We start from the raw sequence: 144,179 nt of genomic DNA, 5'->3' as shown, positions 1-144,179 counted from the left end.
CATAAAGCCTTACCATGTAGTTGTGTCAAACTGCTTTGCACATTGAATTACTTTGGAACATAGGATCAAGAGTAGGCCATTCAGTCCCTCGAGCCTGTTCTGCCATTCAGTTAGATCATCGTTGATCTGTATCTTAACTCCATCAACCCGCCTTGGTTCCGTAACCCTTAATACCCTTGCCAAACAAATATCTGGCATTCAATGAGTTTTGTTATGTAAGAAAATAAAGAAAGAAAGGAAGAACTTACATTTATACAGCGCCTGTCGTGACCTTAGGATGTCCCAACGCACTTTACAGCCAATGAAGTACTTTTTGAAGTGTAGTCACTGTTGTAACAACCGGCAAAGTGACTCATCAGATACTTGAGGGACATTAAAAGATCTGAGTTACACATGCACAATGGTTGGCTGCCAATTCTTCATTCTCATGATTACCTTCTCAGGATGTGCATATTTCAGAACCGTTCGTTCTGCCGATTTTGTTAACGAGCTCATAATAATGACAACTACCGGGCCTTTTTCCCGAATAAAAGAAAATGTAGCTCATTGTCCGTTCCGCTAATCTGTAAAAATGAAACCTCACAATAACAGAGTACTGTGGAAAAAGATTGACATTTCAAATTTATCACAATGACCCTCAAGTCAGACTGGATTGAATAGCCGTACGAAAGTGCTTCAATCTACATTTATTTCTTCCAATAGTGTCTCTTATCGTTTATGAACACAGAAGACTGCAAAATAATATTCATTTGGAAGTGAGCACGGGCAAGTGGAACTTCTTAGAGATGTGCTTCATTGTAATGGAGTGTAATTATGTTCTGCATTTAATTCCAAAGCCAAATTTAGAGGCAGTCTTGGCCGATGAATAGTTGGCAGTATTGATGGCACACAAGCAAGGCATGGTCTGCTGATAATGGGAATTAGCCGAGCATCATGCAATCTCCTTCACAAAGGCAATTATCAATACCTCATTGTTGGCAGCGTTGGGATAGCTATGATACCAACAGCATTGAGAGGGTGCGCACATTGGGGATAGGCGGAAATCGTGATGTTCAAAGCCTGCATACACTGAGGTATTCCTCAATTCTGCACAGTGTTGTTTCCAACAGTTAATTCTGTTGGCAAGATCCCCTTCTGATTGGAACCCACTCCTGAATGACTTGTATTCCCTGTGGCATTCTTTTGAAATGCTGAAGCCTTATCATCAAGTCCCAGACTGTGTGAGAGTACTTGTTTTGTTTTGTACTTTCACTGCTGTTATGCTCCATTTTCATGACCCCTGGTAAATGTAATTCTTCACCCATTTTCTTTTTATCTTTCCATCCTTCCCTGCAGGTTTCTCCCCTCCTCTCCTGAAGCACTGACCCGTGTTAGGATGCGATTCTGTGCCTCAAAGTCAAATCTTTGTGACCCGAGATAATGACTATTGGTGGGCTATTTCAGAGAATTGTTCAACTTTCAACACAGGAAGAGACCATTTTGACCATCATACCTGTACAGGTGTGTACAGGTACACCTCATGATGCCATCTATTTATTTTGGTCACTTTTTCCTGCTCTTTCACTGCATCCTTTAATATTTATCTTTTTTGATTGTTTATCTAATTCCCTCTTCGATATCATGGCTCAATCAGTTTCAGTAGTGGTAATACATTCTGTACTATAATAACCCTTTGTCTGAAAAAATTACTTCTAACATCCCCCTTTATGCATTTCAAACTAATAATGAATTCATGCACTCTTGTTACCAATTCACCAGCCAGTGGGAATAATCTTTCATTCTGTCTCTCAAACCCTTTCATAATTGAATGTTTCTGTTAGATTGCGGGTACTGATATTGTAATTAAAAATCTGGAAATGGCAGATTTGCTAAATACTGACTTTGAATCGGTCTTCACAGTAGAGAAAGAGGGTGAATTACCAGAGATACGAGGAAAACTAAAAATAAATCAAGGGGAGGAAATTGCTAGATTTAATATATGTTAAAAATTGATGATGGAGAAAATAATGAGACGAAAGATAAACAAATCTCCAGGACCTGATGGTTTCCATCCCAGGGTATTAAAAGAAGTAGGTGGGGAAATTATTAATGCTTTAGTCATGATCATCCAAAACTCTCTCAATTCAGGAATTGGATTGGAAAATTGCCACTCCATTATTTAAGAAGGGAGGGAGAGATAAACTCGGAAATTATAGGCCTATTAGTCTATTGTCTGTTGTGGGGTATTTACTGGAATCTGTGATAGAGGACAGAGTGACTGAGCACTTGGACAAACATGAACTGATCGGAGAGAGCCAGCATGGATTTGTATAGGGTAAACCCTGTCAAACGACCCTTGTTGAATTTTTTGAGGAGATAACTAACGTGCTAGATAAGGGAGTGTCTATGGATGTTATTTGTATGGACTTCCAGAAGGCATTAGATAAGGTTCCACATAAGAGACTGTTAACAAAAATGAGAGCACATGGAATTGGTGGCAACCTATTGACATGAATAAGGGAATTGGTTAGGAGGTAGGAGACAGAGAGTAGGGATAATGGGTATGACTCAAATTGGCAGGATCTGACTGGTGGTGTCCTCCAGGGATCTGCACTGGGGCCTCAGCTTTTCACTATATTTATAAATGACTTGGATGAAGGAATAAAGAGTCGTATATCCAAGTTTGCTGACAATACCAAGTTAGGTGGCACAGTAAGTAGTGTAGATGGGAGCAGAAAGTTGCAAAGGGACATTGATAGATTAAATGAGTGGGCAAAACTGTGGCAGATAGAGTTCAATGTGGGGAAGTGTGAGGTCATCCACTTTAGTCCTAAGAAAGATAGATCAGAGTATTTTCTAAATGATGAGAAGTTAGGAACTGTGGAGGAGCAGGGAGATATAGGGGTCCAAGTACAGAAATCACTAAAAGCTAGTGGACAGGTACAAAAAATAATTTAAAGGCGAATGGAATGTTGGTCTTTATCTCAAGGGGGCTAGAATATAAAGGGGTGGAAGTTATGTTGGAACTGTGCAGAGCTCTGGTTAGACCCCATCTGGAGTACTGCATTCAGTTCTGGGCATCGCATTTCAGGAAGGATATATTGGCCTTGGAGGGGGTGCAGCGTAGATTCACCAGAATGACACCGGGGCTAAAAGGGTTAAATTAGGAGGACAGGTTGCATCGACTAGGCTTGTATTCCCTTGAGTATAGAAGATTCAGCTGGAATAATTAAAGGAACTGATGGGGTAGATAGAGAGCAACTATTTCCTCTGCTGGGGGAGTCCAGAACAAGGGGGCATAACCTTAAAAATTAGAGCAAGGCCATTCAGATGTGATGTCAGGAAGCACTTCTTCACACAAAGGGGAGTGGAAATCTTGCACTCTTGCCTCCAAAAAGCTATTGAGGCTGGGGGTCAATTGAAAAATTCAAAACTGAGATTGATAGATTTTTGTTAGATAAGGGAATTAAAGGATCTGGAACGAAGGCAGGTAGATGGAGTTAAGATACAGATCAGCCATGTTCTAATTGAATGGCGGAACAGGCCTGAGGGGGCTGAATGGCCTATTCATGTTCCTATGTTCCTCGATTCGCTCCTTAGCCTACTCTGCTCCAGTGAACGTAGCCCTAGTTTATCAAGGTGGTGAATTTTCTCGGAGTTTCTTCTGCTCCAATGCCATAACTTTGGCGGAACCTCATTTATGTGGTGGTGGCGGTGCGGGAGAAACTCCAGAGAAATACATACCCCAACACCACCCCCCCAACCCAAGCTCAACGTTGTCTAAAAGCAAAACACTGCGGGTGCTGGAAATCTGAACCAAAAACAGAAAATGCTGGAAAAGCTCAGCAAGTCAGGCAGCATCTGTGGAGAAAGAAACAGAGTTAATGGGCTCGATTTTCGCACCCCCCGAGCGGGTGCGTTCGTGGCGGGGGGGCTGCGAAAATCGGGGATTCCCGAGGCGGGACCGGAGCCCGGCTCCAACCCGCCCATTTCCGGGTTCCCCAGTGACGCGCTGACATGCGCGCGCAGCCCCCGCATGTGGGACTCCCGCCGGCAATTAAAGCCGGCGGGGTGACACTTAAAGTAATTAACCAGGTACTTCAGGTTGTTTACAGACCTGATTGACCTGATATTTGAGGAGGGGTGGGATTTTGCAATGAACTGAGACTGTTTCCCGTACTGGGGGAAACACTCCCAGTTCAAATGGAGGTGTTGCAGCCACCAGCCTGTGGGGGGGGAGACCCTCATTCATTGCAGGAGGCCACTCTGTCACTTGGGACAAAGTTTGGCCTTCACCACCCTCCTCCCAGCACTACAATTCACCAACTTGGAACCTCAACCCCGGTGTGCAGACCCATTTACGCGGACCCCCTCAAACGTACATCTTCCGGATGGGGGCCGCCATATTTGCAGTCGTGACCTCCTCGGAGGACGAGCAGCTTCACCAGCCTCGCCGGCCATGCCGTCCACCTCTGACATGTGGAGCTCCACAATTCAGTGCTGTGACACATCCACCTGCACAGCAGGAGGGAGGGCAACCGCAGAGAGAGATGCGTCGCAGAAGGCACTACCCTCGCCACAGGGTTTACAGACCGAGGCTCAGCTTCCTGGACCTCTCTGATGAGCAGTGCACACGGAGGCTCAGAGTCAGTCGCCAGGTATTCGTGGACATCTGCAGCCTCCTTAATGACGAGCTGCTCACGGATGGACCGAGCACCATCTTCTTACCTGTCGCTGTCAAAGTCACCACTGCCCTCAACTTCTTCGCCTCCGGATTCTTCCAAGGTGCCACCGGGGACATCACCGGGGTCTCTGTCGTCTGCACAAGTGCATAAGGCAGATCACCGACTGCTTGTTTCACAGGGCCTCGCACTGTATCAACTTGCCCATGGATGACCTCAGCCAGATGGAGAGGGCAGTTGGATTCCATGCAGTGGCTGGCTTCCCACGGGTGCAGGGTGTAATCGATTGCACCCATATAGCGATATGAGCACCTCGACACGAGCCAGGACTGTTCATCAACAGGAAGGGCGATCACTCCATGAACACTCAGCTCATCTATGACCACTGCAAGAGATTCCTTCACGTGTGCGCCAGATACCCTGGCAGCTGCCACGATTCCTTCATCCTCAGGGAGTCCACCACGCTGCCCTTCTTCAACTCACCCAACACCCGCAAGGGCTGGCTCCTCGGGGACAAGGGATATCCCCTGCACACGTGGCTTATGACACCTCTGAGGAACCCCACCACCAAGCCACAGCTTCGATATAACGACAGCCACATCGCTACCAGGTCTACAATTGAGCAGGCCATAGGGCTGCTCAAGATGCGCTTCAGGTGCCTTGATCATTCTGGGGGAGCGCTTCAATACGCGCCACACAGAGTGGGACACATTATAACCGTCTGTTGTGCCCTGCACAACATGGCACAACAGAGAGGGATGCCGCTGGAGGAGGCCCCATCCACATCTGCCACCCATATTGAGGAGGAGGAGGAGCAACCCATGCGCAGAACAGCGGCTCACCTGGCTGCTCGTGATGCCAGGGAGTTACTGATAAGTGAACGGTTCTCCTAACATCAGACTGTGTGAAGAGTCCAGTCCTCGTCACCTGGACAGAGGAGCGGCCACACCAGCCCCCTCCCCTGCCCTCTGCACAAAACAGTGGTGCAACTACACCTACGCCCACTGTAGAATGACCCAGTGGGTGGCATCAAGCATGCATGTTCATGGTGAATCCCATGAAAGGGAACTATTCCACAAGCCAGTCAAGAATGGGCAAGACGTGGCAGTAGTGGTAATAAGAAGAAGATTTATTGTGAATGTGGCAGAAAATAAATATAAATTTAAAAAATGACAAATCGTCAAACACCCTTGTGCATCCCCTTTGCGCTCACAAAACCTTCGCCTTATGTTTACGGGAACCCCTACGTGGTGCTACCCCTGTGGCTTCAGCAGAGGTAGTGGCATGTTGCTCTTGTTCATGCCCTGACCGATGAGATGCTTTGCGCAGACGCCCTCTGGGTTTCGGTGCCCGTGAGGGCCCCTCCAAAGACTGCTCCACCTGCACCTGTGCAGGGGCAGACTCAGCCACCTGGAGAGGAGGCAGCATTTTGGGTACTGGTTGAGAGGGGGGCAACGGGTGAGACGTGGGAGTGCTTTGAGTGGCGTCCCCACTTCCATGTCCCCTTTCACCATCATCTCTCTCCTGGCCCAGGCCCACATCACTCCTTCCACCCTGCTGGATGACAGTTTGGAGGACTTGTGTGAAGCCTTGCAAGGCCAGTTGTAATGTATCTGTCAGCCTGTTTAAGGTGGCAGAATGTGGCTCACTCTGAATCCGAACGGCCATTGTCAGGGCCTGAATGGACTCATTGTTGAGCCGTGCTTGACGCTCGATGGAGGCTAGCCTTTCCTCCATCGCAGACGTTCCCGCACCTACCCGCAACACTATCTCAGAGATGCCTTCACGTCCCTGTGACAGTATTCCATGCATGCAGGAGTTGGACTCCTCCATCCTCTGTGCGATTGTGGAGAGTGCGCATGGCAACTGTTCCAGTACCTAGGCAATGTGCTGCTGCCCCTCGATGACTCTCCTTTTCACGGCTGGCCCCCATGGTTCAGCATCTGGGTCCAGCTGAGCAGAGCCTGGAGAAGAGTGCTCCCACCGAAGCGGACTCTCCAAGGCTGCCCCTGCCACCAGGGTCTGCTCATGCTCACGTGTGTGTGGTGACTCACCATGTGCAAGCCCAACTAAGTGAGGACGGGGACCCACCGAGGTGTGTGTATCTGCACTGGTGGATGGATGGCTCAGATGTGACGATGCACCCTCAGAGGTTGGCAGGTCCTCTGAGGAATCGCCCTCCACGGCGGTCACAGATGGGCCTGCAAGAGAACAGAAAGCAATATTAGGCATGTGGACAGATGTTGAGGTGCTGCAGATGCCAAGTGATGCTAAGATCATTCGCTTTAATGAGTGCTGACTGTTAGATTTCTGTCACCAGCCGCTTGTGCAATCCCAGACTCGGAATACGCCACGGACAGGCACTCCAGCATCTGGCTTATCTCCAATGCCTGCTGCTCCGCGTCTGTTCGTGCCACCTGGGGGGGCGGGCCCCCTCCAGTCCTTGCCCTCTTTCTGGCATCTCTTCTCCTATCAAAGCAAAACACAGAGAGGCGTGATTGAGTGATGGTTGCACGGTGACCCGCTGCATACATTGGTGTGGGTGGGGGTGACCGTGAGGGAGATGCATGGGAGGGTGCGTGTGCAACATAGCCATGAGATTGTATGAGGATTGGGTTGCGTGGTAGTGTTCGAATGGGAACTGGGGCGGTGAGTAAGTGCAGGCAAGGTGAGGATGATAGTTGAGTGGATGTGAGGAGTGATGCAAGAGCGTGTGGTGGCAGTGCAGAAGGAGTTGTGTGGTGGTGGAGGTGATGTGGAAGATGGGGTGTGGGAGAATGCGTAAGTATACTCACTTTGGCTGACCTGGTTAGGTCATTAAATTTCTTCCTGCACTGCACCCAGGCTCGTGGCACATTGCCGCTGCTGGTGACCTCCTCGGCCACCTCCAGCCAGGTCTTCTCGGTGGTGGAGGGAGGGCACTTCCTCCCATCAGATGGGAAAAGGATTTCCCTCCTCCTCCTCACCCCATCGAGCAGAACCTGGAGTGAGGAGTCCGAAAACCTTTCCTCTGGCCTGCTCCATGGTTCAAAATTGGTTGTTTGCTGCAGGAGGAGCATTGGCGGCCTGCCCCTCTAAATAGGGCTCCTCCAGCTGACAGCCTATGCTGCACATGCGCAGTCCGCCCGCTGCGCACTTTCCAGCACAAAACCCGGAAGCAAAGGTAAGTGGCTTCAATCAGCCTGCGATTGAGTGCGGAGCACCCCGATTACACTGGGTGCGTTACCCACCGCTGCAAACCCGCCACCATCCTAATATCAGGCCCAATGTTTCAGGTCGAAGCCCCTTCCTCAGAAATGTTGTCCGTATCAGAGGACCAGGAACATGCACATCCCGTTTGGTGACTGGACCATGAGCAGGAGTGAGAACCCTGGCAAATGTTTTTGTCTCTCTGAGATCAGCTAACTCAATGCAGATCAGAGATCGAACCTGCAACCTTTTCGTCTCGAGGGCTCGGTATTACACAGGGTGGTGTCGCCATTGGGGTGGCACAAATGCTTTTATTTTTGTTTCAGTACAAAGTGTCCATAAAATAATCTGCAATTCCACCTGCTGACTGTGATGGCCCCTGTAAAATCAAACACATGCTTGATGTAATAAGCAGTTCATATCAACCTTTACAAAAGCAGGTCAAAGTCATCGTAATTTTCAATTTCAGAGAAGACACATCTACACTAGGTATAGTGCAGAACTTGAAAATGTAGCTTCACCAAGCATATCAATAATAAGTACCTCGGCAGAATTGATGCAGGTTTGTACCCACACTCTAAACTGATAACATTCAAAGGAAAGTTAACTAAGGGTCTGTACACAGTAGAAGGCAATTGAGGAAGTTAAAGGAAAAAGATTTGAATGTGATTGTCTACTATTTACTGTTGTTATCCAGTCATTGTCAAACCAAGGTGAATCAAATGCCATGACGCATTTGAAGGCATTTTAAAGCTGAATAGTAACAAGTTGTCTTCCTGATGACTCAGTTGGTACGAGGCCAAGTCATTGGATGTATTCAAGAAGGAGATAGATATATTTCTTAATGCTAAATGGATCAAGGGATATGGGAAAAAGCGAGAACAGGATACTGATTTAGACGATCAGCCATGATCATTTTGAATGGCGGAGCAGGCCCGAAGAGCCGAATGGCCTACTCTTGCTCCTATTTTCTATGTTTCTGTGTAAAGCATGTGAGTAACTGAGCCACATTTACCAGAGGGTTCTCGGTTAGTTCCATCACTGGCCTATGCTGAGTTAGCATATTTTAGCAGGGACAGCAGTAGAAAGGTTACAATTGGTCTCAAGGGCCCTGGTTTGGAAGGGGATTTAAAATAAAATCCCTATTTTAACCACGACTGGCGCCTCTACTGGAGAGCATGATAATGAGGATTTTGAGTGAAAACAGGGTCTGACTTGACTTTGTTAATTTAATATTAACAGTTGACTACTAAATTGGAAACCTTAAACCCTTAAAGCAAGGATGAGAATTTTAAGATTGAAATGTTGCAGGAACAGGAGCCAATGTAGGTCAGTGAGCACAGGGGTGATGGGTGAACTGGACCAGGTGCAACTTAGGACAGGACAGCAGAGTTTTGAATGAGCTCAAGTTTATGGAGGGTGGCAGATGGGAGGCTGGCCAGGAGAGCATTGGAATGTAAATTGCAAGTTGTTGGTCAAATAGATATTTCCAGCTTCTTGTAAATGGAGAATAATGGATATCAGGAGTACTGTAAGATAGTAATCTGATCAAGAACTCAGTTGACTTCACAAAATACAAAAGCAAGCCTCAAGTGGTTAGCAACCATTGACATTGCTCGATGAAAAAGTTACACTCATTCTAAAGACTTTCTTTTTTCTATTAAAGAGATGGTTGGTACTGCTTTGTTCAATTATTGTTGCTTTTATGTACAATGGCGGTTGTCATGGCACACACTGATGTCTATGAAAACTCATATAGTTGGTGCATGATGCCAGCTACACTGATGGATAACCCTCCAACCAACCCTGGTGAATTTACTCCTTCAGGTACTATTAGGTTGCACAGGCCGGTAATGAATATAGGAAAAGCAGCAGCCGTCTGGATTGGAGGTGTTTGGATGCAATGAAGACTGACCCAGAACCCTGTCAATCCACAGGCTTACAATTGGCTAGAAAAAACAACTTTTAATGTCTGTTTTCAGACAATAAAAACCCTTAAAAAAAAACTCAATCTCCGAAATGAACAGGAGTAGCAGAGAGGCAGAAGGTCAAAGATGGGTAAGCTCTGTTAACCTGAAGGAAGAGGAAAAAAGTTAGGAAATGTAGAAGAAGAATATTAGTTAGAAACCATCAAAATTAAAACAGAAAAGGACAGAGAGAGAGAGTAGGAAAAAATGAGATAAACAAAATTGTTTTCATATCTCTGCACGGCTTTGCCCTTCCTTATCTCTGTAACCTTCTCCAGCCCTATAACCCTCCAAGGTCTCTGCGCTCCTCCAATTCTTGCCCCTTGTGCATCGCCGATTTTAATCGCTCCGCCATTGGCGGCCGTGCCTTCAGCTGCCTAGGCCCTAAGCTCTGGAATTCCCTCCCTAAACCTCTCCTCCTCTCTACCTCTCTCCTCCTTTAAGAGCTCCTTGAAACCTACCTCTTTGACTGAGCTTTTGGTCATCTGCCCAAATACCTCCTTATGTGGCTCAGTGTCAAATTTTGTTTGAAAATCACTCCTGTGAAGCGCCTTGGGACATTTTACTACGTTAAAGGCGCTATATAAATGCAAGTTGTTGTTGTTATATGGCACCTTTAATGTAGAAAAACATCCCAAGGCGCTTCACAGAGGCGTAATCAGATAAATATGGACATGAGCCAAAGAAGGGTGCAGGTTTTAAAGAGGGAATTTCAAAGTGTAGGACCTGGACAGCTGAAGGCACGGCCGCCAATGGTGGGGCGAAGGGAGATGTGTTGTACAAGAGACCAGAGTTGGAGGCACGCAGTGTTCGGTGGGTGGAATGTCGTGGTTGCAGGGTTGGAGGAGGTTACAGAGTTAGGGAGGGGTGATGCCATGAAGGGGTTAAAGCACAAGGATCATTCCATCTTACTGTGTCTTCCCAGCTTTTAAACTGGTAAGACATATAAACTAGGTATACAGGTGAGGGAATAGAATATAAATTAAAGACCACTCATTTACAATTTTCACAGAATAATGGAATTCAGTCCCCAGAGCCAGTAAAAAGCTCAGAATGTCATTTAATAAGAATGGAATTTGACGTAGTCAGTCACTGCAAATTAATATCCCTGATATTATCACCCACATGGTACATACGCCCCTATTGTTATAAAACTGGTGTCCTTTGATTCACTTTGAACAGTGCCATGGGAGATCTGCTATTACAAGGAAAAAAGATGCAACATAAGTGTTTGTGAATTTGTCAAAATGGCTAATGGTGAAGTTGATAGGGCTTTAATCGACTGGACACTGGACATCTCCAATCACAGTGGAGCAGCAATGACCCAATGCTCAAATGAATAGGCAAAGTAATCGGGTTCAAGCTGATGCAAGTCATGCTTAAACTGTGAAGCGCACAGTGAGCATTGTGTGCGGTTCTGGTACCTGACACACCACTGTAACATTCAGGCCCTAAAGGCCACCCAGAAAACAGGCAGGGGTCTGACCTGTAATGTCAGAGGATTGAGTAAAAAGGAAAAATTGGAGAAACTTAGGCTTTCCGATGCTGAAAGGGGTCGACCTAAAGACAACTTTATAGAGGTATAACCTCCCTTTCCTGTCCAAGGTCTTCAAACGTGTCCTAATCACCCAAAAGTGCACCTCGGAAGAGAGTATAGAGGTCTTAGGTTATGGAGAGGGAAGAGAGTCCATGACTGATGTCGCCATGCATGAACTGTGATGGACCAAGCTTTCTTATGCACAAAGGAATCTTCACGCTAAGATATGTTCCATTAGAAACAAGGCCGATTTCAATTATAAAATTGCAACAAAAAATAAAGGCCGTTTTTTGGGTTGAAAAGAAGCAATAACCTGTATCACCGTGAACAGAAATGGCGATTGAATGATGAACAAACAGCAGACTTTGGAGAGACGAATGGGAAATCCTGTTCATGTCTTCACATCCTCCCGCAGTTCTTGCATTTTGCCTACATCACCAACGGGTTGATGTTTCATTCCCGGATACAAAGACATGAATGCAGGAAATCCATATGTTCAATTAAGTAGACAGATGTTCATGCTCTTTGCATCGGTAAGAAGCTGTATTTTTACTTTAAGCGAAGTGCAGGATAGATGGGATTTTCAGGACAATTAACCCGTTTGAGAGTTTTCACGGAACATTTACTTTCAATGCATAGTTTTGCTGTCACGCATTGTACTGTGACCTGAGGAGATGGCCCCTTCCCCAGTACATGTGGACTCGGAACCCAGAATGCCATCAGTGTTCTTGTTTCCTGTTTCTCTTTCTCTTTTTGTCCCCCTTTGGAAGAGACATTAATGCGAGGCTCTGTCTCCCTGCTCCAGTGGTTTAGGTGTCCGATAAAGATCCTGTGGCACTGTTTAAGGAAGAGCAATGAATTCTCCTGGTTCTCCAGGTCAACATTCTTCTCTCCACCAACGCCACAAAAAAACAAATGAACAAGCCATCGATTGCATTTTGTTATTTGTCGGCTTTCGCTGTGTGCAAAATGGTTTCTGGTTTCACCTGCCTAACAACGGTCACTATGCTGCATTGAGTACTTGATTGTACGTGAGGCGCTTTAGGAAGCTGGTGTAAAATATGATAAGGTGCTGTATCATTGCAAGTCTTTCTTTTCTTTCTCAAGCTAAAATAATTCCTGGGGTTTTTGAGTCTCTTGCAAATTGGCTGACGAACTGTACAAAAGTCTGCTCTGTTTTGCTGAGCAAACTCTGGACGTGAATAAACTAACGTGGGAGGCTGGATTAGCTGCAATGCAATAAATGACGACAGAAGACCAAGATAGTAATGCAGCAACCCCCCTTCCCCTCCCACACTACCTCCACGCCCTGCCCCCCCCCCCGCCCGCCATGTGGCTCAATGGATGAATATTCCTCCCCTGGTGGTGAATCAGGAAGATCCCAGGTTTGATACCTGCTCTGTACCGAGTTGGCTGGTTGCTACACTTGGCTTCAGCGTCCCTGGGCTAGGGCGGAGAAAAATCCTTCAGATATTCCTGCTCCTGACCACTGGTGCAAGTCAGACAGGGCCTGATTGTGATGCCCCTCACGAAATAAAATAGCCTGCGACATTCACTCTCGAGGCTCACATACAAATAATAAGCACGTTCTCGGGTGGAACCTCTGAAGTCAGCACGAGTCAATACCTTCAGGAGGGGAGGGTTGGAGACAAAAAAAAGAGGGAGCCATTCCTTAATAAATTGAAACAGGTGAATCAGGAAAACCAGTTATATTCCAATTAGTTACAAGCTCTGACGTAATTGATGGGACTGTTTAGCAAACAGTGTTCAGATTACACGGGGTCTGTGTGCTTTAGACTTCTGCAAAACCAGCAGGGGATTTGATTCTTTGCTAATGACAAGCTACAGCAAGCAGCCATTGTACACCCAGACCCATTAGCTCTCAAGTTATTTCCAGTGACAGACACCATGTAACCGCCTTTATATGTGTTTCATTGTACATTAAAAATAACGAGAGGCTGCATTCACTTCAGTGGCTTTGCAACCTATGTTGTTAGTTCCCACAGACAGGCTCCAATTGCCTGACCTTGACACATATATTCTGTGGGTAGCTTTTGTCGCGTCATTCTGTATCATTTCTAGTGCCCTCTTTGTTCTTACTCAATCATTCTCTGCCATGATTTTACTTCTGCCCTCCTCCGTCTTTTCCTGCCGAGATGTACTGAATTGGTGCTTTAATCAGGAGCAGGGTGTCCACTATCCTTTGAAGATTGAATGTTCTGTTATTTAATTAAAAAAAGAGAGAAGGGTTCGGGGGAGGCTTCTTTTTCCTGGAAGGCGAGTAGAGAGGAAGACTCGAATTTATATTGAACCTTATCATGTACTTCAGACACGTCTCAAAGCAGTTCACATGCACTGAACTACAGTGTAGTGCAGTCACTGTCGTTGCATAAGGAAATGTGGCAACCATTCTACACCAAAAGCAACAGGAGCATTGATCGGTCAATCTTTGGGGGAGCTTTTTGGAGGTTGATGGAGGAATCTTAGCCGGGATACTGAAAGAATTCCCCGTTCTCCTTTGAGTAGTGACATGGGACCCAGAGTATTTTCAGGATTTGGAGTAAGGGAAAGAAGGAGACACAACCAATACTGAGGAGGGACACATTCTCTTCTTAGAAAAACATTCTTGCATTTATATAACGTCTTTCAGAACCTCAGGACGTCCCAAAGTGTTTTGCAGCCAATGAAGTACTTTTGAAATGTAGTGACTGCCAATCTGCACACAGCAAGGTCCCATAACAGTAATGAGATTAATGACCTAAATAATCTGTTTTAGTGATGTTGGTTGAGGGATAAATATTGGCCAGAAGACTGGGGAGAACTCCCTGCTCCTCTTCGAATAGTGCCATGGGATCTTTTACATCCACCTGAGAGATTCTGCAAAACAATTTGAAACTCTTCTTCTGGTTTCAGAAAAGTTTGAATCTATTTTATCTGCTAATCTAAATCGATTCTGTGTATATCTCTTTCTCGTCATAAATTTGTTGAGTAATTTTATCCTAAAGTACATGGTTTGTCACCGTAGCGTTTTTTAAGAGAAGTTAAAAGTGTATGCTGGGCATCCCGTACTATTTCCGACATATATTTCACCAGTATAAGGATGGAGTGACACCCTGAGGCACCAATTTCCCATTCAATTCATGGAGGAGGTTGAGATTGAGTTGATAGGAGGTGCAGATCTGCCTATGGAGGATGCCTTTTATACCCATGTGATAGTTGCAGCTTGCGACCTTGAACCATACGTAGAAGGCAATGTACGGTTCACACCTGAGATTTGTCCATTGTTGAAAGCCCTGAAAATAACCTGCATGCCCAAAGCAAATGACTCACTCATGCTGTTTTGCTACCTTGGCCCAGCAAAGTTAATATTTTCCCTTATCATTTGAGTCTCACCTTGCCTGCATTTTTATATTCTGAGGGCAGCTCGTGCGAATTGGTGCTGTGAGTGGCAAGAGATGAAGAGCATTCTGATGCTGGCAATTGAGATCAGTATGATTGTTAGACGTAAAGCGAGTGTGGCAGAATTTAAAGTCACCCTTGTTCCTCGAGCCGTATGATAAGCAGCAAACAGCTGGTTTGAACGCGCAGATAACATCTGCTCAGAAGCATGAACAGGCTGTTCTAAATCTCTGCTGCTTTGATTTGTCATACAAGATTAGATGAGTGTTTTAGACAACATGTTTTAAGTTTATTTGTTTTCAAATCATCACTACTTTGGTTATAAAAAAATAAGTTGATAGCCAGAGGGGGAGAAAAAAGACAATGCTGTTTTCAAAATCAACTTTAATACTTGTTAAAGGTGTCAGCCGTGGCTCAGTGGGGAGCACTCTCGCCTCTGAGTTAGAAGGTTGTAGGTTCAAGTCCCACTCCAGAGGCTTGAGCGCAGAAACCAGGCTGACACTGCAGTGCAGTGCTGAGCGAATGCTGCACGGATGGAGGTGCCGTCTTTCGGATGAGACGTTAAACCTATGGATGTAAAAGATCCCCAGGCACTATTTTGAAGCAGAGCAGGCAAGCTCTCCGCAGTGTCCTGGACAATATTTATCCCTCGACCAACATCACTAAAAAACAGATTATCTAGTCATTGTCAGATTGCTGCTCATGGGATCTTGCTGTGTGCAAATTGGCTGCCGCATTTCCTACATTACAACAGCGACTACACTTCAAAAGCACTTCATTGGCTGTAAAGCGCTTTGGGACGTCCTGAGATCTTATAAATGCAAGTCTTTCTTTCTTGACATAAAATGCAAGCTTATCTGATGCCTTTGTCAATAAACGCCCGTGCTGAGCCAGAGACCAGGAAGGTGACGGGAACGATTCCTGCACTGCGTTAACTGATCTCAGATGGGGTGCCTTGCAGGAACGCTTTGATTGGCTTCAGCACTTCAGAGCTGGGAAGGGGAGATTCCGCTCCCGATCCCTATCCAGTAACTCCTGCTGAAAAGTGTATGTGCTCGATGTCCTGCCGACACTTGCTCTCTGGACTCCTGCATGAAGAATGTCCATGTGGACCACTGGTGCCCAGAACATGGTTCACAGAACTGTACATGGTGAAGAGAAGACGTCGGAATATTCGTAAAGACGTTTACAGTGCTCCAGAGTTGCAACGTTACATTGCATTTATTATTTTTGACTATTTTTTGACATTTTTCAATACATTTATTTTCACAATCAGATATGAAACAGAAATAATGCATTTCCCCCTCACCCCTCAACCCCCCTCCCCCACCCCAGCCTCCCCCCTCCTCTGTTGAACGTTCTGACTCTTGTTACAGTTCCACTGGAACTGGCGACCCTCTGGTACCTCAACCAAGTGGCCTTTATTTCTCATGGATCAGCTTAGACGATGGGTTTAGGTGAGCTTTTCCACCATGAATGGCATCACAGCCAAGACCAATCCTGCCCTCATTTAATGACCACAGAGCGTTAGGAGTCCTCCCAAATACGGTGAAACTGAAGCCAATTATAGCACCAGCGCGACTTTCCGGTGATGCTGGTCTGCTCGAAGAGTTGACGGCGAGAACTAATTAAACCTCTGAGAGTCCAGCTCTACTGTATCTGATCAGACACTAATGAATGTGTTTGTGGTAGTTGCCAACTCAGGGAGGGAAAGAGACCACGTTGGTGAGAACCCGCCCAAAGCGAAAACCAAATGGCAGACCCCGCAGCAAGTGTCGGTGGCCGTTTACCTTCCGTTGGTCTTACACCTGCTCAGATCATATTTTCCGACCTCTGGAATCAACAGTGTGATATCACTGGGACACGGAGGAGGGGGAAGACAGTGTGAAGCAAGAAAATAGAGAGAGAGAGAGAGGAGAGGAGATTGACACTGAAGACATTTCACACGTCTTGTTGGGACGAAAACCAATTTTAGCTCTTAGCAAAGCTTCTTGCCATTGTCATAAAAGTATATATATATATCCTGCTGATGAATGCTCTGAGATAAATTGAATTCTATCAGGGTGTATGAGATTACAGTATTTGGTAAATCAATATTGCGCTTTCTACCAGATCTTGTGCTTTTTTTCATTGTGATGTGACACTTGCCAGTATTGAGGAAGAGCATTGAATTTTATTTAGTGGGAGGGTTTTTTTTCAGTGCCAAGTCAATCACTGCGAGGGCAGGGCTGGGAGAACGTGTTGGAAGTTGAAATTGATGCTTCAAAAAGTGTGCTTGAGTTAAGGGTTTGCATTGTACAAACTGTCTGCTCATATCAATTAATATGCTAGCAGTAGTAAGGAGGGGAGAGATCACAGCTTACTGACAGTGGATGCACTGCTTCATATGTCCGTGTTCTTGATAGGAACAGGAGCAGGCCATTCAGCCCCTCCCAGGATACAGTGGAGCCCCCTGTTGATACTGCTCAGGATTGTGTGGAGCAATGGAAACTGGGTGATGAGAGAGAAGGAGCTTATTCCAGCAAAGTGACAATGCAGCAACCCTACTGTCTCCTGCAAGGGAACGGGACAATGACAAACGTTTCCATTATATTGCAGCAAATGCCATTGCAAACAATAAATTCTTCCAGTACGGTACAATGATTCTTGCTGGTTTCACTCTCTGTTTTCTGCCCCAATCCCTCCTTTATTGTAGGCTGGTCACTTTGACTCGTACACTTATCCCGAGATCCTGTTTCGGGGTGGCGAACACCCTAGGTTTCTCCCCCACTTTTATGTAGCGCGATGGGAGCTGCTCTCAATGGCGTGGTGGGACCGGGTTGGGCCGGACACCGGGCTGGACTGGGACCAGACTGGGCTCGGCTCGGCTGGGCACTGGGCTGGGCCAGGACCAGGCTTGGCTGGGACCAGGACCAGGTCCAGGCTTGGCTGGGCTGGGACCAGGACCAGGTCCAGGCTTGGCTGGGCTGGGACCAGGACCAGGTCCAGGCTTGGCTGGGCTGGGACCAGGACCGGGCTTGGCTGGGCTGGGACTGGGCTGGGCTGGGACCGGGTTCAGCTGGGCTAGGACTGGGACTGGGGCTGGCCTGGACTGGGACTGGGACTGGGACCGGGATCGGGATCGGCTGGGACTGGGATGGGTTGGGACTGGGACTGGGACTGGGATGGGATGGGCTGGGCTGGGACCGGGATGGGATGGGCTGGGCTGGGACCCGGGCTGGGCTGGGCTGGGCTGGGACTGGGACTGGGACCGGGACTGGGACTGGGACTGGGGCTGGTACCGGGACCTGGGCTGGGCTGGGACCGGGCTGGGCTGGGACCAGGATGGGCTGGGACCGGGCTGGTCTGGGCTGGTCAACATGGAAACCCAGAGTACAAACTTGATGAAAAATTCCCTGCATTTACTTCACAACAGCTGGGTTCCTTAATCTGCCAGACGATTTGTAGACCCATGTTTTCTGTGATCTCGCGAGCTGCAAGGACCTCAGGTCCTTTGTACTATATGGAGGGCAGCCGGAAGGGAGAACTGAGTGTAAAAGTGCCTCTTGCACAGGAAGGAATTAATGCAGCATCTTGTCAGGCGCATCTGTTCCGCTTTGCATCTTCAATGCATTTTACATGATTTTGGCATGTGTTGAGCTGCAGAACATATGGCAGCAACAGTGTCAAACTACAGCAGGATCAAAGAACGGGAATGCAAGCAAGGTAATTATCATAAAGTCAACAAATATTTACAAATGATTTGCAATTAGAAGCAGTTATGATGTTCAGCAGGCATGAGTGCCCAACCATATTTGGGCAGTTTGAGCTTCATCAAAGCCCACGACGTTAGCTGTTTCACGCTGCAGAGGCTTTCAAATTGACTTTAGATTCCAATTTTCTGCCGTCCTCTACTGACGTTTGCTGGTACAGTTCCACAGGCAGCTGGCTGGTACTTTGCCCAAGTGGCCGTGCATCACAGTACGAGCTTCAGCAGTGAGTACTGCCAGGCTATTCTACTACAAAGGGCGTATCCTAATAGAGCCTAATACTGCCCTCATCTGACACCAACACACAAGCAATTTGCAGCAAGGGGGTTCACTGAATAGCAATCAGGAGTGAGAACGCTGACTGACTTCATTCACTCCTTCTCCAACTTGGGGGCACTAGGACCAGTTGTAACATCCCTAGAGGTGTTTGAGATGATTAAAGGAGTTGATAGGGCAGATAGAGAGAAACTATTTCCTCCGGTGAGGGAGTCCAGAACACGGGGTGTTGGGGGGGGGGCAGGGGGTGCATAACCTTAAAAATCAGAGCTAGGCCGTTCAGGGGTGATGTCAGGAAGCACTTCTTCACACAAAGGGTTGTGGAAATCTGGAACTCTCTCCTCCCCACCCTCCCCTGCCCCTCAAAAGTTGTTGAGGTTAGGGGTCAATTGAAAAATTCAATGCTGAGCTCGATAGATTTTTGTTAGGCAAGGGTATTAAGGGATATGGAGTAAAGGTACAGATCAGCCATGATCGAATTGACGAATGGAACAGGCTCGAGGGGCTGAATGGCCTACTCCTGTTCCTGTGTTTCTTCCCATGTTCCGACTGAACTCAGTTAGCGCAGGACAAGACCAAGCATCACACTTGAGGCAGATCTGATCTGTATCAATATGACTAGGATCTGAATTTTCTGCACTTGTTCCTCCTAAGCTGCAAATATCCACCCTACATTCTTATTCCTTTCTGTTCCTCATTGTATTGAGATCAGGTACCAAACTGTACAATGCACTGATGTGCAGAATCATTAAGGGAGCTGCAGATTGATTTCTGAGAAACATTAAGAGGTGTACAGACAGAGGCAAAATGTCTTTGTACGCTTCGATATTCTATACTTTTCTGTTTGCTTTCATGTTCGGTTGTTCTTATGAGACATGATTAGGTACAGAGTAAAGCTCCCTCCAGGCCCAATCAAGCATTCTCCAGTCAGGTCCAGCACATGTACGGTCTCCATCTCTGGTTAACTCCTCTCTTGTTTGTGTTGTATTTAATACTACAGGAGGAAAAGCTAACAGAATACTGCTCCATGGTCACAAGATTGTGTTGCCCCTCTGCTGAACAGACAGAACCTTTGAACTGTAGAATAGTCAAACCTGAAATTCTCCACAATTATTGTTTGTGAGTCTGAGCACTTGGACACGTAATTAGAATTAATTATACTCCTTGTTGTTTGTACATGCAAATGATCTGTTTACACTTAATTAGGATTTTATCCGGCTTTAATGAGCAAAGATGGACCGGTTTTCTTGTTTGGTCTTAAGACAGGTATAGCATGGGCTAAGTGAAGAGTACAGCTCCTTCGACACTGCTTCAACAATCACTCCCAGCAAAGGTCAGTGCCTTCATACTGTAATTTCACTTTGACAAATGGCAGGATCAGTATTCTTTTCCATTTTATTTAGTAATTTTATCTATCGTCCCATTGAATGTCAGCCTTGGCTCAGTGGTGGCACTCTTGCCTCTGAGTCAGAAGGTTGTAGGTTCAAGTCCCACTCCAGAGATTTGAGCACAAAATCTAGGTTGACACTGTAGTGCAGTACTGATGGGGATGCTGCACTGTCGGATGAGAGGTTAAATCCAAGGCCCTGTCTGCTCTCTCAGGTGGACATTAAAGATCCCTTGGCACTATTCGAAGAAGAGCAGGGGAGTTCTCCCGATGTCCTGGCCAACATTAATCCCTCAACCAACACCTAAAACAAATTGACTTGTCGTCCATTGAATTTCTTTGGGACATCCTTAGGTTGTGAAAAGCACTACATAAATGCAAGTCTTTCTTTTCTCTTTCCATTTTCCCTTTCCCCTTCTGAAGGCATTGACTCTTCTTGCACTATGGTTCTTTGGGAACCAGCAATTGTCTGATATGTCACCCATGTGGCCATTCATCACAGGGTATAAATTCTGATACTAATTGTGGTGTAGGAGGAAGGTGGGAAATGGGACAAGTTGGTCTGAATCTTGCCTGATTCTAAACTCGCAGTCTTTTCTGACACGACTTACCAATGACCGATCTGTGCTCTCACACAAAGTGTTCCATAGGCTAGTTAAAGGGACGAATCTCATGCCAATGCATTTAAGCACTGTTCATGAATTAATTTCCAAGCTTTCTACCAGGAATGCACTGATAACGCTAAGGAGCCCGGGTGCTGCAGCCAACATAAAGACTGGCCTTTGAATCCTGATTCTTGTTAAAAGTTGATTCTCGAGATGTGGGCTTCGCTGGCAAGGCCGGCATTTATCGCCCATCCCTAATTGCCCTGCTTGATAAAACTGAGCGGCTTGCTAGGCCACATCAGAGTCAGGAGTCAACCACATTGGTGTGGGCCTGGATTCACAGAAAGCCCAGACCAGATAAGGACGGCAGGTTTCCTTCCCTAAAGGACATCAGTGAACCAGTTGGGATTATGACAATCCGACAGCTTCATGCTCACTTTTAACTGATACCAGCTTTCTGTTTGCAGATTTTTTATTAAAACTGAATTCAAGTTTTCAAACTGCCATGGTGGGATGTGAACTCGCGTTCTGTGGATTATAAGTCCAGGCCTCTGGATTACTAGTCCAGTAACATAATGACTGTGCATAATTCTTAAAGGTGTGTTGTTCTATTTTTGCAGTTGCATTAACAGTTTGTTAACTCATGCTTTTTCAGTTTTGCTTTTGCTCGACCAACCTTTCTTGGCACCTTTTCATTTTATTACTCGCTCCCGATCCCGTCGGCCTCCTGCTGCCAGCTGCAATGCTCCCCTTCAGATGCAGGCAGGAGACCTTCAACAGCTGCTGCCTCCCTGTTAATTACATCCCCTCCGTCACCCATGTCTGGTCCGACGTGAGTGTTAAAAATTTGTTCAGATGATCTGGGCTCTGGATTTTTTGGCAAGGTCAGTTGAATCGGCGCATAATGCACGGAGTGAAATGTGGCCCTGCCAGCACTGTGCTGGGACCAGGATATCGACCCTCCTGTGTAATCTTAGATAGTGATTACCAGTGGGCTATTCAGTCATCATTCTAATTGTGTTCTCACTGAACATCCACGCATACGTTTTCCAACCTGGGTCGTTCACAACACAAAGTCTTATGGCAGCAGTCGTACTGCCGCCCGAGCCGACATCAGCTAACTCACCACTCATCAGGTTTTAGCCCAGGATCTAGGGCGATACTCCAGTGCAGTGCTCAGAGAGTGTGTCCGATGAAATGTTAAACCAAGGCTCAGTCCGCTAATTGTATCCATATCAATTAGTGTTAATTGTATTCAGGTGGTGTGTATCCTTTGAAATGAGAGCTTATCCCAGGGCGTGCAATGTGTGTGTGGAACTCTGAATAAAGGCCTGGAAGCAACTGAAGACCAGGTTCTAGTGTTCTATCCTTCACCACTGGGCTATCCAGCTTTTGACACAGTCTGCCCATTCAGGTGGAAGCAAAAGATCCAATGGCATTATTGGAAGTGAGGGAGGCACAGTAATTTGTGTGCATGGGAGCAGGAAGTTACAAAGGGTCACTGACAGATTACATGAGTGGGTAGAATTGTGGCAGATGGACTTCAATGTGGGGGAAGTGTGAAGTCATCCACTTTGGGTCCAAGATCGATTGATCGGAATATATTCTTAAAGGTGAGAGACTAGAGACTGTGGAGGAGCAAAGGGATTTGGGTGTTCATGTACACAAATCACTAAAAGCGAGTACACAGGTACAAAAAGCAATCAAAAAGGCTTACTGGAATTCTCATGTTATTCCTGTTCCTTCAGTGAGGAGGATAGTGATAGACTTCAAGAGGATATAGACAGGCTGGTGGCATGGGCAGACAGGTGGTAGATGAAATTTAATGCAGAAAAATGCGAGATGATGCATTTCGGTAGGAAGAATGAGGAGAGGCAATGTAAACTAGAGGGCACAATTCTAAAAGGGGTACAGGAACAGAGAGATCTGGGGGTATATGTACACAAATTGTTGAAGGTGGCAGGGCAGGTTGAGAAAGTGGTTAAAAAAGCATACGGGATCCTGGGCTTTACAAATAGAGGCATAGAGTACAAAAGCAAGGAAGTTATGATGAACCTTTATAAAACACTGGTTCGGCCACAACTGGAGTATTGTGTCCAGTTCTGGGCACTGCAGTTTAGGAAAGATGTAAAGGCCTTAGAGAGGGTGCAGAAGAGATTTAGTGGAATGATTCCAGGGATGAGGGACTTTAGTTAGGTGGATAGACTGGAGAAGCTGGGGTTGTTCTCCTTGGAACAGAGACGGTTCCGAGGAGATTTGATAGAGGTATTGAAAATCATGAAGGCTCTAGACAGATTGGTGGAGAGAAACTGTTCCCATTGGCAGAAGGGTCAAGAACCAGAGGACATAGATTTAAGGTGATTGGCAAAAGAACCAAAGGTGATATGAGGAAAAACTTTTTTACACAGCGAGTGGTCGGGATCTGGAATGCACTGCCCGAGGGGGTGGAGGAGGCAGATTCAATCATGGCCTTCAAAAGGGAACTGGATAAGTACTTGAAAGGAAAATATTTGCAGGGCTACAGGGATAGGGTGGGGAAGTGGGACTAGCTGGATTGCTCTTGCAAAGAGCCAGAAGCGACTCGATGGGCCGACTGGTCTCCTTCCGATGATTCTGTGATTCTCAGTAGAGCAGGGTGTTCTCCTGGCCAACATTCCTCCCTCAACCAACACTACCAAAAACAGATTAACTGGCCATTTATGTCATTGCTGTCTGCGGGATCTTTCTGTGCACAGATTGGCTGCCGTGTTTGTCTACAAAACAGAAGTGACTGCAGTTCAGAAGTAAACTTTTGATTGTAAGGTTCTTTGGGACTTTCCTGGGATGTGATAAGGTGCTATATAAATGCAAATCCTTCCTTATTTTTGTTTTCTGGTCTGGCTCAGTTCATTTACCAAGTGGGCGTCTGTGGGGGGACTATGAATAATAATTTGTGTGCATGCATAATGCACGATAAATACAGATGATGGAAGGCTATCAGCCCACATTAGGGTCATCCATCCAGGAAAAGTATTACAGTCTCCATCAGGTCATCTAACTGGATCTTTAAGGATTTTAGCTCCAGTATCCTGGCTGGAAGTCGACTCCATGTGCTGGCTACTCTTTGTTTGACACAACTCTTCCTGACATGTGTCCTAAAATGACCTTTCACCAATTTTACCACCTTTTACCACCTGCTCTTGAAGTAATGCTCTAAATTTATCTTGTCTGTACTAGTTAACGTCTTATGCTTTTATAAGGTCACCTCTCAGTCAGCACAGTTTCCCACTCTTTCTTTGTAACTCAATCCTCTGACAGCAGGGATCCGCTCATGGCTCTTATATCTTGGTGATCAAAAATGAACACAGTACTCAAGATTATATACAGCCTGTGTCTATTCCTCGCTGACAAAAGATTTAACAAGAGATGGTCTTTTCATTTGACTGAGAGGGCAAGCTGCTGATTGACACTGGTTCATAAAGTCAGCGTCAACTCCTATTTCCCAGGGTTGTTTGGCCTTCAAATGGAGTACCATCACAACACATTAATCCACCCACCATGGGGCCTGACACCACAAAGAAGAGTAAATATGATATAATGGGTACAGAGTCCTTTTGGATTAGCTTGCAGTCCGTAGCAGCTCTGCCATGGTTGGTTTAAAGAGTTTGGCAACTTTTCATTTGAAATTGTGCATTGACCAGATTTGCAGAAACAATTCTTTTCCGTCCCGTATTTCTGGGTGTGAAGGCCTTGGAGAGGGTGCAGAGGAGATTTACCAGAATGATACCAGTTAAGGAGAGATTCAATAGAGGTGCACAAAATTATGAGGGGCCAAATTTTGCAGGTGACACGAAACTCGGAAATGTAGTAAACAATGTGGAGGATAGTAACAGACTTTAGGAGAAGAAAGACAAACTGGTGAAATGGGCAGTTACATGGCAGATAAAATTTAATGCAGAGAAGTGTGAAGTGATGCATTTTGGTAGGAAGAATGAGGAGAGGCAATATAAACGAAATGGTACAATTTTAAAGGGGGTGCAGGAACAGAGAGACCTGGGGGTTCACATACACAAATCTTTGAAGGTGGCAAAACAAGTTGAGAAGGCTGTTAAAAAAGCATACGGGATTCTGGGCTTTATTAATAGAGGCATAGAGTACAAAAGCAAGGAAGTTATGCTAAACCTGTTTAAAACACTGGTCAGGCCTCAGCTGGAGTATTGTGTTCAATTCTGGGCACCACACTTTAGGAAGGCTGTCAAGGCCTTAGAGAGGGTGCAGAAGAGATTTACTAGAATGGTGCCAGGGATGAGGGACTTCAGTTATGTGAAGAGACTGGAGAAGCTGGGGTTGTTCTCCTCAGAAGGTTAAGGGAGGTTTGATAGAGGTGTACAAAATCATGAACAGATTTGACAGAGTAAAAAAGGAGAAACTGTTTCCACTGGCAGGAGGGTCGGTAACCAGAGGACACAGATTTAAGGTGATCGGCAAAAGAACCAGAGGCGACATGAGGAAACAATTTTTGACACAGCGAGTTGTGATGATCTGGAATGCACTGCCTGAAAGGGCGGTGGAAGTAGATTCAATCGTAACTTTCAAAAGGGAATTGGCTAAATACTTGAAGAGAGAAAATTTACAGGGCTGCGGGGAAAGAGCAGGGGAGTGGGTCCAATTGGATAGCTCTTTCAAAGAGCCGGCACAGGCACGCTGGGCCGAATGGCCTCCTTCTGTGTTGTACCTTCTGTGATACTATGAAGTAAGGAGAAACTGCTTCCACTGGCAGGAGAGTCGGTAATCAGAAGACACAGATTTAAGGTAATTGGCAAAAGAGCCAGAGAGAGATAAGGAGATTTTTTTTTCCGCAGCGAGGTATGATGATCTGGATTGCGCCGCCTGAAAGGGCGGTGGAAGCAGATTCAGTAACAACTTTCAAAAGGGAATTGGATAAATACTTGAAAATGAAAAATTTGCAGGGCTATGGGGAAAGAGCAGGGGAGTGGGACTAATTGGACAGCTCTTTCAAAGAGCCGGCACAGGCACAATGGGCCGAATGGCCTCCTTCTGCACTGTACCAGTCTATTATTCTGTTTTGTTTTACTCCCCCACACCCCAAGTGTCATAAATATTAATTAGCTCCCCCACAGGGTCAGCGTACTGCCTAATATGGTATTGAGCCTTACAGGTACCAAGAAGTCCCAGGTTCCATTCCTGGTCTGTAATGAGTTAGCTCACCTCAGCTCGGGCAGCAGTAGGGATGCTACGGATGGCCTCAGAACCCACTGGGAAGCAAAGGTAAAACCTGCTCCTGCTTACCATCAAGTAATCTCTGTTGGATGTACTGATATAGGTTTTTAGCCAGAACGAGTATTGGCTGTGATGCTCCCAAAGTCAAATAGCCCACCAACACTCACTGTCTCGGCTGATGTACGGCCACTTGGTCCCAGAGGGCTGTCATTGGCCACGGAACTGTATCCCAGCAAGAGGCAGTGCTTTCAAGAGAGCAGGACACAAAATTGGACTGAGGCAAAAAAAAAAGTTTTACAATGGGATCAACCTCAATTGTATTATTTTGCAAAAATAGTCATTGTGCATTGAATCTTTTGAGCTTGCATTAGTTGTTTAATCTGGTAAATATTGTAGGTCAGTATTTAATTCTGCAGAAAAGAACAGCTTTAAAATTAATTATTAAAATAAACAGAATGGCAGCTTACACTGTAAACTGGCCCAGAGCACAGTATTTTAATGATACAAACTCGGTGAGATATTGCATGGGTTGCCTTCTGAGGTAAAATGTTTACAGCTTTGATCAAAACCAGGAGATGTGCTGCAAAAAAAGGCCAGGGCAGCAATTGACGGCGGCACAATTGACCTCAGCACCCCCGGGTTAGGGAGAGGTCCCCGTTCCTGATCACTGTACAATCAGCACCCCTGGGTTAGGGAGAGGTCCCCGTTCCTGATCACTGTACAATCAGCACCCCTGGGTCAGGGAGAGGTCCCCGTTCCTGATCACGAGACAATCAGCACCCCTGGGTCAGAGTGAGGTCCCCGTTCCTGATCACAGTACAATCAGCACCCCTGGGTCAGGGAGAGGTCCCCGTTCCTGATCACTATACAATCAGCACCCCTGGGTCAGGGAGAGGTCCCCGTTCCTGATCACTATACAATCAGCACCCCTGGGTCAGGGAGAGGTCCCCGTTCCTGATCACTATACAATCAGCACCCCTGGGTCAGGGAGAGGTCCCCGTTCCTGATCACTGTACAATCAGCACCCCTGGGTTAGGGAGAGGTCCCCGTTCCTGATCACTGTACAATCAGCACCCCTGGGTCAGGGAGAGGTCCCCGTTCCTGATCACTGTACAATCAGCACCCCTGGGTTAGGGAGAGGTCCCCGTTCCTGATCACTGTACAATCAGCACCCCTGGGTCAGGGAGAGGTCCGCGTTCCTGATCACTGTACAATCAGCACCCCTGGGTTAGGGACAGGTCCCCGTTCCTGATCACTATACAATCAGCACCCCTGGGTCAGGGAGAGGTCCCCGTTCCTGATCACTGTACAATCAGCACCCCTGGGTCAGGGAGAGGTCCCCGTTCCTGATCACTATACAATCAGCACCCCTGGGTTAGGGAGAGGTCCCCGTTCCTGATCACTATACAATCAGCACCCCTGGGTCAGGGAGAGGTCCCCGTTCCTGATCACTGTACAATCAGCACCCCTGGGTCAGGGAGAGGTCCCCGTTCCTGATCACTGTACAATCAGCACCCCTGGGTCAGGGAGAGGTCCCCGTTCCTGATCACTATACAATCAGCACCCCTGGGTCAGGGAGAGGTCCCCGTTCCTGATCACTGTACAATCAGCACCCCTGGGTTAGGGAGAGGTCCCCGTTCCTGATCACTGTACAATCAGCACCCCTGGGTCAGGGAGAGGTCCCCGTTCCTGATCACTGTACAATCAGCACCCCTGGGTCAGGGAGAGGTCCCCGTTCCTGATCACTGTACAATCAGCACCCCTGGGTCAGGGAGAGGTCCCCGTTCCTGATCACTGTACAATCAGCACCCCTGGGTTAGGGAGAGGTCCCCGTTCCTGATCACTGTACAATCAGCACCCCTGGGTCAGGGAGAGGTCCCCGTTCCTGATCACTGTACAATCAGCACCCCTGGGTTAGGGAAAGGGCCCGTTCCTGATCACTGTACAATCAGCACCCCTGGGTCAGGGAGAGGTCCCCGTTCCTGATCACTGTACAATCAGCACCCCTGGGTCAGGGAGAGGTCCCCGTTCCTGATCACTGTACAATCAGCACCCCTGGGTTAGGGAGAGGTCCCCGTTCCTGATCACTGTACAATCAGCACCCCTGGGTCAGTGAGAGGTCCCCGTTCCTGATCACTGTACAATCAGCACCCCTGGGTCAGGGAGAGGTCCCCGTTCCTGATCACTGTACAATCAGCACCCCAGGGTCAGGGAGAGGTCCCCGTTCCTGATCACTATACAATCAGCACCCCTGGGTTAAGGAGAGGTCCCCGTTCCTGATCACTATTCAATCAGCACCCCTGGGTCAGGGAGAGGTCCCCGTTCCTGATCACTATTCAATCAGCACCCCTGGGTCAGAGTGAGGTCCCCGTTCCTGATCACTGCACAATCAGCACCCCTGGGTTAAGGAGAGGTCCCCGTTCCTGATCACTATTCAATCAGCACCCCTGGGTCAGAGTGAGGTCCCCGTTCCTGATCACTGTACAATCAGCACCCCTGGGTCAGGGAGAGGTCCCCGTTCCTGATCACTGTACAATCAGCACCCCTGGGTTAAGGAGAGGTCCCCGTTCCTGATCACTATTCAATCAGCACCCCTGGGTCAGGGAGAGGTCCCCGTTCCTGATCACTATTCAATCAGCACCCCTGGGTTAGGGAGAGTTCCCCGTTCCTGATCACTGTACAATCAGCACCCCTGGGTCAGGGAGAGGTCCCCGTTCCTGATCACTATACAATCAGCACCCCTGGGTCAGGGAGAGGTCCCCGTTCCTGATCACTGTACAATCAGCACCCCTGGGTCAGGGAGAGGTCCCCATTCCTGATCACTGTACAATCAGCACCCCTGGGTTAGGGAGAGGTCCCCGTTCCTGATCACTGTACAATCAGCACCCCTGGGTCAGGGAGAGGTCCCCGTTCCTGATCACTGTACAATCAGCACCCCTGGGTGAGGGTGAGGTCCCCGTTCCTGATCACTATACAATCAGCACCCCTGGGTTAGGGAGAGGTCCCCGTTCCTGATCACTGTACAATCAGCACCCCTGGGTCAGGGAGAGGTCCCCGTTCCTGATCACTGTACAATCAGCACCCCTGGGTGAGGGAGAGGTCCCCGTTCCTGATCACTGTACAATCAGCACCCCTGGGTCAGGGAGAGGTCCCCGTTCCTGATCACTATACAATCAGCACCCCTGGGTGAGGGAGAGGTCCCCGTTCCTGATCACTGTACAATCAGCACCCCTGGGTTAGGGAGAGGTCCCCGTTCCTGATCACTGTACAATCAGCACCCCTGGGTTAGGGAGAGGTCCCCGTTCCTGATCACTGTACAATCAGCACCCCTGGGTCAGGGAGAGGTCCCCGTTCCTGATCACTGTACAATCAGCACCCCTGGGTGAGGGAGAGGTCCCCGTTCCTGATCACTATACAATCAGCACCCCTGGGTCAGAGTGAGGTCCCCGTTCCTGATCACTGTACAATCAGCACCCCTGGGTCAGGGAGAGGTCCCCGTTCCTGATCACTATACAATCAGCACCCCTGGGTTAGGGAGAGGTCCCCGTTCCTGATCACTGTACAATCAGCACCCCTGGGTCAGGGAGAGGTCCCCGTTCCTGATCACTGTACAATCAGCACCCCTGGGTCAGGGAGAGGTCCCCGTTCCTGATCACTATACAATCAGCACCCCTGGGTCAGAGTGAGGTCCCCGTTACTGATCACTGTACAATCAGCACCCCTGGGTCAGGGAGAGGTCCCCGTTCCTGATCACTGTACAATCAGCACCCCTGGGTTAGGGAGAGGTCCCCGTTCCTGATCACTGTACAATCAGCACCCCTGGGTCAGGGAGAGGTCCCCGTTCCTGATCACTGTACAATCAGCACCCCTGGGTTAGGGAGAGGTCCCCGTTCCTGATCACTGTACAATCAGCACCCCTGGGTCAGGGAGAGGTCCCCGTTCCTGATCACTGTACAATCAGCACCCCTGGGTCAGGGAGAGGTCCCCGTTCCTGATCACTGTACAATCAGCACCCCTGGGTTAGGGAGAGGTCCCCGTTCCTGATCACTGTACAATCAGCACCCCTGGGTCAGGGAGAGGTCCCCGTTCCTGATCACTGTACAATCAGCACCCCTGGGTTAGGGAGAGGTCCCCGTTCCTGATCACTATACAATCAGCACCCCTGGGTCAGGGAGAGGTCCCCGTTCCTGATCACTGTACAATCAGCACCCCTGGGTCAGGGAGAGGTTCCCGTTCCTGATCACTGTACAATCAGCACCCCTGGGTTAGGGAGAGGTCCCCGTTCCTGATCACTGTACAATCAGCACCCCTGGGTCAGGGAGAGGTCCCCGTTCCTGATCACTGTACAATCAGCACCCCTGGGTGAGGGAGAGGTCCCCGTTCCTGATCACTGTACAATCAGCACCCCTGGGTGAGGGAGAGGTCCCCGTTCCTGATCACTGTACAATCAGCACCCCTGGGTCAGGGAGAGGTCCCCGTTCCTGATCACTGTACAATCAGCACCCCTGGGTCAGGGAGAGGTCCCCGTTCCTGATCACTGTACAATCAGCACCCCTGGGTTAGGGAGAGGTCCCCGTTCCTGATCACTGTACAATCAGCACCCCTGGGTCAGGGAGAGGTCCCCGTTCCTGATCACTGTACAATCAGCACCCCTGGGTCAGGGAGAGGTCCCCGTTCCTGATCACTGTACAATCAGCACCCCTGGGTCAGGGAGAGGTCCCCGTTCCTGATCACTGTACAATCAGCACCCCTGGGTCAGGGAGAGGTCCCCGTTCCTGATCACTGTACAATCAGCACCCCTGGGTTAGGGAGAGGTCCCCGTTCCTGATCACTGTACAATCAGCACCCCTGGGTCAGGGAGAGGTCCCCGTTCCTGATCACTGTACAATCAGCACCCCTGGGTTAGGGAGAGGTCCCCGTTCCTGATCACTGTACAATCAGCACCCCTGGTTTAGGGAGAGGTCCCCGTTCCTGATCACTGTACAATCAGCACCCCTGGGTTAGGGAGAGGTCCCCGTTCCTGATCACTGTACAATCAGCACCCCTGGGTCAGGGAGAGGTCCCCGTTCCTGATCACTATACAATCAGCACCCCTGGGTCAGGGAGAGGTCCCCGTTCCTGATCACTATACAATCAGCACCCCTGGGTCAGGGAGAGGTCCCCGTTCCTGATCACTATACAATCAGCACCCCTGGGTCAGAGTGAGGTCCCCGTTCCTGATCACTGTACAATCAGCACCCCTGGGTCAGAGTGAGGTCCCCGTTGCTGATCACTGTACAATCAGCACCCCTGGGTCAGGGAGAGGTCCCCGTTCCTGATCACTATACAATCAGCACCCCTGGGTCAGGGAGAGGTCCCCGTTCCTGATCACTATACAATCAGCACCCCTGGGTCAGAGTGAGGTCCCCGTTGCTGATCACTGTACAATCAGCACCCCTGGGTCAGGGAGAGGTCCCCGTTCCTGATCACTGTACAATCAGCACCCCAGGGTCAGGGAGAGGTCCCCGTTCCTGATCACTATACAATCAGCACCCCTGGGTTAAGGAGAGGTCCCCGTTCCTGATCACTATTCAATCAGCACCCCTGGGTCAGGGAGAGTTCCCCGTTCCTGATCACTATTCAATCAGCACCCCTGGGTCAGAGTGAGGTCCCCGTTCCTGATCACTGTACAATCAGCACCCCTGGGTTAAGGAGAGGTCCCCGTTCCTGATCACTATTCAATCAGCACCCCTGGGTCAGAGTGAGGTCCCCGTTCCTGATCACTGTACAATCAGCACCCCTGGGTCAGGGAGAGGTCCCCGTTCCTGATCACTGTACAATCAGCACCCCTGGGTTAAGGAGAGGTCCCCGTTCCTGATCACTATTCAATCAGCACCCCTGGGTCAGGGAGAGGTCCCCGTTCCTGATCACTATTCAATCAGCACCCCTGGGTCAGGGAGAGGTCCCCGTTCCTGATCACTATACAATCAGCACCCCTGGGTCAGTGAGAGGTCCCCGTTCCTGATCACTGTCCAATCAGCACCCCTGGGTCAGGGAGAGGTCCCCGTTCCTGATCACTATACAATCAGCACCCCTGGGTCAGGGAGAGGTCCCCGTTCCTGATCACTGTACAATCAGCACCCCTGGGTCAGGGAGAGGTCGCCATTCCTGATCACTGTACAATCAGCACCCCTGGGTTAGGGAGAGGTCCCCGTTCCTGATCACTGTACAATCAGCACCCCTGCGTCAGGGAGAGGTCCCCGTTCCTGATCACTGTACAATCAGCACCCCTGGGTGAGGGAGAGGTCCCCGTTCCTGATCACTATACAATCAGCACCCCTGGGTTAGGGAGAGGTCCCCGTTCCTGATCACTGTACAATCAGCACCCCTGGGTCAGGGAGAGGTCCCCGTTCCTGATCACTGTACAATCAGCACCCCTGGGTGAGGGAGAGGTCCCCGTTCCTGATCACTGTACAATCAGCACCCCTGGGTCAGGGAGAGGTCCCCGTTCCTGATCACTATACAATCAGCACCCCTGGGTCAGGGAGAGGTCCCCGTTCCTGATCACTGTACAATCAGCACCCCTGGGTTAGGGAGAGGTCCCCGTTCCTGATCACTGTACAATCAGCACCCCTGGGTTAGGGAGAGGTCCCCGTTCCTGATCACTGTACAATCAGCACCCCTGGGTCAGGGAGAGGTCCCCGTTCCTGATCACTGTACAATCAGCACCCCTGGGTGAGGGAGAGGTCCCCGTTCCTGATCACTATACAATCAGCACCCCTGGGTCAGAGTGAGGTCCCCGTTCCTGATCACTGTACAACCAGCACCCCTGGGTCAGGGAGAGGTCCCCGTTCCTGATCACTATACAATCAGCACCCCTGGGTTAGGGAGAGGTCCCCGTTCCTGATCACTGTACAATCAGCACCCCTGGGTCAGGGAGAGGTCCCCGTTCCTGATCACTGTACAATCAGCACCCCTGGGTGAGGGAGAGGTCCCCGTTCCTGATCACTATACAATCAGCACCCCTGGGTCAGAGTGAGGTCCCCGTTCCTGATCACTGTACAATCAGCACCCCTGGGTCAGGGAGAGGTCCCCGTTCCTGATCACTGTACAATCAGCACCCCTGGGTTAGGGAGAGGTCCCCGTTCCTGATCACTGTACAATCAGCACCCCTGGGTCAGGGAGAGGTCCCCGTTCCTGATCACTGTACAATCAGCACCCCTGGGTGAGGGAGAGGTCCCCGTTCCTGATCACTATACAATCAGCACCCCTGGGTCAGGGAGAGGTCCCCGTTCCTGATCACTGTACAATCAGCACCCCTGGGTCAGGTAGAGGTCCCCGTTCCTGATCACTGTACAATCAGCACCCCTGGGTTAGGGAGAGATCCCCGTTCCTGATCACTGTACAATCAGCACCCCTGGGTCAGGGAGAGGTCCCCGTTCCTGATCACTATACAATCAGCACCCCTGGGTGAGGGAGAGGTCCCCGTTCCTGATCACTGTACAATCAGCACCCCTGGGTCAGGGAGAGGTCCCCGTTCCTGATCACTGTACAATCAGCACCCCTGGGTTAGGGAGAGGTCCCCGTTCCTGATCACTGTACAATCAGCACCCCTGGGTTAAGGAGAGGTCCCCGTTCCTGATCACTGTACAATCAGCACCCCTGGGTTAAGGAGAGGTCCCCGTTCCTGATCACTATTCAATCAGCACCCCTGGGTCAGGGAGAGGTCCCCGTTCCTGATCACTATTCAATCAGCACCCCTGGGTTAGGGAGAGGTCCCCGTTCCTGATCACTATACAATCAGCACCCCTGGGTTAGGGAGAGGTCCCCGTTCCTGATCACTGTACAATCAGCACCCCTGGGTCAGGGAGAGGTCCCCGTTCCTGATTACTGTACAATCAGCACCCCTCGGTCAGGGAGAGGTCCCCGTTCCTGATCACTGTACAATCAGCACCCCTGGGTTAGGGACAGGTCCCCGTTCCTGATCACTATACAATCAGCACCCCTGGGTAAGGGAGAGGTCCCCGTTCCTGATCACTGTACAATCAGCACCCCTGGGTTAGGGACAGGTCCCCGTTCCTGATCACGAGACAATCAGCACCCCTGGGTCAGAGTGAGGTCCCCGTTCCTGATCACAGTACAATCAGCACCCCTGGGTCAGGGAGAGGTCCCCGTTCCTGATCACTATACAATCAGCACCCCTGGGTCAGGGAGAGTTCCCCGTTCCTGATCACTATACAATCAGCACCCCTGGGTCAGGGAGAGGTCCCCGTTCCTGATCACTATACAATCAGCACCCCCGGGTCAGGGAGAGGTCCCCGTTCCTGATCACTGTACAATCAGCACCCCTGGGTTAGGGAGAGGTCCCCGTTCCTGATCACTGTACAATCAGCACCCCTGGGTTAGGGAGAGGTCCCCGTTCCTGATCACTGTACAATCAGCACCCCTGGGTCAGGGAGAGGTCCCCGTTCCTGATCACTGTACAATCAGCACCCCTGGGTTAGGGACAGGTCCCCGTTCCTGATCACTATACAATCAGCACCCCTGGGTCAGGGAGAGGTCCCCGTTCCTGATCACTGTACAATCAGCACCCTTGGGTTAGGGAGAGGTCCCCGTTCCTGATCACTATACAATCAGCACCCCTGGGTTAGGGAGAGGTCCCCGTTCCTGATCACTATACAATCAGCACCCCTGGGTCAGGGAGAGGTCCCCGTTCCTGATCACTATACAATCAGCACCCCTGGGTCAGGGAGAGGTCCCCGTTCCTGATCACTATACAATCAGCACCCCTGGGTCAGGGAGAGGTCCCCGTTCCTGATCACTGTACAATCAGCACCCCTGGGTCAGGGAGAGGTCCCCGTTCCTGATCACTGTACAATCAGCACCCCTGGGTTAGGGAGAGGTCCCCGTTCCTGATCACTGTACAATCAGCACCCCTGGGTTAGGGAGAGGTCCCCGTTCCTGATCACTGTACAATCAGCACCCCTGGGTCAGGGAGAGGTCCCCGTTCCTGATCACTATACAATCAGCACCCCTGGGTCAGGGAGATGTCCCCGTTCCTGATCACTATACAATCAGCACCCCTGGGTCAGGGAGAGGTCCCCGTTCCTGATCACTGTACAATCAGCACCCCTGGGTCAGGGAGAGGTCCCCGTTCCTGATCACTGTACAATCAGCACCCCTGGGTCAGGGAGAGGTCCCCGTTCCTGATCACTGTACAATCAGCACCCCTGGGTCAGGGAGAGGTTCCCGTTCCTGATCACTGTACAATCAGCACCCCTGGGTTAGGGAGAGGTCCCCGTTCCTGATCACTGTACAATCAGCACCCCTGGGTCAGGGAGAGGTCCCCGTTCCTGATCACTGTACAATCAGCACCCCTGGGTGAGGGAGAGGTCCCCGTTCCTGATCACTGTACAATCAGCACCCCTGGGTGAGGGAGAGGTCCCCGTTCCTGATCACTGTACAATCAGCACCCCTGGGTCAGGGAGAGGTCCCCGTTCCTGATCACTGTACAATCAGCACCCCTGGGTCAGGGAGAGGTCCCCGTTCCTGATCACTGTACAATCAGCACCCCTGGGTTAGGGAGAGGTCCCCGTTCCTGATCACTGTACAATCAGCACCCCTGGGTTAGGGAGAGGTCCCCGTTCCTGATCACTGTACAATCAGCACCCCTGGGTCAGGGAGAGGTCCCCGTTCCTGATCACTGTACAATCAGCACCCCTGGGTCAGGGAGAGGTCCCCGTTCCTGATCACTGTACAATCAGCACCCCTGGGTCAGGGAGAGGTCCCCGTTCCTGATCACTGTACAATCAGCACCCCTGGGTTAGGGAGAGGTCCCCGTTCCTGATCACTGTACAATCAGCACCCCTGGGTCAGGGAGAGGTCCCCGTTCCTGATCACTGTACAATCAGCACCCCTGGGTTAGGGAGAGGTCCCCGTTCCTGATCACTGTACAATCAGCACCCCTGGTTTAGGGAGAGGTCCCCGTTCCTGATCACTGTACAATCAGCACCCCTGGGTTAGGGAGAGGTCCCCGTTCCTGATCACTGTACAATCAGCACCCCTGGGTCAGGGAGAGGTCCCCGTTCCTGATCACTATACAATCAGCACCCCTGGGTCAGGGAGAGGTCCCCGTTCCTGATCACTATACAATCAGCACCCCTGGGTCAGGGAGAGGTCCCCGTTCCTGATCACTATACAATCAGCACCCCTGGGTCAGAGTGAGGTCCCCGTTCCTGATCACTGTACAATCAGCACCCCTGGGTCAGAGTGAGGTCCCCGTTGCTGATCACTGTACAATCAGCACCCCTGGGTCAGGGAGAGGTCCCCGTTCCTGATCACTATACAATCAGCACCCCTGGGTCAGGGAGAGGTCCCCGTTCCTGATCACTATACAATCAGCACCCCTGGGTCAGAGTGAGGTCCCCGTTGCTGATCACTGTACAATCAGCACCCCTGGGTCAGGGAGAGGTCCCCGTTCCTGATCACTGTACAATCAGCACCCCAGGGTCAGGGAGAGGTCCCCGTTCCTGATCACTATACAATCAGCACCCCTGGGTTAAGGAGAGGTCCCCGTTCCTGATCACTATTCAATCAGCACCCCTGGGTCAGGGAGAGTTCCCCGTTCCTGATCACTATTCAATCAGCACCCCTGGGTCAGAGTGAGGTCCCCGTTCCTGATCACTGTACAATCAGCACCCCTGGGTTAAGGAGAGGTCCCCGTTCCTGATCACTATTCAATCAGCACCCCTGGGTCAGAGTGAGGTCCCCGTTCCTGATCACTGTACAATCAGCACCCCTGGGTCAGGGAGAGGTCCCCGTTCCTGATCACTGTACAATCAGCACCCCTGGGTTAAGGAGAGGTCCCCGTTCCTGATCACTATTCAATCAGCACCCCTGGGTCAGGGAGAGGTCCCCGTTCCTGATCACTATTCAATCAGCACCCCTGGGTCAGGGAGAGGTCCCCGTTCCTGATCACTATACAATCAGCACCCCTGGGTCAGTGAGAGGTCCCCGTTCCTGATCACTGTACAATCAGCACCCCTGGGTCAGGGAGAGGTCCCCGTTCCTGATCACTATACAATCAGCACCCCTGGGTCAGGGAGAGGTCCCCGTTCCTGATCACTGTACAATCAGCACCCCTGGGTCAGGGAGAGGTCGCCATTCCTGATCACTGTACAATCAGCACCCCTGGGTTAGGGAGAGGTCCCCGTTCCTGATCACTGTACAATCAGCACCCCTGCGTCAGGGAGAGGTCCCCGTTCCTGATCACTGTACAATCAGCACCCCTGGGTGAGGGAGAGGTCCCCGTTCCTGATCACTATACAATCAGCACCCCTGGGTTAGGGAGAGGTCCCCGTTCCTGATCACTGTACAATCAGCACCCCTGGGTCAGGGAGAGGTCCCCGTTCCTGATCACTGTACAATCAGCACCCCTGGGTGAGGGAGAGGTCCCCGTTCCTGATCACTGTACAATCAGCACCCCTGGGTCAGGGAGAGGTCCCCGTTCCTGATCACTATACAATCAGCACCCCTGGGTGAGGGAGAGGTCCCCGTTCCTGATCACTGTACAATCAGCACCCCTGGGTTAGGGAGAGGTCCCCGTTCCTGATCACTGTACAATCAGCACCCCTGGGTTAGGGAGAGGTCCCCGTTCCTGATCACTGTACAATCAGCACCCCTGGGTCAGGGAGAGGTCCCCGTTCCTGATCACTGTACAATCAGCACCCCTGGGTGAGGGAGAGGTCCCCGTTCCTGATCACTATACAATCAGCACCCCTGGGTCAGAGTGAGGTCCCCGTTCCTGATCACTGTACAATCAGCACCCCTGGGTCAGGGAGAGGTCCCCGTTCCTGATCACTATACAATCAGCACCCCTGGGTTAGGGAGAGGTCCCCGTTCCTGATCACTGTACAATCAGCACCCCTGGGTCAGGGAGAGGTCCCCGTTCCTGATCACTGTACAATCAGCACCCCTGGGTGAGGGAGAGGTCCCCGTTCCTGATCACTATACAATCAGCACCCCTGGGTCAGAGTGAGGTCCCCGTTCCTGATCACTGTACAATCAGCACCCCTGGGTCAGGGAGAGGTCCCCGTTCCTGATCACTGTACAATCAGCACCCCTGGGTTAGGGAGAGGTCCCCGTTCCTGATCACTGTACAATCAGCACCCCTGGGTCAGGGAGAGGTCCCCGTTCCTGATCACTGTACAATCAGCACCCCTGGGTGAGGGAGAGGTCCCCGTTCCTGATCACTATACAATCAGCACCCCTGGGTCAGGGAGAGGTCCCCGTTCCTGATCACTGTACAATCAGCACCCCTGGGTCAGGTAGAGGTCCCCGTTCCTGATCACTGTACAATCAGCACCCCTGGGTTAGGGAGAGGTCCCCGTTCCTGATCACTGTACAATCAGCACCCCTGGGTCAGGGAGAGGTCCCCGTTCCTGATCACTATACAATCAGCACCCCTGGGTTAGGGAGAGGTCCCCGTTCCTGATCACTGTACAATCAGCACCCCTGGGTCAGGGAGAGGTCCCCGTTCCTGATCACTGTACAATCAGCACCCCTGGGTTAGGGAGAGGTCCCCGTTCCTGATCACTGTACAATCAGCACCCCTGGGTTAAGGAGAGGTCCCCGTTCCTGATCACTGTACAATCAGCACCCCTGGGTTAAGGAGAGGTCCCCGTTCCTGATCACTATTCAATCAGCACCCCTGGGTCAGGGAGAGGTCCCCGTTCCTGATCACTATTCAATCAGCACCCCTGGGTTAGGGAGAGGTCCCCGTTCCTGATCACTATACAATCAGCACCCCTGGGTTAGGGAGAGGTCCCCGTTCCTGATCACTGTACAATCAGCACCCCTGGGTCAGGGAGAGGTCCCCGTTCCTGATTACTGTACAATCAGCACCCCTCGGTCAGGGAGAGGTCCCCGTTCCTGATCACTGTACAATCAGCACCCCTGGGTTAGGGACAGGTCCCCGTTCCTGATCACTATACAATCAGCACCCCTGGGTAAGGGAGAGGTCCCCGTTCCTGATCACTGTACAATCAGCACCCCTGGGTTAGGGACAGGTCCCCGTTCCTGATCACAGTACAATCAGCACCCCTGGGTCAGGGAGAGGTCCCCGTTCCTGATCACTATACAATCAGCACCCCTGGGTCAGGGAGAGGTCCCCGTTCCTGATCACTATACAATCAGCACCCCTGGGTCAGGGAGAGGTCCCCGTTCCTGATCACTATACAATCAGCACCCCCGGGTCAGGGAGAGGTCCCCGTTCCTGATCACTGTACAATCAGCACCCCTGGGTTAGGGAGAGGTCCCCGTTCCTGATCACTGTACAATCAGCACCCCTGGGTTAGGGAGAGGTCCCCGTTCCTGATCACTGTACAATCAGCACCCCTGGGTCAGGGAGAGGTCCCCGTTCCTGATCACTGTACAATCAGCACCCCTGGGTTAGGGACAGGTCCCCGTTCCTGATCACTATACAATCAGCACCCCTGGGTCAGGGAGAGGTCCCCGTTCCTGATCACTGTACAATCAGCACCCTTGGGTTAGGGAGAGGTCCCCGTTCCTGATCACTATACAATCAGCACCCCTGGGTTAGGGAGAGGTCCCCGTTCCTGATCACTATACAATCAGCACCCCTGGGTCAGGGAGAGGTCCCCGTTCCTGATCACTATACAATCAGCACCCCTGGGTCAGGGAGAGGTCCCCGTTCCTGATCACTATACAATCAGCACCCCTGGGTCAGGGAGAGGTCCCCGTTCCTGATCACTGTACAATCAGCACCCCTGGGTCAGGGAGAGGTCCCCGTTCCTGATCACTGTACAATCAGCACCCCTGGGTTAGGGAGAGGTCCCCGTTCCTGATCACTGTACAATCAGCACCCCTGGGTTAGGGAGAGGTCCCCGTTCCTGATCACTGTACAATCAGCACCCCTGGGTCAGGGAGAGGTCCCCGTTCCTGATCACTATACAATCAGCACCCCTGGGTCAGGGAGATGTCCCCGTTCCTGATCACTATACAATCAGCACCCCTGGGTCAGGGAGAGGTCCCCGTTCCTGATCACTGTACAATCAGCACCCCTGGGTCAGGGAGAGGTCCCCGTTCCTGATCACTGTACAATCAGCACCCCTGGGTGAGGGAGAGGTCCCCGTTCCTGATCACTGTACAATCAGCACCCCTGGGTCAGGGAGAGGTCCCCGTTCCTGATCACTATACAATCAGCACCCCTGGGTGAGGGAGAGGTCCCCGTTCCTGATCACTGTACAATCAGCACCCCTGGGTTAGGGAGAGGTCCCCGTTCCTGATCACTGTACAATCAGCACCCCTGGGTTAGGGAGAGGTCCCCGTTCCTGATCACTGTACAATCAGCACCCCTGGGTCAGGGAGAGGTCCCCGTTCCTGATCACTGTACAATCAGCACCCCTGGGTGAGGGAGAGGTCCCCGTTCCTGATAACTATACAATCAGCACCCCTGGGTCAGAGTGAGGTCCCCGTTCCTGATCACTGTACAATCAGCACCCCTGGGTCAGGGAGAGGTCCCCGTTCCTGATCACTATACAATCAGCACCCCTGGGTTAGGGAGAGGTCCCCGTTCCTGATCACTGTACAATCAGCACCCCTGGGTCAGGGAGAGGTCCCCGTTCCTGATCACTGTACAATCAGCACCCCTGGGTGAGGGAGAGGTCCCCGTTCCTGATCACTATACAATCAGCACCCCTGGGTCAGAGTGAGGTCCCCGTTCCTGATCACTGTACAATCAGCACCCCTGGGTCAGGGAGAGGTCCCCGTTCCTGATCACTGTACAATCAGCACCCCTGGGTTAGGGAGAGGTCCCCGTTCCTGATCACTGTACAATCAGCACCCCTGGGTCAGGGAGAGGTCCCCGTTCCTGATCACTGTACAATCAGCACCCCTGGGTGAGGGAGAGGTCCCCGTTCCTGATCACTATACAATCAGCACCCCTGGGTCAGGGAGAGGTCCCCGTTCCTGATCACTGTACAATCAGCACCCCTGGGTCAGGTAGAGGTCCCCGTTCCTGATCACTGTACAATCAGCACCCCTGGGTTAGGGAGAGGTCCCCGTTCCTGATCACTGTACAATCAGCACCCCTGGGTCAGGGAGAGGTCCCCGTTCCTGATCACTATACAATCAGCACCCCTGGGTTAGGGAGAGGTCCCCGTTCCTGATCACTGTACAATCAGCACCCCTGGGTCAGGGAGAGGTCCCCGTTCCTGATCACTGTACAATCAGCACCCCTGGGTTAGGGAGAGGTCCCCGTTCCTGATCACTGTACAATCAGCACCCCTGGGTTAAGGAGAGGTCCCCGTTCCTGATCACTGTACAATCAGCACCCCTGGGTTAAGGAGAGGTCCCCGTTCCTGATCACTATTCAATCAGCACCCCTGGGTCAGGGAGAGGTCCCCGTTCCTGATCACTATTCAATCAGCACCCCTGGGTTAGGGAGAGGTCCCCGTTCCTGATCACTATACAATCAGCACCCCTGGGTTAGGGAGAGGTCCCCGTTCCTGATCACTGTACAATCAGCACCCCTGGGTCAGGGAGAGGTCCCCGTTCCTGATTACTGTACAATCAGCACCCCTCGGTCAGGGAGAGGTCCCCGTTCCTGATCACTGTACAATCAGCACCCCTGGGTTAGGGACAGGTCCCCGTTCCTGATCACTATACAATCAGCACCCCTGGGTAAGGGAGAGGTCCCCGTTCCTGATCACTGTACAATCAGCACCCCTGGGTTAGGGACAGGTCCCCGTTCCTGATCACGAGACAATCAGCACCCCTGGGTCAGAGTGAGGTCCCCGTTCCTGATCACAGTACAATCAGCACCCCTGGGTCAGGGAGAGGTCCCCGTTCCTGATCACTATACAATCAGCACCCCTGGGTCAGGGAGAGGTCCCCGTTCCTGATCACTATACAATCAGCACCCCTGGGTCAGGGAGAGGTCCCCGTTCCTGATCACTATACAATCAGCACCCCCGGGTCAGGGAGAGGTCCCCGTTCCTGATCACTGTACAATCAGCACCCCTGGGTTAGGGAGAGGTCCCCGTTCCTGATCACTGTACAATCAGCACCCCTGGGTTAGGGAGAGGTCCCCGTTCCTGATCACTGTACAATCAGCACCCCTGGGTCAGGGAGAGGTCCCCGTTCCTGATCACTGTACAATCAGCACCCCTGGGTTAGGGACAGGTCCCCGTTCCTGATCACTATACAATCAGCACCCCTGGGTCAGGGAGAGGTCCCCGTTCCTGATCACTGTACAATCAGCACCCTTGGGTTAGGGAGAGGTCCCCGTTCCTGATCACTATACAATCAGCACCCCTGGGTTAGGGAGAGGTCCCCGTTCCTGATCACTATACAATCAGCACCCCTGGGTCAGGGAGAGGTCCCCGTTCCTGATCACTATACAATCAGCACCCCTGGGTCAGGGAGAGGTCCCCGTTCCTGATCACTATACAATCAGCACCCCTGGGTCAGGGAGAGGTCCCCGTTCCTGATCACTGTACAATCAGCACCCCTGGGTCAGGGAGAGGTCCCCGTTCCTGATCACTGTACAATCAGCACCCCTGGGTTAGGGAGAGGTCCCCGTTCCTGATCACTGTACAATCAGCACCCCTGGGTTAGGGAGAGGTCCCCGTTCCTGATCACTGTACAATCAGCACCCCTGGGTCAGGGAGAGGTCCCCGTTCCTGATCACTATACAATCAGCACCCCTGGGTCAGGGAGATGTCCCCGTTCCTGATCACTATACAATCAGCACCCCTGGGTCAGGGAGAGGTCCCCGTTCCTGATCACTGTACAATCAGCACCCCTGGGTCAGGGAGAGGTCCCCGTTCCTGATCACTGTACAATCAGCACCCCTGGGTTAGGGAGAGGTCCCCGTTCCTGATCACTGTACAATCAGCACCACTGGGTCAGTGAGAGGTCCCCGTTCCTGATCACTATACAATCAGCACCCCTGGGTCAGGGAGAGGTCCCCGTTCCTGATCACTGTACAATCAGCACCCCTGGGTTAGGGAGAGGTCCCCGTTCCTGATCACTATACAATCAGCACCCCTGGGTCAGGAAGAGGTCCCCGTTCCTGATCACTATACAATCAGCACCCCTGGGTCAGGGAGAGGTCCCCGTTCCTGATCACTGTACAATCAGCACCCCTGGGTTAGGGAGAGGTCCCCGTTCCTGATCACTGTACAATCAGCACCCCTGGGTCAGGGAGAGGTCCCCGTTCCTGATCACTATACAATCAGCACCCCTGGGTCAGAGTGAGGTCCCCGTTCCTGATCACTGTACAATCAGCACCCCTGGGTCAGGGAGAGGTCCCCGTTCCTGATCACTGTACAATCAGCACCCCTGGGTCAGGGAGAGGTCCCCGTTCCTGATCACTATACAATCAGCACCCCTGGGTCAGGGAGAGGTCCCCGTTCCTGATCACTATACAATCAGCACCCCTGGGTCAGGGAGAGGTCCCCGTTCCTGATCACTGTACAATCAGCACCCCTGGGTCAGGGAGAGGTCCCCGTTCCTGATCACTATACAATCAGCACCCCTGGGTTAGGGAGAGGTCCCCGTTCCTGATCACTGTACAATCAGCACCCCTGGGTCAGGGAGAGGTCCCCGTTCCTGATCACTATACAATCAGCACCCCTGGGTCAGGGAGAGGTCCCCGTTCCTGATCACTGTACAATCAGCACCCCTGGGTTAGGGAGAGGTCCCCGTTCCTGATCACTATACAATCAGCACCCCTGGGTCAGGGAGAGGTCCCCGTTCCTGATCACTATACAATCAGCACCCCTGGGTCAGGGAGAGGTCCCCGTTCCTGATCACTGTACAATCAGCACCCCTGGGTCAGGGAGAGGTCCCCGTTCCTGATCACTGTACAATCAGCACCCCTGCGTCAGGGAGAGGTCCCCGTTCCTGATCACTGTACAATCAGCACCCCTGGGTCAGGGAGAGGTCCCCGTTCCTGATCACTATACAATCAGCACCCCTGGGTCAGGGAGAGGTCCCCGTTCCTGATCACTATACAATCAGCACCCCTGGGTCAGGGAGAGGTCCCCGTTCCTGATCACTGTACAATCAGCACCCCTGGGTCAGGGAGAGGTCCCCGTTCCTGATCACTATACAATCAGCACCCCTGGGTCAGGGAGAGGTCCCCGTTCCTGATCACTATACAATCAGCACCCCTGGGTCAGGGAGAGGTCCCCGTTCCTGATCACTGTACAATCAGCACCCCTGGGTTAGGGAGAGGTCCCCGTTCCTGATCACTGTACAATCAGCACCCCTGGGTCAGGGAGAGGTCCCCGTTCCTGATCACTGTACAATCAGCACCCCTGGGTCAGGGAGAGGTCCCCGTTCCTGATCAGTATACAATCAGCACCCCTGGGTTAGGGAGAGGTCCCCGTTCCTGATCACTATACAATCAGCACCCCTGGGTCAGGGAGAGGTCCCCGTTCCTGATCACTATACAATCAGCACCCATGGGTCAGGGAGAGGTCCCCGTTCCTGATCACTATACAATCAGCACCCCTGGGTCAGGGAGAGGTCCCCGTTCCTGATCACTATACAATCAGCACCCCTGGGTCAGGGAGAGGTCCCCGTTCCTGATCACTGTACAATCAGCACCCCTGGGTCAGGGAGAGGTCCCCGTTCCTGATCACTGTACAATCAGCACCCCTGGGTCAGGGAGAGGTCCCCGTTCCTGATCACTGTACAATCAGCACCCCTGGGTTAGGGAGAGGTCCCCGTTCCTGATCACTGTACAATCAGCACCCCTGGGTCAGGGAGAGGTCCCCGTTCCTGATCACTGTACAATCAGCACCCCTGGGTCAGGGAGAGGTCCCCGTTCCTGATCACTGTACAATCAGCACCCCTGGGTCAGGGAGAGGTCCCCGTTCCTGATCACTGTACAATCAGCACCCCTGGGTTAGGGAGAGCTCCCCGTTCCTGATCACTGTACAATCAGCACCCCTGGGTTAGGGAGAGGTCCCCGTTCCTGATCACTGTACAATCAGCACCCCTGGGTCAGGGAGAGGTCCCCGTTCCTGATCACTGTACAATCAGCACCCCTGGGTCAGGGAGAGGTCCCCGTTCCTGATCACTGTACAATCAGCACCCCTGGGTCAGGGAGAGGTCCCCGTTCCTGATCACTGTACAATCAGCACCCCTGGGTCAGGGAGAGGTCCCCGTTCCTGATCACTGTACAATCAGCACCCCTGGGTCAGGGAGAGGTCCCCGTTCCTGATCACTGTACAATCAGCACCCCTGGGTCAGGGAGAGGTCCCCGTTCCTGATCACTGTACAATCAGCACCCCTGGGTCAGGGAGAGGTCCCCGTTCCTGATCACTATACAATCAGCACCCCTGGGTAAGGGAGAGGTCCCCGTTCCTGATCACTATACCATCAGCACCCCTGGGTCAGGGAGAGGTCCCCGTTCCTGATCACTGTACAATCAGCACCCCTGGGTCAGAGTGAGGTCCCCGTTCCTGATCACTGTACAATCAGCACCCCTGGGTCAGAGTGAGGTCCCCGTTCCTGATCACTATACAATCAGCACCCCTGGGTCAGGGAGAGGTCCCCGTTCCTGATCACTATACAATCAGCACCCCTGGGTTAGGGAGAGGTCCCCGTTCCTGATCACTGTACAATCAGCACCCCTGGGTCAGGGAGAGGTCCCCGTTCCTGATCACTATACAATCAGCACCCCTGGGTCAGAGTGAGGTCCCCGTTCCTGATCACTGTACAATCAGCACCCCTGGGTTAGGGAGAGGTCCCCGTTCCTGATCACTATACAATCAGCACCCCTGGGTTAGGGAGAGGTCCCCGTTCCTGATCACTGTACAATCAGCACCCCTGGGTCAGGGAGAGGTCCCCGTTCCTGATCACTATACAATCAGCACCCCTGGGTCAGGGAGAGGTCCCCGTTCCTGATCACTATACAATCAGCACCCCTGGGTTAGGGAGAGGTCCCCGTTCCTGATCACTGTACAATCAGCACCCCTGGGTTAGGGAGAGGTCCCCGTTCCTGATCACTGTACAATCAGCACCCCTGGGTCAGGGAGAGGTCCCCGTTCCTGATCACTATACAATCAGCACCCCTGGGTCAGGGAGAGGTCCCCGTTCCTGATCACTGTACAATCAGCACCCCTGGGTCAGGGAGAGGTCCCCGTTCCTGATCACTATACAATCAGCACCCCTGGGTCAGGGAGAGGTCCCCGTTCCTGATCACTATACAATCAGCACCCCTGGGTCAGGGAGAGGTCCCCGTTCCTGATCACTGTACAATCAGCACCCCTGGGTCAGGGAGAGGTCCCCGTTCCTGATCACCATACAATCAGCACCCCTGGGTCAGGGAGAGGTCCCCGTTCCTGATCACTGTACAATCAGCACCCCTGGGTCAGGGAGAGGTCCCCATTCCTGATCACTATACAATCAGCACCCCTGGGTCAGGGAGAGGTCCCCGTTCCTGATCACTGTACAATCAGCACCCCTGGGTCAGGGAGAGGTCCCCGTTCCTGATCACTGTACAATCAGCACCCCTGGGTTAGGGAGAGGTCCCCGTTCCTGATCACTGTACAATCAGCACCCCTGGGTTAGGGAGAGGTCCCCGTTCCTGATCACTATACAATCAGCACCCCTGGGTCAGGGAGAGGTCCCCGTTCCTGATCACTGTCCAATCAGCACCCCTGGGTCAGAGTGAGGTCCCCGTTCCTGATCACTGTACAATCAGCACCCCTGGGTCAGGGAGAGGTCCCCGTTCCTGATCACTGTACAATCAGCACCCCTGGGTCAGAGTGAGGTCCCCGTTCCTGATCACTGTACAATCAGCACCCCTGGGTCAGGGAGAGGTCCCCGTTCCTGATCACTGTACAATCAGCACCCCTGGGTCAGAGTGAGGTCCCCGTTCCTGATCACTGTACAATCAGCACCCCTGGGTCAGGGAGAGGTCCCCGTTCCTGATCACTGTACAATCAGCACCCCTGGGTCAGGGAGAGGTCCCCGTTCCTGATCACTATACAATCAGCACCCCTGGGTTAGGGAGAGGTCCCCGTTCCTGATCACTGTACAATCAGCACCCCTGGGTTAGGGAGAGGTCCCCGTTCCTGATCACTATACAATCAGCACCCCTGGGTCAGGGAGAGGTCCCCGTTCCTGATCACTGTACAATCAGCACCCCTGGGTAAGGGAGAGGTCCCCGTTCCTGATCACTATACAATCAGCACCCCTGGGTCAGGGAGAGGTCCCCGTTCCTGATCACTGTACAATCAGCACCCCTGGGTTAGGGAGAGGTCCCCGTTCCTGATCACTATACAATCAGCACCCCTGGGTCAGAGTGAGGTCCCCGTTCCTGATCACTGTACAATCAGCACCCCTGGGTTAGGGAGAGGTCCCCGTTCCTGATCACTGTACAATCAGCACCCCTGGGTCAGGGAGAGGTCCCCGTTCCTGATCACTATACAATCAGCACCCCTGGGTCAGGGAGAGGTCCCCGTTCCTGATCACTGTACAATCAGCACCCCTGGGTCAGAGTGAGGTCCCCGTTCCTGATCACTATACAATCAGCACCCCTGGGTTAGGGAGAGGTCCCCGTTCCTGATCACTGTACAATCAGCACCCCTGGGTTAGGGAGAGGTCCCCGTTCCTGATCACTGTACAATCAGCACCCCTGGGTCAGTGAGAGGTCCCCGTTCCTGATCACTATACAATCAGCACCCCTGGGTCAGAGTGAGGTCCCCGTCCCTGATCACTGTGCAGTGATTTCTGCTGGAAAGAGTGTGCATACATACTTGCTACTGTGTGTACGTAGATGTGTGTGTATGCGCTCGTCTTCAATTGCTTCCAAGCCTTTATTCACAGAGCTCCACATTGCACACACCACCACAACCTCGATCAGCTCTCTTATGAATGACTGCGAGAGTCCCCAATTGATGCACACCACCTGAATACAATTAACACTAATTGATATAAATCACATGAATACAATTAACATATGCATGTGCTCGTGCACGTGTGAGTGCTGTTGTGTGTATGTGCTATTGTGTGTATGTGCTAGTCTGTGTATGTGCTAGTCTGTGTGTCCCCTAGTGTGTGTGTAATAGTGTCTGTGTGTGTGTTCATGCGCTTGCTCATGCTGATGTCAGGTGAAGGCAGGATTGGTTTAGTTATAATGCCGGCCCGGCCCCCCCGCCATGGTCGAATACTTCGCCAACACGTAATGCCTGGGATCACACATGAAGAATGGCCACTTGGGCGGAGAATGGGGCATCGTGCGGCTGGGAAACTCGAACCCAGCAAGGCAACAATGCCTTCAGGAGGGGAGACAATCTGATTTAAAATCGTTTCAAAGAGAGATGACTCTGAATCGGAGTCAGTTGGCACTCTGCAATAATTCACTTCTGGGAAATGTTAATGAAAGCGTGTTTGAATAAGCAGGCGTCAAGAAATGGAAAGCACCCTAGGGTTATTGAGTGGGTCTCTGTTGGTAACTCTGTTGGATGTGATTGCGTTACCAACACTCAGTTTAAACAAAAAATATTTCCGATTTGAAGAAAGCAGAAAGATGTTTGAAGTTGTTGTAAAACGGTCTCTTGTCGGAGATTGGGGAAGGCTCCCTCCTGGCTCAACCTGAGCCAAAATGACCAGGAAAGCCATCAGCTTCAATCCCAAGACTGTGCTGATCCAGGCCACTGGTCGAGTGGCACAATTGGTCTCAGGAGATGAGGTCATGGGGTGAGGGGCGGGAACATCAGCCAGGGTTTCAACTAAAGCTTGGGTTTCTGAGGTGCCAGCCGTGGCTCAGTGGTAGCACACTCTCGCCTCTGAGTCAGCAAATTGCGGGTTCATAGTCCCACTCCAGAGATTTGAGCACAGAATCTGGGCTGACACCGACAGTACTGAGGGAGCACTGCACTGTCTCTCAGATGAGACGTTAAACCGAGGCCCCGTCTGCCCTGTCAGGTGGACATAAAGGATCCCATGGGCACTGTGTTGAATAAGAGCAGGGGTGTCCTGGCCAATATTTATTCCCTCAACCAACATCACAAAAACAGATTATCTGGTCATTATCACATTGTGGGATCTTGCTGTGTGCAAATCGGCTGCTGAGTTTCCTACATTGCAACAGTGACTGCACTTCAAAAAAAGAAGTAGTTGATTGGCTGTGAAGCGCCTTGGGGCGTCCTGAGGTCATGATAACGCGATATAAATGCAAGTCTTTTTTTACTCTTGATTGCCCTCTAGCGAGCCAGGCTGGAAGTGAGTCCTTGTGGACATTGAGTACAGGCACAAGTGTGAGTGACGTCCATGGGGCCAGATCCCAGCAAGGAGGCAATGGCTTCAGGAGGGCAAAGGAAGAAAGTTGGTGAGGGAAATGATAGTCCATCTCTACTGACCCCAGTTATTTAGATGAGGGAGTGTTACAAGCATACACTTGCATGGTGAAGTTATCCAGCATCTTGCTATGCAGTTGCTAAAATCATCTTAAGTGAGCTAAACCTGGATGATTTCCAACAGCTTCATCACAAATTGCAGCTAAACCATCTCCACACAGATGAGTGAATCAGCTAGTGTTACAGCTTGATGCAAGTCTTGGCAGTCTCCCAACTGGCATAATTATCTCACCAACCAGTCACAGTGTTTGATGTGCACCAACTTAAGAACGATAAAAGAATGTGTTGCTGAGGGATCATGTTGGTGCTCAATGGGAGTAGATGCAATGCAATGTGTGGAACTGGACCAGACAGACCAGGAATCTCCCAGGTTCGATCCCTGACGTGTGCTGAGCTAACTGATCATAGACGGGGCAATGATGGAACTGCTACAATTGGCCTCAATATTCCATGGACAAATGAGGAAGAAATAGCATCGGTGTATTTAAGGGGAAACTAGGTAAGCACATGAGGGAGAACGGAATAGAAGGGTATGCTGATAGAGTTGGATGAAGAGGGGTGGGTGGAGGTTCATGTGGAGTATATATGCCGGCATAGACCACTTCGGCCAAATGGCCTGTTTTTGTGCTGTAGATTGTATGTAATTCTATGTAAAACGCAGCCAGCGTTCCCAGTCCTGATCGCTATCCAATGACTGCCGCTGGAAAGTTGACGTGTGAAGCTTGGTTGAGGACAGGATCGGGCTCAGCTGTGATGCTCGCCACGATGTAAAAAGAAAACTTGCTCCTTGTCTGGGCTCGTATGAAAAGTGTGGATACTTTTTAAAGGGGGTGCAGGAACAGAGAGACCTGGGGGTTCACATGCACAAATCTTTGAAGGTGGCAGGACAAGTTGAGAAGGCTGTTAAAAAAGCATACGGGATTCTGGGCTTTATTAATAGAGGCATAGAGTACAAAAGCAAGGAAGTTATGCTAAACCTTTATAAAAAAAACTGGTTGGGCCTCAGTTGGAGTATTGTGTTCAATTCTGGGCACCACACTTTAGGAAAGATGTCAAGGCCTTAGAGAGGGTGCAGAAGAGATTTACTAGACTGGTGCCAGGGATGAGGGACTTCAGTTATGTGGAGAGACTGGAGAAGCTGGGGTTGTTCTCCTTAGAGCAGAGAAGGTTAAGATGAGATTTGATAGAGATGTTCAAAATCATGAAGGGCTTTGATAGACTAAATAAGGAGAAACTGTTTCCAGTGGCAGAAGGGTCGGTAACCAGATGACACAGATTTAAGGTGATTGGCAAAAGAACCAGAGACGACATGAGGAAGCATTTTTTTAACGCAGCGAGTTGTTAGATCTGGAATGCACTGCCTGAAAAGGTGGTGGGAGAAGATTCAAGAATAATTTTCATAGAATCATAGAATCATAGAAGTTTACAACATGGAAACAGGCCCTTCGGCCCAACATGTCCATGTCGCCCAGTTTATACCACTAAGCTAGTCCCAATTGCCTGCACTTGGCCCATATCCCTCTATACCCATCTTACCCATGTAACTGTCCAAATGCTTTTTAAAAGACAAAATTGTACCCGCCTCTACTACTGCCTCTGGCAGCTCGTTCCAGACACTCACCACCCTTTGAATGAAAAAATTGCCCCTCTGGATCCTTTTGTATCTCTCCCCTCTCACCTTAAATCTGTGCCCCCTCGTTATATATTGGATAAATATTTGAAGGGAAAAGATTTACAGGGCTAGGGGGGAAGAGAGAGGGAGCAGGACTAATTGGATGGCTCCGGAACGGGGACGATGGGCCTCCTTCTGTGCTGTGTCCTGCTATGATACTTGGCTAAGGATGTCTTGAATGGAGAATTGGTTCGTAAACACAGCTGGAAGATTGTGCAATCTGTCTAAGATCCGTGAAATTGCTGTTGGAATGATGAGCTCTGTCCTGCATTATTGAAGGCAACTACTTGAGTTCAGGTGTGAAATGATTTGCTTTATAAATGATTGAGGTATACACTTCGTTTAACAAATGCTGTATGTGTTTTTTTTTTGGAGTTGCACATGAACCTTGTGCTGAGACGGTTTCAGTCTCGGCATCTCCTTTTCAGAAATCCCGTGAGGCATTGCCTGAAAATAAGCAACCGCAGCGCTGTGAAGAAAAGAGGGCGTCAGAAGACAACAAAAATTTAAATCTTGCTTCGGAACAATTTTCATAAGCATCATCAAGGGGAACCTGGTGGTGCAGTGGGTTAGACACCTGCCTTTCAGTGCTGCAACCTGACCTCAAATGTAGCCCTGACGCAATGCGCTGAAAGTCTCAGCGGCCCGCTGGCAATGAGGGTCCTTCGTGAAACGAGTTTTGGGCAGCCTCCGTCAGTTCCTAGTTGCCACCCCCCCCAGCACAAGCTTGTAATGGCATAAAATCGGCAATTGTGCTCAGGTCACAAGATGGCTGAGGTTTTTTTTTTATTCGTTCATGGGATGTGGGCGTCGCTGGCAAGGCCAGCATTTTATTGCCCATCCCTAATTGCCCTCGAGAAGGTGGTGGTGAGCCGCCTTCTTGAACCGCTGCAGTCCGTGTGGTAAGATGGTAAAGATGGTGGGAGATGGTAAAACATCACGCTCCTTAAAACCTACCTCTTGGACCAAGCTTTTGATCACCTGGTCTAACATCTCCTTCTGTGGCTCGGTGTCAAATTTTATTTGATAATCGCGCCCTGCGAAGCACCTTGGGGACGTTTTACTCCGTTAAAATGGTGTGAAATAAATGCAAGCTGTTGTTGTAATAAGGGACCTCCTCTGAGGACGGGATTTGTGCGGAGGAGAGTAACCGTGAGCTGTGGGTCACATGCAGCCCTCAGCTTTGACAATCTGACCCATGAAGCCCAGGCAACTTCGCCCTAAGTGCATTTATTTTATCTTCTTTGCCGGTTTGAATTTTATGGTCCTGGAGGTTTGGAAAGGGCTGTTGCCTCATTGCTGGATGATTCTGAAATCAGAATACCCAAGATCCCTCCGTAGCAGCAACCTCTGACATATGCAAGTTAATGGGATCATCGACGTAAAGTTAACAGAGGGCCCACGAAGAAAAAATGCTTCGTTATCAGTGGAGTGGGGGCGCTTTATTCTGAGTCGAATCCATGCTGCACCTGACCTCGAGGGCCATGAGGGGACAGTATAGATGGAGTTTAACTCTGTATCTAACCCGTGCTGTACCTGCCCTGGGAGTGTTTGATGGGACAGTGCAGAGGGAGCTTTACTCTGTATCTAACCTGTGCTGTACCTGCCCTGGGAGTGTTTGATGGGACAGTGCAGAGGGAGCTTTACTCTGTTTCTAACCCGTGCTGTACCTGCCCTGGGAGTGTTTGATGGGACAGTGTAGAGGGAGCTTTACTCTGTATCTAACCTGTGCTGTACCTGCCCTGGGAGTGTTTGATGGGACAGTGTGGAGGGAGCTTTACTCTGTATCTAACCTGTGCTGTACCTGCCCTGGGAGTGTTTGATGGGACAGTGTAGAGGGAGCTTTACTCTGTATCTAACCCATGGTGTACCTGCCCTGGGAGTGTTTGATGGGACAGTGTAGAAGGAGCTTTACTCTGTATTGAATCCATGCTGTACCTGACCTGGGAGTATTTGATGTGACAGTGTAGAGGAAGCTTTACTCTGTATCTAACCCATGCTGTACCTGCCCTGGGAGTGTTTGACGGGACAGTGTAGAGGGAACTTTACTCTGTATCTAACCCATGCTGTACCTGCCCTGGGAGTGTTTGATGGGCCAGTGTAGAAGGAGCTTTACTCTGTATCTAACCCATGGTGTACCTGCCCTGGGAGTGTTTGATGGGCCAGTGAAGAAGGAGCTTTACTCTGTATTGAATCCATGCTGTACCTGCCCTGGGAGTGTTTGATGGGCCAGTGTAGAAGGAGCTTTACTCTGTATTGAATCCATGCTGTACCTGCCCTGGGAGTGTTTCATGGGCCAGTGTAGAAGGAGCTTTACTCTGTATTGAATCCATGCTGTACCTGCCCTGGGAGTGTTTGATGGGCCAGTGTAGAAGGAGCTTTACTCTGTATTGAATCCATGCTGTACCTGACCTGGGAGTGTTTGATGGGCCAGTGTAGAGAGAGCTTTACTCTGTATCTAACCCATGCTGTACCTGCCCTGGGAGTGTTTGATGGGACAGTGTAGAAGGAGCTTTACTCTGTATTGAATCCATGCTGGGCTCACGTTTGAAGACTGGGCATTTGAGTGAGGTATTAGTGGGCGCCCGGCACTGTACTTCTGTGAGAGAAGGTACCTTCAGGAGAGGTAAAGGGGAGAAAATTGGAAGAGAAAAATATCCATCAGAGAGGCCACGCTCTTTCAATATCGGTCTCCCTTCTCGAAACAGATTTCTTTGCACTTGGTAAGAAAAGCAGCCATTTGTTTTCAAATCTGACGGCGTGCTTCACTGGTTGTGAGTCCATTTTCACACCTTGCTGAGTCCGTGTTTGATATCCCAATCACAGTCACCAGGATTCCACTTGGGGATCATGCTCAACTGACTCGCATAATATTAGCTTTCAGAAATAATTTTAATAAGTTTGACTCTTCAAACTTACAAGATGCCCCGGAAGAAATGCCATCCTCTTTGAGTCCACCTTCCATGTAATTTAATTGCAGTGGGTTTCATCTGAAGAAATGAAAACCTGCTGTGATCAAATTAACACTTTTGAGTGAGGCTTTCACCGAGTCCATTGGATGCTGAACGGAGAGCTCAAATTTCTGATTAAATTATCGCTTCACATCAACAGGTTTCGGGACAAGCTGTAGGCCATTTTTCGGTTGGTTTTGTTTTCATCCTGGATGGTGCTGTTAATGCTGGGGAATGGACCAGTTTCTAATTTGGGCACCCGGTGTCAGCATGAAGCACTCCTGGGTCAGATACATCATCAACTTGCATTTCTACACTGCTCCTCTCGTACAGAGAGATATCGCAGAGTATTTTATAAAGGGTGGGTTTCACGCAAAAGGCAGTGATGCGTCAACAAGAACAACAACTTGCATTTATATAGCGCCTTTAACATCGTGAAAAGTCCCAGGGCGAGTTCACAGCAGCGTAATCAGACAAAAATTGACGCTGAGCCACCTAACGATACATTGGGGCAGGTGACCAAAAGGTGGGTGAAAGAGGTAGGTTTTAAGGAGGAGAGAGAGACGGAGAGGTTTAGGGAGGGAATTCCAGAGCTTAGGGCCTAGGCAGCTGAAGGCACGGCCGCCAACGGTGGAGCGATGAAAATTGGGGATGCGCGAGAGGCCAGAATCGGAGGAGCGCAGAGGGTTGCAGGGCCGGAGGAGGTGACAGAGATAGGGTGGGGTGAGGCCACGGAAGGATTTGTAAACAAGGATGAGATTTTGAAAATCGAGGCACGTCTGGAAGAGAGGATGTTTTTTGAAAGCAGATGAGAAGGTGACAAGACAAAGATGCTGAGGGAGGTTGTTTGCGGGGGGCTGGCTGGGGGGGGTGGGAGCATCGTGACTGAAGGCTGTCAAGGGTGGAGCAGAGATGGCGGTGAACGAGATTGCGGTTGTTGTCGGAGGAGCATTGGGTGTGCAATGAGACACACAGCAGGAGGAGAAGACAGAGGTAGGAATAGGCAAGGTCATGGAGGGATTTCAAGGTGAGGCCAAAGGTCTTGATGTCAGTTTTCTGGGACACAGGGAGCAAGTGGAGCACGGCAAAGTTGGAGATGGCGATGCAAGTCTTCAGGGGCCGAACAGAGTTGCTATGGTTTTGTTGGCATTCAGCTGGAGGAAATTTTTGCTCATGATGTCAGGCAGTTAGAGAAAGTGGCAGCAACTTTAGGATGATGGAGCAGGAAAAGTGGTAAGACTGAAAGATGCAGAGTAAAGCTCTCCTTACACTGCCCCAACAGTGTACCTTAACCTCAGTGTCGGAACAGCATGCCCTACTGCACCAGTGCAGCTTCTCTGAGCGAGGTCGCTGAAGCCGACTGGGACATGGATCGAGACTGTCTAAAACTCATGTTACACCCGCCAGACAGAGGAGACTTCTATTCTCTCAGTCTGGGCTGGATTTGACCCAGATCGCAGAGGTGAAAGGTCAGTGTTCAGCCCATTCAACCACCTATTCTATCATCGCTGGCATTTTAATGTCGCTTGTGTTGACCTTTAGCCTTTGCAGCAAGGTCCTGTTTCAGTTGGCTGACTCCAGATCTGCATCAAATTCACACAATGTGTTGAAAAGGATTTATAGCCGTTGCTTCTCAGCAAAGAGAGCCCGGCAGCCAACAATCATATATTCGGGTTTTACTCGGGACTGGAAATTGATGATTCTGCCAGTGGTGACACTATTGGGGGGTGGAATGTGCAGTGCAAAGTAAATTAACAGTCCTGTCTGAAATTCAGCAGGACTCTGTATTATCTGCAGGTTATAGCAGCAAAGCTGATGAAAATTGGTAATTATGAAGCCTGGCAGAAGTAATCAAGAATGGAGATGATAGAGAGCACTGTGCAAAGGCTTTGCTGCCATCAAGTACAGCAGGCTGTTCAAAGCAGAATCTACATTGATGTCGAACCAAATTCAGGCCGTCATTTTATGGGAAAAAAAGGGACTTATTTTTCTCCTCAATTGTCAGGCCTATCAGTGTCTATTATGGGCTCGATCTGAAAAAAAAATAAAGACTTACTTTTATACAGCATCTTATCATATCTTGCAGAACTGTACGTACAATGAATTAGTTTGACAGGCAGTGGTTTGTTATGTAGACAAAGACAGAAAGGACTTTCATTTATATGGCGTCTTTCACAACCTCAGGATGACCCAAGTGCTTTACAGTCAATGAAGTACTTTTGAAGTGTAGTCACTATTGTAATGTAGGGAAGACGGCACAGCAATTATGCGCACAGCAAGCTCCCATAAACAGCAATGTGATAATGACCAGATAATCTGGGGTGTTTTTTTTAAGTGATGTTAGTTGAGGGATGAATATTAAAGGCCCATTAAAGACTGTAACAGGCAAGAAGGTAATGGCAGATTTATGAACCAAGTATTTTGTATCCATTTTCACAGTGGAGGAAGAGTGTAAAATACCAGTGATAAAGAGAAACTAAAAATAAATCAAAGGGAGGAACCTATTGGATTCAATATAAATAACAAAGTGGTACTGGAGAAAATAATGGAACTTGATTAGGATAGAGTGATTGAACACTTGAACAAATATGAGCTGATCAGAGAAAGCCAATGTGGCTTGGTTACGGGTAAGTCATGTTTGACTAATCTAGTTGAATTTTTTGAGGAGGTCAGTAAGAAGTGAGATATGGGAGTATCTCTGGATGTTATCTATATGGACTTCCAGAAGGCATTCGATAAGGTCCCACACAAGAGATTATTGGCGAAAATGAGAGCGCACGGAATTGGAGGTCATCTTTTGACTTGGGTTGGAAATTGGCTGGGAAGGTAGGAGACAGAGAGTAAGGATAAAGGGTAGGTATTGGTTTGTATCTCCTTGAGTATAGAAGATTGAGGAGTGACCGGATTGAGGTGTTTAAAATGTTAAAAGGATTTAATAGGGTACATACGGAGAAACTATTTCCTCTGGTGGGGGAGTGCAGAACAAGAGGATATAATAAAATCAGAGCTAGGCTATTCAGGAGCGAAAAAAGGGAGCACTTTTTCATACAAAGGGTAGTGGAAATTTGGAATTCTTTGCCCCAAAAGACTGTGGATGCTGGGACAATTGGAGCTTTCAAGACTGAGATAGATAGATTTTTGTTGAGTAAGGTTATCAAGGGATACAGAGCAAAGGCAGGAAATTGTTGAGGTGCAGATCAGCCATGATCTAGTTGAATGGCGGAGCAGGCTCGAGTAGCTGAGTGGGCTACTCCTATTCCTAATGTTTCCTATAAATGGCCACTTGGGAACGGCATTGATGGGTGACCACCACGTGTGGAACCCTCTCCAGCACGAGGGGTCAGTGCCCACAGCAAAAAAGGGGAGAAAATAGAAACCTGTGAAAGAGGATGAGACGGTAGGGAACAAAACTTTCCTCACCAAAGATGGTGCTTGCATGGCAGAGAAGGCAGTTAACCTGCTGCAATGCCTTTGCCTATGTCCATTCTGAGCACTCAGATGCAGGAGACGTGAGGTTTGTGTTATATCTATAATATATTAAATTTGCTATGTACAGTGAAACCTGTAAATTAGGGATTGGCACAGCTGTCTTTTTTTTGCAGGTGTCCTTATTTTCAAAATGGTCATTGTACGTACTGTAAAAATTTTCAGTGGAATGGAGAGTTCTTTACCCAGCATCCATATTGGCAGAGAAACCGCTGTATCCCTGGGACAGAGCCATACAAGCATTCAATCCCTGCCGCTGTGGATGCTGGGTCAAGAGCTCCCCATTCCACAAAAGCCGTTTCTTTCACAAAACCCGTTGCCGCCTCGCACTAACCTGCAGGTCCCGTGTTTTATTTCGCGAAAAGGCTTGGTGCATTGAAGGCTGTCAGTGGTTGGTAATTTGCAAGTGTCCGTGTTTTCAGAGTGCCTCTTGTATATTTTACCATCTACGTTATTTGGGTCTCTCAACAGGTGTCCGTTTTTTGCAGGTGTCCCTTTTTGGGAGTGTCCATTTATTTAGGTTTCACTGTATGTCGTGCACTCCTTATTTGGGCATCACCCTTCTGTCACACAGTCACGCCTGCAACTGCACAGGTCTACCACTAGATGGAGCGTTTTGAGCTGTATATCCCTATGCATAGACCAAGAGCATCACAAATACATTCAGAGGGAAATTTGCTTTGTTTAGCGGAGCTTTCCATGGGCAAAGTCACAGGAGATCTACGAGTTAAATAGGAATTGTAGTGATATAGTGTAAGTATTTATAGATGTTCCCTTATTTCGCTAAGTGTTGATTTTATTAAGCCAATGCAAAGCTCCAAAAACAAGCACTTGGTATTTGCAGATTGAAACCGAAAGATAGTACTCTGTGGAATGATCAATTTGACAAAACTGATCGCAGCATCCATTGTTTGTTCTGTTTATTAGCCAAGAATATCTAAACAAATGGTATTCCTCTGGTTGGACCGCACCTGGAGTACTGTGAGCGGTTCTGGGCACTGCACCTTCGGAAGGACATATTGGCCTTGGAGGGAGTGCAGCGTAGGTTTACTAGAATGATACCCGGACTTCAAGGGTTAAGTTACGAGGAGAGAATACACAAATTGGGGTTGTATTCTCTGGCGTTTAGAAGGTTAAGGGGTGATCTGATCCAAGTTGATAAGATATTAAGGGGAACAGATAGAGTGGATAGAGAGAAACTATTTCCGCTGGTTGGGGATTTTAGGAGTAGGGGGCACAGTCTAAAAATTGGAGCCAGACCTTTCAGGAGCAAGATTAGAAAACATTTCTACACACAAAGGGTGGTAGAAGTTTGGAACTCTCTTCCGCAAACGGCAATTGATACTAGCTCAATTGCTAAATTTAAATCTGAGATAGATAGCTTTTTGGCAACCCAAGGTATTAAGGGAAATGGGCCAAAGGCAGGTATATGGAGTTAGATCACAGATCAGCCATGATCTTATCAAATGGCGGAGCAGGCACAAGGGGCTGAATGGCCTACTCCTGTTCCTATGTTCCTCTCCTCCCAAGACAGCTTTAATTCCTCCATATTCTGACCTGTTTCATACCTGTTTGATAATGTAATTTAGAGATGCTCCCTTACAGACAGTTTCTGACAATGCAGCAAACAGGCAACCTGCTTGTTTCAGACTGAGGCAAGGAACCTGTGAGATGGAATCGGTCAGTGGAGCTTGAACCACTATCGGTATAATTGTTTTAAGCCTTACTAAAGTTACTCACTTTTCATTCAGCTTGGATCACAAGTTACCCTAAAACAAGTTCCAGACACAGGAAATGTGCCAAATGTTCATCAGTTAAATGTTCATCAGTTCATCAATGAAATGGTTTCTCTGTTCTTTTGATAACCATGTGACAGGCATTGGTGTTAATTGGCTTTGAACATCTTTACAAAAACTAGCATCACCTATTTTTGAAATTAGTGCTTGGAGTTCAGGTGTTTTTCAATTTGCACATCTTTTACTTCCTCCCTCACATTCCTTTTTGTGGAACGTTAAAGAGAAACCTCTGGGAGGTGATCTTTCTCTTCCGTCAAACCTCCATCCCCTCTCCCGCTCTCACTCTCTTGCACTCTTTCACACTCTATCGTGCTGTTCCACGCCCGTGTTCTTGCTCTCTCTCTTATTTGAAAAATAGACCAGGGTAGTGCTATGGGATCTTTCATGTCCACTTGAGAGGGCAGACGGGCCTCGGTTTAAGGTCTCATCCGAAACATGGCATCTCCTATAAATTGTATCCATGTGATATATATCAATTAGTGCTAATTGTATTCAGGTGGTGTGCATCAATGGGGACTCTCGTATCCATTTATATGAGAGTTTATCTAGGGTGTGGTGTGTGTAATGTGGAGCTTTGTGAATAAAGGCTTGGAAGCAACTGAAGACCAGGTGCTAGTATTCTATCCTTCCCCACTGGGCTGTCCAATTTGTAACATCTCCGACAGTGCAGCACTGTCCGTCAGTGTTGCACTGGAAGTGTCAGCCTAGATTATAGGCCCAAGTCTCCAGAGTGGGACTTGAACCCACAACCTTCTGACTCATAGGCAAAAGTGCTACCTCATATCCAAGCCATTGCGAGCTCATACACAAAGCCCACCCAGCCCCGAAAATAATCTTGCCTACGTCAATGTTCGGGACGGAAGATTGGGAGAGGCCATGATTAAGGACGGACTGTTCAGGTGCTGCAAATATCTGTGAAAACATTTTTTTAAACCTCTGCTCGTTCCTGATTTATTAGAGCAGGTTTGTTCCTTGTAGACCAAACAACAAAATTACCGTTCATGTTACTTTGAGCAAGGGTTTAAAAAAGTTCTCTTCATTGTTACTGAGTTGTGGTGATATATAATCTACAGGTTAACACGGTAGTTTCACACACGTGTAAGGACAGTGTCATATTTTCTGATTTTTGTTAGGTAAGGGTATCGGGATAAGGATCAAAGGCAGGTAAACGGAGTTGATTTACAGATCAGCCATGATCTAATTGAATGGCGGAACAGGCTCGAGGGGCTGAATGACCTACTCCTATATTTGGTTGTAATCATAAGATGGATACAGATGAGGGATGCCATTCAGCTCAGATTAGCCCATTCATCCAGAAAGAACCTACAGTTTCTTCCCCCCCCCCCCACCCCAGCCCCAATCACTGCATTCGACTGTTTTTGAACAATTGTACAACTACAACAACAACTTGCATTTATATGGTGCCTTCAACATAGTAAAACATCCCAAGGCGCACTGTCCAACAAAAATTGACACAAGCCAAAGGAAGAGACATTAGGACAGATAGTCCAAGAGGCAGGTTTTAAGCAGCATCTTAAAGGAGCAGAGAGAGAACAAACGGCAAAGAGGTTTGGAGAGAACATTCCAGAGCTTAGGGACGAGACAGCTGAAGGCATGGTCGCCAATGGTGGGGCGAATGGAAGTGTGGGAATGCACAAAAAATCCCTATCGGTATCAACGACATCGGTAGAAAGAAGGATGATATCCCTCTTTAAGGAGTTAGGAAAGAGATTAATAAGCAGGACCTCAAAGGTAGTAATCTCCGGATGACTCCTGTGCCACGTGGTGGTGAGTATAGAAATAGGAGGATAGAGAAGATGAATGCGAGGCTGGAGAGATGGTGCAGGATTGAGGGCTTTAGATTCCTGGGGCATTGCGACCGGTTCTAGGGGGAGGTGGGACCTGTACAAGCCGAACAGGGTTGCACCTCAACAGGGCCAGGACCAATGTCCTCGCGGGAAGGTTTGCTAGTGATGTTGAGGAGGGTTTAAACTAGCTTGGCAGGGGGTTGGGAACCTGAGGGTAGATTCAGAAGGGAGAGAAGCAGAGCTGGAAATGGAAGGCAGAAAATTAGTAAGTGAGTTTGGAAGGCAGAGGAAACAAAGGTTAGAAACTAGACATCAAAGGAGTTTGGCCGTGCTTAATGGTCTATACCTCAATGCAAGGAGTTTTGTGAATAAGGCAGATGAGCTAAGGACACAGATAGACACATGGAAATACGATATCTTAACTATTATAGAAACATGGCTTAAACAGGGGCAGGAATGGCAGCTCAACGCTCCTGGTTACAGGGTTTACAGACGAGATAGAGAGGGGGATAAAAAAGGAGGGAGGGGGTGGCAATATTGATTAAAGAAACAATTACGGCTGTGAGGAGGGATGATATGTTGGAAAGATCATCAAATGAGGCCATACGGGTTGAGCTAAAGAACAAAAAAGGGGCAGTCACACTGCTGGGAATGTACTTTAGACCCACAGAGGGAGATAGAAGAGCAAATATGTAGGCAAATTTCTGAGAAGTGCAAAAAAAAAATTAGGGCAGTAATATCAGGGGATTTCAACTATCCTAATATTAACTGGGATACAATCTGTGCAAAAGGTATAGAGGACGCAGAATTCTTAAATTGCATTCAGGAGAACTTTTTTAGCCAGTACGTAGCAAACCCAACAAGAAGTGGGGGGGGGGGTGCAGTTCTGGATTTAGTTTTAGGGAATGAAGCTGGACAGGTGGAAGGAGTATCAGTGGGAGAGCATTTTGGTGATAGTGATCATAATTCAGTTAGATTTATCACAGTTATGGAAAAGGACACAGATAGAACTGGAGTAAAAGTTCTAAATTGGGGAAAGGCCAATTTTACAAAGCTGACAAGTGATTTAGCAAAAGTGGATTGGAAACAGCTACTTGAAGGTAAATCAGTGTCAGAGCAGTGGGAGGCATTCAAGGGGGAGATTCAAGGGGTTCAGAGTAAACATGTTCCCACAGAGAAAAAGGGTGGGACTCCCAAATCTAGAGCCCCCTGGATGACAAGAGGCATACAGGATAAGATAAGGCAAAAAAGGGAAGCTTATGTCAGACACCACGAGCTCAATACTGCAAAAAGCCTAGAGAAGAATAGAAAATGCAGGGGTGAAATTAGAAAGGAAATTAGGAAAGCAAAGAGAGGGTGTGAAAAAATACTGGCAAGTAAAATTAAGGAAAGCCCAAAAATGCTTTATAAATACATAAAGAACAAGAGGGTAACTAAGGAAAGAGTAGGGCCTGTTAGAGACCAAAAAGGTAACCTCTGTGTGGAGGCGGAAGATGTGGGTATGGTTCTCAATGAATACTTTGCGTCCGTCTTCACAAAAGAGGGGAATAATGCAGAGATTGTAGTTAAGGAGGAGTGTGAAATATTGCATGGATTAACATAGTGAGAGAGGAAGTATTAAGGGGTTTAGCATCTTTGAAAGTAGATAAATCGCCAGGCCTGGATGAAATGTATCCCAGGCTGTTAAGAGAAGCAAGGGAGGAAATAACGGAGACTCTGACCATCATTTTCCAATCCTCCCTGGCTACAGGCGTGATGCCGGAGGATTAGAAAACTGCTAACGTTTTACAGTTGTTTAAAAAGGGAGAAAGAAATAGACTGAGTAATTATAGGCCAGTCAGTCTTATCTCAGTGGTGGGCAAATTATTGGAATCGATTCTGAGGGACAACACAAGTCGTCATTTAGAAAGGCACGGGTTAATCATGTACAGTCAGCATGGATTTTTTAAGGGTAGGTCGTGCTCACTTAAAAAGTACTTGGACGTGCACTTGAAGTGCCGTAACCTACAGGGCTACGGACCAAGTGCTGGAAAGTGGAATTCAGCTGGATAGCTCTTTTTCAGCCAGCACGGACTTGATGGGCCGAATGGCCTCCTTCTGTGCCGTAACTTTCTATGATTCTATGATCATAGTTGGAGAAGTGCAGAGTTCTCAGAAGGTTGTTGGGCTGGAGGAGGTTACAGAGATAGAGAGGGGCATGGCCAGGGAGAGATTTGAAGACAAGGGTGAGAATTTTAAAATTGAGGGTTTTGGTGTGGACCGAGAGTCAATGAAGGTCAGTGAGCACAGGGGGGATAGTTGAAAGGGACTTGGTGCGAGTTAGGATATGATCAGCAGAGTTTTGGATGGACGCAAGTTTACGTAGGGTGGAAGTTTGGGGTTCAAACCCCCTTTTAAACAAAGACATTTGGAAACCTGCAAACACAGTAATGTAGCAATGTGTGTTCTCGCAAATCCTGCTTTTCCCTCAATGATACTGATGGCATTGGAGAAGTCTGAGTTTCGGGATCGAAGACATTGTACTGTGAATAGATATCTAGATCATTAAATACATGAGCTGGATGGATAATATGGAGATTAAAGCATTGTCAGGCTTTCAAAACATATCGGCTTTTGGAAAAACAAGCTTCTCAACACAGCAGTGGGTAATATAAGAAAAGGCAACAAGGACATACATCAAAGGCATCGGATCGGGAAAGCAATGATAGGTGTGAAAAAAGCATGGGCCTCTCATTCCTCGCTGGTAATCTGTTCAAAGAACTGGGATTTGTAAAACATCAAACAGTATTGCATCCAGCATATGGTCAAATGGTATAAAGAATGGATTTGAAACCACTGAAGCATCAAAATTGGAGACGTCAGCATCATTAAGTATGTCTGTGCATAGAAATGAAAGAGGCTATCTCTACATGAAAGGGCACAAACAAAGATAGTAAAGGGACCTTTTACATTCCATGGTTCCAGAGCATGGTCTTTTCTACATCAAAGGGTCTCCAGTCACATGATCAAAGCCTAAACTGTCAATCATTCAGGCATGTTAATGATTGAGGCATGGAAACAGGGAACGATTGGACAAAAAGAATGACATTCCCGAATCCGATTCCTATTGGTAAAAACAACATAAAAGAAAGACTTTGAGAGAAGAACAGTTTCTTCACCACACTGCGGTCGCGAGGGACGCACGCGGCGGTCGCGAGGGACGCACCCGGCGGTCGCAAGGGGCGCACACTGCGGTACCAAGGGGCGCACCCGGCGGTCGCAAGGGGCGCACACTGCGGTACCAAGGGGCGCACCCGGCGGTCGCAAGGGGCGCACACTGCGGTACCAAGGGGCGCACCCGGCGGTCGCAAGGGGCGCACACTGCGGTACCAAGGGGCGCACCCGGCGGTCGCAAGGGGCGCACACTGCGGTACCAAGGGACGCACACTGCGGTCGCAAGGGGCGCACACTGCGGTACCAAGGGGCGCACCCGGCGGTCGCAAGGGACGCACACTGCGGTCCCAAGGGACGCACACTGCGGTACCAAGGGGCGCACACTGCAGTACCAAGGGGCGCACCCGGCGGTCCCAAGGGACGCACACTGCGGTCGCAAGGGGCGCACACTGCGGTACCAAGGGGCGCACCCGGCGGTCCCAAGGGACGCACACTGCGGTCCCAAGGGACGCACACTGCGGTACCAAGGGGCGCACACTGCAGTACCAAGGGGCGCACACTGCGGTACCAAGGGGCGCACACTGCGGTACCAAGGGGCGCACACTGCGGTACCAAGGGGCGCACCCGGCGGTCGCAAGGGACGCACACTGCGGTACCAAGGGACGCACACTGCGGTACCAAGGGACGCACACTGCGGTACCAAGGGGCGCACCCGGCGGTCGCAAGGGACGCACACTGCGGTACCAAGGGACGCACGCTGCGGTACCAAGGGGCGCACACTGCAGTACCAAGGGGCGCACACTGCAGTACCAAGGGGCGCACCCGGCGGTCGCAAGGGACGCACACTGCGGTACCAAGGGGCGCACACTGCAGTACCAAGGGGCGCACACTGCGGTACCAAGGGGCGCACACTGCGGTACCAAGGGGCGCACACTGCAGTACCAAGGGGCGCACACTGCAGTACCAAGGGGCGCACACTGCGGTACCAAGGGGCGCACCCGGCGGTACCAAGGGGAGCACGCTGCGGTCGCAAGGGACGCACACTGCAGTACCAAGGGGCGCACCCGGCGGTCCCAAGGGGCGCACGCTGCAGTACCAAGGGGCGCACACTGCAGTACCAAGGGGCGCACACTGCAGTACCAAGGGGCGCACCCGGCGGTCCCAAGGGGCGCACACTGCAGTACCAAGGGGCGCACACTGCGGTACCAAGGGGCGCACCCGGCGGTCCCAAGGGGCGCACACTGCAGTACCAAGGGGCGCACACTGCGGTACCAAGGGGCGCACCCGGCGGTACCAAGGGGAGCACGCTGCGGTCGCAAGGGACGCACACTGCAGTACCAAGGGGCGCACACTGCAGTACCAAGGGGCGCACACTGCAGTACCAAGGGGCGCACCCGGCGGTACCAAGGGGAGCACGCTGCGGTCGCAAGGGACGCACACTGCGGTACCAAGGGGCGCACCCGGCGGTACCAAGGGGAGCACGCTGCGGTCGCAAGGGACGCACACTGCTGTACCAAGGGGCGCACACTGCAGTACCAAGGGGAGCACCCGGCGGTCCCAAGGGGCGCACGCTGCGGTCGCAAGGGACGCACGCTGCTGTACCAAGGGGCGCAACCGGCGGTCCCAAGGGGCGCACGCTGCGGTCGCAAGGGACGCACGCTGCTGTACCAAGGGGCGCACACTGCAGTACCAAGGGGCGCACCCGGCGGTCCCAAGGGGCGCACGCTGCGGTCGCAAGGGACGCACGCTGCTGTACCAAGGGGCGCAACCGGCGGTCCCAAGGGGCGCACGCTGCGGTCGCAAGGGACGCACGCTGCTGTACCAAGGGGCGCAACCGGCGGTCCCAAGGGGCGCACGCTGCGGTCGCAAGGGACGCACGCTGCTGTACCAAGGGGCGCACCCGGCGGTCCCAAGGGACGCACCCTGCAGTACCAAGGGACGCCCGGCAGTACCAAGGGGCGCACGCTGCGGATGCAAGGGGCGCACGCTGCGGATGCAAGGGGCGCACACTGCTGTACCAAGGGGCGCACACTGCTGTACCAAGGGGCGCACACTGCTGTACAAGGGACGCGCCTGGCAGTACCAAGGGGCGCACACTGCTGTACCAAGGGGCGCACACTGCTGTACCAAGGGGCGCACACTGCTGTACCAAGGGACGCGCCTGGCAGTACCAAGGGGCGCACACTGCTGTACCAAGGGACGCGCCTGGCAGTACCAAGGGACGCACGCTGCTGTACCAAGGGGCGCACACTGCTGTACCAAGGGACGCACACTGCTGTACCAAGGGGCGCACACTGCTGTACCAAGGGGCGCACACTGCTGTACCAAGGGGCGTTGTGAATTATTAAGTGTATAATCTCATTTTATAGAGGAAAGTCATATGTATGGTTTGATTTTGGTTGAACGCTTGTATGAATTATAACATCATTAAGTAATTACTTTTGATAATTGGAACTGCCGTGAGTGCGGGAGACTTTCTTTGCTTGACTATTCGTCTTGTTCCAAGAATCACAGGAAATAAGGAATACCCTACAATGAAGGGAGGCCGGCCAGGTGAGCATTCGAATAGTCGAGTCTGGAGGTAACAAAAGCATGGATGAGGGTTTCAGCAGTCGATGAGTTGAGGCAGGTGCGGAGATGGGTGAAATCACGGAGGTGAAATTCGAAGGATTTTGCCCCCACTGTCCATACCCAAAGTCCGTTCCACAGGTTTGCCATTCTTTGTGTGACAAACTTCTTGTCCATCAATGCCAAATTTGAACCTGTGTCCTCCCGTCATGGTTTAATTTAAAGTTAAATTTTCCGTGCCATTTTATTATTTTATATACTTCCAGAAGATTAGAAACCAGTAGTTTTCCATGAAGATCTTTGTTAGAGATTTGTTGGCATGTATTCAAGATTGCAGACTCAAAATGTCCTTGGTGGATCACGTTATGAGACGCCATGTCTCCGACTACTTTCGATGTTTGTAAACGTGGTGGCATGGGATGTGTTACTATCTTATTGGGGAATGTCAGAACCAGCAGTTGGCATTTGTCTTACAGAGAAATTGATTGACCTGGAAACACCAGAGAGATTTGGGATGAGCAGATTTTACAGTGTGAATATGGGTTTTTTGGTCGGAGTGTAACATGTAGTTGATAGAATATTCACAGAGTGACTGGACAGCTCGATATATTTTATCATACGGTCGTTCAGGTTTGATCACCTCAGGAGCCTTGTTCTTTAGCCAGTTTGTATTGCAACCTCTTAATAATTGTACTTAGAGCTTTATATTGTATCTTAAACATCTTTACTACTTATCTTGCATTTTTGATTCTGAATAAAGCGATTATACTTTGGAACGAACCATCTCCAAGCTTTTTTGATTCAAGCCCGAACTATTAAACAGAACTAACAGTCACCTCTTGGTTGCCTGTTTTCCAAAGGTTGAAAAGTTTCTCCAGTCCTCCTTGTAACCAAGTTCTGTGACGCTCGTCTGCAGCCCTTCTCTTCACCGCTCTTGTGTCTAAGTGACCAGAAGCGGACACCGAGCCCAAGTCTTAAGCATTACTTCTTCTGCCTTGTGCTCCACAGATTTTTCTATATAATTCACAATGGCCTATTAAATGTCAAGTGTGTTAAATGGCCTGCCTGCACTGTCTAGGCCCACATCTGAGCAACGGCCACTTGCATGAGGTACCGGAGGGAACACGTGGAACTGTACCCCAGTAAGAGTCAGCTACATCAGACAAGGTAGGGAGATATTTGGCCGGGGGGATTTGTTTTTTGGTCCGACTGCTGTCATCTTCAATAATTAGCTCTCACTGGTAATGGAGGAAGGAGTTGAGAGAACAAAGATATCTTTCAGCAAGGAGAGGGCAAATCAACTTGAGTATAAAATTCTGAGAGCTTCTGCCTTGCATTTGCAGATTGTTTCACTCATCCTGTTGGATTCAAGTTTGATTTTTTCCTTATAAACTATTACTGGGCCACAAATATTTAATGTCAGATACTTTCACTGCAGCCTCTGTCTTTCAATTATTCATGATCCCTGTTGAATTTTTTTTTACAAGGAAAGCAATTTAGTAAGCAGCTAAAATGAACAGACTCGTTCTTGGTTACAATGGCATTAAGCATTTCTTATAAGAGTTGAATTTATGGAGGTTAATGATGGTCACTTGGGAGTTGGTAGCATTGTGGAAACAACAATCCAGGTTACAGCTGTGTGAAAAGAATTTAATGATTGTTAAATAAAGATGTAAATTATATATTAAGTTTATGGCTGCAAGGGATCTTGCCCCCACTTTGCTCCACCTCTCCTCAAGGTGCTGACTCTTCCTTGTATGGTTCTACAGGGGTTGGATGTGCCTGATACCTTGTCCAAACGACAAGTCTTCATCTGTGAGCCAAGACAATGATAGTCAGCTCAGCGCAATTGTGACCTTATCCAAAATCTGCACCATGACCGAGGACTCTAACGGTGTTCCGCTGCCCTTACTGACGTCAATTGTAACATATACTGAGATCAGTAAACTCAGAACAGACCAGGAATCAAACTTGGATCCTTCCTGGTCTGTATTGCTCAGTTTCAAACTAGGCGGTGCAATTGGCAACAGAGCCGTCAACATACGACTAATCTCGGCTGTCACACCCTTTGCAATGCAACTTTCTACCAGTGCTTGCTGTTCCGATGAAGAATAGCCATTTGGCTGAGATACCACAGGGTGCCCATGAGTACTTAACCTAGCATGGGTCATCACCTTCAGGGGAGAAGCTTAAGAGTCTCGCATTCACAAACTGAGAGTCAATTCAGACCTGTGGGTCTAATTTACAGGAGGCAAGTGCTTAGATTCAGAGTACAAATGGAGACAATTCTAATGCCTGGATTGGTTCAAGATTGTTCCTCGAGTATAAAAGTGTGCTAGTTGTACCTAGTGGCAAAAGAACAATATTTCACCAATATTGAGCTTTAGTGTCAGCGAGATTCAGTGAGTAGCATTTTCACCCCTGAGTCAGATATTGTGGGTTGAAGCCCCAGTATGAGTGCAGTAATGAGGGAGTGCTGCATTGTTAGAGGTACTGTATTTCAATGAGGTGCCCAACTGACGCCCCATCTGCCAGTTCAGGTGAACTTAAAAGTACAACAGAGAGCTTCCAGTGTTCTGGCCAAAATTCCTCCCTCAACCAACACCACCAAAGGTAGATTCTCCGCTTGTCCATTAACTTGCTGTTTGTGTGCAAATTAATGTCCCAGATTTTGCTGGAGTGGGGCACCTCGCGCCATGCTTTGTTACTTCGACTTGTTTGGGCACATTTAGGTTTTAATTTTTTTTGTCCACAAACTTGCTAGAAGGGTACCTGGGACCTTGGTGAACAATGGGACAAACAGTGTATCTCCCTAATCAATGGGATGAACAGAGGAAGGATGAAGAAGGAGGGGGATTTAAAGTGGGTGATTTCAATGTCAAATCAGGCACAGAAAGAGAAGTGAAGAGGGGGAAAGAAAGATTGGATTAAGAGAGAGAGAAAAAAAAGAGACAGAAAGGCAAAGTAAGTTTAAAAGTGTAATATTTAAAATTTGACTTTTAAAATCTCCTAAAATAATTCACAACCTGAAGGAATGAAACTCCACACTTTAAATTGTTCACTTTCTGGGCAAGAGCGGTTCATTGGCAGTTATTAACAATTATCACATCGTTAAAAGGGTACTTACGCTGTTAATTATTAGACTTAACTTTCTGTGGTGAGTTTAATGGGCAGTTGCAGCAACTTGGGTACGTAATTGGCTAAGGGATAGGAGGCAGAGAGTAGTGGTGAACGGATGTTTTTCTGGAGAGAAGTATGGAGTGGGGTCCCCCCAGGAGTCGGTATTTGGACCATTGCTTTTCTTGTTGTATATAAATGACCTGGACTTGGGTATGGGGAGTACAACTTCAAAGTTTGCAGATGCTACAAAACTTGGCATTGTAGTAAATAGTGAAGAGGATAGTAGCAGACTTCAGGAGGACATAGACAGACTGGTGAAATGGGCAGACACATGGCAGATGCAATTTAATGGGGATAAGTGTGAAGTGATGCACTTTGGAAGGAACAACATGGAGAGGCAGTGTAATCTAAACAGTACTATGTTGAGAGCAGTGGGACCTGGGGGTACATATTGACAAATCTTTGAAAGTGGCACAGCAAGTTGATATGGTGGTTAAGAAAGCGTATGGGATACTTGGCTTTGTAAATAACGGCATTGAATACAAAAACAGGGAAGTCATGCTAAACCTTTACAAATCACTGGTTAGACGTCTGCTGGAGTATTGTGTACAATTCTGGGCACCACACTTTAGGAAGGATGTCAAGGCCTTGGAGAGGGTACAGAGGAGGTTTACCAGGATGATACCAAAGATGAGGGACTTCAGTTATGTGGAGAGATTGGAGAAGCTGGGATTGTTCTCCTTAGAGCAGAGAAGTTTAAGGGGAGACCTAGTAGAGATATTCAAAATTACGAGGGGTTTTGATAGAGCAAGTAGGGAGAAACTGTTTCCTCTGGAAAGTGGGTCGGTAACCAGAGGTCATAGATTTAAAATAATTGGCAAAAGAACTAGAGGGGAAATGAGGAGAAATGTTTTCGCACAGAGGGGTGTTAAGATCTGGAACGCACTACCTGAAAGGGTGGTGGAAGCAGATTCCATGGGAACTTTCAAAAGGTAACTGGACATGGATTTGAAGAGGGCTAATTTGCAGGGTTATGGGGAAAGAGCAGGGGAGTGGGACTAATTGGATAGCTCTTTCAAAGAGCCAGCACAGGCACGATGGGCTGCATGGCCTCCTTCTGTGCTGTAAGATTCTACGATTCTACGATTCTAACTTCCATGAAAATCACGGGGAGGTTAAGGGTGAGATGCCATTTTCCCAAAGCTAACGGTGGAGGGGCGCAAATCGAGCAGCAACTTGTAGAGTGGTAGCGATTGGCAATTCACGGGGTATCTCTTCCTCGCCACAAGCTGCTGGCCGATTTGCGGATCAATAATGGTGTGCGCCATTCAGACGCCATTACTTTTTTCAGCAAAATCTGGGTCATTATATTTTGCAAAATATATACATTTTCCATAAATGCTTTAAAAACTGGAAAAATTAAACGGGTTTGGTCAGATGACTCCCTCAGAACTGGAATGAAGTGTCGGCTAAGATTGTACACTCCAAAAACGCTGTGCACAAACGTTATTTACAATTCACCCACAAAACAATGAAATGAAGGCTAAGAGTGCCAGACAAGAGCAAACATTTCTTCTGAACTAGCTGTTGAGTTTTTTTTTACTAGTCCAAGGCCATTGCTATTAAAATGACATGGGAGCTGCTGAATAATCTTCAAAATGATGGACAATAAGTTGCAACAGATCTGAGAATTTTACAAAGCAAATGTAATCATTCACTGCTTGTTCACATTCTTGTAGAGCTCTCAATGTGGTGATTGTCAGAGCAAAGGCTGCTTGAGGTGTGTAACCATGGTCGGATCCCCAGCTCAACTTCAGATCAGAAGTTACATATGATTCATTTTCACCCTTGTTGAGCATCTCAAGATTGTAATAACCCTCTTAAACCAGGAATAGAAACACTCTTTCTTCACAATTAATGCAGATTCTGTGTTACAGAGGAGCTTTTGTTCAGGTGTTATCTGTAGGCTCAGTGGTAGCACTCTGCGTCAGAAGATTGCGGGTTCCAGTCCCACTCCAGAGATTTGAGCACATAATCTGGGCTCACACTCCCAGTGCAGTACTGAGGGAGTGCTGGACTGTCAGAGATGCCATCCTTCAGATGAGACGTTAAACTGAGACCCCGTCTGCCCTCTCAGGTGGACATAAAAGATCCCATGCCACTATTCGAAGAAGAGCAGGGGAGTTCTCCCCGGTGTCCTGGCCAATATTTATCCGTCAACGAACATCACTAGAAACAGATTATCTGGTCATTTATCTCAGTGCTGTTTGTGGGACCTTGCTGTGCGCAAATTGGCTGCCCCGTTTCCCAGCATTACAATAGTGTCTACACTTCAAATGTAATTCATTGGCTGTAAACCACTTTGGGACGTCCTAAGGTCATGAAAGGTGCTATATAACTGCAAGCACTTTCTTTCTGTCTTTTTTTTGGAGTTGTTGGAGAACACTGGCATCGATTATTCATTGGAACACTTCCGATTTTTGTCTCATTTGTAGAAAAGAATCAAAAAGCACAATGAGACAGCAAACCTTAAGCTGTTCTTGCGCGGGAGCAGTGCAGATGGTGGCTGAGGTCTGGTTATAGAATCATACAACGCAGAAGGATGCCATTCGGCCCATTGTGTCTGTGCCAGTTCCTTGAAATAGCTATCCGATTAGTCCCACCACCTGCTCTTTCACCATGGTCCTGCAAATTGCTCCTTTTCAAGTATATATCCCTCTGCCCTCTGTACGCCTGAGTGTGAACAAACTTGTGTCCAAAGAATAAAACTGTGGGATCACGGGTCTGTTGTTGGATTGGTGCTGGTGACCATTTTCATCAGCCTCCCCCAGGGGTGGCCCACCGCAGATCACATCCCATGCAAGGGTAATGTAAGGTTCTCCACTGGGGAGGAAGACCCTGAGGGTCTCATTGTGTCTTGGGACCACTTCCATAAATGCAAGTAATATATGCAAGTAAGAATGTGTACCCAAGCCAATGCTCCAAACTGGTCTTTGGAGCTGCATGGAAATTAGAGAAAAGCAGCAGTATAAATATGAGAGCAGAGCACATATACCGTTCTCTCCAAAACAACAATAAACAATACAAAGGCATTGTGAAAGGGGCAGTGTCTTCATGAGAAAGTGTCTTGTCTGCAGTCATGACCACTCAGTTGTGAAGTGCGTGGCCCATTGCGGTACTGAGCTGTACAGATCAGGCGATTTGCTCCTCGGTCTGTGATCAGCTCGGCCTGTGCCCTGTAATTAGCCACAGTGTCCTTGGGCGAACCAGGGGGAAATAATGAACCAAAGTTCCTGCTCCTGATCACTATCCAGCAATCCCTGAATGTCAGGTCAGAGCAGGATTGTATTCCGCTGTGATGCATCCCACAGGGCAGTATATTGAGGGCCAGAAACACACTTGCAATGTGACATTGTCAAAAGCTGCATCTTTTATTTACAGAGTGACAGCGCTTCAAGGAATCCAGAGAAATGTCAAAATAAAATAGGTTTTGTGAATTATTTAACTAAGTTGCCTGATGTTTTATTTATTTTTTAATATTTCTCTTAAATTTCTACGCTTAGGAAAAAGAACCTTTTAGAAAAGTTATTTTTCTTTACTTTTGGTAAACCTTGGTGAAGGGCCAGGGCCCACAGTGAGGCACACCATCAAGGCTGAAAAGAAAAGGCGAGAAGAGGAGTTAAATCAAGGAATGGTGGTTCGGTGAGGCCCTGCTTGAATTCTGAAAGCCTGCAGATTGATGGAGGAGTTTTGAGATACTGGGAAGGAGTCAGTTGGAGTAGGACATGATGCAGAGTCTTGGTCTCAATATGTGGAGAGGAGGAAGATTGACAGGGCATTTGGACCTTGCAGGTGGGGGACAAAAATGGAAAGTTCTTAAAGCAGTGCAGAAAGTGTTAAACAGCATCTGTGGTACAGAAAGCGTGTGTGCAATCTTGAGCTTCACTTTTTCTCAAACCCCAATAACCTTCCAATGAGCCAAATTAACGCTAACATGGAGGGCATGGCATTCAGAGGCCCAAAGATGGAAGGGATGGTGTCAATTCAATGAAGCTTGTATATAGTGCTACACTTTGTGAGATTGCACTGCCTTTTCACTCCTGGGCTTTGGGTCCCAGCCCAAGACACACACAGATGAGTGGATGTTTTCTCCTCTGACAGCTCTTGAATTGCAAAGTTTAATGAGATGGTCGAGGTCCCGATGGATAAGAATCCACAACTCAAAGGTGCCCACGGAGTTGACACTAATTGGCATCAGTTCATCAATCTCACTCCGAGATGACAAGGACACAGAAAGTGTGAATTAAAGATAAAGGATGGAAGATCCAAAGAGTATGAAAGAAAAATATTAAGTGATGTCAGATAATAATGGACTGTCACAGTGACAGTTTTGTTTTTGTAATCTATCACTTATTTTCTTTACCCCACGTCTTTCGAAATTAAACCATCATTTTTTTTGAATTGCATAATCAGTCTTAATGCATTTGTCCCTCGCTGTTTGTCGTTTCCTTTGCTGTCAAGCTAACTTCTTGGTTTTTTTTGTTCTAAGTTCCTTTATGATTTTTGTCTTCAATAAAGTAAGGGATGTTTATGCTGAGGAATGGGACACTTTCCCATTTTTGGTACCCAGTGTTCAGACCAAGCACTTACAGGTCAGGTAGAGTGTGGGTTAGATACAGAGTAAAGCTCCCCCTACACTGTCCCATCAAACACTCCCAGGGCAGGTACAGCACAGGTTAGATACAGAGTAAAGCTCCCTCTACACTGTCCCATCAAACACTCCCAGGGCAGGTACAGTGCGGGTTAGATACAGAGTAGATTTCCCTCTACACTGTCCCATCAAACACTCCCAGGGCAGGTACAATGCGGGTTAGATACAGAGTAAAGTTCCCTCTACACTGTCCCATCAAACATTCCCAGGGCAGGTACTGCATGGGTTAGATACAGAGTAAAGTTCCCTCTACACTGTCCCATCAAACACTCCCAGGGCAGGTACAGCACAGGTTAGATACAGAGTAAAGTTCCCTCTACACTGTCCCATCAAACACTCCCAGGGCAGGTACAGTGCGGGTTAGATACAGAGTAAAGTTCCCTCTACACTGTCCCATCAAACATTCCCAGGGCAGGTACTGCATGGGTTAGATACAGAATAAAGTTCCCTCTACACTGTCCCATCAAACACTCCCAGGGCAGGTACAGCACAGGTTAGATACAGAGTAAAGCTCCCTCTGCACTGTCCCATCAAACACTCCCAGGTCAGTTACAGCACGGGTTAGATACAGAGTAAAGCTCCCTCTACAATGTCTCATCAAACACTCCCTGGGCAGGTACAGCACGGGTTAGATACAGAGTGAAGCTCCCTCTACACTGTCCCATCAAACACTCCCAGGACAGGTAAAGCATGGGTTAGATACAGAGTGAAGCTGCCTCTACACTGTCCCATCAAACACTCCCAGGTCAGGTACAGCACGGGTTAGATGCAGAGTAAAGCTCCCTCTACACTGTCCCATCAAACACTCCCAGGGCAGGTAGAGCATGGGTTAGATACAGAGTAAAGCTCCCTCTACACTGTTCCATCAAGCACTCCCAGGGCAGGTAGAGCATGGGTTAGATACAGAGTAAAGCTCCCTCTACACTGTCCCATCAAACACTCCCAGGGCAGGTAGAGCATGGGTTAGATACAGAGTAAAGCTCCCTCTAAACGGTCCCATCAAACACTCCCAGGGCAGGTAGAGCATGGGTTAGATACAGAGTAAAGCTCCCTCTACACTGTCCCGTCAAACACTCCCTGAAATTTGCAAAGCTAGAGCGGAACAAGGCCACAGACACATTGGAAGATGAGGACGAGGATCTTGGAATTGATGCGCTTGGCGGGTGGGGGGGGAGCAGGGTGGACCACACACAGTCAAGACTCAACACCTTCGAGAAAGAAGGAGTGAAGATCGGAATAACGGCAAAATATCTGTGGAGCACTCGTAATAATTCCCAGCAGCCGGACGCACGAAAGCTAAATGAGGTTTGCCAGCCTATAAAGCGATACTGCAATGCAGAAATGACAATAATTGAAAATGGTTGGTTTCCAACTGGTCAGGACTAGGAACAACCTGATGAGGATTTGCTCCATGCAGCACAGCATGCAAAATCTATCTGTACCTTTAAATGGGCTGAATACGTGTTTGGAAATGCTCATTGTGTACCCAACCGATTCGAGAGAGCTGTTTACCTTCCTCCGCAGGAAGCTGAATGATTTGTGTGAAAATGGATTCTCTTAGCACTGAGGGGAATTTTAATGCCATTTTCTCATTTATAGGACAACAAGATCACTTCAGGAAATCTTGCTGTTTATCCTAAGTAATTACTTGTGTGTAGTTTAAATACATTTTTATCATTTAAATACATTTATAATTCAACTCTGCTCCTTCAAAAATTGACAAATAGCTGTCAGAAACCTACAGAAGAAGGAAGCAACTAATATTAAATGTGAAATGACTTCCAAGGCACATTATGTGGTTTCCCCTGACACTGGGGTTATGATTGGCAGTTTGCAAAAGGTCAAGGGTCAGCTTGTTCAAGATGGCCTTGGCGTCGGTGTCTTTCGCTGGAGAGTATGGTGGCTCTGTGCCCACAATTCTTCAACGCAGCATTCCTCATCAGCTTTTATTGGGGTGGGGTTTGGGGTAGAAATGAACCACCTTGGGGTGGAATATTTTTTCAAATTGGTGAAAATACCTCGGTAAAGAGCTCGGCTCCATAATACAGAAGAACGCTGAGGCTGAAATCAGTGAGAGATAAGACAGGATAATTAAACAAGTCGCAGTTAGTTGATGCCGAGCTTGAGCGTTTTGAAAGCCTGAAAATTGGCGGAGGAAGGGAACAGTGAGGCAGCCTGCTTCAAGGTCCTGTGAAACAATAAGTTAGAGTACAAAGTGCTGGGATGAATCTTGACTTAACACAGTGGGGATGCAGTGGGGGAGTAAGAGGATATAAGATGGTGTAGTTGCAGCTTGGGAGGAATAAGAAAGTTCAAAACAGCAACAGTTGTAGTTGTGACGAGCTGGGGATATATTTGGTTGCAGTATCACCTGTCTCAGAGGAGAAGTGGCATTGGGCGATGTGAATACATCATGAAGATGTATCGGATGGGGCTAAGATGTTCTTCCATGTGTGAGCCTGGACAGTGAGCATCAGCAGGTTTCTCACTTGTTCCACAGGTCCTGTCCTTGCCCATTGTCGACACAAGCGCAGTTTGCAGCAGGGGTGACTGAATCGTGATCAGGAGTAGGAACACTGGCTGATATGGTTTTCCCTTTTCTCTAACCCAGGACGATTGAGGCCAACTGTAATGCCCCCAATTGCTGCTCAGGTTGAGATCAGCAAACTCAACAAGGACCAGAGATTAAACGTGGGACTTTGGAGTTGGATTATTTTTTTTTAAGTGATCTTCATCTTGGCTGACACTTCATTGCAGCACTAAGGGAGCTGCTGTACCTTCAGAGGACAAATCCTGTTGTAGACATTTCAAGATCTTACAGCACTGCTCAAAGAATATCAGGGATTCTCCTGGTGTCCTGACCATGTTATCGGGAACAGAGCTACTGCCTACTACTCATTCAAGACTTTAAAGCATGTAAGCTCTTTCCTGGAGCTGCATATTCCTACTCTTCTGTTTTTGTGTTTGTACTGCATGTTTCCGTTTTGTTATGGAGCATGAAATACTTTACCACAGGGAGTTTTTTTATTATTCGTTCATGGGATGTGGGCGTCGCTGGCGAGGCCGGCATTTATTGCCCATCCCTAATTGCCCTTGAGAAGGTGGTGGTGAGCCGCCTTCTTGAACCGCTGCAATCCGTGTGGTGAAGGTTCTCCCACAGTGATTGAGGTTGTATCTGTCAAAGGAAAATTGGCTAAATATTTGAAGACGAGGAAGATATAAGGCTACAGGGAAGAGACTGGGGTTGTGCGATTAGTTTTAGATTGCTCTAACAAAGAGCTGGCAGAGACACGATGGGCCGAATGGTTTCCTTCTACACTGAAAACTTCTATGGATCCAATAGTTTTTAACAAAAAATTTGAATGTTTTGAAACCGGAGTGATTTCTTTTATAAAAGAGAACGATCTACCTGCATACTTAAATCAGTTTTCCATTTTCTAATTTATCTTTCTGTTGGGGACTTCTCAGTAATTCCGCTCTGAGTTGAGAACAATGCTCATTGTAAACACAGTGATTTAGACAAGTTTGGAATATGGTATAAGGTATTCAAGTAACCATGTGAGTCGTGACCATGGGTCGTTCACAGGACAGTCATGCTGTTTCCTTGGTTACTGTGTTTCTGTTGACTGGGAGGGTAGATTTGAAAGACCAGGGGACATTTTCATCCTGATTCAAAAAATAACCCATTCTATTGTATTCCTTTTTTCATGAATTTTCATTAACTGCAATTGCAATTTTCTTTGAAATTGAAGCTTTGAAGCTTTGTCACCGATCAGAGGTGCACAGTATACTGCCAATTCTGACAATCCACTTGAATAGGATTAGTGTAGGCTGCTTCATTGCCGGGTTATTAACAAGAGAGAAAGTTGTAGCAACCATGCTCAGGGAGTATCCCGTGACTCCTGAAGGGACGTGCACACGTGTGGATGTCAGGTGAGGACAGGATCATGCTCAGTTATGATGCTACTGTAGTCAAATAGCCTGCTGCTACTTACTCTCTAGGTTTATTACCCATGAAGATTAGCCACTTTGTTGAGGTGCGAGAAGCCAGATGGTACCTGTTGGTTTGTACCTCAGCAAAACATTTAGGAGAGGAGTGATGGGGAAACAAGGGGCAAAATGTTCAGACAGCTTGAGGTTTTTGAAGGAACTTTTTTGCTGAAATTTTGCACAAGTTAGTAATCGAAGTGATATGCTGATATAATTGCTGATGGTGTTCTGTCCACTCAGTATAACTTGATCTTGGGCAAAGTTAGAATCCCTTGTGTAACAGGGCTGGTGGGTCATTCTGCAGAAGCTATTCAGTATCTTTTCATGAAGTATCTTAAAGGTGGGGTCTGCCAGTAGCCCACTGGATAGAACAGAAGGGACTCAGATTCATTCACCGCTCCGTGCTTACTGCTCAGTAGAGGTGCTAGAATTGGCCTCAGTGCCCCTAGGTTAGGGAAGGACTACTGGCCCGAGTTCCTACTCTTGATTGCTATCCAGGGACTCTACTGGAAAGTACACTTGTGTAGACATTAGTTGAGGACAGGATTGAGGACTGAGGTGTGATATCTTTCACTGTTAAATGGCCTACCAATGCTTAATGTCAAAGCTCACACATGACAAATGGCCATTCAGGTAAGGTATTGGTGGGTGCTTGGAACCCATAGAACTGTATTCCAACAAGGAATCAAAGCTTTTAGGAGGAGGGGGGGGTGGGGGAGGAGAAAATTGGCAAGGAAATTATTTAAATTCTTCGGGGTACTCAGAGAAATGAGACAAAGAACTTGACGGAAATAAGTAATGACTGATGAGAAAGGCAATTCGGTAACGTGCAGTCTGGTCTTTTGTTTCTCCAAAGATTATTACAAGATGATGGACCAAGGTCCGTAGTGCAAGGCAGCACCTGGGTTGAAAAGAGTCGGACACAAGATACGGCGATCAACAAGTCAAGCTTGGACCTCAATACCTTGCGGAGTGCAGGATAAAGGGAAGACGGAAGAGGTAAGGAACTTTCAGGTCCTGTGACATAGAGGGTTAGAGTAGAGGAAGTGCCACGAGTGCTGACGTTACGAGATAGTCATCCAGATAAAAGGAAGCAGTCGCTTGCCAAAGACTTTGGAAGAAGGTGACTGATTTAGAGCCATTTTTGAAGAGCCCTTGCACCTCAGAAGGTACAGCTGAAGACCAGAAAAGAGCTGGGCTCCCCTCTGGCCACTCATATAGAACACCTCATTCCATTCAGATTCACTTGATATTAGGGACTCGGAGATCAGCCACACAGATATATTCTATACATCTTTTTCCATTGGAAACTTTAAAAGGCGTTAAGAGATGAAAAGAAAAGTGTCCCAACTCAGCAAAATCCCCCCATCAAGGCAAGACAGCTTCTGTACAGCTCGTAATGAGCTATTGTTTCTCTCCCCTACACCCCCCCCATCACACCCCACCCCCCACCGAAACCCTCAATCCTAAAGTGTTCCTGCACAGCTATGTCAACAGACTCATTGTATCGTTGGACACTCCTGTGAATGCTGTGTGAGCACAATGTACAACAGCTGCATCCATGGGCCAATTCTAAAAATAGAGATGACAATTCTTGCATTTGTGGGTAAATTTGTTGCCAGAACGGTTGTTTGAAATAACCAAATCAGAAGATGTTCAAACTTTGTGTTAGGAACAGAGGGAAGCCATAAGTCCCTTTCTGATAGACAGATTGATCCAATATTACTTGTGTTCTCATCATATCCCTCAATCCCTTCTCTCTCCAGAGACACACACAGTTATCTCGTGAACCCATTTACGCTACCTACATCACTAGCTAACACAGGTAACTTATTCCTTAAGTCCTGAGTGTTTATGTTTCTCTTTGCTTGGTTGAAGCTTCTCTTGGAATGATCAAGGTAGCAAATGTTGTATTATCACAAGACACACAATGGCATTGAATGACAGTGATCTTGAAGACTCCATTGCACAGTTGAATTTCAGGATCCTTAACATCTTTAAATTCTGCTACACTTTTCAAACACGATACGTAATTGGGTTCTGTCATGCACCGACAGCTCTAGCAGTAACATATGGAGACGGAGTGTCTGGAGCAAGAAACGTAAGGAGAAAACAGATGTTTGAAACAAGGCCATACCAAACATTTGAGTAACTCTTGGCAATGCTTATTAACAGGGGAAGTGTTGGGGTGCTGGGCGAAGCCACGAAATAGACAACGGCCTTTCAAATCTGGGATTTGGCACTGCACCAACTTTCTCCCATGTATTGCCCCTCGATATTGTAGCACCGCTTTTAGTGCTATGAAATCTGCAGAGGCTTCCATTGCTATTTATAAAACAAAACATATCGTGTGTCACGTCTCTCAAACACTTAAATGTTTCACATAAAATGAATTGGTTTGAAGTGCAGTGACCGTTATATAGGCAAATGTGACAGCCATTTAGCACACAGCAAGATCCCATAAACAGCAATGAGATGAATGACCATGTAATCTGTTTTTGGTGGTGGTGGTGGTTAAGGGGGGAATGTCGATCCTTTTCAAATAGTGCCATGGGATAATGTCCACCTGAAACAGCAGATGTAACCTCAGTTTAAAACCGTATCTGAAGGACCTTAACTCTAGCAATGAATCAATGTGGCCCTCCATTACCACCCTACATTATGTACTCAAGACCTGGAGTGGTGGTTCAATCCACGGTATTCTGACTGACAAGCGAGAGTATTGCCAGTTGAGCTAAGTTGATGCATATAAAGCCAATCAACCCATTGTACTAGTCCCTTTAGTAGTTCAGCTCATCCAACCCAGCAGTCAACGCCAGTTGGAGCTCTCACTAATGTCTTTTGATCCTCCTACTTTACCTGGAAGATTGTTCCAGATATTTAACACCCTTTGACTAACAAAATATCTCTTTTAAATTTACTTTTCATTTATTTAAATTGATTGCTTCTTCTCCTTCTGGCCTAATGAAGTAATATTTTGGCTTTCCACTTGTGTCTATTGAGTACACATTCTACCGGACTGGGGCCACAGCCCAAAAATAGTCGAGAAATATTGCAAGCTTGTCCAGGAGTGCCTGAAACTAACACAAAGCGTTCCGTACTAAAGCAGGATTGCATCAGAACCAAATACTGACACTGTCAGGCATCAAACCTTAAAATGTATCAAAAGCTACTTCGTTCCCCTTATATATCATGGAGAATTTGGAAAATATTCCAAAAGAGTGGATGTACTATATGCCCCCCCCCCCCCCCCGCCCCGAAAAAAGAAATTGTGATCTTGATAATTGGCAGTATTTTGGAGTAGACCTTTTGAATATGTATATATAACTTTCTGATCTTTCGTACTTCATATCAGAGAATATCTCAGCCAGACAGAAAGCAACAATAATGGTGAATCATGGCAGTGTTGTGTTGTGGCAAAATAAACAGAGTTATTTCTTGACATTCAGCTCTGTCTCGTTGGGATTAAATCTTGGATGGGGCAGATCTCCAGCATAACATTGGCAAGACAGAAGCCGTTCTGTTTGGCACTGATTCGATCCTCCTCCCTAGCTGCCGAGGCTGAACCGAGTCAGCACAGCCTCGATCTCTTACTTGACTGTGAGCTCAACTTCCCATATCAAATATCCATTACCAAGGCAACGTAATCCATGCCTCATCGCCACCTTGACTTAGCGCATTCCTTGCTGGCCGCTGCTGCTGCATCCTAAAGAGGAGATGGTTCGGGTACAGTCTAGGCACATTCCCACGAGGCAGAAAGGTTGGGCAACTAAAGCCAGAGCTCCCTGGATGACAAAAGAGATAGAGAGTAAGATGAAATGGAAAAAAGGGGCGAATGACAGATGCCAGGGTGATAACACAAGTGAGAACCAGGCAGAATATAGAAAGTTCAGAGGGCAAGTGAGAAAGGAAATAAGTGGGGCAAAGGGAGAGTATGAGAATAGACTGGCAGCCAACATAAAAGTCTTCTACAGGCATGCAAACAGTAAACAGGTAGTAAGAGGTGGGGGGTGGGGGCGTCGACGATTAGGGACCATAAAGGAGATCTACTCATGGAGGCAGAGGGGATGGCCGAGGTACAAAATGAGTACTTTGCATCTGCCTTTACCCAGGAAAAAGATGCTGCCAGAGTCTCAGTAAAGGAAAATATAGTTGAGATACTGGATGGGCTAAAAATTGATGAGGAAGAGGTACATGAAAGGCTAACTTTACTTAAAGTAGATAAGTCACCCGGTCCGGATGGGATGCATCCTAGGTTGCTGAGGGAAGTAAGAGTGGAAATTGCAGAGGTATCGGCCATAATCTTCCAAACATCCGTAGATACGGGACTGGTGCCAGAGGACAGGAGAATTGCAAATGTTACACCCTTGTTCAAAAAAGGGTGTAAGGATAAACCCAGCAACTACAGGCCAGTCAGTTTAACCTCAGTGGTGGAGAAACTTTTAGAAACGATAATCCGGGACAGAATTAACAGTCACTTGGATGAGTGTGGATTGATTGGGGAAAGCCAGCACGGATTTGTTAAAGGCATATCGTGTTTAACTAACCTGATAGAGTTTTTTGATGAGGTAACAGAGAGGGTAGATAAAGGCACTGGAGTTGATGTGGTGTATATGGACTTTCAAAAGGCATTTGATAAAGTGCCGCATGGTAGGCTTATCATCAAGATTGCGGCCCATGGAATAAAGGGGGCAGTAGCGACATGGATACAGAATTGGCTAAGGGACAGGAAACAGAGAGTAGTGGTGAACGGTTGTTTTTCGGACTGGAGGGAGGTGTACAGTGGTGTTCCCCAGGGGTCAGTGCTGGGACCACTGCTTTTTTTGATATATATTAATGACTTGGACTTGGGAGTACAGGGCACAATTTCAAAATTTGCAGATGACACAGAACTTGGAAGGGTAGTGAACAGTGAGGAGGATAATGATAGACTTCAAGAGGATATAGACAGGCTGGTGGAATGGGCGGACACGTGGCAGATGAAATTTAAAGCAGAAAAATGCGAAGTGATACATTTCGGTAGGAAGAACAAGGAGACACAATATAAACTAGAGGGCACAACTCTAAAAGGGGAACAGGAACAGAGAGATCTGCGGGTATATGTGCACAAATCGTTAAAGGTAGCAGGGCAGGTTGAGAAAGCGGTTAAAAAAGCATACGGGATCCTGGGCTTTATAAATAGAGGCATAGAGTACAAAGTATAGAAGTCATGATGAACCTTTATAAAATACTGGTTCGGCCACAACTGGAGTATTGTGTCCAGTTCTGGGCACTGCACTTTAGGAAAGATGTGAAGGCCTTAGAGAGGGTGCAGAAGAGATTTAGTAGAATGATTCCAGGGATGAGGGACTTTAGTTACATGGATAGACTGGAGAAGCTGGGGTTGTTCTCCTTGGAACAGAGATGGCTGCAAGGAGATTTGATAGAGGTATTCAAAATCAAGAAGGGTATGGACAGAGTAGATAGAGAGAAACTGTTCCCATTGACATAAGGGTCAAGAACCAGAGGACATAGATTTAAGGTGATTGGCAAAAGAATCAAAGGCGACATGAGGAAAAACCTTTTTACGCAGCGAGTGGCTAGGATCTGGAATGCACTGCCTGAGGGGGTGGTGGAGGCAGATTCAATCATGGCCTTCAAAAGGGAACTGGATAACTAATTGAAAGGAAAAAATTTGCAGGACTATAAGGATAGGGCGGGGGAGTGGAACTAGCTGGATTGCTCTTGCATAGAGCCGGCACGGACTCGATGGGCCGAATGGCCTCCTTCCGTGCTGTAACCTTTGTATGATTCTGTGATTCTAGATAAACTCCACTGCCCACACCTTGCTCTGCTTGCCGACCACCCCGTCCTCGCTGAGCTCCATTGGCTCCTCATTCCTCAAGACTTTGAATTCATCTTGTTTCAAGATCTTTCCATGCCCTTACACTTCTCCATCTCCACATATCTCTGCTTTACCAAATCTTTTCCATTCCAATTCCTTCCACTCTGAATTCAGTGACCCTTCAGCTTCTTGGCCCTACACTCTAGAACACTCTTCCCTAATTCCCTGCAGCTTCAAAAGCCTCCTCAAAACTTACTTCTTCAACCTGCCCTAATGTTTCCCCTATCACTTTGTGTCTATTTTTTTTTTACCTTCTTTAATATTTACTACAGTGAAGGTGCTGTAAAAGAAGGAAAAAGAAAGACTTGCATTTATATAGCGCCTTTCATGACCTCAGGCCATCCCAAAGCCTTTTACAGCCAATGAAATACTTTTGAAGAGTAGTCACTGTTGTAATGTAGGAAACGGGGCAGCCAATTTGCGCCCAGCAATAATCCAGATAATAATAATACCAGATATGTATAACCTGGTTTTTAGTGATGTTGGTTGAGGGATAAATATTGGTCAGGACACCAGGCAGAACTCCCGGCTCTTCTTCAAAATGATGTCTTGGGATCTTTTACGTCCACCTGAGAGGGCAGATGGGGCCTCGGTTTAACGTCTCATCCGTAGGACGGCACCATCCGACATAAGAACATAAGAAATGGGAGCAGGAGTAGGCCATCTGGCCTCGCGAGCCTGCTCCGCCATTCAACAAGATCATGGCTGATCTTCTACCTCAACGCCATTTTCCTGCACTATCTCCATATCCCTTGATGTCTTTAATATCTAGAAATCTATCGATCTCTGTTTTGAATGTACTCAATGACTGAACTTCCACAGCCCTCTGGGGTAGAGAATTCCAAAGATTCACCGCCCTCTGAGTGAAGAAATTTCTCCTCATCTCAGTCCTAAATGGCCTACCCCTTATTCTGAGACGGTGACCCCTGGTTCTAGACTCCCCAGCCAGGGGAAACATCCTCCCTGCATCTACCCTGTCAAGCCCTCATTCTTCTAAACTCTAAAGAATACAGGTCTCATCTACTGAATCTCTCCTCATATGACAATCCCGCCATCCCAGGAATCAGTCTGGCGAACCTTTGTTGCACTCCCTCTATGGCAAGTATATCCTTTCTTCGGTAAGGAGACCAAAATTGTACACAATACTCCTGGTGTGGTCTCACCAAGGCCCTATATAATTGCAGTAAGACATCTTTACTCCTGTATTCAAGTCCTCTAGTAATAAAGGCCAACATACCATTTGCCTTCCTCATTCTTGCTGCACCTGCATGTTAGCTTTCAGTGACTCATGTGCAAGGACACCCAGGTCCCTTTGAACATCAACATTTCCCAATCTCTCACCATTTAAAAAATACTCTGCATTTCTGTTTTTCCTTCCAAAATGGATAACTTCACATTTTTCCACATTATATTCCATCTGCCATATTCTTGCCCACTCTCTTAGCCTGTCTATATCCCCTTGAAGCCTCTTTGCATCCTCCTCACAACTCACATTCCCACCTAGTTTTGTGTCATCAGCAAACTTGGAAATATTACATTTGGTCCCCTCATCCAAATCATTGATATAGATTGTGAATAGCTGGGGCCCAAGCACTGATCCCTGCGGTACCCCACTAGTCACAGTCTGCCAACCTGAAAAAGACCCGTTTATTCCTACTCTCTGTTAACCAATTCTCAATCCATGCCAGTATATTACCCCCAATTCCATGTGCTCTAACTTTGTTCACCAACCTCCTGTGGGGCCTATCGAAAGCCTTCTGAAAATCCAAATACACCACATCCACTGGTTCCCCCTTATCTATTCTACTAGTTACATCCTCAAAGAACTCCAATAGATTTGACAAACATGATTTCCCTTTCATAAATCCATGTTGACTCTGCCAAATCCTATTATTATTTTCTAAGTGTCCTGTTATCACATCCTTTATAATAGATTCTAGCATTTTCCCTACTTCTGATGTCAGGCTAACAGGTCTGTAGTTCCCTGTTTTCTCTCTCCCTCCTTTCTTAAATAGTGGGGTTATATTTGCTACCCTCCAATCTGCAGGAACCATTCCAGAATCTATAGAATTTTGGAAGATGACAACCAATGCATCCACCATCTCTGTAGCTACCTCTTTCAAAACCCTGAAATGTAGATCATCAGGTCCTTAGGATTTATTGACTTTCAGTGCCATTAATTTCTCTCGTACTATTTAGTACAACACGACAGTGCAGCATTCCCTCAGTACTGCATGTGCTTAAGTCTCTGGAGTGGGACTTGAACCCACAACCTCCTGACTTGGAAGCAAGACTGCTACCACTGAGCCAAGGCAAACACCATGATACAAGTTATTGGTTCTTGCTAGACCACTATGCCTTTTTGAGCCTCGAAATTGCTATTGGTAATCATAGAATCATAGAATCATAGAAGTTACAACATGGAAACAGGCCCTTCGGCCCAACATGTCCATGTCGCCCAGTTTATACCACTAAGCTAGTCCCAATTGCCTGCACTTGGCCCATATCCCTCTATACCCATCTTACCCATGTAACTGTCCAAATGCTTTTTAAAAGACAAAATTGTACCCGCCTCTACTACTGCCTCTGGCAGCTCGTTCCAGACACTCACCACCCTTTGAGTGAAAAAATTGCCCCTCTGGATCCTTTTGTATCTCTCCCCTCTCACTTTAAATCTGTGCCCCCTCGTTATAGACTCCCCTACCTTTGGGAAAAGATTTTGACTATCGACCTTATCTATGCCCCTCATTATTTTATAGACTTCTATAAGATCACCCCTTAACCTCCTACTCTCCAGGGAATAAAGTCCCAGTCTGTCTAACCTCTCCCTGTAAGTCAAACCATCAAGTCCCGGTAGCATCCTAGTAAATCTTTTCTGCACTCTTTCTAGTTTAATAATATCCTTTCTATAATAGGGTGACCAGAACTGTACACAGTACTCCAAGTGTGGCCTCACCAATGCCCTGTACAACTTCAACAAGACATCCCAACTCCTGCATTCAATGTTCTGACCAATGAAACCAAGCATGCTGAATGCCTTCTTCACCACCCTATCCACCTGTGACTCCACTTTCAAGGAGCTATGAACCTGTACTCCTAGATCTCTTTGTTCTATAACTCTCCCCAACGCCCTACCATTAACGGAGTAGGTCCTGGCCCGATTTGATCTACCAAAATGCATCACCTCACATTTATCTAAATTAAACTCCATCTGCCATTCATCGGCCCACTGGCCCAATTTATCAAGATCCCGTTGCAATCCTAGATAACCTTCTTCACTGTCCACAATGCCACCAATCTTGGTGTCATCTGCAAACTTACTAACCATGCCTCCTAAATTCTCATCCAAATCATTAATATAAATAACAAATAACAGCGGACCCAGCACCGATCCCTGAGGCACACCGCTGGACACAGGCATCCAGTTTGAAAAACAACCCTCCACAACCACCCTCTGTCTTCTGTCGTCAAGCCAATTTTGTATCCAATTGGCTACCTCACCTTGGATCCCATGAGATTTAACCTTATGTAACAACCTACCATGCGGTACCTTGTCAAATGCTTTGCTGAAGTCCATGTAGACCACGTCTACTGCACAGCCCTCATCTATCTTCTTGGTTACCCCTTCAAAAAACTCAATCAAATTCGTGAGACATGATTTTCCTCTCACAAAACCATGCTGACTGTTCCTAATTAGTCCCTGCCTCTCCAAATGCCTGTAGATTCTGTCCCTCAGAATACCCTCTAACAACTTACCCACTACAGATGTCAGGCTCACTGGTCTGTAGTTCCCAGGCTTTTCCCTGCCGCCCTTCTTAAACAAAGGCACAACATTTGCTACCCTCCAATCTTCAGGCACCTCACCTGTAGCGGTGGATGATTCAAATATCTCTGCTAGGGGACCCGCAATTTCCTCCCTAACCTCCCATAACGTCCTGGGATACATTTCATCAGGTCCCGGAGATTTATCTACCTTGATGCGCGTTAAGACTTCCAGCACCTCCCTCTCTGTAATATGTACACTCCTCAAGACATCACTATTTATTTCCCCAAGTTCCCTAACATCCATGCCTTTCTCAACCGTAAATACCGATGTGAAATATTCATTCAGGATCTCACCCATCTCTTGTGGTTCCGCACATAGATGACCTTGTTGATCCTTAAGAGGCCCTACTCTCTCCCTAGTTACCCTTTTGCCCTTTATGTATTTGTAGAATGTTAGTGGTTGGACACTTAACATGTTTGTATAATGTTTGTTTGCTTTTTCAACATAAGCAATACCCGACTTACTTTAAATGGGTTAATGCTTCTGTTAAAATAGCAGACACAGGAATGTTATACAGATGTGTGAAGCATTAATCCACTAATATCGCCAACAGCAATCTCCAAGCTTTATTTTCAAAATGAATCACCAATCATATTACTATAGTATCAAAAGAAACTCCTCATGACAGTAATTGGCACAGAGCCTTATTATTCTTATCAGAAGATGACTGCCCAGATTGCCTTGCCCTTGTGTTCGTCACCCTTGTCCTTCTGGAGTCAGGATCTGATGTACTTTGCATTTCCACAAGGAAAGAGTTGGTCTAATCAAAATCACAACGAGACCTTTGTCATGTTTGAGATGAGGATTGCTGTTCTATCATTACTCCTCTTTAACTTTCATCGTATCGGAATGATTCTTAGCCTTTATTGATATTAACTCTTTCAAACTGGGGTTCAATTCAATTTAAAAGTGGATCAATCAGAGCTGCTACATAATTTCATTTGCCATAACCTTCAGTGAGACCATTGCCTTCTCATGATGGCTGATGCAGTCAAGAATGAGATATCCCAAATCATCACTCAGGTATTGCAGGTTGAACGATAGATGGGATAGAAAATCATGTCGGATGGACTGACCTTTAATTCCCAGCGTGTGCTTTCGTTGCAAGAAGCTTCACTGTGGGAGCGATAAATTTACCCCAGTATGCCCATATATGTGGGGAAATATGTTGATTAGGACTAAGAATAACCAGTTGGTTACCATTTATGAGCTAGTGACCCATGCAGAGCTTCATGCAGTGGGAATGCATGTTGGGAATCAGTGTCGAATCTGCACGCCTAACTCAGTGCTCTCTGCATGATTTTCCAGTTATTAATTTCAATGGGTGGAGATCTGTTGCAGCAACAGTCTTAAAATTTACCTTTCTACATTTAATCCTCATTCATTGCTTAGCCTCAAAAATAAAAGGCAAGTACAATCAGTACGCCCACATATACTCTCCGTTACACCCTTGGAAAGGGTGGTGGAAGCAGATTCAATGGTAACTTTCAAAAGGGAATTGAATAAATACATGAAGGGGAAAAATTTGCAGGGGTATGGAGAAAGGGCAGGGGGCTAGGACTAATTGGATAACTCTTTCAAAGAGCTGGCACAGGCACGATGGGCCAAATGGCCTCCTTCTGAGCTGTATCATTCTATGATTCTATGGAAGAACTGCATATCTGTTTTCAAAGCTCTTGATCCTGAAATGTAACATAGCTATAAAAATGCCCTCAAACTAGAAGCAACAAAATGGTGACAATCTCTGAGGAGATTTCTTTCTTGCCCCACTGGTCACTCTGCCTGTGCTGGATATTCTTTGTAATCAACCAATTGAGCAAAAAAGATTTTGCCGAGGAGACTCTTAAATTGCTGAATTAGACTGAACTCGTCATAATTAAATTCAATGTAGGATTCACAGCTGAGGGTTCCACTGATGCAATTCATTCACACTGCCCAAGAAGCTGCCAGGTTTGATTCCCTGCCGTGCATTGAGTTTGCTGTCTTAGCTGAGGAGGCGGGAGAGGAAAACGCAGCCAGCATTCCCGCTCCCATTCTCGCTCCCGAGCACTATCTGCTGAACCTGCTGCAAGTCCAGGTGTGGGTGAGGATGAGATGGAGCTTGGTTGTGATCCCCACAGAAAGAAAGAATGAAGAAGAGAGCGATGGGGAGGGGTCAAAGAGCCTCCTAGCATTCACCCCCCAGGTTCACATGAAGAGTGACCAATGGCGAAATAGGGGTCCTGGAATCCTGCTCCATCAAGAGTCGGTGCCTACACGAGGGGAGGGGAGAAATTGGAGGTAAAAAAAAAGGCTCAGATGGCTCCTTTGAGATGAGAGTGTACAGGCAGCTAGAATAGCAAAATCTCCCAAAACCAGCACTGCAAAATAAAAGCAATGCAAGATATAGAATTCAACCGTTCCCCTGCTCATTCACTGGGTAAAGGCACCGCCTCAGGCCTGTTGTAAATTTAAAACAAATATGAATTTACGACCATAGTGTAAATAAGAGAATAAATATACTCTTTTATGGTTTCCCGTTGTCCATGTCACAGCTTTAACCTCGACTGTGTCAGATGTGACTTATTTATAAAGCAACTCCTGATTTAAGGTATGCATGTGGTCGTCATACAGAGATCTGCTTCTGGCAGTACATTAGTGTGGACTCCCATACATCACGAGCAGAGTTAAAGGTTCTCCATATCTGACGGGAAACAGATGAAATTTGCACTGATGTACGGTGTCAATTTTGCAGTCATCATTGCTCAGGTTTCCAAATCATAGAACGAGGACAACAGATCATTCAGTGCAGTGAGTATGGCTCAAAAGCACCAGTACAAGAAAAGGAAGTTTATCAATTTGGAGCTAACACCAGGGTCACAGCCTGTATCCCTCCTCTGCTGAAATTGTTGACCCTTGCTGGGATGCAATTCCATATGTGCCAGTTCAACACCAGTATCTCACCCAAGTGGCCATTTTTCATGGACGAGCTGAGACAACAAGAGTTGTCCATCATCACATTACCGCATGTGAGACCATTATCACATCGTAGCCAAGCCCAAATCTGTCCTTACCTGACATCCAACACCCCCCACCCCTTCCTCCTAGCCCTGGGGGAAATTGTTGCACTCCAGTTGTTGTCCCAGATCACGTTAGCTGTGGGATTGGTGCAGACCAGTGATCTCCCTGCCCTTTGTGACTCAATGCCGCATGAGGCGGTGCCTTTACCCAGTGAATGAGCAGGGGAACGGTTGAATTCTATAGCTTGCATTGCTTTTATTTTGCAGTGCTGGTTTTGGGAGATTTTGCTATTCTAGCTGCCTGTCACTGCTCTCCTCCATTTACATCTCCAGACAGAAGTGGAAGTGATGAATCTGGCAGCAGCTCGTAAGACCCAGGGTAAAATAGGGTTGTGCTGCTCCTGAAACAAGGTGTTAAGTTGGGCAGTTTATATTTTGGGTGGCAGAGAAAACACCGTGCATTCGTGGAGAAAGAAACGGAGTTAACGTTTCAGGTCAAAGACCTTTCATCAGAACAGTTCTGACAACAGGCCTACAACCTGAAACATTAACTCTGTTTCTTTCTCCACAGACGCTGCCTCACTTGCTGAGCTTCTCCAGCATTTTCTGTTTTCATTTCAGATTTTCAGCATCCGCAGTATTTTGCTCTGGACCATGCGTTTGCCTTTGGCTGTGGTTTTTAAAACTAAAGTGTCTTTAAAGATCAGAGCTGAGGTAATGTTTTATTTTTTGCTGCGTGTGTGCACTTTTTAATTTGCAGTATAAACCATTGAGTGCACAATGTGTTAAATAGCGCAGATTAAAAGCCCATGCAAACGTTGGCTGCTGTGCTTTAATGAATAGGATGATTGCAGATGGGGTGACAACACTGGAGAAAGGACTGATGTGCTCTTTTTTTTTTTCCCAAACTGAATAATCAAAAGTACTTGCTGCTCCTTCTCTTCCTCCACATCGATGACCTGGCAGCTTTGTGCTTCTCCATTCAATCTCACAGCTGAAGCAGACAAATTAGGTTCAGATACGTGGGCAGTTTGCATTGCAGACCAGTGTGAGGTGGGAGTTGAGCTGAATTCATTCTTCCTTTTTAATATTTAAAGGGACACCACCTCCACGATGTTGGCAGGGGAGCTGCTCCGAGTTTCTATACCAAAGGGAGATGAAGGAACCAGGAGTCGGGTCACCATCTGTCCACGTTTGAACTGAACGGTCCAGATTTGAAGAGAGGTTAGGTGTGGGAGTGGACCACATTTTTTGTTTGTGTCTATGCAGTTTTTCTCATTCACTCACGCGGATAGTGGGTTTTTAAATGCCTTGCTCCTGCTGTTCAGTTTCGGATGCGGAAAAACTAGACGTTGCCAAGAGTGACTCGCCTTACCCTGCTACTGAGGTTTCGAGTGGCTCGCTTGTCCACCCGCCAGATTCGGCTCAGTCTCCTAAAGTAATACCGTGCCTCCTCTCTCCTTGTCCAAATCCATCTACTGCAAGACTGTCTTGATCAGATTCACCAATCGTGCTCTGTGTACCTGCGACCATGGAATGGTGTCCGTTCTCATCATTCTTGACCGCTCTACAGCATTCAACACGGTCAACCACTTCATCCTCTTCCACCTTCTCTCCGCAATGGTCTATCCTTATGGGCACTGCCGTGAGGAAGGATCAGTACCTGAAAAGTATTGTTTGTTCTCTCCACAGATGCCGCCTGACCTGTTGAGTGTTTCCCACAGTTAGGTTCTGGTACCCTATCACCCCGTCCTTGCCAACCTTCATTGTCTCTCAATCCATCAACTCATTGATTTCAAAATCCTTGTCCTCATCTACAAATTCCTTTTTGGCTTCAGCCCTCTCGCCTACGCAGACTCCTCCAGCTCGCACCTCCACTCTTCTGCACCAATTTGAAATGTTTCCGTTTCTCACACTTGACATCCTGTGGCCTTTCGGAGCAGGATTGGCAACTTAGTGGTAATTGTAGGCAGTTTAGTTCTCCGGGCTCATGCTGGTATGTACTGGGTTGAGACTGCCCCAATCTTATTTCATACAGGACTCTTACAGTCAACGGTCAGAGCAGACTCTGGGCTGGATCTGAACTCTAGTCTTCAGGGTAAAAGGCCAGTATCTAACTCAGTTCATCACCAAATCTCCCACTGATTGGAGATTGAGAGGTAAGGAACAGCACAAATGAGAACAATTATAAGTTAACATGAGTGCCCATCAGGGACAATGTAATCCTGGATATAAACAGCTGATAAGAAGCTGAATGCTTCTCTCATACAGCACATGTTGAACAAATGGGATTTTATTGTGATCCTCGAACAAGTCCTGTTCTATCTGAATTTATTTAAATAAATCGTGCAATAAAATGAAGTAGTGCTGCAGGCCTGTGGTTATGGAACGATGAAGAAATCTGGACCCACTAAATCAAATTTTCTAACACAGAACATTAGGAGGAATTCAATTGAGTCAAAAACATTTGAAATGGTTTGAATCACATTTAAGGAGTGAACCAAGTTGGCGGTGAATGGATTCAGCTCCAACTCGTGGCCTGTTAAAACCCAAATACTGTTCATATTTTCTTGATTGGTCTGGTCATTTGTTGCAAACTCAGTCACAGATAATGTAATGCTAGAATGCAGTCCCTTTTTTTTCTTTTTCTCTCTTTTTCTTTCTCTCTCTCTCTCTCTCTCTCTCCCTCCCCTGCGATCCCGCTACTCAGTGCAGTCCTGATTTCATTGTGAACAGTTTCCATGTGAAACCCAGGCACCTTCCCACAGGGAGGAAAAAACCGATAAAACCAATTGGACTATTAAATAGTTCAACTTTAATAGGCCCATTTAGTAGCTGGGATAATCTTGATGGCATCCCCATGCTGCCTTTGAATGGAGAGAAAGAAAGGAGGGAGGGGAACAGCACTGAGGGCAGCTCAGTCAGCATCACGTGGCCAGGCAGCTGGAGGCACAGAGTGCAGTAAGTTTGCCGAGGATCACAGTGGATTGCAAATGTTCCACAAACCGAAAACGAACACCTCTGGTGTAGAAAGTAAGTAACCAGGAGAAGCAGCCACTGCAGACAAAGCTCTCTCTCACAATTCCATTTATAACAAGTGCTGCTGTTCATCAGTTAAGCTTTTATCTTCTGTATATCCTTTTAATTACAAAATATTGATCCAGGGATTTGAGCTTTCCAAGAGATTGATGAGTCTTATGTTACTTTTTTCTGCTGTGTTTTGTAGTCACAGTTTTGTTACCTTTGGCACATATTCCTTTGGCCTTCCCTCAATCGCTAGTGAAACTGTTACTTAGATTCTAGTAATTATACACCTGATGTTCAAAGTGGCAACTATTTGTTTTTGATTGATGGCAATTTGTTCTTTTCGGGGAACCGAATGGGTTAGGCATTGCCCTTTCAACTCTGGGTGCAAATCCAGCCTGGGCAGATGGGATCAAAGTCTCCTCCGTCAACTTACTCGCACGTGCTATCTCCAAATAGTTCCCAGTATGGTTATGATGATGGAAGGAAGGAAGCCTTATTCTGCATTTAACCCATGCTGTACCTGACTTGGGAGTCCGTATAGAGACAGTGTAGTGAGAGCTTTCATATAACCTGACCTGGAATACAAGTGTCTTATCCGTTGGTCGTAAGGGTTCTTTGTGAAATGAGGATGGGCGAACTGATCCTGGTCTTTATTGGGCAGAGGCTCAAAGCAAAACTGAAAGTCTTTTACGCAAAGATATTTTTACATTGGATTAAAATCAGGAAAGGAAATGCAAAGATAAACCTCTTGTCATGAATTTCTTGGTGTCATTGTGGAAGGGACAGTTCCAGTCCACTCCTAATCATTCAGAGCCATTTTTGCACTAAATACTTGGAATTATCCAATCATTTGAGCTCAGCAATGTAAGTAATGCTGATTTTCGTTCTAAAAATTTCAATGATCAGAGAATTTAAATGAACTTTGAAGCGAGAGACATAGACTGTGGTTTGAAATCTGAATGTACTGTCGGATTAATACCCTTGCTGCCTGGATTTGATTGGTGTGACCAAACTAGGCATTAAGTGCAAGCTTTTTCTGTCCAATGGTGTCTCAATGGTTCTGAGCGAAAATTGGAAAATCTGTCTCTTGGTCCTATCACTCAGGCTGGCTGTGGTGGGGAAGGGAATTTGAGCAGTCTCAAGCCAATTCCTAGTGAACATTGGCCCACAGGACAAAACTGCCCATCAACTTGCTGCTAATTGGAAACACATTTGCAGTCACAAACATGCCACTGGATGACTGCAGTGGGAAACGGAAAAATCTCACACTGATGCAGTAAGGGGTGCTCATATGAGGTTGGAGCTGAGGTGCCTTTTTGTGGGACAGAGGAGAGGGAGTTTTGCTCTGCATCCAATCGATGATCTTTCAGAGCTGGAAGTATTTTACTGGGGGTAGGGTGGGAGTAAAAATGTCATTCACATATCTGGAAAAAGGCTGGAGTTTTACCGTAATACATATCTGGAAAAAGGCTGGAGTTTTACCGTAATATAAAGACATATATCTGCTATGAGTGAGTTTATCATCTTAATTGAAACGTGACCTTAAACTCCGGTTTTACATTTTTTTTGTCAACTATTTTCCTCCTTCCTCTCTTAGGACATTGACTCCTACTGGGCTACAGTTCCATTGGCACTGGACGCCCTCTCATATCTCCCCTGTTCTTCAGATATGAGTGTGGGTGAGATATTCTATGTCGGTGGTCTAAGCACTGACCATGAAGGGACTAGGTTCAATCTCATATTTGTGCTGTGTTGACTGGTCTTATCTAGGCTTGGTGGGGTGGGGGGGTGGTGAAAGTGTGTGAAATAAGGTTTTGAAGCCTCATTCCACAAATTAAATATGCTTTGAGTTATTTAAGAGAGTGCCTTATTGACGGTGCATTTTTTGAATGTGATTATCTACCTGTGCCCTTGGCTATGGAGGAAAGTCATCAGGCTCCTGATCACCAGTAATTCCTTGCTGGAAGGTACATGTCCTCTGAAGACAAGATTAGGTTCAGCTGTGATTCCTCTCCCATGATCGAAGAGCTCTGAGTCACATGAAGAATATTAATTTGGGGGCTTATAGAAATATACCCCAACACCTTCAACGCAAACCTTCAACACAGGAGGGGAGAAATTTGGAAAATAATATGAGATCTATTAAACGATGGCTTGGTGAGAGGATAATGAGAGAAATAGAATGCCTTTTGAAAGGAGATCATTTCAAGCTCATTCTTAGCTGTGCTGAGGTATGGGAACGGAAAAAAGGAAGGGATCGGAATCCTATTTGATGTGACAAGAGGGTGTGACTGTTGGGTAAGATTGACTTTCGGATGGTGAGTGTGTTTTCAGTTATTCTGGTTCTGGTAGGGTTCACTGAGTTATGGAAATGCAGCTTCCCAGGAGACTGTCAGCTAAATCATATAAAAGCAGCACAGACGAAAGGTATTCTACATGCATAGCACAGTGCTAATTTAAGTAGAATATATACCAGTACTAATAATAGATTGTGTGATTTAAGCAGGAGAATTTTAATGAGGACAATTTGATGGATGGTGATGAAATAAAGCACAGATGAAGGTTTCATCAGCAGATTTGAGTCGCACGCAAACTAAATTGTTATAAGAACAAATTGTTTCAGGAACCATGAGGCTCAACAAGCCTGTCCTACCTACCCACGAACCCACCTCCTCACCATGTACCTCAATCCCTTCTCTCCAGAACATACCCTATTATCCCTTAAGCCCCATTTATATTATCTGATTTCCAATGGTCTTCTCGGATCCCAATTCCATAAGACTTTGGGTGAAGAAGGTTTGACTCCATGAAACAAAACGTAGCATTGGCAACATTGATGTGCAAACAGGTAAGACCACTTAACATGGCACCGCACATGTGCAGTGACTCATCCTGCTCAAATCTGGAATCCAAATCATCTGAACTGATGAAAATTCAGAAGTTCGGCGTGACTTCCCTTCTTACTCCAAACTTTCTCGTTTTTAACTTGTATCTCGTACTTGAGCCCTTCACTGCAAGTGAATAATTTACTTGCCTTATAAATGTTGTCAACTCTATAATAAACTTGAACACATAAGGACGTAGGGAGGTTATTTTTGATCGTGCTTGTGCAGAGAATGTCCTTTATTATTCCTGTACTTTGGAATGTGCCGGAATGATTGCTTTCCATTGTGAGGAATTCTGAAATTTAAGTGTAACATTTAATGATTTCAGTCAACTTCAACCCTCAGCAATTGGATGTAAATGTCACATGAATCATTGAGAATTCAGCTCAGAAGGCAGCCATTTGACCTATCAAGCCTATGCTGTCTCTTCAACAGAGCTATATACTCTAATCCCATTTCTCTGCTCTTTTGCTTTACCCTTGAATATCTTTCGTTAAGTGTTATATTTGTGCAAGCTTTAGAATTATATATGTGTCTGCATTCTTCTTGTGTAAAAGTGTACACTTGGAGTTATCATTCCTCACACCCATTATCTCCTGGGACTGCCCTACCCTTCACTACATTTCTCTTGTTAAATTATTAATGAAGATGCATTTTTCACTGCAGAAAATGTAGCTTTAGGCAGATCTACATAATGCCTCAACATGACTGCATCTGCACTGGGACACAGTAGTTAGGTCCAGTCCCCACCACTTCTACCATCCACACTTATCATGGACAGCCGCCTATATCGGGCAAATGGTGCTAACCATTTGTCATTTATGTGGGAACATAGGAACAGGAGTAGGCCATTCAGCCCCTCGAGCCCGCTCCGCCATTTGATAAGATCATGGCTGATCTGTGATCCAACTCCATATACCTGCCTTTGGCCCATATCCCTTAATACCTTTGGTTGCCAAAAACCTATTTATCTTAGATTTAAAATTAGCAATTGAGCTAGTATCAATTGCCTTGCGGAAGAGAGTTCCAAACTTCTACCACCCTTTGTGTCGTCATTTGTCATTTACATAGGCACCAATTACAAAGGCACCGCTTAAAACATATTAAGCGGGCAGGCTATTTCGAGCCGACTTTGTCTTGTCGCTTTCCTTTCTCGCTCCGCTATTTCGGTCCTCTCCCTCTTGGTTCTATGCAATCAAATACAGCTTTGGCTCTATTAAAGTAGATCTTAAATGTTTCTAAGTTGCACGATTGACGTCAGGAGCGGGGAAATTGCAGGTGTATACCTGTGACCCGGAACAGGTATAGTTAGTCACACGGTTGCCTGCTGCTTTCCTGCTACTTGCTATAACGCCCGCCAGCTGTAGCAGGCAAATCGCGTTTACACCAACGCACTTGCTACAAGCGGCGGGGGGGGGAGGGGGGACACTGTATCGCTTTATTTCTTCTTTTTCACCAACTAATTTTCTCTCTGTTTCTGGAGGTGTCTTCCCCTTTCAAATACATGGGCCAATATACCGGTTTATAAGCCCAGATAGTGAGTCAGGCATGTCGACCAGAAGGGGAATCGCAACCAAGACTGATGCTCTCTTCACCCAATGCCTAAGCACTTGCACCTCTAACAGGAGTCACTGGAGAGTTATCGAGAGCAGGAATTCTGCCTTTTTTTCTTGCCCGACCCAAAGGTACTGAGGCGAATTGTCGTACCTCTACCGGTGTTCTGGCTTCCATTGGCTAACTTGGCTCAGGGTGGGGATTGAGCCGGTCCTGATGTGCGTGATTCAATTCGATCGCTGGGTGTTTGACCTCCCAACTGAGCCATCAAGGGAATCAATATTTGAATGGCCATGAAACATCAATGATGTACTTGTCACTGTATCAAAATCACAGTCACTTTCCCTGGGTATAAATAAGTCAGTTATTCAAAAGATTTAACACAGTTTACAACTATGATATTAAATTTATGCATTAACTAAAATAGATCTTTATATATAGATAATTACAAATCTGAATTGCATTAAAAATCTAATGGTGCATCAATATATAATTTTAAAAAAATATAGAATTGAATAAAAATGTAAATGAATTTACATGTGAATATGAAATGATTGGTGTAGATTGAATCTGATGTATCCAATTTCCCAGAGTTTATTCTATTTCCTGGGCTTGAGTTTACAGGGTATGAAATTATTTCTGTGTTACTTAACCTGATCATGATTGACTGGTCACTTACTCGACCCACCCACTATGTCAGCTTGGTTTAGTTGGTGATACTCTCGCCTCGCAGTCAGAGGTGATGGATTCAAGAACCACTCCCGGGCGTGTTTTCATCATCTCAGTTATGGGAGGCTGTCGCAAGGAACGTTGCATTGTCAGAGTTGAATGAGATGTTAAACCAAAGCTTGTTCCGATGCTTCGGACGGGAGTTAAAAATCCAGTGTCACAATTTAAAGAAAACATAAGAAATAGGAGCAGGAGTAGGCCATAAGTAACATTCGCGCCAAGTGCCAGGCAATGACCATCTCCAACAAGAGAGTCTAACCACCTCCCCTTGACATTCAACGGCATTCCCATCGCCGAATCCCCCACCATCAACATCCTGGGGGTCACCATTGACCAGAAACTTAACTGGACCAGCCACATAAATACTGTGGCTACAAGAGCAGGTCAGAGGCTGGGCATTCTGCGGCGAGTGACTCACCTCCTGACTCCCCAAAGCCTTTCCACCACCTACAAGGCCCAAGTCAGGAGTGTGATGGAATACTGTCCACTTGCCTGGATGAGTGCAGCTCCAACAACACTCAAAAGCTCGACACCATCCAGGACAAAGCACCCAGCTTGATTGGCACCCCATCCACCACCCTAAACATTCACTCCCTTCACCACCAGCGCACTGTGGCTGCAGTGTGCACCATCCACAGGATGCACTGCAGCAACTCGCCAAGGCTTCTTCGACAGCACCTCCCAAACCTGCGACCTCTACCACCTAGAAGGACAAGGGCAGCAGGCACATGGGAACAACACCACCTGCACGTTCCCCTCCAAGTCACACACCATCCCGGCCTGGAAATATATTGCCGTTCCTTCATCGTCGCTGGGTCAAAATCCTGGAACTCCCTTCCTAACAGCGCTGTGGGAGAACCTTCACCACACGGACTGCAGCGGTTCAAGAAGGTGGCTCACCACCACCTTCTCAAGGGCAATTCGGGATCGGCAATAAATGCCTTGCCAGTGACGCCCACATTCCCTGAAAGAATATTTTTAAAAAAGGCCCCTCGAGCCTGCTCTGCCATTCATTAACATCATGGCTGATCTTCTACCTCAACTCCACTTTCCCGCCCGATCCCCATGTCTCTTGATTCCCTTGGAGTCCAAAAATCTTTTGATCTCAGCCTTGAATACGCTCAATGACTGAGCATCCACAGCCCTCTGGGGTCGAGAATTCCAAAGATTCACAACCCTCTGACTGAAGAAATGTTTCCTCATCTCAGTCCTAAATGTCCGACGCCTGATCCTGTGACTATGCCCCCTAGTTCTAGACTCTCCAGCCAGCGGAAACAACCCCCCAGCATTTACCCTGTCAAGCCCTCTTCGAATCTTATATGCTTCAATGAGATCACCTCTCATTCTTCTCAACTCCAGAGAATATAGGCCCATTCTACTCAATCTTTCCTCATAGGACAACCTTCTCATCCCAGGAATCAATCTAGTGAACAAAGAACAGAGCATTCCCCTGATGTACCGGCCATCATTGCTCCTTTAACCAACACTACTGGTCATCCACCTGATTGCTGTTTTTGGGATCTTGCTGTGTGCAAAATGGCTGTCATATTTGCCTGTATAACAGCCACAGTCACGGCACTTCACAGTAACTCATTTTATGTGAAGCATTTTGAGATGTTTCTGAGGTGTTTCATAAATACAAGTCTTTCTTGCCTTTCTTCCCACCAAGCGCTTGTGATCGACAGTTGGCAATCCTGTCCAGATGTTTAAAGGGACCTTGTTTGGAGGAGAGGAGACGATGTGTGTATGAATGTGTGGTCGTATACCTGTGAACGGTGCAATGATGTTTCGGTAATTCAGTGGCATCGCCGCACAAATCACGTGAATGCATCATGTTGTGCCGACACTGAGAAACAGGATTCCTAATAACATGCCCAACTTATTTATATGACGCAAAACTGCTCCCCGGCGGCTCTCTTGGTAACTGCACTGACCAGTGTAGTCCCAGCTGGAGTCACAATGGAGGCACCATAGTTGGCGTCAGCACTCTTGCCCCAAGAAGCATAAGAGCCAAAGCTAATCGCTATCCACTGACCCCAGCTGGAATGGATATGTACTTGTGACTGTGAAGATAGAGAACCAAATTGGCCTTACCTCCCTCCATGATTGAATGGATACTTGGGTGGGATGGTGTAGTAATTTCCTGGGGATATGTCGAACGATAGATACCTGGGAGTGAGATAATGGTTAGATGCCAACCAAGGTGTTGGGTTAGTTCATGTGGAGAATAATGGATGTCCAAGACTGAGTTACAGGCTGAAATCTAATCTAATCCAAGGATTCACATGATTTATATTCAGAATAGTGGTTACCTGTGAGTGAGTTAGAGGCTGGAATTTAATCAAGAGATTCAGACGGTTTCAAAATACCAGAACTAGTTTCCTGGGTGAGATTGCAAAGTGCTGATGGAATGGGGGAACATAGATTCTCACCCCAGAGTCCTAATTTCTACCATGTCTCCTCATGGCTGGCATTGAGTGCCATGTGCAGAGTGTTTGGTAGATATTTTCTCCTCCCTTTCTCTTTGGTTAAGCTTTGTGTCTGGCTCAAAGAAGACCCCACTGGGAGAGTACAAAAACACAACTTTTTTCCATCAGGTTCCCCCCCCTCCCCCCCCCGCTGCATCGTGCTGGGATGCTGTCTGTAGGGATTGGCCACCCTCTGGTACTTCATAGCAGTGACCATTCTTCGTGTGGGAATCTAGATGGTTAATGCCGGCAGGTTGTTCAACTCTCACAGTCAAACCCAATCCTGTCCTCGCCCAATTCTCACAAATGCGCACTTTCCAGCTGGATGGTGATCAGGAGCAGAGCCTCTTCCCTAACCCATAAATGGTGAGGTGACTGATTACAACTCCAATGGCTGCCCCAGCTGAGATCAACTAACTGAGCACAGACTTAGATTCAAACCCGGGGTCTTCGACACTGTTTAACATCTGGACCATATTGGGTCATGCGTTTACCCACTGAGCCGTTGGGAGGAGCGTAGAAAAGAAATAGATGAAAAAATGAGATGATGTACTCACCATTATGAGAGTACAATTCATTCAGTATAACACTTGTGTAAGTGACGGTCTTTGTTTTATATTGTGGGTTCTTCTCCCCCCTCCTGTCCCAAAATATCCACAACTGCTAATGATTTTAGATGGCTCAGCGGTCCTCTGGCTTTAGAAGAAGTTATTCTGTAATGGAACATTTTGCTCGCCATAGCGGGTAATGTCATTAACAGACATCCCCATTAACAGACATCCCCATTAACAGACATCCCCATTAACCGGCAACCTTCATTAACCAGCAACCCCATTAACAGGTGTCCACTGTCGAATTATTCACAATCCCGCACACAACCCAACCAGCTCGTGACAGATTGATTTCTGCAAGCCTCTGCACCGTCTGCCACATGTAGGAACTGTTTAAGGGAGACAGGGACCATACATCAACTCCTTCTGGTCTTTTAAATGAGTAGTGACACCCCAAAGAGAAGCCCTTGCAATGCTTAAAAAGGAAACATTTGTCTCAAAGGAGATGGAAATTCCAGAGGGAAATATTTTTTTAACAACGTGCTGCCCTGCTTTATATTGAAAAAAGATACCATAGTAATTTATTTTGTTTCTGAATCCACAAGCACAAGTGTTTGGATCAGTTAAGTGTAGGTTCACGCGCTAGTTTTCTGATCGTTTGGTTCCATTCTTCCATTGTAAAATCAATGTGAAAACTGAGACATGAGCCTATACTGAACTAATTAGAAGAAAGGGGGTTGAAATTAACTGGTTGTTCTTTCCACAATAGAATAGAAGCATTGTGCCAATTGGATGCCAGTAATAAAAAGCTCAGTTTCCTCTCTGTTGCCATTCACATTTCCTTACATCTTGACCCAGTACTTTTTCCTCTTCGCTTCCTTCCAGTAATGGCCATCAACCCTTGCCTGCTGCTTGTTCCTTGTTCTTTCCTTGATCTGCACTCTGGCTCCCCCCAACCCCCCAGGTCGTGTCTGGCCACTCGTTCCCCAACCTGCCTCAGCTCTGAAATTGCCCTACTCTCTTGGATCTCTCTTCCTCAGCCTGTGAGCAATGCCAAGGAAGGTGCACTGGTAGTTCTAAAAACTTTGACTGGCGTGTCTCTGTCGAGTTGGGTTTCCTTTGCGGCTGGGCCATTGCGGTAACATCCTCAACAGCAGCTCTACCTTTGGATAGGGCCTGAGGACCAACGCAGAGCTATTCAACCCGAAGAGAACAAGCTATCAACTGGCTAATCTACATATGTCATGTGGCGGCCTGACAGCAAGATACCCTGAATTGAAGGGCCTCTGACAGAGGAGAAAGTAACGGTTCTTCTAAAAAAAAAAGTTCGGATTGCCAAAACTTCAAAGGGGCAACATCTTCGTGGAAAAGTGTTTGACAAGAACATTTTTGAAGTTTCTTCACATATAAATACGATGCATTGATGCTGATCCTGTTGAAGTTCTCCATCGCCTTGTTTGCCAATTGTAATCAAAAGGGTGCAAACCTCGTTTCCTTTCCCAAAGGAACAGTTTGCCAAATATTTCTACGTGAAGGCATCTTCCCTTTGAAAATACTGGGAATGTTCCACTTTCTGGGAGGTGAAAGTAAAATGCAAATCTGTGATGTGGTGATCCACTCAACTTGATGCTTCTTCTTTCACGCACAATATAAATGTCAATTTTTGCATTTTCTGACATTTGTGTTCACAAGATAAGGGATGTTAGTCCATGGGGTATGGAATACTCAATTTCAGACACCCAGTGTTAGCATCAGTCACTCCCAGGTAATGTACAGTACAGCAGATGTGGAGTAACACTTCCTCGACTGTGCCTCATCAAGCACTCCTGGGTCATATACAGATTAAACCTCCCTCTACACTGACCCAAAAATGTGCTTCAGCCCCTACCTTAGAAAAGCACTCCCTACTGCACCTGTCTGACACTTTTCCATTTCCCACGTCCAGTGAGACTGGTCAGATAGTGCCAAAGAAGAGTAGTTTTGTGTTGTGGCCCTGTGCCCGTTAAGGATTAGATTGAGACTGCCTAAATTAATTTCACATAGGACCCTATAGAATTGTTTTTGGTTCTGGATGATGGTGGGGGGGGGGAGAAAAAAGTTACGATGGAGTTTAAAAGGATGAAATGGAGTATTCTTTTAAAAATTCTAATGGTAGCCTCATTCAGAGGTAGTCACTTAAAAACCCCGTTAGAGACTTGTTAATGTTATAAATGAATAGTATCTTTCGGCTTTCCCTGTGTTCCCTTCTCTTCTGAAGGTGCTAATTCGTGCTGTGGTACAGTTCCACTGTCACTTCCACTGTCCATCTCAATGGCCCCATGCTAGGGAGGGAAAATTCAGCCAATTCCTACCCTTGGATCACTGTCCAGTGACCCTTGTTGAAAAGTAAATGCATGTACACATCAGGTGAGGACAGCATCTGGCTGGGCTGTCATGTCCTCCAATGTTAAGAGAACAGAGAAAAATACCTTTATACAGAACAGTAAATATCATGCATAAAGCTATTAGTTCAGTACAGAGAGGGAAACAAAACAAATCATAGACAAAGTTAATATGACAAGATAGGTCAGTGCCAATTACATTGGAGATTAATAATTTATGAAGAATGTTCATATTTAATAGAATATTTTTGTAATTGTCTTGTCTCCTACAATATTAGTCTCTAAAGAGAACTGGTTTCTGTCAAGAAGGTAAACTATTCATGGATAGTTGCCTTGTACTGTTTATGAATTGAAAGTAAGACACGACATGGATGCTATCTTCAGTGCACACAGTGACACAATGAATAGTCCCATAAATACTGAGTGACCTCTTCAAAATGACTGGCACCTTCATACAATAACAACGGCAACACCAACTTGCATTTATATAGCGCCTCACAGGAGCATTATTAAACAAAATTTGACACCGAGCCACATAAGGAGATATTAGGACAGGTTACCAAAAGCTCGGTCAAAGAGGTAGGTTTTAAGGAGCTTCTTAAAGGAGGAGAGAGGCGGAGAGGTTTAGGGAGGAAATTCCAGAGCTTAGGGCCTCGGCAGCTGAAGGCACGGCTGCCAATGGTGGAGCGATTAAAACTGGGGATGCGCAAGAGGACAGAATTGGATACTTGACATTTCAATGGAGCAATACACTCACGTCGGGTGGATCAAGGAGTAATGGTTATTTCTCATTCAGGATTTCTCCTTTCTTCTGAAAGAAAAGCCTGGGTTTATATGGCACCTTTTACCTCCTCAGGACATCCCAAAGTGCCATTGTACTACTTTGAGATATAGTCATTCTTTTTGTCAGCGGACACAGCAGCCAATTTGCACACGGCATTTCCCACAAACATTGTTTGCTAGGACTTGACAAAGTGCCGAAGATCTTTTACATCCACCTAAATAGACAGGCAGGGCCGCGGTTTAATGTCTCTTCCGAAAGGCGGCATCTACAGCATCGCAGCGCTCCCTCACTCGTGCACTGAAGGTGTCAGCCAAGATTATGTGCTTAAGTCCTGGAGTGGGACTGGAACTTAACCTTTTGGTTCAAAGGTAGAAGTGCTACCACTCAGCTCAGGTGAAAGCAGAATGCAATTGCTAGTGATCAGAAAGAGGATCTCCAGCTGATACCTTTTTCTCTTCCCCTTTCCAGCTCAGGCATATTGAGGCTAATTTTAGCATGCCTGCTATTGCCCTAGCTGAGATGAGCTAATTTAAACTGGGGATGGAACCTCGGACTTCCTTAGTCTGTATGGCCAATACTACACCAGACAGTATATTTAGGCACCACCTTATTGAGGAGCACTGCACTTAATTGTAATGAAGCGTGGATTAGAAATGAAAGAAGCTGTTTCTGGATATGCTGAATCTGTTCTTCGAGTTTGCACAAAAGAATTTTGCCTTTGATTTTAAAATTGTACATCTCAGGCAGCAGCACATGCTTCAAAAGACATCAGTCCTCAATCTGATTTGAACATGGCACATTGGAATTTAATTTAGGTTCTTGTGATCCATTGATCAAAGCAAGTGTTATTTTGAAAGATCCCTTGTTTGACGCCTGCTGTTATTTTGAAGCCACAACTTATTGTACAACCAAGGTTAGTATTAGAAGATAGTTGAGTAGACCTTTGTAGGATCTGAACCTTTGATGTGTTCACATTGCTCTAAAACCTCCTTTAGATATTGCAGATGTTACCGATCTCTTAACTTTCTGGATTGTTGTGAGCAATGACAGCTTTAGAAGACTGGGAAACTGTAAAGATTTAGCTTCAAAGGGCAAAATTCCTTTTGAAATTGCATTTGTGGTCCAGGTGGATTAGAGTAGCCTGCCCAAATTAACCTGTTTTAATACCATGCAAAGCTATGGCTTTAATTAGTAATGTACGGTGAGCATTATATTGCTGGCTTCACAGAGGTTACCAATGTGGTGAAAATAAGGAATTACATTTTTCTTCTTTGTTTCATGAGAGATTACCCCGGGCACCAGTCAATGCAACATTGGGATGGTCCACCAGGAGATGAGTAAGTTTACCGCAGGGGCGAGTGGGGCCTAATTTGTTTACCTTCTCTGCTGAAAAATCTTACCTTTGCTCTCAGCATCTCACCGTGTTCAGTTGTGTGCTTGCTACAGGAGCAACTACATATGCCACTCCAACATATGGAGCCTAAACATTCCAACCCACTCAGCCAACACGCCACTCATTTAGCAACTTGCGCTCCAGAGCCATTCCACGTTGAGCTTTCTCTGCCATTATTCTTGCCCAGTGAAAAGTGGAAACACCAGTTAATTCCTCCATGTGAATACTGAAAGGGATTGCCAAATCTGGGCGGCAGGGTCAGGGTCCATGTTAGGAAGGCAGCAATACTTTGTATCTGCAAACCTTATTTTTAGAAAACTGGCTCATTCCTAAACGTCCCTGTTCCACTTGAGATGATGCCCATTGTAAAGCGTCACTGCCGGATCCTGTGCAGAATATTTTGTCCTGGGGATATTCAAATTATTTAGTTGATGTCTGGCGCGGCAGAATGGAGCTGCCTGCGCTCCAGTAAGTGATACTTTAGATACTTTAATTAGTAATGCTGTTTGTTATGCTTGCTGTGTCTTGGAATTTTTTCAAGCACTGTTTAAAATGCATGGCACTGTTTGAGTTGCTCAGGCAACCAGGCAGGAGGATGGTATTACAAAAAGACTTGAAAAGAATATGCTAATATTCCATCACTTTAAACAAAGATATTCCTGTTTTTTTATGGTTAGTGGGGTGGAAGAGTGTGTTTTGCTCAACAAGGTGAAAGATCCACATTCTGAGGCTGGAACATGTGTCCACTTTCATTATCCACCATCTGCATCAAGCATTCCCAGGTAAAGTGCAGCATGAGTTAGATGCAGTATAAAGTTGCCCCCCAAACTGTCCCATCAGTCACTCACAGGTCAGATACAGCACGGATTAGGTGCAGAGTACACCTCCCTCAATCCTGTGCAGTGTGATTTTTTTTCCATAGCCACGCCAACCATCATTTTGTTATCTCGTTGAAAACTTTCATCTCTTCCGTCTGGGCTGGAATTGGACCCAGATCGCAGAAGTTAAAGGCCATCTTGCTATGCGGTCCCTAGTCCACCATATAATCTGGATCTCTCATTCCAACTCAACTCAGGCTGACGTAATTAAAGGGCCGTCAGTGAAATGAGCAAGAGCTCAGTCTCAATCTAGTTCCAACTGGGCATGGCTTGTGCACAAACTGCCCCTAATTTGGCATGAGGTGCCACTAAATTGCGAAGATCACTGGAGAGCTGAAACTTGACTGGGCAGTGTCAATGGAGCTTTATTCTGCACCCAACTTGCGCTGTGCATTACCTGGTAGCACTTGGTAGCTGACAATGTGTACCTGAAATGGGACGACATTCCCATTCCCCTCACCGTGTGTGCAAAGATACCCCACCTCCATAGTGTTCCTCCTGCTGCAGGGAGAGCAGTGTCGGTGAGAGAGAGGTGTGAGGTCATGACCCTGAAACGAGAGGCTCGGAGACTGCGATCTCACAGCTGAAACTTGCACAGAATGCAAGCGTGTTGGGAAGTCTGCCCATTAGGACTGGTTCGCACAACCATGCTCTGCAATGTAAAGAGATGTTGGAGCATTGCAGTTTTTCACCCAACTGAGCAGAGCTTATAATGAGGCCTGCTTCTGGCCCGAGGCCCAGAGGGAGATGAGAAAAAATTACATGCTGCCAGCAAGCCAGATCCTTCCATATAGCCATTAATCACTCATTTGTGAAAATGATCTGTGTGTTGTAACTACACTTTGGAGAAGAAGCAGAAGCATTTAACGAAATAACTTCTGACACTTGATTCTAATCCCACACTACATGATTGACTCTTCACCAATAACCCATGTGCTTGCTGACCTACATTGGTCCGGCAATGCCTTGAATTTAAAATTCTCATTCTTGCGTTCAAATCCCTCCATGGCCTCGCCCCTCCCTATCTCTGTAGCCTCCTCCAGCGCTACAACCCTTCGAGATCTCTGCTCTCCTCCAATTCTGGCCCCTTGCGCATCCCCAATTTTCATCGCTCCACCATTGGCGGCCGTGCCTTCAACTACCGAGGCCCTAAGCTCTGGAATTCCCTCCCTAAGCCTCTCCACCTCTCTACCTCTCTGTCCTCCTTTAAAACGTTCCTTAAAACCTACCTCTTTGACCAAGCTTTTGATCACCTGTTCTAATATCTCCTTATGTGGCTGGGTCTCAAATTTTGTTTGATAATCACTCCTGTGAAGCACCTTGGGCCATTTTACAGTGCTAAAGGTGGTTTATAAATGCAAATTATTGTTGTTGCTGCTCCCTGGGAAACAGATATTGCCTTTCCAGTGTTGCTCACATCCCAAGAACAAATAATAATAATAAAGCTTATTTACTTATGCTATTTAACTTTTTTAGGGGGGGTCAATACTAAGAAACTTTCTGGTAACTGGGACTCTCAGAAGCCAACAGCTCATTTTAAAATGTTCTGCCTCAAGTTTGTGCACAACGAAGAGTGGGAGAACATAATATCTGATAGAGTGGTTCCAGTCTTGCCCTCCAATCTATCAGGTTCTGACAGGCTCCAGTCTCACCTTTCAAATGATCGCATTGGGGGTTCCCCTCTGACAACATTCATCGCCAGGGGGAAAGAAAAAGCTGATTTCTCCAATAAAAAGTGCTGACAAGCTGACGCATAGATTGAACCCCTGACTCTCGGCTTTAGAAGCTAACAAATGGCATGAATGTGCAGGGCATCCACAGGATTGAAAAGAGTGGAAGAGAAGATGAGGAGGTAGTGACTGGATGATGCCAAGCTTGTGTTTTAAAAGCTGAAGACTCTAGAAGGAAGGAAAGACTGAGGGAAGGTAAGTAATTCCATAGTTTGGAGGACCCAGTGAGTTAGAGCCGGAGGCGGCACAATGAGTCTTGATTTCAACACAGTGAGGATATAGGGAGGATAAAGAACCTGTTGGATGATGTACTTGCAGCTTAAGAAGACGAAGAAGAAAAAGAACTAGCATTTATATAGCGCCCGTCACGACCTCAGGACATCCCAAACTGCTTTACAGCCAATGCTTTACTTTTGAAGTGTCGTCGCTGTTGTAATGTAGGAAATGCAGCAGCCAATTTTCAGCAAGCTCCCACAAACAGCAATGAGATAATGGCCGGATAATGTGTTTTAGTGATGTTGGTTGAGGAATAAATATTGGTCAGCATACTGGGGAGAACTCCGCTGCTCTTCTTCGAATTAGTGCCATGGGATCTTTTACATCCACCTGAGAGGGCAAACAGGGCCCCCATTTAAGGTCTCATCCAAAATATGCCACCTCCGACAATGCAGCACTCTGAGGACAGCACTGGAAGTGTCAGCCTAGATGTTGTGCTCAAAGTCCCTGACGTGGGATTTGAACCCACAACCTTCTGACTCAAGAGGCAAGAGTGCTACTGACTGAGCCACATCTGACAGCTGAGGAAGAAGAAGGGAACATTCTGAGGAGCAGTAACCATGGTAGTATTGACAAAATACAGCGGCAATAAGATTGCTGAAGAGAGAGAGAGATGTTAGAGTGTAGAAGTGAGGAAGGGATCGACTATCAGACAACGTTATTCCCTATACCCTGTCCCCTTTGGTTGAGGGTGAGGCCTCATTTTTAATGTACATTTTTTTTTCCCCCCTGTGTGACATTCCTATCTTGTGCATCCCTAGCCTTGCCCAACAGAGCAACCAGACACCTGTTGTGAGACAGTTGCTGTGAGGCCCAAGACAGCTCGAGATTACCCAAACTTGGGTTCCCGTCACTCTATGCAATGTGGACGGTGTTTTTGCGTCATGGGAGAGATCATAGGGAAAATGTTGCCGTTCCCTTTTGCTTGATTGCAAAATCCTTCTCTTCTCCGCCCCCCCCCCCCATTAAATTAAAAGAAAGGGGGACGTCTACTATTTGCAGCGTCAGGTACTCCAGGGAGAACTTTTTCTCCAACTCCAATTTTATCCCCTCCTCTCCTGATTATTGCTAGGGTTTAGTTCCATGGGTGCCAGCAGTCATTGGGAACCTCGAGAGAGAGTGGTGAATTTAACAGCACTGTGGGAGTACCTTCGCCACACGGACTGCAGCAGTTCAAGAAGGAGGCCCACCACCACCTTCTCAAGGGCAACTAGGGAGATGGGTAATAAATGCCGGCCTCGCCCGCGACGTCCAGAGAACGAGTAATAAAAAAAAATCTTCCTGTCTGAACTTCGACAGTGTCTTTGGGTTGCTCCGTCATGAGAGGCTTCACAGCTGAGCCTGAATCTGTCCTGATCAGTCATCTACAAGTGCACTTTCCAGCAGGGGTCCCTGGATGGTCATCAGGAACAGAAAGCCTGGCTGATGTTTCCTTCTCCTCCCTCGCCCACTGGCGCTGAGACCAAATAAAGTGCTGTGGTCCCGGCTGAGCTGAAGTAGCTCAGTGCAGATCGAGCAATGAACCTTGCAGCATGCTGGTCCGCATAATTCAGATTCACTCTGGCTACCGCATGTATCCGATGAGCCATTCTTAGACGGCAGCTAGAACAGCAATAAAGGCAATACCCCTTAGAAGGCACCAGATGAAGATTTCAATCTCCCCGGTGCTTTCACCAGACACTCTTGCCATCTGCGTATTATCTCCGGCAATTATCTGCAATCTGAGCTCTTCCTTTGAACATGCACTGACATCAGTGTAAATTGCAATGCATTAAAGCACATTTTCCTTCGCTCCTGATGTGCTAAAAGTAATAGCTGATTTACTGGAAATGTTACCTTCTCAGAAAGCACACATCCAAGGAGCGAGGATGGAAACAGCAAACCATGCAATACTTCATGTCTTGAGAGGGTTAGGAAATCGGCAAGAGAATCAAAAAGAAAATCTCAGTCGTGTACATACAGTTTTCTGTATAACTGAGCATGTCATTCAGCTCTTCAATCTAACCTTGCCACTGCTTTCCTTTTTATCTTTCCCACTTTTACCCCGTCTTGAAGGTGCTGACTCTTGCTGGGGTTCAGTTCCTCACTCTGGCAATCAGGCTACCTCTTGAGAGCCCGCACCATTGGTGTTGTCTGGCTATTCAGCTATTGGGGGGCCGCACACCCCGAGCCTGACCCTGTCCTCACCCCAACATCCACACACACAAACACACACATGGGCACTTGCCAGCAGAAGTTGCTGGATAAACATCTGGAAAAGGCTCGGTGGGGCATTCGAACTACCAGTCAGCCTGAGACCAGCCAACAGCGCAGATAGGAAGTCAGACCTAGGACCTACCCGCTTTGCATATCTCAGTACCACCCTGGGCCATTGGAGAAGCTCTTCATTTTTGTACTCGAAGCATGTTTTCAGCTTTTTGTCAATTATTTGGATAGGAACTGTGCAGGCTAATGGAATGTTGGCCATTATCTCAAAGGGGCTGGAATACAAAGGGGAGGAAGTTATGCTTCAGTTGTATACAGCTTTGGTCAACAAGAGCAACTTGCATTTATATAGCGCCTTTAAAGTAGTATAACGTGCCAAGGCACTTCACGGGAGCGAACATCAGACAAAAGCTGACACTGAGTTGGTTTAACATCTCATCCGAAAGACGGCACCTCCGACAGTGCAGCACTCCCTCAGTACCGCACTGGAGTGTCAATTTACACAGAGGGCAAAAACAGAAAAGCTGGAGATCTGAAATGAAAAATAGGAAATGGTGGAAATACACATCAGGTCAGGCGTTATGTGAAAGAGAAAAGACAGTTAATGTTTTGACTGGTACCCTATATCACAATGGGTTTGAAAGCTGCCTAATTTCAGAGAACTAACAGTTTGGGCAAAGGGTATTTGTCAGTGTTGGAGAATTTAACATGCTTGATATTGCAGTGTAAACAGCATCATTTGGGCTAAAGCATAGATCGCCTCAGTTTAAAAGGCCCAGTTACATTGCCATTTAGAAAGCTGTCCGTGAAGATGAACATTTTTCTCCCCTTTTTTCTCCGCTCTGATTCACGCTGTGTTACTATTCCACAGGGGCATCGGCTGCCCCTCTGGTACCTCACCCAAGTGTCCATTCTTTAATGTGTAGACCCCGATTGGTGTGTGAACGGACTATTCATCCATGGAGGGCATCACATCAGACTCTGATCCATCCTCACCTGACGGCCGCACACGCACTTGCCAGCTTGGGCCAATTGGACAGCAATCCCCCCTCCATCTTGACATCCCATAACCAGGGCCACTGAGGAGAATTGTAGTACCTCCAACGCTGCGCTGACTGCGAATCAGCGAACTTGGCACCCACCGGGGATGGAACTTGGGACCTGCATGGCTCACTGGGTGTCCATTCTTGACTGAAATATTATCACGGTTGAGGCCCTCAGTGTAAAATGAAATCACTGCCAATTTTTAATGAGAAACTGTAGTGTATTTGAGAAATCTAATTACTTCAGTGTAAAATTGCTTTCTGTTAAATAGTTTTTTTGTTTTTGTTGCTGAATTAATTATTAAAATGAGCTGCTGTGTAAATATTTGCCATTTGGCTTTTTGCTTATGCAAATCCTGATTGAAGCAGAACACTTTGAAGTGAGATTTATGTGGGTTTCGCCTGCCGTTGGGGAACGAGGACAACTTCCATCCTGCGGAGTCGAAGATAAAGCTCATTTGCAACCGCGTACCAAATAACTTACGAATCCACCAGGGTTCAATCCAACTTGTATGATGGCTAAAGAGAGAGTATTATCATTAATTTATTTGCTTTTTGGAAATGTCATTTTTCAGAATCGTGCGTTAGATTTTGTTTTGGTGTCATTCTGTATATTCTTCACACGGTGTTTACAGGAACGTTCAACGATGTCGTGTGTCTGTCAGCATGATCCTGCACATTGGCTTAGTACTCTCGGACCTGGGGTGTCCAAATTGCAGCCCATGGGCCTTGGTATCCAATTAGCAAAGCCCAGGTAACTTGGTTCTATTCCCGCTCTAACTTGATATTCACTGGTTTCTCCTGTTTGAATTTTATGGGGTTGGAGGTTTGGAAGGGACTGTTCGTAGGGCAGTTGAATCACGAATGGATAAAATCTGTAACTTTGAGATAGAAGCAGGTCAACGAGATGATGAATTTAAACATTATATGTCACCTCTGAGGCTCCATGGCACACACCCAGTGGCCAAAAACGCACAAAGTTTAGAAACCCTCCATCAGATACTTCAGGATCATTGAGGCCAAGGTGGCAGTGTCGCTAGGTAGGGGTGCACTGTGTCTGCTCTACCTTTTCTGTAGGTGCCATTGGGCTGGGCAGCTATTGTTGTGGTGCCCAGAGCAAGTGGTATTGTGCCCCGATCGTCCCTGTTGCTACGGTGCCAACCTTGGCTCAGCGGTCGCACTCTCACCTCTGAGTTAGAAGGTCACGGGTTCATGCCCCACGCAAGAGACTAAAGCCCGTTATCTAGGCCAACACTTCAGTGCAATACTGAGGGAGCGCTGCACTGTCAGAGGTCTCATCTTTTTGATGAGTCGAGGCCGATCTGGCAGATGTAAAAGATTCCATTCAAAGAAGCGCTGGGATTTTTCCTGGTCTTCAAGTCAACATTTATCCCACAACCAAAAACAGATTATCTGGTCATTTATTTACTTCCTGTTTGTCGGACCTTGCTGTTCGTAAATTGGCCGCTGTACATAACGACGGTGACTACGTTTCAAAGGTACTTCATTGGTTTTGAACTGCTTTGGGATGTCCTGAAGTTATGAAAGGTGCTATATAAATGTAAGTTTGGCTTCTGATACTAAGACTCAGATGAGCCAAAGCTTTTTCCAGCTAAATGTCAGCAAAGCCAAAGCCACCTTCTCTCGCAAACACCTTCTCATCTCATCTCCTGCCTAAGGCTCGTCACTCCTCACCGGCTACCATCTCAGGTTTAGCTCAGAGATATGGACTGCCCCACCCTGAGCTCAATCTCCATCCCCACATCCAATTTGTTACCACAACCACTTTCACTTCCAAAACACTGCTCGCCTCATGCCCCTAGTGTTGCTGAAACTCTTAGTCACGTCCTTGTTACCCTGAGGTTCTGTTTCTCTGGTCCTCCACCTTATCAATCTCCAAACTCCACAAACAACAACTTGTCCAAAGCTTTGCAGCCTGCATCCTCACCCTCAACAAGGCCCCACCCTCATCATCCCCGTCCTCACCCTCAACAAGGCCCCACCCTCATCATCCCAGTCCTCATCCTCAACAAGGCCCCACTCCATCATCCCCGTCCTCACCCTCAACAGGGCCCCACCCTCATCATCCCCGTCCTCACCCTCAACAGGGCCCCACCCTCATCATCCCAGTCCTCACCCTCAACAAGGCCCCACCCTCATCATCCCCGTCCTCATCCTCAACAAGGCCCACCCTCATCATCCCCGTCCTCACCCTCAACAGGGCCCCACCCTCATCATCCCCGTCCTCACCCTCAACAGGGCCCCACCCTCATCATCCCAGTCCTCACCCTCAACAAGGCCCCACCCTCATCATCCCCGTCCTCATCCTCAACAAGGCCCCACCCTCATCATCCCCGTCCTCACCCTCAACAAGGCCCCACCCTCATCATCCCCGTCCTCACCCTCAACAAGGCCCCACCCTCATCATCCCAGTCCTCATCCTCAACAAGGCCCCACCCTCATCATCCCAGTCCTCACCCTCAACAAGGCCCCACTCCATCATCCCCGTCCTCACCCTCAACAAGGCCCCACCCTCATCATCCCAATCCTCACCCTCAACAAGGCCCCACCCTCATCATCCCAGTCCTCACCCTCAACAAGGCCCCACCCTCATCATCCCAGTCCTCACCCTCAACAAGGCCCCACCCTCATCATCCCAGTCCTCACCCTCAACAAGGCCCCACCCTCATCATCCCAGTCCTCACCCTCAACAAGGCCCCACCCTCATCATCCCAGTCCTCACCCTCAACAAGGCCCACCCTCATCATCCCAGTCCTCACCCTCAACAAGGCCCCACCCTCATCATCCCAGTCCTCACCCTTAACAAGGCCCCACCCTCATCATCCCAGTCCTCACCCTCAACAAGGCTCCACTCCATCATCCCAGTCCCCACCCTCAACAAGGCCCCACCCTCATCATCCCCGTCCTCATCCTCAACAGGGCCCCACCCTCATCATCCCCGTCCTCACCCTCAACAAGGCTCCACTCCATCATCCCAGTCCTCACCCTTAACAAGGCCCCACCCTCATCATCCCAGTCCTCACCCTCAACAAGGCTCCACTCCATCATCCCAGTCCCCACCCTCAACAAGGCCCCACCCTCATCATCCCCGTCCTCATCCTCAACAAGGCCCTACCCTCATCATCCCAGTCCTCACCCTCAACAAGGCCCCACTCCATCATCCCAGTCCCCACCCTCAACAAGGCCCCACCCTCATCATCCCCGTCCTCATCCTCAACAAGGCCCCACTCTCATCACCCCAGTCCTCATCCTCAACAAGGCCCCACCCTCATCATCCCAGTCCTCACCCTCAACAGGGCCCCACCCTCATCATCCCCGTCCTCACCCTCAACAAGGCTCCACTCCATCATCCCAGTCCCCACCCTCAACAAGGCCCCACCCTCCTCACTCCAGTCCTCACCCTCAACAAGGCCCCACCCTCATCATCCCAGTCCTCACCCTCAACAAGGCCCCACCCTCATCACCCCAGTCCTCACCCTCAACAAGGCCCCACCCTCATCATCCCAGTCCTCACCCTCAACAAGGCCCCACCCTCATCATCCCAGTCCTCACCCTCAACAAGGCCCCACCCTCATCATCCCCGTCCTCACCCTCAACAAGGCTCCACTCCATCATCCCAGTCCCCACCCTCAACAAGGCCCCACCCTCATCATCCCAGTCCTCACCCTCAACAGGGCCCCACCCTCATCATCCCCGTCCTCACCCTCAACAAGGCTCCACTCTATCATCCCAGTCCTCACCCTCAACAAGGCCCCACCCTCCTCACTCCAGTCCTCACCCTCAACAAGGCTCCACCCTCATCGCCCCAGTCCTCATCCTCAACAAGGCCCCACTCCATCATTCCAGTCTTCACCCTCAACAAGGCCCCACCCTCCTCACCCCAGTCCTCACCCTCAACAAGGCTCCACCCTCATCACCCCAGTCCTCACCCTCAACAAGGCCCCACCCTCATCATCCCAGTCCTCACCCTCAACAAGGCTCGACCCTCATCACCCCAGTCCTCACCCTCAACAAGGCCCCACCCTCATCATCCCAGTCCTCACCCTCAACAAGGCCCCACCCTCATCATCCCAGTCCTCACCCTCAACAAGGCTCCACCCTCATCACCCCAGTCCTCACCCTCAACAAGGTCCCACCCTCATCATCCCAGTCCTCACCCTCAACAAGGCCCCACCCTCATCATCCCAGTCCTCACCCTCAACAAGGCCCCACCCTCATCACCCCAGTCCTCACCCTCAACAAGGCCCCACTCCACCATTCCAGTCCTCACCAAACCCCTGTGACTCCCCGTGCCCCAGACGATTGATTGATTGTTGCTTTAGTCCTTGTACCTGTTACAGCTACAGTAATTATTGATGTAGTTGTTGATGTAGTTGTTTTAACCGTTATTGTAGTTATTACTGTAAGTTATTGTAACTGTTACTGTGGTTATTACTGCAGTTACTGTAGTTATTGTAAAAGTTGCTGTAGTTATTGCTGTAGTTGTTCCTGTAGTTGTAGCTGTAACACTTACTGTGGTTATTACTGTAGTTACTGTAGCTTGCTGTAATAGTTAATGAAGTTATTACTGTGGTCACTGTAGTCGTAGCTGTAAGTTACTGTAGTTATTACTGTAGCTATTACTGCTGTTACTGCAGCTATTATTGTAGTTGATGTAATTGTTGAAGTTACTATAGTTATTGCTGTAGTTATTACTGTAGTTGATGTAATTGAAGTTATTATAGTTATTGCTGTAGTTATTACTGTAGTTATTACTGTCGTTGATGTAATTGTTGAAGTTACTGTAGTTATTACTGTAGTTATTACTGTAGTTATTACTGTCGTTGATGTAATTGTTGAAGTTACTGTAGTTATTACTGTAGTTATTACTGTAGTTGATGTAATTGAAGTTATTATAGTTATTGCTGTAGTTATTACTGTAGTTATTACTGTCGTTGATGTAATTGTTGAAGTTACTGTAGTTATTACTGTAGTTATTACTGTAGTTGCTGTAAGAGTTGCTGTTGTTGATGTCACTGTTGCAGTTTCACCTATTGCTGTAGTAACTATTGTAGTTGTAATAGGAGGATTCTGGTAACTGTTGCAGTCTCTAGTTATTGCTGCCTAGTTGTAATGGGGGTTATCGTCGTAATTGTTGTTGCAATTGTGGTTTATAGTTGTTGTAGTTTCCTCATGCACAGCCTGTCCCTCCCGCTGCAGAAATTACATAGAATGTACAGCACAAAACAGGCCATTCGGCCCAATTGGTCCATACTTCACACTTCCACCCCTCTACCTCTAACCCGATCAGCATAACCTTCTATTTCTTTCTCCTTGTGTTTATCCAGCTTCCCCTTAAATGCATCCATGCTATTCGCCTCAATTACTCCATGTGGTAGCAAGTCTCACATTCTAACCACACTCCGGGTAAAGAAGTTTCTCCTGAATTCCCTATTTGGATTTATAAGTGAATATATTAACTTTATGGCCCCTAGTTTTGGCCTCCCCTCCATGCTCAGCTTGAGACAGACTGTGAACATCCCATCCTCTTACTGTCATGTATTCCACGGATACTTGATCTCCACGTTTGCGTTGGGAGGAACGGGTTCGTCTGTAGCTGCGTGCCAAGGTCAGGGGACAGAAACCTTTCACATTTCCTGCTCATGTGAGCAATGGAACAGTATCTAAACCTGTTTGTGGTTAGTTGTACAGCTGATTTAACATTACCAGCTCTTCCCATGTTCCTCGACAGCTCTGGACTATGGAGCGTGTATCTCATTGTTTATGCCAACGGAATGGGTATGTCAGTCTCTCTTCTCTCACTCTACGATAGTGGTGCAGTTATACATTGTGTCTTGGTTTGAGACTGGTGCCTCTTGAAGGTGGCATGAGGCTGGCAGACCGCAGTTAAACCACCAGCTCTGCATCAGTGACTGGCCAGGAAATCCAGAGCTCTAAAACATCTGCTTGCATTGGTGTGGCCTGATTTCTAATATTGAAGGATGCCGCTTCAGAGCCTTGATGTCACAAACTACCTCATCCATGTCTCTGTTTAAGAACATAAGAAATAGGAGCAGGAGCAGGCCATACGGCCCCTCGAGCCTGCTCCGCCATTCAATAGGATCATGGCTGATCTTCTACATCAACTCCACATTCCCACCCTATTCCCATACCCCATGATTCCCTTGGTGTCAAAAATCTATCGATCTCAGTCTTGAATTTTCTCAATGACTGAGCATCCACAGCCCTCTGAGGTAGAGAATTCCAAAGATTCACACCCTCTGAGTGAAGAAATTCCTCCTCATCTCGGTCCTAAATGGCCGACCCCTCATCTTGAGACGACGACCCCTAGTTCTAGACTCTCCAGCCAGGGGAAACAGCCTCTCAGCATCTACCCTGTCAAGCCCTCTCAGAATTTTATACGTTTCAACGAGATCACCTCTCATTCTTCTAAACTGCTTCGGGTTAATTTGCTGTGTCTTATAAAATGTTGCACTGATGCTGTACACTTGGTTTGACTCTCAGCCAAGATGCTGAGCATAGAAAATGAACATTTCAAAATGCATTCACGTCACAAATGCACAGCCTCCAAAAATAGTGACTGTTGCTTTGCAAATTGCCGGGTGGTTGATGGTGATTTCAAGCTTCAACTTGAGCAAAATCGTTTGTGTTTATTATTTGCACTTTTGCAGGATGTGTGAAAAGAGATGCACCCTGGAATCCAGGAGGAAACGTGGAACCAGAAAGACAAGGCTCTGGTTCATAGTTTTACAAGCCTGATAATTACATCAGCTGGACCCGAGGATGGGAGCACATAAAAAGGTTATCAATAAGGGAGTGAGACATGAATGAATCCATCTGACCTGCTGTTGGTGGGGAAAATGCTTGAAAGCTTTTTGCGAGTGTTTTTATTGGGAAACCTAGGTGATGGGTCAAGGGCCATAGTGCAGGACATCACCAGTGAAAAGAGGAGATGGAGTAAATGAAGGCACCAAGCTTGGGTTTTCAAAGACGTGGCTGGAAGTGAAGATTGGAGAAGGGAAGGAGCTCTATAGTTTTACAGTCCTGGGAAAGAATGGGCCTTAATCTTAATTCAGTAATGTAGGGAGTAGGAAAAGTGTGTCGGTCATAATATTTGTTGCTTTGTATCAACAAGAGAGGAAAGTTTGGAGGAGCATTGAGCTCAGTAGTATTGATAAATATAGAATCATGAAAGAAAAGGTACGGATTTATTGACACCGGATCAAGGCAAATGAAGCTCAGTTGTGGTTGCACAGCCTGCTGACACTCATTGTCCAGTCTCACCACGTCAAGAATAGCCACTTGGGTGAGGTACGAGAGGGCTGCCATCGCCCTTTCAACTGTAGCCCAATGAGAATCAGCACATTCAGGAGAGGAGGGGAGAAAACTGACAACTTTTTAAAAAAATAAGCTGCAATAAATGTTAAGTGTTTTGAGTATTGTAATGAGACAATATGAGAAAATATGCCATTTTCTTCACTCTGCCCTTTGACAAGCCCAGATGGGTGATGAGTGAGATGTTGGGTTGGAACCTCTCTGATTGAAAGTCTGAGCCTGAGGGAAAAGGGCCAAAACTTTTGACTAATTATACGTTTGGTGAAACTTGTCAAGGAGAGAAAATATGTAATAATGCAAGAGCCTGTTAACTGAATTATGATGAATATTTGGAAGTTTTCTGATTAATAGCATCAATATTTTAGAGTTCAGATGTTTGTTCATTTCGCATGATTCAATATTTCGGAAAATATGAATCCTTTCTAATTTGTGGTGTAAGTCATGGTTTACATGGGTATCAGATAAAGACAGTGGGGGGAGATAAATGGTAACTACTGGACAGAAATAAACGACCTCAGGTGTGTTACTGAGCCACATAGACTAGGATGTTCCCTGGTTCCATTCCCTTAGTATGTGCTGAGTTTGCTGCTCTGAGCCAGGGTAGCATCTGCAGTGTCAAAAATTGGTTTCATTGCCCCCTGGGGTAGGCAAAGAAATAAAAAATCAAGCCGAGTTCCTGCTCCTGATCGCCAGCTAGTGATCCCTGCTGGATCGGGTATGGAGCTGGGACAAAAATGGGGGTGAGGCAAAGGTGAGGTTGAGCTTGGCTGTGGTGTTTCTGACACTTACCGTCCAGGCTCATGCATGCAAGCCATTTCTTACACAGAAGAATGGACGCAGTTCCAGAGCTTCATCCATCCCCACAGCTCCAGTATTCAACCCCAAAGACCGAAGCCTAAGTTCTGGCGGTGGATATAGGTGGTCTTTGTGATGGAGAGGATATGGCGCCGAAAGCTCATCTCTGGGTCAAATAGGATACCAAGGTTGCGAAAAGTCTGTTTCAGCCTGAGACAGTGGCCAGGAAGGGGGTGGAATTGGTGGTGAGGGAACGGAGTTTGTGGTGGGAGCCGAAGACAATGGCTTCGGTCTTTCCAATGTTTTATGGGAGGAAATTGAGGCTCATCCAGGACTGGATGTCAGACAAGCAGACTGACAACACAGCGGCAGTGGAAGGGTCAAGAGAGATGGTGGCGAGGTAGAGCTGGCTGTCGTCAGTGTACATGTGGAACCTGGCGTCATGTCTTCGAATGATGTTGCTGAGGGGCAGCATGTAGACGAGAAATAGGAGAGGGCCAAGGATAGATCCTTGGGGGAACTCCAGAGATAACGGTGCAAGGGTGGAAGAGAAGCAATTGTAGGTGATGTTCTGACTGTGACTTCTCCCGCCGCCCGCCCCTCCCCCTCCCCCCATCCCATCATCGCAGGAAACAATTTGTCCATGGAGTATCTGATCAGTGTTACTCAGGGCACCTACTTCCATGTGTGTAAAAGCGAGATACTCCAAAAGAAGAGGGTGCAGAAGAAAGCACGGAATAAGAAAAGACCACTTTGCTGAAGCAATACCACAGCAGAGGTCAGGGTCTTCGGTCAAGGAGGAGAACATTGGAAGAAATGTCAACTTGCCTCAATTCTGCGGGGGGAGAAAAGTGAAGAGACTTAGAAGTTAGTCAATGTTTGGTTAGAAGGAAGAGAGACTCAGAGGCCTGCACAACTAGCTCAACTATCAGGACCTTGATCCATCAGCGAGCAGATAGGACTGAGGAGCCAAGGAGTTCTGCAGTTGTAAGGTCCTGGAAAAAGAATAAGTTATATTCGGAGACCGTGCAATTGAGCTTGGTTTCTATACTATCAGGATACATGGAGGAGGAAGTGTGTTTCGAGGGTTCAAGAGACAATTTGATGTCTCTCTGGAGGGAGAAGAAGAGATTGAAGAATATTATGAGGAAGTGGTAAGCTAGTGTTGCGATCTATCAAAAAGAAACATGCTCATTGGGCCGAATGGCCTTTTCCAGTTCCTGAACATTTTTATGTTCTTTGGAGAGATGAAGGTGCAGGGAAATGGGACAGCCGTATAGTAAGTCTTGTTCAAGTCTGCCCCATTAATCACTTCTGAATTCAAGTTCCCTCCACTCTGCCCCAACAACATGCTTTACTCCCAGCCTCAGTGTGTTTCCTTACCTGCACCAAGGTTCATTTCCCACGTTATCAGTCTTGTGAATTAACCTGAGCACAAGTGGCCAATTTAGGGATAATTCCATGACATTGGACTTAGAAAACGAGGTTTAGGTTCCTCCGCAAACTTATTAGACAGAACTTTCTCGCTAGTAGAAAGTTCTCGTTATTTCAGCAAGATCGACACCTACCTGCCAAATGGGAAAGGTCATTACTCTCATGCACTGTGCCAGGTAATTGGGGTGTGGGGGGTGGGGGAGCTTTATTTTGATGGATGTTTACCTGTAGTTGGTTATCTCCCTCCAAGAGATTAGTTGGGTGGTATTGTCCATGGCAAGGAAAGTTATGCATGAGTTATTATAAAATTATGAATGAGTTGTTTAGATCTGGACTGCACTGCCTGAAAGGGTGGTGGAAGTAGATTCAATAGTAACTTTCAAAAGGGAATTGGATAAATACTTGAAGTGGAAAAATTTGCAGGGCTACGGGGAAAGAGCAGGGGAGTGGGACGAATTGGATAGCTCTTTCAAAGAGCCAGCACAGGCACGATGGACCGAGTGGCTTCATTCTTTGATTCTATTCTATAATGAGTTTTATTAGGAAAAAACTATTTTCTCCTTTTATGCTTCCTTTTGGTGGTTCTTCCACATCCTCTTCTGTTCTACCGTTCAGACAAAGGGGAGATGGGCAGGTGTACTCCAGTGCTGATCCAATGGTGTCAAAAGGTCTTCGACCTGAAACCTTAACTCTGTTTCTCTCCCCACAGATGCTGCCTGACTTGCTGAGTATTTCCAGCATTTTCTGTTTTTATTTATGAATAGTGGAGATGTGGGGATCGGTGAATATTCTGGTGTTTTGTTTGATTAGAGTTCAGGAGATTCCCCTCAGGAGTTAAATGGTTATGGTATGGTCAAGCTTGTGATAAGATAGATCGTACATGGTCTGAGGAAGAGTGGACTTGATAGAATGACAAAAGGCTGTCCATCTTAAGGTGCCATCCTTGGTTTAGTGGTGCACTCTTGCCTCTGGGTCAAATGTTGTAGGTTCAAGCTTTGTTTGTCTGTCCCTAATGTATTCTGATACAGTTAATGGTACCAGGGATGAGGGACTTCAATTATATGGAGAGACTAGAGACTAGAAAAGGTTAAGCGGAGATTTAATAGGCATGTTCAAAATTCTGAGGGGTTTTGATAGAATGAATAAAGAGAAACGGTATCCACTGGCAGGAGGGTCGATAACTGGAGGAGACAAATTTAAGATAATTGGCAAAAGTGCCAGAGGGGAGATTTTTTTTAAACACAGCGAGTTGGGGTGATAGGGTGGTGGAAGCAGATTTAATATTAACTTTCAAAAGGGATTGGATGTGTTCTTGAAAAGGAAAAATTTGCAGGGTTGGCGAAAGAGCAGGGGAATGGGTCTTATTGGATAGCTCTTTTAAAGAGCCAGCACAGGCACGATGGGCCAGATGGCCTCCTTCTGTGCTGTAGGACACTGTGATTCTATGAATTTGGATTGGCTGAAACTACTTTTAGCAAATTGGCCTTCTTACTGAGTCATATACATTTTGTTTCAAGCTAGCTAGTCAGCTTTAAACAGTAAGGATCGTATAATTAGTACCAGCCCCATTGAGCCAGTCATGAAATCAATGCAGTGATCCAAATAAAGGGCCGTGCTGCTGAGCAATGAACAGTTCATGTATAATTAAGCTAGGGCTTTTTCATAACATCCATAGTGAAGCTGGATAAACAGACTCAGATGGTTTCAGGGAATCATTGAGATCAATAATTCTGTACTCAGTGAAACTGCTTTCAGAACATGTAAAGGAGATACTAGTGATTATTAGAATGTTTTTACTTGTATATGAAGTAACCCTAGCTCGCACATTGAACTCCTCCAATGGCGGAGTGTGTAAATGCACTGCCTAGTGTATTACTCAACCATGCAAACCTGCAAGATCCCGGGTTCAATCCCCTGTTTGTGCCAAGTAAGCTGATCACAGCCAAGGTGGCTGTAGGTATCTTACAAATGGCTTTAGGGCTCGAGAGAGCGGAAAAGTTTAGCCATGCTTAGAGAAGAGGACCTAGAGTGTGTTGTAGCCCTGTCTCCGACTCAGTGCTCCCTCCAGAACTCTGCTGCCCTTATCCTAACTTGCACCAAGTCCCATACACCCATCACCCCTGTGCTCATTAACCTACATTGGCTCCCAGTCCACCACGCCTCGAATTTAAAATTCTCATCCATGTTTGCAATCCGTCCATGGCCTCTGTATCCTCCGAGATCTCTGCGCTCCTCCAATTCTGACCTATTGCGCATCCCCAGTTTTCATCGCTCCATCATTGGCGGCCGTGCCTTCAGCTGCGTTGGCCCTAAGCTCTGGAAATCCCTCCGTAAACCTCTCCGCCTCTCTAACTTTCTCTCCTCCTTTAAGTCGCTCCTTAAAACCTACCTCGCCGTCCAAGTTTTGTCACCTGTCCTAATATCTCGTTATGTAGCTGGTGTTAAATTTTGTCTGATAATGCTCCCGTGAACGCCTTGGGATTTTTCTGCTACATTAAGGGCGCTTCATAATTGCAAGTTGTTGTGGCGGGATAAATATTGTCCAGGACACCAGGGAGAACTCACTTGATCGTCTTCGAAATAGTGCCAAGGGAACCTATCACGTCCACCTGACCAGGGCAGAAGGGGCCTCGGTTTAACGTCTCATCCGAAGGACAGCTCCTCAGACAGTGCAGCACTCTCTCAGTACTGCGCTGGGAGTATCAGCCTAGATTATATGCTCAAGTCTCTGGATCGTGACTGGAACCCACAACCTTGTGAGAGGCGAGTGAGCTACCACTGAGCCATGGCTGACACCTAAGCATGCGGCATGATCTTCAGGAGAGTAAGGAGGAAAATCTCTTTAAAAAAAAATAAAACAATCTCGACGAGGAAGGCGCTGATATAATGATGTATTGAAAACAAGAGGGATGTGGTTCAAAGACACTTCAGCAATAACAAATTATAATGGGTTTTTAAATTATCTTAATTGTTATTTTGTCCCAGATCCCTGAATCATATTGATATTTATTTTCCTGGAGGTAATAAGTTTATGGGTGAGGAGATAAATTAAATAAATGATTTTATTTTCTGTAGCCAAGGCAAGTTGTCTCATACTCTGTGATTGCTGGTTAAAAGGGAAAATAACTCAGAGTACTTTTTATCTGATGCCAGCCCACAAATTACCAGATTTATTGAAGTAATACTCCACATTTATTTTATATATACAATTTAATATCTCATATAAGAACGTTTTAAGGTCAAGACAAAAAAAGCCCTTATCGTCCCTCATAGCTCAATCCATTAAAGTCAGGGACATAACTGAAGGCAGGTTATGATGCAGCAAGCCTGACCTTTTGTTAATTTGAGGCTATAATTTTGGATTAGCGGCACATCTTGATATGCTTTCTAAGGAGAATTCAGTCACTCGGCTCTAAAACTCGTAACTTGCAAGGTCGGGCCTTCAAGATCTGTTGTCAGAGAAAGTTTTTTAAAATCATCTCAATGAACAGCTATCAACATTGGACTAATCCCGAGAAAGATATTTTCAGTTGCAAGCTGTGTAACTGAGACTTTGGTCCTGTCCAAAAAATGTAAGCAGGGCTAAAGGCAGCAAGTCGAGTTTGTCATTATTGCCCTCTTTCTTATCATCTTTTTCTCAGCGTCCTGATCTTTTTCCCTTTCTATCTTTTTTTTTTCTGTATTTTTCCTTTGATCTTCAGAACATTTGTTTCTTGCTTTCTCTCTCTCTCGCTCGTTCATCAACGGATGTTGGTGCTAGGTCTATCCCAACATCCGTAGCTCCAGTGAAGGCCCTCTGTTGAAACTGCAAGTCCTTTTTGGTTTTAACGGAGGGCTTCCATTACTAATATGGGTGATGGGACAACTGTGACTCCTTTGCATTCAGTTACTTTCTCTTGCTCGTCTTGAGGGGGAAAAAAAAGAAATGCCAGGAATTACCAGCACTGCCCAATATGTCCAAACATAGCTGAGCAGAGAGGGCAGGAGATTGGGACCTTGCAAGGGGGACATTTTCCTGGATCAACCCCAAGGTGATTCGGTGCACCCCAGCGTAACGAATATCAGAAAATCAAGCAGGTTCCTTCACACGCATGCAGTCTGACCTGCCCAATTTTCTGATATTTGCTGCACCCAGGCAATCCAGTGGAGATCCAGGAAAATCTCCCCTTATGTGTGAATCTTGATGTGCCTAGGAGTAATACTGTATCATCCTTCAAAGGAATTTATACATTTCCTGATGCTTTCTTGAATTGTCACCAAGATCACCTCCTTCCATCTCTGAAATATCACTCATCTCCATCCCTACCTAACCCCCACCTTAATCAAAAAGGGTAATGGAATGTTGGCCTTTATATCTAGAGGACTAGAATACAAGGGGATAGAAGTTATGCTACAGCTATACAAAGCCCTGATTAGACCACACCTGGAGTACTTGGCCTTGGAGGAAGTGCAGCATAGCTGTGCATCATTTACTAGAAAGATACATGGACTCCAAGAGTTAAATCACGGGGAAACATTACACAAACTAGGGTTGTATTCCCTGGAACTTAGAAGATTAAGGGGTGATTTGATCAAAGTTTTCAAGATATTAAGGGAAACTGATAGTTTCTCTCCATCTAACCTATTTCTGCTGGTTGGGGAGTCTAGGACTAGGGGACATAGCCTAAAAATTAGAGCCAGGACTTTCAGGAGTGAAGTTAGGAAACACTTCGACAAAGGGTGGTAGAACTTTGGAACTCTCTTCCACAAATGACAGTTGATGCAAGCTCAATTGTTAATTTTGAATGTGAGATTGATAGATTTTTCTTAACCAAAGGAATTAAGGGATATGGGGCTAAGGCGGGTATATGTAGTTAGGTCACAACTCAGCCATGATCTCACTGAATGGCTGAACGGGCTCGAGGGGTTAAATGCCCGATTCCTGTTCCTATGTCCCACTGCTGCTGAAACCCTCTCGCTTGCCTTTGTCACCTCCAGAGTTGACCTTACTAACACACTCTCTACACTGGTCTTTCCAGCTGCTGCCTACACCAACTCCAACTCGTCAAGAACTCCTCTGCCTACATTCTATCTTGTACAAAGTCCCATTCAACGATCACTCCAATCCTTACTGTCCTCCACTGCCTCCTCATCCCTTAAAGCATTGACTCTACATTCCACATTCACAGATAAAAATCTTTCCATGACCTTGTTCTACCCGACTGCTGCATACAACCTTGCCACCTCCTTCATCCCTACATAGCTGCTGTTCCACACCTGGTCAATTGCATGTTCCCCTCTCCTTCCATCCTGCCATTTCAGCCCTTTTGCCCTTATAGTCTAGAACTCTCTTCCTAAACTCCTCCATCCTACTATATCTCCACCCTTCCTTTAAAAGTCTTCTTCGGTGTCAGCCTTGGCTCGCTGGTAGCGCTCCCACTTGGTCCGAGCCCCTCTCCAGAGACTTGTGCACGTAATCCAGGCTGACACTTCGGTGCAGTACTGAGGGAGTGCTGCACTGTCAGAGTTATCAACGTTGGGATAAGGCGTAAGACTGAGGCCTGTCTTCCTGCTCAGGGTGGATGTAGAAGATCCCATGGAACTCTTCAAAGAACAGCACGGGAGTTCTCCCAGTGTCCTGAACTTTTGGCCCTTAGCCAACGCCACAAAAAACAAACAAACTGATCATTTATCTCATTGCTGTTTGTGGGACCTTGCTGCGAGCAAGTTGGCTGCCGCTTTTCCCTACATTACAACAGTGACTACACTTCAGAAAGTACTTAATTGGCTGTAAAGCGTTTTGGGATGTCCTGAGGATCTGAAAGGCGCTAGTTCTTCTTTTCTTCTTTAAGATCTGCCTCTACGACCATGCTTTCAGCCGTCTCCCCTAATTTCACTACTAGTCCTGCTCGGGTCTGACCCCTAACTGTGAAGCACTTCAGGATGTTTTGCTTCATTGACAGCACGATATAATTGTAAATTGTTGTAACTGTGGTTCCAGCTGTTTGATGTGCTACAGACCCTTGAATATCGCTGCTGAGAAACCACATCAAGATACTAATATTCTGGCCTACTGGGTAAATGCATTGACAGACAGACCAGGAAGATTCCAGACCTGTGCTAATCTGAGCCAGAACTATAGTTGGGGGATGAACATTAGTCTCAGCAAGCTTACGCAGAACAGAGGGGAAAAAAAAATCATCCCACGTTCCCATTCTTGATCATTATCCAGTGGCCTCTGCTGGAAAGTGTACCTGTGCGGGTATAAGGCAAGGATAGGGTTGGCTTGGTTGAATAGCCTACTGCTACTGCTCGGGCTCACATAAACAATGGTTATTTGGAGTGCAACCGCAGCCTGTCGAGCTTGTACCCCAATGAAAATCAGCACTTTGAGGCGAGGTGGGGAGGAAACGAAGTATTAATGTTCGACAAAGATCATGCTTCAAACATAATGCTTGTGTGTGTTGCCTTTGGAGGAGAATTATGGGGTTTAATTATGCAGGTAATGAACATGCCTAATTAATAGTGCTGAATTGTGAAAAGCACCTGCAAAGCAAAGGGATTTGCGTAGTTTGTTCTTGTTCTCCTGCACTTAATATTACGATTTGATGCTGAGAAATTGTTGAGAGTTGATGTGCACTGCTGTTCCATGATTTAAGGTCTTACCAGAAGTGTACTGAGCACAAACTGGGAAGGAAGTTCAGGCAATACGAGATTGAAGTGCGATTTCTCCTGTTACCATCAGCGAGCACACAACACTAAGATCAATCCAACTCCACACCCTCTCTTTAAGGCCAAGTTTTTTTTTAAAACCCATAAATAAAAATGTTTGGTCATCCAGGGTGAAGAACCAAGGCCCATTGTGCAAGAAGAAAAGAGTAGGAGAGAGAAGATAAATCGGGAAGTATTGGTTAGGTGACACCAAGCTTGGGGGTTCCTTCCCTGTCCTAAAGGCACAGTTGGGGTATATTGCAGTCGCTTGCTCAAGTAGCATTCTTCATGCGTGAGTGTCGCTAGGCTTTGTGACTGTGAGGGCATCATAGCTCAACCCAGTCACCTGATGTTCACTTCCATAATGAGTGGAGGGGTGGGGTTCATTGGACAGCTCTCAGGAGCAGGAACCTTGATCAGTTTTCCTCTACTTACCCTGGGCCACCTCGGACAATTGTAGTGCTACTGCCACTATTGCTGTCCAAGGCTGAGATCAACTACCTCAGCACAGACAAGGAACCAAAACGGGAACCTTCCTGGTCTGTACGGTTCAACTATTTACCGAATGAACTCAGCATCCAAGTTCAAACATGGGTTTTAAAAGCCTGTAGGTTGTAGCAACACGGGAAGGCCGAGAGAGGTAAAGAGCGCCACGGTTTTTGAGGACCCAAAAAAGACCGAGTTGGAGTATGAGAGGTAATAAAAAACAGAAAATGCGGGAAATACTCAGCAAGTCAGGCAGCATCAGTGGAGAGTGAAACAGAGTTAACATTTCAGGTCAATGGCCCTTTGTCAGAACTCTATATTATAACTCTGTTTCTCTCTCCACACATGCTGTCTGACTTGCTGAGTATTTCCCGCATTTTCTGTTTTTATTTCAGATTTCCAGCATCCGCAGTATTTTGATTTCGAGTATGAGGGGGTCTTGATTTCAACTCAAGTGAGGCTGCAGGGGAAGGAAGGCACTTACGGTGATGTTATCTGGAACTTGGAAGGAACAAAAAAGGAATGTCAAGAGGGGAACTAATGGTAGTCGTACTATCGATAAAATAGAAAGAGGAGAATGGTTATCACAGAGGGAAAGGTTGGAGGTTTCAGTTGAGAAAATGATTACCAATCAGATGATAAGCTTCCTCTTGTATACAGTCCAGGGCTGTGAGAGAGGTGTTAGACGAGCCAATGTAGGTACCCATTTATGGTTGAAAAATTGAAGGGGAAGTGTCGGAAACAAGGAGGTGGGGGGGTAATTTTGTGCATGGCAAATCGGCAGCCCATTTTACATCGCTCCCCATTTTTATTTCCATTGAGGTCAATGTAAATTAAATTTAGGAGAGATGTAAAACAGGCTGTCGACTCGCCCACTTTACACTATCGCACAAAGTCAAAATTACCCCCAAGGACTTTTTCCAAATGCACAAGGAAAACTTGGTAATGAAAGCTGTTTCATCTTCCAGACGCATCGAAGAATAGCAATGTAGCATTGCACTTGTCAGAATCTAACAACATTGCCCATCGTCTGCTTAATTTGGGCAATGTTTGCATCTTAATGGGCACTGATTGAAGTCAATTAGAGAAAACAAAATTGTAATTCATTTAAAATATCTCTGGAATGAACTTAGCTAATTACACTATAATAACAATATACTCCTTAAATATCATTTAGCAATTAATGACATTTTATTAACAATTTTATGAGCTGGGTTGCGTGCCACTAAGGAGTGTTTAATAGAGCTTTAATGAAGACAAGGATAAGATTGGAGCAGTTTCATCTAACCTTATCAGAGCAGAGTTACTGCACAAAAATGATCTAAGTGGGATTACTGGATTTGCTGCAACGGCTCATTGAATAAAGCCATCAGCTGCTATGGTGTTAAGCCATGCAGACCAGAAGGTCTCGTGTTGCAGCCTAGGCCTGTACTGAGTTAGTTGATCTCAGTTGGATTGGGCTGCAGCAATTGGTCTCAGCGGCTATGGGCGAGAGAAGGGGAAAAATCAGGGTTCTGCTCCTGGCCGCTGTCCAGTGATTCATGCTGGAAGGAGCACATGTGGATGTCAGAGACTTAGCTGCAATACGCTTCTCTCTCTCCCCTTACAATCGAATAGCTTGCTGGCTGACGCTCATCGTCCGGGCTTGTGCGTTAGGTGGGCAACGTGGACAAGGGACTAGAGGGCACCCATGAAACCACATCTGAGCAAGAGACCATGGGGTAGAAATTTGTCTCGAATGGGCGATATCGCATTGGCCAGCTGTTGAATGTCCCGCCCGATGTTTAGTTCTATTCACGTCAATTGGATTGAGTAACAGGCGACCAATGTGATACCGCCCGTTTTGCGCTACAGCCCGAGACGAATTTCTACCCCCATGTCTTCAGGGAAGGTTGGGATACAATTGGACATGAAAGAAATGATACGATGGATGGTTTGCAGCTTTCAAAACAGATTGGGCCTTGATATTGCATTTTGCATTCATTCTAAATAAGTCCTAAGAGCAGCATAAAGTTTAATCGTTGCACAAAACCTCATTATGTTTGGTCTGGTAAAGACGGTGTTAATAGTTTTGGGATTAATATTATAATCAGAATGCAAAGCGCTCAACCGTACCTCCCAAGTGCTTCAGCCATCTAATTCAACGGGTGGTGTAAAAAGGCAATCCTTTCGCTCCACATTTCTCCCAGTTGTCTGCTAATGTCGTTTCATATGTATGCTTTACTTCTGTACTGCAATTTTACTGATTGCAATCTTGCTAGAAATGAAAGGTAGCACCCTGACAAAGTAGAATATGATCTCATGTACTTCAGGATGGGAGACTCCTGTAGGTTTTATATATGCACATCATTATCAGTCGATTGATGTCAGAACTCCTGTGACCGTACTCCACGCTGTTTTAAGTCAGGGAACCCCTTGGTGATGTGTCCATGGTTACTCTTCCATTGCCTCATTATGTACTGCAACTGCATCATGGCTTGCAGGCTGTGGATGCCGTTGGATTAGCTCATCTGCCTGGTGATGGCATTTCCTCCGTCAAGGGTCGGTCCCACTGCCGCCCTCCAGGCATGAAGCCATCTAAAGCCATTGGCGTTTTTTGGAAATGGCCCGGGTTACTTAACCACCGCCCAACACTTGCCATTAATCTTGGGAGAGGTCCAAACACCAACAAATCAAATAAAGACCATTAGGAAGTTATTAATAAGGAAAAAGAAATCAAGTGGAGCTTTTCCACCCAAAGGGCAATTGAGTTAAATGGGTTCAAGAGGGTTTTGGCGAGAGAAAAGGGTTTGAGAGAGATGGTCTTGAGAGAGATGGTCAGAAGACAGGTAGGTACAGTTGATCTATTAAAGAAATATGGACTTGTTGGGCCTAATGACCTTTTCCTGTTCCGAGAAATTCTTACGCTCCATGGAACTGCCTTTTATTTGTGCTCAGTGTTTTTTCTGCTCACATGATGGTGCTTTATGTAGTCAGTCTAAAGCAGCATTCCTACTGTTGAGAGGCAAGAAGTTAGAAATTAAAAAAAATGGGCGGCCTCTGTTGGAGTTAGTGGGTCTACTCGTAAGGACTCAACTCTAGTTTCTAGGCTGAACTTCTACGAGATATGCTGGCCATACAGCGTTGTACACGCTCATAAAGGTAAAGGCACTGTCCAGTGTATCACTCAACCATATAGAGCAGAAGGATCCAGGTTTGATTCCCAGTCTGCACTGAGTTACTTCATCTTGGGCACAATTCTATTCTTAAGCAGCTGCTCAGAGCAATTTAAATGACATGATGTCAAAATCAAACAGAAAGACTTGAAATATATAACAACTTGTTACGTGTCTCATAAATTCCCTAAAGTGCTTCACGTATAATGAATTATTTTGAACGGTTGTCATGTGGGCAAATGTGGCAGTAATCATTGCACACAGCAAGATCCCACCAACAGCAATGGGGTGAATGACCATTCAGCCTGTTTTTGGTTGAGGGATGAATGTTGGCCAGGACACAAGAACTCCCTGGTCTTCAAATAGTGCTTTGAAATATTTGGCATCCATCTGAACAGGCAGAACAAAGGGCCTTGCTGAACATTTCCTCTGATAGACAATCCCTCTAATGGTGAAGTATTCCCTCAACACACTGGAGTGTTAACCTAGATTCTGAACTCAAATCCTCGTCTTGAAACCCCCCCCCCCAACCTTCGATTCAGACATGAGAGTGCTACCACTGAGCCGAGCGCAGACTATCGCAACTACTATCCTCCGTCTCCCCTCTCCGAACTTCATGAACAGCGGATGAAGAAAGTTGAGTGATTAACTTTCTTCAACATTTCATGGGCAGTGCTGCATGATCCCAAACGGATGTGACAGAAGTTAGCCCAAAGGAAGGCTTAGATGTCAAGAAAAAATTAAACTGGAAAAACAGATGTGCGCCTCTGAAAACAAAAAGGATTGGACAATTTTGCGCTTGCTGTCTGCCATACGTTTAAATCTCCAAATGCATCAAATATGCAAAAATATTTTGTCTCAATAGAAATGCCTTTTGGACAGGCATAACTCTCATGCCATTAATATAACTATCTAGGGTTCTGGATAGAGTACGATAGCTTGCGGATATATAAATTTAATATAATGCACTCTCTGCTTCATGCCTATTGCTTAATATATCATTATTATTAAATTTCGCACAAATGAAGTTCACTAAATAGCTTTTTAACCCCAGAGGGATGTGCCAAACACATGTTACCGTGATCTAATCTGCTTGGCAATGCCTGGTCCCAAACAATGCCCTCTCAAATTGACACATTGTGCTGTTAATGGTTTTCATAGGATGTCATTTCCTTATTTATTTCGCTGTGAAAATTAATGATGCTTCATTAAGAAGTGCCTAAGCTGAAAGAAAATGCAAACATTGCTCATAGACAATTTTCAATATTAATTAAGTTGCCTGAGCATAGATATTTTTTCACCAGAATTTTTTCCTTTCAAAAAAAAATCACAGCACTGTGACAACACAAGTGCTCGACCATCTAAATCCCATGAAAATGATTTTCATTTATTGGGGAAATATTTAAATCGTGTTTACTGAATTTTTTTCTTCTTGGGAGTAGCCGTGTGCCTTCAATTTGGCCTATCTAAGGCTTTTATTTTACACCCCGATCTTCTCCCCCACTGCGGTTCCACGGGTGTTTGGCTACCCTCTTGCACCAGTAGCCGTTGTTCATGTGTGAGCTCAGTCAGTGAGCGTTACCAGGGCCATTTGAGTGTGGCAGGCATGAGAACTGAGACTGATCCTTTTCCCTCATCATCGACACGTGTACACTTTCCAGTAGAGGTCACTGGATAGCAATCGACAGTGACAACTTGCATTTTATAGCGCCTTTAATGTAGCAAAATGTTCCAAGGTGCTTCACAGGATCCTGGGTGGGAACGCTGGCTGATTGTTTGTTTTCCCACTGCCTCTCGCCAGGGAAACCCATTGTAGTTCCCTGACGACTGTGCCTCCGAGATTAGCTGACTCAACGCAGGTCAGCGATGTGAACCAGCACAACACCGGGCGGTGCATTTCCTGAAGGGAGTCAGCTTGACGTTTGAACTGGTTGTGTTAGCAAACATTGCATTGAGTTGTAATTAATATTTCCACCTCTTCTATCTCGACGTTGAGCTAAGAAAGGCCCAAGTGCTCTGACTAGAAACAAGGCAGATACACACACTCTCACAGAATGGAGCACTTAAATAAATTACTTGCTGCAGCTGTACTTCTGGCCCCAATACCCCTAATCATAGTGTTATTCTGAAACACTGTGACCTTTCCCATCCTTAAGGATCCCTCAATCATCCCAGACACACACTATATAACCAATGTGACAACATATCCAAACTGGATTTTAAGGGTTTTTTTTTAATATTCTGCAAGAACAACAGAGATTAAGTAGAGAAGTGTGAAGTGCGACATTTTGGTAGGAAGAATGAGGAGAAACAATATAAACTAAATGGTACAATTTTAAAGGGGGTGCAAGAACAGAGAGACCTGGGGGTATATGTTCACAAGCCTTTGAAGGTGGCAGGACAAGTTGAAAAGGCTGTTCAAAAAGCATAGGGGATCCTTGGCTTTATAAATAGAGGCATAGAGTATAAAAGCAAGGAAGTTATACCAAACCTTTATAAAACACTGGTTATGGATCAGCTGGAGTATTGTGGCCAATTCTGGGCACCACACTTTAGGAAGGATGTCAAGGCTTTAGAGAGGGTGCAGGAGAGATTTGCTAGAATGGTACCAAGGATGAGGGACTTAAGTTATGTGGAAAGACAGTAGAAGCTGGGGTTGTTCTCCACTTGACAAATATCCCTGCCTTGTGAAGGTGAAGACCCATCAAGCGTTGATTTCAATCCCTGTCGACGTGGACAGGCACTGCCAGCAACAAATGGAAATGGGCACCAGTGGAGCCAATGCCACCTTTACTCAACCGCTCATACAAGTCGGCAAAGCAGTCTTTACATTGGTGACCCAACGCTGATTCCCCTGGCATCAGCAAAGGTCCACAGCTTGAAATGTAAAGTGTTTGTAGTGAACGCTGCCCTTCAAATAAATGGCATAGTTGTTCTTGGGTCGCCAATTCTGGTTGGACGTGTTCCTGGAGGTTTCATCACATGACTTCCCACCTCCAACCGCCCCCACACTACTGCCATTGGTCTCCCAACACATCCATCCTCACAGTGCCCCGCCTCCCTACGCCAAGCGGAAAGCGAACGGACTCCTCGTTAGCTGATTGGATGATTCTTGACAGTCAATCAAGCAGTCTTCTTTCCCCTTTCTCCAATATTTTTGTAATGAAATGTTCAAAGAAAATGAAAAGGAACGTACAATTTATTTTAATGCTCCTATGATTTATTTTCTCCTGGGTTGCTCACAGCAGTGTCCAGGAGATTAATCTGTAATTCCTGGAGACTCCAGGGCAATCTTGGAGGGTTGGCAACTCTAAGTTGCTCCAATGTTATTGCTGGATCCTGCAGATCGATCCTGAGGTGTGAATGGGGCAGATTCGGAGAACAGTCACTCCCTGCCACTCCCACTGGAAGCTGTTCTACATTCCAGCGTGAGATGTTTAGATTCATGAGCTGATTTATGAGGCTTTGGGTCTTATCATTCTGCTGTCATGGCGCTTTGAAGTGTTGATTTCTGCAGAGAAAGCTGCTCCTACAAACTGAGAATTATAGTTTTAAAAGCCAGTCACATGCTGGGTTAATCTTAACAAAAGGTTTATTTTGGTACTTCAGCTCACACTGATGTTAACTGGCAGCAGACCAGAATCTTGTTTGGTTTTATACAAAGTTTATATTCCTTTGGTAGCACTTGCATAACAACTACTAAAGATCCCAGGGCACTATTCCAAAGAAGACCAGAGGTGTACTCCCCGGTGTCCTGGTCAATATTTATCCCTCAGCCAATACCTTCTCTCCTATATGCATTCTGCAGCGTGGTGACCAGAAATTAATGCAGTATGCCAAGTAAACCATGACCAATGTATGGTAAAGCTTCCATATAACCTCCAGAAACTTGTACACTGTTGTTGAGGTTATTTATCCCAACATTTGATTTGCTTTCTTGATAGCTTCACCAATTTGTCCAGATGTAAGTTGAATTGTGGACATTGGCTGCACATCACAATTCAAAGCTTCAGCCAAATGTAACTGTTTCCTAAACTCCAAATATCCCATCCTATGTGCTAGGTGTGAGCCATGGCTCATAAGACCATAAGAGATAGGAGCAGGAGTAGGCCATTCGGCCCCTCGAGCCTGCTCCGCCATTTAATGAGATCACGGATGATCTGATTTTTACCTCAACTCCACTTTTCCTGCCTTTTCCCCATATCTTTTGACTCCCTTGCTGATCAAAAATTTGTTTAACTCAGCCTTGAATGACTCAGCCTCCACAGCTTTTTAGGGTAAAGAAGTCCAAAGATTCATGACCCTCTGGGAGAAGAAATTCCTCCTCATTTCTGTCTTAAACAGGCGACCCCTTATTCTGAGACTGTGCCCCCTAGTTTTAGATTCCCCCATGAGGGGTAACATCCTCTCAACATCTACCCTATCGAGTCCCCTCAGAATCTTGTATGTTTCAATAAGATCTCCTCTCATTCTTCTAAACTCCAATGAGTATAGACCCAACCTGTTCAATCTTTCCTCATAAGACAATCCTTCCATACCCGGAATCAACCGAGTGAACCTTCTCTGAACTGCCTCCAATGCAAGTATGTCCTTCCTTAAATAAGGGCACCAGAACTGTACGCAGTACTCCAGGTGTGGTCTCACCAGCACACTGTACAGTTGTAGCATGACATCTCTGCTTTTGTACTCCATCTCACTAGAAATAAAGGCCAATATTCTGTTTGCCTTCCAGATTACCTGCTGCACCTGTATGTTGACTTTTTGTGTTTCATGTACGAGGACACCCAGATCCCTCTGTACCGCAGCATTTTGTAGTATTTCTCCATTCAAATAATATTTTGCTTTTTTATTTTTCCTCCCAAAGTGGATGACTTCACATTTTCCCACATTATATTCCATCTGCCAAATTTTTGCCCATTCAATTAACCTGTCAATATCCCTTTGCAGACACTTTGTGTCCTCATCGCAACTTGCTTTTCCACCGATCTTTGTATCAACAGCAAATTTGGCCACAAGACACTCTGTTCCTTCATCCAAGTCACTGAAATATATTGTAAATAGTTGAGGACCCAGCACTGATCCCTGCAGCACCCCACAAGTTACAGATTGCCATTTTGAAAATGACCCTTTTATCCCGACTCTTTGTTTTCTGTTAGTTAGCCAATCCTCTATCTATGCCAGTATATTACCCCCAACACCATGAGCTCTTGTGCAGTAATTTTTTATGTGGCGCCTTATCGAATGCCTTTTGGAAATCCAAATATACTGCATCCATTGGTTCCCCTTTATCCACCCTGCCCGTTACTTCCTCAAAGAAAGTGGTAGCATTCTCGCCTCTGAATCAGAAGGTTGTTGGTTCAAGTCCCACTCCAGAGACTTAAGCACAGAATATAGGCTGACACGTCTGTGCAGGACTGTGGGCAAGCTGCACTGTCGGGAGACCCCGTCTTTCGGATGAGACGTTAAACCGAGGCCCCGTCTCCCCTCTCAGGAGGACGTAAAAAATCCTATGACGCTATTCTTGAAGAACAAAGGAGTTCTCCCTGGTGGCCTGGCCAACATTTATCCCTCAACCAACACCAAAAAAGATTATTTGGTCATTATCTCATTGCCATTCGTGGGACCTTGCTGGGTGCAAATTGACTGCCATGTTTCCTCCAACAGTGATTACACTTCTAAAGTACTGAATTGGCTGTGAAGCGCCTTGTGCCATTCTGAGCTCATGAAAAGCGTTATAAAAATGCAAGTTTGTTCTTTCTACTTAAATTTACACACACCTCTAACGGAAAGGAAGACCTCAGAGCACTTTATAAGAGAGAGGGAGACAACAAGAAGCAAATAAAAGGAATTTAGGGGTGATTTAGAAGGCACCAAAAAAGGGAGGGTTTTAGGAGGCTTTTGAAAGCAAGGAGAAAGCTAGCAAGGCTTGCATCAGTGCATAGTTTCCCTCCCCTGAAGCAATAATCTCACCCAGTGCTCATCGTACAACTCGCTCAACCTCGAAACACGTACAGGTTCGGCCAAGGTCTCGTGAGTCGCATATGAAAAAAGTGCCTTGTCCAACTTCTGCTGGGGTGAGGGGCGGGAGGGAATTTGAATCCAGTATCCCAATGTGTCATTTGTTATATGAATTTCTGTGGAGGGAAGGAGAAATCCCACTCAAAATCTCATTGCTGTAGAATTGCCAAATGCCAGAGTTTCTAACGATGTCTTGTTGTGAAATGTCATTGTTGTCCTTCCCCCACCCCCCATCCAATAAAAATGGCACACCCCAGGCCAATCAGACAAGTGTTCCACTCAGATGTGTTCTCTATGTATCTCATCAAAGTGAGAGATTTCAGTGCTGGGGATTGCAGGTCAGGTATGGCAGATGTCAAGTGTTAACGTGCTTTATGCAAGCTCGAATAAGCAAAACCTGGATTGGGTAGGGGTAGCAGGTTCCCTTCCCTGAAGGACATTAGTGAACTAGTTAGGTTTTTCCAATTATCAGGCAGCTTTCATGGTTAGTTTCGAGTGTTGGCCCAATTAATTATAAGATTTATTGAATGCAGTTTCACAATTTTCCATGGTGGGATTTCAACTCACCGTCTCTGGGTTGCTAGTCTAGTACCAAAACCATTCATTACCGTACAACATCATTGTGTACTGTACAACAATGTACCACACAATGTCAACGAGTACCATACCCTCTTAGCGTACAATGTCAACAAGTACCGTGCAAGGCCAGTGTGTACAATACCCTCTCACTGTATAACATCAATGTGACATTTCCATTTTGCACAGAAGCTATCCTGATGGCCTTTGTAACAAAATCTCTTCCCTTTTAAGAGGTCAGATAATAAAATAGCACAGCATGTGTGCCACCAACATACTGAGAACGATTCTCTCAACGTCAAGCTAGGTCTGAAGAGGCTAAACTCAAAATCATTACTTGTTTTTTTTTCCTTGACCTATGATAAGGAGCTTCATATTGATTACAATGCTGATGACTGAAATTGTTTCATCTTTAGTAGAATTTATTCTTTGCTTTTCTGTTGTGCAACAGTAATGAATGAAATACATAAGAAAAATCCGAGACAAGGATAGGCCATTCAGCCCATTGAACTCTTCCTTCCAGTTCTCTCCCAGCCGAACATCCAACTCCACTTTGAATTCTCCTTCTGTCTTTCACTCCACGACTTTACCATACCACTCTACCAAATGTTTATCATGCTTGAGTAAAGAATCTTTATTCCAGTTTTAAATAGAATGTTATTATCATGCTTCTACTCCACCTACCCTTGCCTCCCCCTCACTGGTGCTGAAACCCTAATCCATGCCTTTATCGTCGATTGTCGTAAAAACCCATCTGGTTCACTAATGTCCTTCAAGGAAGGAAACCTGCCGTCCTTACCCGGTCTGGCCTATATGTGACTCCAGACCCACAGCAATGTGGTTGATTCTTAATTGCCCTCTGAAATGGCCTAGCAAGCCACTCAGTTGTAAAATTCGCAACGATAAGTCAAAATAAGAATGAAACCGGACGGACCACCCGGCATCGGACCACTAGGCACCGGACACGACAACGACAAACCAAGCACAGTCGACCCTGAAAAGTCCTCCTCACTAACATCTGGGGACTTGTGCCAAAATTGGGAGAGCTGTCCCACAGACTAGTCAAGCAACAGCCTGACATAGCCAGACTCACAGAATCATATCTTTCAGCCAATGTCCCAGACTCTTCCATCACCATCCCTGGGTCTGTCCTGTCCCACCGGCAGGACAGATCGACCAGAGGTGGTGGTACAGTGATATACAGTCAGGAGGGAGTGGCCCTGGGAGTCCTCAACATTGACTCTGGACCCCATGAAATCTCACGGCATCAGGTCAAACATGGGCAAGGAAACCTCCTGCTGATTACCACCTACCGCCCTCCCTCAGCTGATGAATCAGTCCTCCTCCATGTTGAGCACCACTTGGAGGAAGCACTGAGGGTAGCAAGGGCACAAAATGTACTCTGGGTGGGGGACTTCAATGTCCATCACCAAGAGTGGTTCGGTAGCACCACTACTGACCGAGCTGGCCAAAGCCTGAAGGACATAGCTGCCAGACTGGTCCTGCGGCAGGTGGTGAGCGAACCAACATGAGGGACCTCGTCCTCACCAATCTACTGTAGCAAATGGATCTGTCCATGACAGTATTGGTAGGAGTGACCACCGCTCAGTCCTCGTGGAGACGAAGTCCCGTCTTCGCACTGAGGACACCATCCAACGTGTTGTGTGGCACTACCACCGTGCTAAATGGGATAGATTCAGAACAGATCTAGCAGCTCAAAACTGGACATCCATGAGGCACTGTGGGCCATCAGCAGCAGCAGAATTGTATTCCAGCACAATCTGTAACCTCATGGTCCGGCATATTCTTCACTCTACCATTACCAACAAGCCAGGGGATCAACCCTGGCTCAATGAGGGGTGTAGAAGAGCATGCCAGAAGCAGCACCAGGCGTACCGAAAAACGAGGTGCCAACCTGGTGAAGCTACAACTCAGGACTACATGCATGCTAAACAGCGGAAGCAACATGATATAGACAGAGCTAAGCGATTCCACAACCAACGGATCAGATCAAATCTCTGCAGTCCTGCCACATCCAGTCGTGAATGTTGGTGGACAATTAAACAACTAACGGGAGGAGGAGGCTCTGCAAACATCCCCATCCTCAATGATGGCGGAGTCCAGCACGTGAGTGTAAAAGACAAGGCTGAAGCGTTTTCAACCATCTTCAGCCAGAAGTGCCAAGTGGATGATCCACCTCAGCCTCCTCCCGATATCCCCACCATCACAGAAGCCAGTCTTCAGCCAATTCGATTTACTCCACGTGATTTCAAGAAACGGCTGAGTGCACTGGATACAGCAAAGGCTATGGGCCCCGACAACATCCCGGCTGTAGTGCTGAAGACTTGTGCTCCAGAACTAGCTGCGCCTCTAGCCAAGCTGTTCCAGTACAGCTACAACACTGGTATCTACCCGACAATGTGGAAAATTGCCCAGGTATGTCCTGTCCACAAAAAGCAGGACAAATCCAATCCGGCCAATTACCGCCCCATCAGTCTACTCTCAATATTCAGCAAAGTGATGGAAGGTGTCATCGACAGTGCTATCAAGCGGCACATACTCACCAATAACCTGCTCACCGATGCTCAGTTTGGGTTCCGCCAGGACCACTCGGCTCCAGACCTCATTACAGTCTTGGTCCAAACATGGACAAAAGCGCTGAATTCCAGAGGTGAGATGAAAGTGACTGCCCTTGACATCAAGGCAGCATTTGACCGAATTGAAGTCAATGGGAATCAGGGGGAAAACTCTCCAGTGGCTGGAGTCATACCTAGCACAAAGGAAGATGGTAGTGGTTGTTGGAGGCCAATCATCTCAGCCCCAGGACATTGCTGCAGGAGTTCCTCAGGGCAGTGTCCCAGGCCCAACCATCTTCAGCTGCTTCATCAATGACCTTCCCTCCATCATAAGGTCAGAAATGGGGATGTTCGCTGATGATTGCACAGTGTTCAGTTCCATTTGCAACCCCTCAAATAATGAAGCAGTCCGAGCCTGCATGCAGCAAGACCTGGACAACATCCAGTCTTGGGCTCATAAGTGGCAAGTAACATTCACGCCAGACAAGTGCCAGGCAATGACCATCTCCAACAAGAGAGAGTCTAACCACCTCCCCTTCACATTCAACGGCATTACCATCACCGAATCCCCCATCATCAACATCCTGGGGGTCACCATTGACCAAAAACTTAACTGGACCATCCATATAAATACTGTGGCTACAAGAGCAGGTCAGAGGCTGGGTATTCTGCTGCGAGTGACTTACCTCCTGACTCCCCAAAGCCTTTCCACCAACTACAAGGCACAAGTCAGGAGTGTGATGGAATACTCTCCATTTGCTTGGATGAGTGCAGCTCCCACAACACTCAAGAAGCTCGACACCATCCAAGATAAAGCAGCCCGCTTGATTGGCACCCCATCCACCACCCTAAACATTCACTCCCTTCATCACCGACGCACTGTGGCTGCAGTGTGTACCATCCACAGGATGCACTGCAGCAACTCGCCAAGGCTTCTTCGACAACACCTCCCAAACCGCGACCTCTACCACCAAGAAGGACAAGAGCAGCAGGCGCATGGGAACAACACCACCTGCACGTTCCCCTTCAAGTCACACACCATCCCGACTTGGAAATATATCGCCGTTCCTTCATCGTCGCTGGGTCAAAATCCTGGAACTCCCTTCCTAACAGCACTGTGGGAGAACCGTCACCACACGGACTGCAGCGGTTCAAGAAGGCGGCTCACCACCACCTTCTCGAGGGCAATTAGGGATGGGCAATAAATGCCGGCCTCGCCAGCGACGCCCACATCCCGTGAACGAATAAAAAAAAATCACCTCTACGCTCAATTCATCAAATATTCCAAAGACATTTCCACCCTCTGCAAATTACAATTAATTCAGAATGCTGTGACCTGTATTCTCATCTGCCCAAAATCCCACAGTCTTCTCACTCTCCTCCCCAACCCTCATCTTTGCCCAAGTAAATTAACTTCAAGTACCACCTTGTTCATTGGGTAGCACTCTTGCCTCTGAGTCAGGAGGTTTGGGTTGAAGCCCCCACTCCAGAGACTTGAGTGCATAAACTCGGCTGACACTTCAACAACATCTTGCATTTATATAGCGCCTTTAATCTAGTAAAACACTGCAGACAAGGAATGTAGTTCTGCCTATTCTGGGGTTTTCAATTGGATAATTCAGTTCAGATAATCCTTTCTGTTTTCTTTCCAGGAATTTTCCCTCCCCGATTTCTTCCCTTCTCTCCTCGAGGCAACTACAACTTGCATTTATATAGCGCCTTTAACGTATTAAAACGTCCCCAAGGCGCTTCACAGGAGCGATTATCAAACAAAATTTGACACCGAGCCACATCAGGAGATGTTAGGATAGGTGATCAAAAGCTTGGTCAAAAAGGTAGGTTTTAAGGAGGAGAGAG

Source organism: Heptranchias perlo, chromosome 20, assembly GCF_035084215.1.
Source record: "Heptranchias perlo isolate sHepPer1 chromosome 20, sHepPer1.hap1, whole genome shotgun sequence".
Taxonomy (NCBI): Eukaryota; Metazoa; Chordata; class Chondrichthyes; order Hexanchiformes; family Hexanchidae; genus Heptranchias; species Heptranchias perlo.
The sequence above is the reverse complement of the archived record's forward strand: the minus strand, read 5'-3'. Positions refer to the sequence as shown.